The sequence below is a fragment of the Heloderma suspectum genome, chromosome 3, assembly GCF_057233095.1.
Source record: "Heloderma suspectum isolate Gila_16-S chromosome 3, 16-S_ref, whole genome shotgun sequence".
NCBI lineage: Eukaryota > Metazoa > Chordata > Lepidosauria > Squamata > Helodermatidae > Heloderma > Heloderma suspectum.
In genome coordinates, this window is record NC_139460.1 from 105559712 (window position 1) to 105703890 (window position 144179).

Below are 144179 nucleotides of genomic sequence, written 5' to 3' on the forward strand. Positions count from 1 at the left end.
CTGTTGGTGCATAATTACATAACTTTGTAGGATACAATTAGTCCTGAAGCTGCATCCAGCCACCCTTTTCAGTGAAACCCCTGAGTGCTTACAATTGCAAAAGAGTGTTAAGGGAGCCATTAAACCAGCTTTCCCCAACTTGTCGCCCTTCAGATGTGTTGGATTACATCCCATCACTCCAATGCTGGCTGGGAATGATGGGAGTTGTAGTCTAATTCTGGAGGGCAAAAGGCTGGGGAAGGCTGCATTAAACCATAGTGGCTGAATTCTGGGAATTTTGTAAGGAAAAACAAAATGAGATAAGAGAGTTTCTCTTTAAAGACATAAACTAAACAGCAGGTTTTCAAATGTACTGATTTCTTAGAACACCATTTTCCTACCCAGTGGTAGAAAAACCCACAAAAGCTTCTAAAGAAAGAATAATAATAATTCATTTAATTACATTACTTAGTCACCTGAGATTCCCTTCCTCCCCTCCATGCTCACTGAAATATGTTAATAGACATAGAGTTTATTATTGATGCACATACATTACACATGTACTTTCATCATAGATTAAAACTTCATCGCTGGGTCTGCCTAACATGATATTGTTCAGAGCTAGTTTTGTCATGTGTGTAAATTCACAAAGGTGGGAGCAGGATAGTGGGTAGTTTCAGTCTGGACTTTGCAGAGCAAACTTAAGTCACTACCAACTGGTCACCATCACCATGTCTCCAAACATGGCCCAGGTACTCCATGTTAGGCGAATCCAGATCTAAATATGCATTGCATACAGCTATCCAATAGGACGATGCTTTTCATAGAGCATGAGGAGGAGGGATACGATCAGCCACTAAATGGAGCCTGTGAGTCTCCAAACACCTCAACGTTCTTACCCATGGAAGGTCAACTGCCAAGGTTCTAAAAGTGTATTTTGATTACACTTTAAAATAAGCAGTAATCAACAAATCTAGCCATTTAATAAATAGTTTGCTTTTCCAGTAAGTGCTGTTTGTTTGCTACCAGCTCACTTGCTGGATTTCACCAATTGTTTCAGAAGAAAAGTCTACAATCCTCAAAAATGTTCCATCAGAACCATACTAAAGAAGGCTATGACTAATCAGAGTAAGCAGTTGATGACTGCAGTCAATGAAGAAAACCTATTCAAATTAGTTCACTAAGTAGCTCTAAGATGCCCTTAATAATTATAGGCAGCAAGTGTCAGGCAATCAATGTTTGGTCTGTGAATGTTGTGACTAGCTGTTGATGTCGCCTTACATGGTTTAAATTTCCTAGCTCAAGCCATTCTTCAACTTTGTTGTACTGAGGATCTCTATTCTGTTTGCATGCTCTTTCCACACGTCCTTTTATGGCTGCCCATATTGCAGGTGGAGCTCTTTCTGGATTAAAACATGGCTCCTTCTGTACCCTAGTGCAGCTACACTCTGACCAATGACTGAATTGATGGGTTGAAGGGAACAGAGAAGCACTATTGGACAGTGGGTAGACATTACCAGGATTGTGCATGCTCCACATCAATGAAATATTTGTTACTCAAGAACTGATTCATAATCAATTCTAATTCTCCTACTCACAACTGAATATTTCTGTGTTATAGAATATTTCTATGAATATTTCCATGTTATAGGCAGGTCAGAAAAGGTCATCTGAAAGGTCTCCCACATAGAATGAGTGCAGGTAGTGGTTTCTTTGAAATGCCCATTGCAAAAAACTTGCATGGCTTAAGGAACACATGCCTGTGATGGAAGCTTTAGAGAAATCTTCAGTATATTCATTTTCTCACAGTCTCACAGACAACCTGAAAGCACATAAAAACTGCCCTTTAAGAATCACCGGTCTAGCTTGTGGAAAGAAAAGACAGACACTTAAGACACCTTAAAAAGAGTCACACTTTTCCAGAAGGAAAGGCAGGGCTTACTTGGTGTAAGGGTTTAGGCCCAGTTCAAACACCTTGGTATTAAAAATGTTGGTGCATTAAGTGGAAACCTGATCACACAGACACAAGATTTACACCCATGTCTGTTAGTTTTATGGTGAATGGGGTGGTGGTGGTCTCACACCCATGCTTCCACCATGCAAACTTTGTTGCTTCCTGGGCAAGTGATTATAGTGACGAGGCCTCAGCCTTGCAATCTGGTTTTTAGTACACAGGTGAAATCCTAGCATATTCAAAGTAACAACAGAAGAAAGTATGCACATGTTTGACTTTTTCTCACCACTGAGCAACTGTTGGCCTGTCCCTGCATGGTTCCAAACCAGAAGACATGGCTGCCCAGTAGAATTCAGCCTTGGTATCCTTCTTCTTAAATATTAGAAGGGTGATGGTCAGGAAGCAAATATAGGAGAAAATGAACAGACCTTTGTATGTGACTGCGATGAAAATACTTTCCTACCTATGTTTGACTAGAATATATTTATATGTACACAGGAAGCCGAAGTTTAAAAATAGTAAGCCTTCATTTGCTTCTGAAGGACAAGAGAAAGCTATAAACTAGATTTATTTGCTGAATGAATGTTACATTCAGTTCTTCTTTGTCAAGTTTGCACTGCATCACTGTTATTCTTGAGGGTCTAATTCTTCCCACTCAAGTGCTGCTGCTTGCCAGCTTCCAACCCCACTATTTCTTTGAAAATGGAGTTCAGGTTGATGATACACCTTCCCCTCAAGAAGCTCCCTTAAATCAAACTGACGAGCAGCTCTGTAGAGGGAGAATCGCATGCTAGCGGCTCAGTTCTCAGATTGCTTCAGGACGGTAGGCTGAAAATGGCTTCAGAAGTTGTTCCATTCAGGATGAACAAGCAACAGTTGGGCAATATGCGAACATTTTTCCACTGTGCTTAGGAATGCATTGTTAAGAATGCACATGAAGCCAACATGTGTAAGCACACTGGCCCAATGAGAAAATTGTGAAGAGTAAAAGGGCTAATTTTCACCCTTCACAATTTTCTCATTCGGGCAGTACACTTACACACTTTGGCCTTCTGTGCAGGCTGCTGTCATACTTGCAATGGGGCAACTCTCACATGCAGGCACCGTGAGTGGGAACTAGTACCTCCATACTGGGGCTGCCATGATTTTTGTGATTACAGGAACTCTTTAGTGGGCTACTATGATCATACAAATCATGTGTATAGCTTCCCCACTCCCAAGAGAAACCAGTTCTCACATATTCACATCCACAGGAGTGCTGACTCATTGTGAGCCCTTTGGAGGCCTTTGCACTCTTCCAAGAGATGTGCATGGGGCTGCTGTAAATATAAACTGGCTCATCCTTAGTCATGCTTCCCTCTAACTTTGCTTGTGTGAGTAGTCTTCAAAAGGGCTTCATACATTCAGTGATTAGTTTAGATGGATTCATGCCTAGTCATTCTGAAACTTGTGAACTTCTCATAGTCAGCCTACTACAAGAAAGTTATCCGTAGTTCACTCTGAAATCTGCACAGTTTAAAATGTAATGTTATTTTCATCATATTTTACTGCTGTTTCATTGAAATAGAGGCACAGGGTTGGCATCAGGGGCTTAGCATAATTGGGAGGATACTGAGGTCTCAGTGCTGCGGGAGGGCCCTCTGCTGACCCCTGATAATGCAGCTGCAGTCACCGCTGCCTGCCCTCTTTCTCAGTAGCTAAGCCTCAGGAGAGGCATTTCAGCCTTTTAGAATAGGGGGAAACATGCGAAAGCTGGGAAACCACCAAATGATTGGCAGTTAGGAGAAAGAGGGTGGGGCCAGAAGAAGGGTCATGGCTGTCTGGCAAACCTGAGGGCTGGATTGGGAGCCCAGGTGGGCTGGATATGACCCTTGGTCTAATTCTTGAGGGTCTAATTCTTCAACACCCCTAGCCTACAGCGATGGGGTAAGTGGCACTTGCTTCTTTCTGCTGCCAGCACTGGGCCCTCCTGGAGAACACATCATACTTGGTGCTGGCTGGTCATGCCACTGATGGCTTGGTGACCGCGACTTCTCTCCTCTCCTTCCCTTTCCCGTTGATCAGCTGCAGGAGCCCGTTTACTGCCACTGATGACTCACCCGCCAACCAAGTTGAACAAGGAGGTGCTGGAGGCTGACAGAATGAGTGAGTAATGAGAAAGTGGCGATGGCTGTTATGAGCAGCAGCAGAAGCTGCTGTGCAGAGAGAAGGAGCGAGCAAGAGAATGGCTGCTGCGTCTCCTAGCTGCCACCACCACTTGCCCACTTGGGCAGGTAAATGATCAGCAATAGCAAGAAGCAGCGGGCAGTGCTGCTTACCCTCTTTATCTGGGCAGCGGCAGCAGCTATCCCTAGCAAGTGCTGCCGCTGGGTCATCAGATGAGCAACTGGCAATGTTGGAGGCAAGCAGCAGTAGCTGCCACCAGCCATCTGCCTGAAGGAGGTGGATGCACAGTTGCCATGGCCTGTAGTGGCATCTGATCTCAGCAGTGGGGGCAGGCACCAGAAGGCATCTTGCCCAGGATCCCCCAGAAGCAGGAACTGGTCCCAGAGACAGAAGAAATATAAATATACCAGCAACTAAAATTTTGATATGGAGGGGGAGAGGCACATAGGGGAATCCCTGCTGTTATCTGAGATAACAGTGGGGATTCCTCTGATGAGGAGGGCTTGGAGGCCAACCCTTCCCACTCCAAGAGGAATCCAAGGAGGCTCTGTGGAGCAGAAGTTCCCCATCCCTGAACTAACTGATAATAGCTTTCTACCCTGAACAAAAACTGATTAAAAAAGGTTGAAGTGTTGATGAATATCTTATTCAGCCAGTTTCCTTCATAAGTTCTTTCAATTTAATAATACAAAGCTAGGCAAATAAATGGGGACTAGTGACTGTAATTGTAATTTGATTTGTATACTTGGATTGCTGCCACTGTTCCCAATCAGAGTGTTAAGTGTAGTCACCAGAGATGAGATGAACTTGTATCCAACATGGTGGTAATGTAATGGGCAGAATCCAATGGGGTGCTTCCGCCCCTGCCAATTCTCTTCCATCCCACCAATTCTGTTGCACAAGGGGCCCCCACCATGTGCACAAAGGCAACTTAGCACTTCTGGGGCAACCTGAAACCAATGTAAACGCTCACATAAGGGAGCTTGGCTGACCTGCCTCCTTCCAGAAATGAGCATTTCCACTCATTTTGGGGCTTCCCCTAGGAAATGCTAAATCTCCCTTGCGTAAGTCATGGGTCCTGCTTGTGTGACAGAATCGGCAGGAGCCACTGCTTGTGGAAGGGAATTGGTGGGGGCATAAACACCCCGCTGGATTCTGCCCAGTAGTTGGCTACCTAGACTGACAGAATGGAAAGTGACGGGCAGTGGTAGAGACGGTAAAAGTTTCTGCTCCAAGTCCTACTGGCAAGCTTATTGAAATTATCCTATAATGCCTCCCCTTAAAAAAAATTACATTATCACTTTTCTTCTTCCAGTTTATCTGGCAGCTGTTTTATCCTTTCATGCTCTATAGCCTCTAAATGATACCTTTTTCTTTTTGTAAGCCCCTTCGAAGTTTTGCTGGTGCTTCCCGCTTGCCAGTTCATTACTCCTGAAGCTCAGATTAGTTTTCTTCACTGCTTTGAATTAACAATGGTTGTATGAAATACTGTTCATGTAGGTTATGTATTTCAGTCAATAATGTAATTCACAAGTTTAACCTTTAATTTCTGCTTGAGGTATCAGCAATATAGCTGCAATCTTCTCAACGGCGTTTGTTATGTAGGATTGCCAAGGGCTGAGCTGCATTAAGCTTCAGTTCTGGACAACAAAGAACCCGATTGGTGGCTCCTTCTCAGCCTTGCCCTGGGGCTGTGATTAGAGATGCTGCAAGTGGCTGTTTCCAGGGCTTTGAAGTTCCAGCCACAGCAGGGGTTATTTGGAGAGCATCTTGGAGGCTCTTGGTCCTACCAGGTTGGAGCTTAATGGGGCTCAGTGCCTGGCTCCCTCGGTGCCACAGCCTGGGTGGGAAGGGGAAATGCTTCAGTGGAGCTTCAGAACTTCTGCCTGGACTCAGTTGTCGCTCTCAACTGGGTGGATGGGGGAGGGAGCAAGGCTTGCAGGAGTTCAAGTTCCACAAAGTCTCTGACGATTGGACATCATGCTGTTGTTCCTTCTATAATTCACCCCCTGAAACAGGCTCCCAGTTCCTTTGCCCTCTTCATCTGGCATGGACACCATTCTTGTGTCCTTCATGCAGGGGTGGGGAGCCTCTTTCAGCTCAAGGGCCAAATTCAGTTTCAGAGAAGCTCTCGGGATGGGGGTGGGTGAAGGCAAAAGGGGCTGGGCCAAAATACCAAAAAAGTCTGCATATTCGAGCTTCAAGCTCTTCCTACCAGTAACTAAGCCTTAAGAGAGGCATTTCAACCTTCTAGAATGGGGAAAATTGCACAAAAGCTGGGAAATGATAGGCAGTCAGGGGAAAGGCAGGGCCTTCTGGGGACCCCAGGCAGGCCGGATTTGGCCCACAGGCCTGAGGTTCAACACCTGTGCCCTAAAAACATCACCTTGTATTCTTGGCAGTCACTTTCCCATGCCATAGAAATAATCTGTAAGGCTTTCAAACTCTCTTAATAGGTATACTGTGCATTCACTAAGCATCTACCCACGCCAGAGAAAATAGTTTCTCTTAGACAGCAAGTGAATATGCTGCTTCCAGGATTTCAACTTTGACACAGCCTTCAGCTTTATACGTGGTTTAATAGGGTGCTTAGCTTTCTCTTTTGTTATTTCACGATGGGCTTTTCCAGTGAATTCCGACTTTTCCAAATATCCCCGATAAAACTAAAGACTCCTAAAACTAGTTTTGTGTCTGTTTTCTTAATGGAAAAAAATCATTGACTGGAGCAGGAGTCACCCATTGTCAGGAGAATAAACACAGGTTGCACAGAAGAACAGAATATAGTACTTAAAAAAAACCAACTTCTGCATCTAGCACTGTCATATGGGGCCTCCCATGATATAAAGAGAATTTGGTACTTTTCAGTGTAACAACAACCCATTTTAGCTGTCTTTAAGATTTAACAAGGCTAGCTTCATTTAGTAAGGTGGCTGGCATTTAGAAAAAGATTCATTTTTCTTTGCCAGATAGATTTTCTTCAAGTTTTTAAGCTCTAGCGTTCATCTAATTTGCATTGTTTCAATAAAATGCCAGGCATAAATTTTGGATATGGATCATTTACAGTGAAATTGTTCCGTTTGCTCCAGTTTTTCTTCCTTCATTTTTCCCTAGACTCAGACTGCTTGTAAACTGAGAATGAACTCACACAAAGCCACTCTGGGGAATAATATCTCCAGGAAGACTAATGTGAATGAACTTGCTGGGCAGAGTAAATTATGTTTAATTTTCCCCCTCCAGAATAGGGGTTCTTTTTTTGAGTAAAAGAATACATACAGTAAACTTAAGCATTTACTGTAACTGCCTTTTAAGCTATTAGCACTTAGACTAAGTGGGTGGCATTTTGACAATATAATGACAAGCCATATAAAATCTAGGCTCAATGGCCACAATCCAGCACAAAATTGCTGTTTTAAAGTCCCATTAATTTCAATGAGATTTAAATGTCCATATCTTTGTATTGGATTTTTTCCACTTTCTACTTGGGAGCAAAATTAAAACTAGTCTCAGGAGTAGGTGTGTGTGTGTGTGTGTGTGTGTGTGTGTAAAAGAATATTTTTGAAAGTTTTTATGAAAATAATTGAAGCAGATATGCATGTTTGCAGCCAAAAGATTTTGTGGAGCATAATCTGGGGTAGGGAGAACAAAATCACATTGTAGGTGATGACTGCATGAATCATTTTAAACTTTTACTGAAAGGAAAAAAAAAGTACTATATATAATATATAAATTATGCTACAGGGCCTGAGTTTGGGGTGGAATGAATTGGGGAAGAAATAATTCATTCCCCTGTTTCAACTAGTTTGTACATTTGTAATCCACAAATCCTGCACACAGAACAAAGGTGGTACCAATTTCCTTGAGGGTTTCAAAGAAAGAAACTTACACGATAACTTCAGTTGCTACTGCATATTCATCAGAGCTGTTGTGCGTGTAGCAGCTTGCCAAACCTGGGTATTATGATTTTTTTTTTTTTTGTGATTTCCATTTTGGGATGGAGAAAGGTTTGGCAGGGGTACAAATGTCTCCTGCTTGAACACCTCTCATGCTGGCAAGAAGGCCAAACTATTTTAGATGGAAACAAAACATCTTAACTCTCCCATGCATACAGATACCCAACAGATGAACAACAACAAAACCACTCCATCAAAGCTGAGCAGCAAGAATGGCTTGGATGCATATCTGAAAACAAACAAAAGAGACCTCAGCGAACCACTAATTTCTTCTAGCAAATAGTTCAATGTGCTTATCCTCACAAACAACAAAGAGTCTTGTGGCACCTTAAAGACTAACACATTTATTACAGCGTAAGCTTTCATGGACGACAGTCAGAAGGCACACAGCTCTTTTTTTCTTTTTGCTGCTACAGACTAATACAGCTACACTGTTGAAGCTTATCCTCATAGCTTGTTCAAACTCCAGGCCATTGGGAAGTCCGCCAGTTGGTTTACTTTCTCAGCTGTGGCATTACTATCCCAATCCTATTCTCTATAGTGGCATACAGGAACTGGCCTAAGTGACCCAGTGCCACAATAAGGGGACAAATAAACCCCTTGCCCTGGTCTTGAAGCAAACCCCCTTCTCTGTGCTGAATCAGCAGCATAGAAAGCTGCCTTCTGCTGAGTCAGACCATTGGCTCACCTAGCCCAGTATTGTCAATACAGACTGGCAGCAGTTCTCCGGGGTTTCAAGCAGGAGCTTTTCCAACCCTACCAGGTGATTCCAGGGATTGAACCTGAGACCTTCTGCACACAAAGCAAGTGCTCTACCACTGAGCTACAGCCCCACATGCAGGGGCTGTTCAGCTGCAAGAGGATCCTAGCATAGGCTTTGCCCTACTCTGTGGGCTTTTTAAGGCAGATGCAGGAATGAGGAAAACAAGACAGAACTGTAAGAAGATGGTGGTGTTAGATAAGGGTTGGCAGACCAGTGTAGCATCCCTAGTACCGATGCTACTGTGCTAGTGACTACTTGGAGGGAACTCTGGGGAGTGTAACAGAAGCTACATTTTTAGCCACAGAAACGAAAGCTAAATTATAGGACCTGGTTGCTAACTTCTTCATTAAAGTCTGTCATAATTTATTATCATTTTTAAGGTGTGCAAGTAAGGAAATTTTGTGTTGCCCCGTGTCACAGACGGTGATGCTGCTTTAGCCAATACAAGGAGATGCACTGAAGATTTTAAAAATGGGGACTCCTCTGCCAACAATCACTACAGTCATGTAAATTGGTTTCCACATAACTCTGGCATTCTATATCAAAGGCATCTTTTCTAAGGGCAGGGATGAATGGGGTCCAACATTTCATTATTGTTAGGGCAGTTGCTTTGAACATTACCTTAAGGAAGACTGCAGCATTAAGAGTTCAAAAGCCAATTCTTTCAGAGTAGCCCCATTCATTTCCATGAGTCAGGGTCTACAGTGAAGATTACAGAAATGGAAATTACTGAATGAGGAATGTGGCCTATATTACATGTTATGTAAAGCTGTTCACTGATCCTCTTCATGTGTATTAGTAGTGAATACTGGAGTAAAGGCTCTCATTTTAAAAAGTGCCCCAACATTCACATTTGCTTGATGAAAGTTAGGCATTGGAGGCTTGTTTCATGGATTCTGGTAGTGAAGTGCTTAATATATCCCTTCTCTAATCTGCCACTAGATCCCCTAGCACATTTAAGAGAGTGCTACAAAACCTAGCATTGGTAAAACAGGTCTCTTAAATGAGACAAACACATTCAGAAAGTGGAGCTGTATCAGAGAACTAGGATCAGGTGTGCATATGTGTGTCTTATACATACAATTAATTATCTGTTGTTGTTTTAAAAGGAATGCTACAAAATCATACTATATTAAAAATATACCGGGGATTAGTTACATTTTAAAATATCTATTAATCCAGAAAAGAAGGCAACTGCAATGGGACCCTACATTGACTGCTGTAGTTATCCTTGTCTAATTTGATTTTCTTGGCCTTTGTTGTTTTGTTTTTTCAAACTTGCATATATGTTTCCATTCAGAAAAAGAAAGGAAAAAAAAGTTAGATGTGATGGCTAAGATCCATAATAGCTGACTCACCGACTTGAGTTATTGCTGTACTGAAAGATTTCTATAGCCCCTATGTCCAAAATGTACACTTACTGCTCCTTCAGCCTTGACAGTTGACCTTTCAATGTGCTGGCAGACTGCCACAGGGGCAGGGCAGCATCATCTGCAGGGCAGACACGGCAATATGCTATTCAGTAACCCACCTCTGTTATCTAGTCTCAGGTAGCAACCCAAATCAACACTCTCTTTGTATTGGGTGAATGTACATTTCAGTGTACTTTTTATGCAGAGGCCAATCAACATACAGTTATCCCCTCCCCCCCCCACTTTGGATGCTCCTGGTTTTAATTTGAAAACAGACATCCAAACCCCAATGTTAAAATCAATATGATTTTCTTCTCTTGGTAATATCTAGGGTTTTTTGTTTAAAAAGCAAAAGAAACCAACTAGTCAGACTGTTGTAATTTGGTCAACCACTCGGGTACTATCGATATCCACCATTTCAACACACTCTATTTCCTCCCGGTTCTCAGGAGTTTTCTTCTCTTTCCTCTTTTTCTTGGATGGTGGCAGAAAAGTCAGTATCACAGGTAAAATGGCAAAGCAATGAAAGAAGGTGACTAATGCTATCAAAAACAAGCACCTGAACAGTGTACGGGTCAGATTTGAAGGCACAGCTGCGAGAGGAATCAGACCAACAATGTAGCAGAGGTAGCTCTGTAAAATAGCTACCCCGTGCACTTCCAGGGCATTCTTTACCCATTTAGTCCTTGTGAAATCTTTGCCCAGGACAAATGTTGACAAGAGGGGTGCACAGTTGTCAACTGTATAATTAATCCCATAAATTAAGCACAACACAGAAATACAGTCCAGCTCTACTTTCCACAAGGTCATAAAACCTATAACTCCAAATTCGACAGAGGCAACAGTGAGCGTGAGCCATACGTTGATGAGAGAGTCTGCCACCAGAAATGCCGAGAAAAACAGCAGGAATAAAGCACTAATGCAGGAGTTCTGCAAGGGGGCCCCCACATACGAGGCATAACGATCCATGTATACAAATGATGGGTTGAAAACAATGAATTTCACCTTTGATTTGAGAGAGAGCTTCCTTAAGGTTTCCAGGAGATGATAAAGCTCTTCCCGTTTGGTTTCCATTGTCTTAGCCACCAAGAACATTCGGGAGGCCACAACGTCAACTTCATTGTTGTACTTCTTGGAGAAAATGATATCCTCTGAAAAATGGGCAAACTGGGGGGCCTTCAGGAAAGAGTTCCTCAGCATATCTGTAAAATTCTTTTTGGGTAATCCAGTTGATACGTTGAGTTTTCGAAGGTAATTTAAGTAGCTCTCAAACCAAGATATCCTCACAAACCCCCTGGTGTACTCTAGCATGTCATCTTGAACGGTCATGTTCCAGTACTCTATCGATTCATAGATATAAAACCCAATGACGGGGCTGTAATTACTGAAATACTTCTGCTGGGCAGCCGTATACTCCATGGTTCGTGTCGCGGTTGCTACAATGTTACTAAGGTCTGACTCTTCGTTGACCTGCAGGTAGCCCATTAAGGCAAAGGAAATATAAATAAGGTAAAAGAGAACTACAAAAGGCTTGACGTAAGTGTTCGTTATCCAGTCACAGTAATAACGCTTGAGGAAGCACACCAAAAGGTGGCTTTCATAACTGTTTGTCTCCTCTGACTCTGCTGCGTCCTCGCTGAATTTGGCCGTCAGAAGAAACCTATACCAGGCAGGTTTCTCTTGCAATACCTCTGGCTTTGGTACCTTTCTGCAGAAGATACTATGCTGGTAGTTGTTTTCTATGTAGCCAGTAAACACCAGGCTGGAACCATAAAAGGAGAGTACATAGAGGTAGTTGAAGAAAATTGCAATACAGGAATTACAGCAGAAGATCCTGGCTGCTTCAATGTTAGTGAAGGGGCTGGCACCTATTCCAAAAGTGACCAGATACATGGCAGTGGTGAGAGAAAAGGAGAGCATGGAGTCTGCAAACACAGCTGCAGTTCTCTCTTTCACGTGCTGATCTTCTCTTGTTTTCCTCCAGGAGGACAACATTTCAAAAGTTCCATATAATCCATGACCTGGAATAAAGCAGAAAGCAACTGTTTAATGTTTTATCAGTGATAGACAGGAAGGGCAAATGAGCAAAGGTGAAGACGTCCAAAGGTGCATTCATTTACGGGTGTTCATTTAAGAAACAATTGCCCTACTGCAGGGAAAAATCCACACACACTCACCACCAAGGTTCTTTTAAATGACAGAAATACATTAATCGGTGCTGCTAGTATGCTGTGCCAGGAAAAAGCCAAGTTCATTGCCAAGAAGAATTATGCTAACAAGTCCAGTTATCCAAATTAAAACTACATTATGCATTTTTCATGCCATGTTTTCACTTTGTAAAGATTTAAGAGTTACCAAAGTTAAGGGAACTTTAACTTTAATGCTACTGATATTGAAATACAACAATGAACCTTTGAAGGCTATTTTTATATAAGATGCGACAGAGAGAGGTTAACAAGAAGAGCCATGGCAAAGGTAATTATTCCCCCCCCTTTTCTTTCTTTACCCGAAACAAGGAAACTCAAATATTGTGGTCAGACTAAATTATGCAATCAATACGATCTAACCAAGTTTGTTTAATTTTTAAATAAATATTCTCAAGGAAAGCTCTCCGCACGCCACCACAATGTGCATATGGCTCTTTCCACACTGCTGCAGTGAATGGATAATCATGGCATGCATACACCTAAGGATTTCTGTTTTTTTTTTTTTTAAAGCAAATTCCTAGTCCTTATATTTGCATAAATGTTTGAATACATGCGGGTTATAAGCCTAGATCAAAGATTGTTCCATTACATGGGAGATTCAATCAGTTTCACTGACCATGAGGGTTATAAATTTCCTTTAAAAACAAACACAAAGTGAGCTAAGATACTTGAGATTCTGTACAAGAGACACATTTGGTAGGACACATTTTCCCAACCACGAGGGCTAGAATATCGGTTTAAACAACCACAAAGGCAGTTTGGAGTCTTGATTCTGCATCAGGCACAAAACTCTGTGCAAGCCTTTATGTGCATGAACCAAGGATGGAGATGAGCATGCTTAAGTATAGTCACCACATTTTTGCCAAGAATAAGGCCATAATTCTATTGGGCAAAGGACTGAGTACAAGGAAGAGGTGGGGTCTGAGCCTCAACACACTAAACATGTCCTTTGAATCCATTTTTCAGTACCAACAGAAACCTCTTTCGCTGCAACAGGTATTAATTTTTTTAAAAAGTGTGAGAGGTAGGGTGTGTTGGCAGGTGCCAAAAAAGGGGCCCACAGGCACCATGTTGTCTATCCCTGTTCTAAAGTAACACCTCTGCAGTCATGACCATTAGCATTTCCTTTAAAAAACATTTTGAAAGGAGGCCATATCATCGAGGTCCAATCAATACTTCCTGCAAGCTCTCTCTCTGTCCAATCATTCTTGTCTTCACTGACTGTGCGAGGTTGTTATAGCTGAACAGATTAATCACAACCCATGTATTTGTTATTTTGTTACAATTCGTATCTTTGAGATGATGTGACATTTACAGCCTGAATCATGTATCAGTGATGCACACATACAGATCCCACTCCAGAGTCATTTATTTCAATTGTAGGGTCAGCCCAGTACACAGAATAAGAATATACAATGGGGATATATAAATGCGGTATCCTCTATATCAGCCCTCGCTCAGGAGAGAGCTCTGTGCATGATACCTCAGTTCTGTTGATGTCCTTTTAACATGAGAAATCAGAATAACTGAAGAAAGTTTCAGCTGTCTCCATCTATTACTTTTAAACAAACAAACAAACAAACAAACAAGTTTTCATGGTTATCTTTGTAAAAATCACCATTGGTGTCAGATAGATCCCTAGATATTCTCCCTCAGTACATTTTTCAGCTTCTGAGTTCATTTTCCCCCTTTCAACATCTAAGCTATATCGTTTTAGATTTCACGTTGGGATATAGATAAAAATAGATATTAAAGAACATGGGGCCAAGATGTAATCCTGAGGCATCCCAAAGGCAAAGAGGTGAAAAAAAGTCTTCCAGCAGCACCTGGTGGGGCCTATCTCTCCAGAAAGGCCAGGAGCCAACATGCTTCCAAGTCCCATCCTGGCAAGATGATCCAGAAGGATACTATAATTAATGGTCTAGAAAGCTGCTGAGATGCCCAGGATGACCAACAGCATTGTACTCTGCCAGTTCATTGCCCAGCATAAGTCAATCCGCTTGGGTGATCAAGGCCAGAAGCCAGGTTGGAATGGATCTGAATAATCAGTATTATCTAAGACTGCCTCTTTTTTTCCTCTATACTGATAAATGAAATCTAAAATTCTTCTTAAAATGTAGCTTAACTTCTTGTCCTTTGAGATCTCTGACTGAGCTTTCTGAATGTGGTTTGTTATTATAACAGTCAATATTTAGCTAATATCAATGTTAATATTTTATAATCGGGATTAAGCAATGATAATGGTCTGTAAGACTGTGTTAATGGTGCTTCTCTTCTGCGTTTAACTCTGTGATTTTGGCCTCTTGTTATGACTTTGTAACAGCTGTATTTTTAGTGCAGACAAAGATAAACATACAGTTAACTGTGGTACTAATATGTCCCAAATGTTGCTATAAAATGTATGCAGTACAATTCTATGGATGTCTACTCAGTGATAAGCCTCATTGAGTTCAGTGGGATTTACTCCCAGGTAAGTGTGCAAAGGATCTTAGTCCTAATGTAAAACCAGAGTATTATTAGATTATATATTTTTGTAGAATCAAGAACCACTTGGAGAGAAAAACACATTGTTTAATCTCAGAAATTTGAACTTAGATAAATATCTTTTAATTTCTTCCTTTGTAGGATACACTTTAGTTAGTATAACATTTAATACGTTGCACTGGAATATTTTCATCCAAGCAATGTTCTCACACCTTAATCAGCAGAATTAACTGCTCCTTAAAACACTGTAAGATTAGCACGTTTGTTAGTTCATTACCCAAACTGAAAAAGCCTTGTAAAACTCTACTCTCTTGTTATAAAAATATCACCCCCAATTTCTGCTGTGCATTTGTCAAATTGTAATAGATCCTTGGATAAAAAGATGTCTTATGTTGTTTGTCCAAGAACTCTATTTCTCTAATCATCACATAAGGAAAACGGGCAACATCCAATGCAAAAAAAAAAAAAGGGAAATGAACCTCAAAAAGGGGGTGAAAAACAAGAGATTTATTTTAGATAAAAATACTTGACCTAAATACTTGATAAAAAATCCCAACTTGTTTCAAAATGAATGTTCTTCAGGAGCAAAACAGTTTTTTTACTTCCCTTAGGAAGGTCCTTCCTAAATATCTTGTCCCAGGGAATCTCTGTTCAACATTTAAAGAACTTAAGAACACACAAACAGCTGTGCTGGATCGGACAAAAAGTGTTTCTCAGTCCAGTATTCTGTTCCCACAGTGGCTAATCAGATGCCAACGGGAAGCCCACAAGCAGGACATGAGCGTAATGAGACCCTTCCTCTTGTGTTCCCCAGCCACTGGTATTCAGAGGCATACTTTGAGGTAATATATAGCCATCATGACTGGTAGTTTCCATGAATTTGTCTTTTAAAACCATCCAAATTGGCCACCATCACTACATATTGTAATAATGAATTCCATAGTTTTAAGTATCTGCTGTGTGAAGAAGAACTTCCCTTTATCTGTCTTCAATCTCTCACCATGTAGCTTCCACTGGATGACCCTGGCTTCTAGTATTATGAGAGAGAGAGGAACTTGTCCCTATTCACTTTCTCCACAGCATGCATAATTTTATACACCTCTATCATGTCTTCGCCTCCCATGCCTTTTTTTCTAAGCCAAAAACCATTAGACATTGTAACCTTTCCTTATAGGGGAGTTGTTCCAAAACTAGAGTGAATCAGGAAGCTCTTATGCAGGTGGAAGCTTGATAATGTACATAAAAAGTTCTCCACAGGTACCTAAGCCCTGGGCAGGGATTTTCAATCTGACAATGCCAGAGTTCAATTTCAGACTCAAAGGCATTCTTAAACTAAGGAACCCCTCGAGATCATGTAGAAGTCACAGCAATTTCACCTTTTAAAAGGTTCATCCAGGAGAGCACTGGGAAGGCTAGGATGTGAAGGTACTGCTCCCAGCATGTCCCCTTATAATCACCTGATATTTACAAAGAGCAAGGTCTCTGTTCATTTCCATTTTGGATGCAACATGGCCATCATCATTTGTAATCTTGACATATCAAACAGGAATAAACATGTAAATAATACTTGCGTCCTATTTGCAGTGAAATGTTTGCTATTCATCTTCATTTCCCAAAATGTTTTATAGTTGCTTCTGCTGGGCAGGTCAAAACTGTCAATGTGATAACTAGCACAGCGCCCCTATTAAAGCTAATTGGGAGCATTGAAACTCCCCAGACATAAGATCTAGCAAAAAAACTACAACCGGTGACTGACATCCCATTGTTAATTATGTTTTAAATAGTTACACTCTATTCTCAGTAGGGAAAACTATTAAGTTCACTTTCACTGCCTTTGTAAAGGCAGATTGACCTTTAAAAAGAAAAAGAAAGGAAAGAAAAACAGACTGCTTGCCAAAGTAGGAACCGAGAGGTTTAATCCTTTTATAGTTCCCTTAAGTGCTGCAGACAACACTGACTGGAAAGTCTATGCATCATCCACATGAATCTAGCTTCTACTGAACAAATTATTCTAAAACTGAATCACTGTTTCATAATCACATATTATGAATTTGTGATGCGCTAAGTTTAAGTAGTACATTGTTATAATTGTGTAAAAAGACAGCCCGGTAATAAAGCCCTGGCTTTAAAACATTCAAATATCTTTATTAATTTGGAAGGATTTAATTGTTGTGATACAGCACATGCAAAGTCTTGTATTTTTATTCATATAAACTTGCGTATAATAGCAATGATGTTGCTTCTCCCTTACCATTAACTTCAAAAACAAAATGTTATACAGGAGAACTTTTGGGGCGTATGTCTTTGACTTTAATATACAGCCAGGGATCTTCACGAAATTCTGTGACAAATGACTTTTTGTATCTTTCCTTGCAGTGAATCTATCACTGGGAGAGCAGAATCAGGTTTAGAGGATGTTTCCAGCTCTGTTAACAAAAGGAGCTGCTCAACTCCTTCCTCCCACCAGTAGTTGCTTCAGAGGCAAAGGGAGGCTGAGCCTCACCTCTGCTTCCAAGCAACTTTGGGGAAAAGAAGGAGTTCGGTTCAGAGGCAATGCAGCCATAGTTCCTTCTCTTCAACAGTCACTTTAGGTGCATAAGGAGGGGACAGTGATTTCCTCACTGCAAAGCTGACTGATAGTGGGAATAGGGACCGGGCTCAAAGACAATGCATCATTGTCCATAAAGGAGACAAACTACTAACTGCTGGTTAGTGTGCTCATCTGTATCATCCTACCAAATGGGAACGAGAATTTTATGATACATAAGGTGCTGACACAGTGACAGAATATGCTGTAAAATGGTAGTCTGTTTGGGCTCAGAGTAATCGAAGATAGTAGAGAGGATGTATGGTAGGGTGGCCATTTATGAATTTACCCCAAAGAGGAAAGGCATCACCCCCAAAAAGGCAAAGGAGGACACTGATTTGCAGAACATTGGCATATGCTAATTTATACATATAGAGCTAATTTTAGAAATAATGATAGTTTAAATAGAACTACAGTACATCTCAGTAAAGGTGACCTGTGTGCCCAATCTGCTGCAATGGTGCTGTTGATGGGCACATTCAGAGTCCAGCTCTTCCTTCTGATGGTTCTTTTTCTTTCAACTGGACTTGGGATGGACAGCCCTTCAAATAGAGGATGCTTTCAAAATTTATTATTTATTATTATTTATTTATTAAATTTATTAATCGCCCATCTGACTGGTCACCCAGCCATTTTGGGCAATGTACAACGTATAATAAAACAGTTTAAAACAATAAAATTCTACAATAAAAACATTTTCTAAAATACAATAAAATACAATAAATAAAATACAATAAAACATTTTCTAACCCACCCCAAATGCCTGCCTGAACAACCACACTTTTAATGCACGGCGGAAGCTCATTAAAGAGGGGGCATGACAGAGTTCCTTAGGGAGGGAGTTCCACAGAGTGGGGGCCACCACAGAAAAGGCCCTCTCCCTCGTCCCCACCAGTCTAGCAGTCCTGGCTGACGCGACAGAGGGAAGGCCATCCGAGGCTGATCTTGTTAAGCGGCCTGTCTGGTGTTGCTGGAGGCGCTCCTTAAGATAGGCTGGGCCGGAACCATATAGGGTTTTAAAGGTCAAAACCAACACCTTGAATTTGGTGCCCGGAAAACAACTGGTAACCAGTGCAACTCCTTCAGCACTGGAGTGATGTGATCTCACTGGTGGCTGCCTTTAATCAGGCAAGCTGCCGCGTTCTGTACCAGCTGCAGCTTCCGAACCATCTTCAAGGGTAATCCCACATACAGCGCATTACAGTAGCCTAAACGAGAGGAGACCAGGGCATGTACTACCGATGGGAGCAGATGGTCAGGAAGGAAGGGGCACAGCCGCCGTATCAGATGGAGTTGATACAGCGCTGTCCAGCTCACAGCTGACACCTGAGCCTCCATGGACAGCTGGGAGTCCAAAATGACCCCCAGGATGTGGATCTGGACTTTCAAGGGTAGCTGTACCCCATGCAACACCAGGTCAACATCCCCCAGCCTCCTCTTGTCTCCCACCAAAAGTACCTCGGTCTTGTCAGGGTTCAGCTTCAGCTTATTCCTCCCCATCCAGCCACTCACCATTTCCAGACATTTGGACAGGGATTCTATAGCCAACCTTGGTGAAGATTTGAACGAGAGGTAGAGCTGTGTGTCATCCGCATACTGATGACACCGCACCCCAAACCTCCTGATGATAGCCCCCAGCGGCTTCACACAGATGTTAAATAGCATCGGGGAGAGGATGGAACCCTGTGGCACCCCACAAGTGAGTGGCCACAGGTCCAAAACCTCCTCTCCCAGTGCTACCCTCTGGTACCTGCTGGAGAAGAAGGACCGGAACCACCGCAATATGGTGTCTCCAATGCCCAACCCCTCCAGGCAGTCCAGAAGGATACCATGGTCAACGGTATCAAAAGCTGCTGAGAGGTCGAGGAGAACAAGGAAGGAGCATTCACCCCTATCCAGAGCCCTCCTCATATCATCCACCAAGGTGACCAAGGCCATTTCTCTCCCATGCCTAAGCCTGAAGCCCGACTGAAATGGGTCTAGATAATCGGTTTCTTCCAAATGTGCCTTCAACTGCATCGCCACCACCCACTCAATCAACTTGCCCAAATATGGCAGATTTGAGACTGGGAGAAAGTTGTTCAGAACTTGGGGATCCAAGGAGGGCTTCTTTAAGAACGGTCTTATCACTGCCTCCTTGAGGGCTGATAGCATCACTCCCTCCTCAAGGGTGGCATTCACCACCGCCCTGATCCCCTCACCCAGTCTCTCTCTGCAGCCCATAATGAGCCAAGATGGGCAAGGATCAAGTAAGCAGGTGGTCGGCCTGACAGATGAAAGCACCTTGTCCACTTCATCAGAAGGAAGAAGCTGGAACCGATTCCACAAAACCGGTTTGCCACAGGCCACCTCTTGCTCACTAACTGTATCCACAGCGTGTGGAGTAACACTCCTAATCTGATCAATTTTATCTGCAAAGTGCCTTGCCAAGGCCTCACAGGAGGCCTTAGAATGTTCCAGTGGTTACGGAGCCACTGGACCGACCAGGCTCCGGACCACTTGGAACAGCCTCCTGGGACAGCACTCTGCAGATGCGATAGAGGCAGCATAATATTCCTTTTTTGCTGCCTTCACCGCCATGTGATAGGCTGAAGATACAGCTCTAGCCCGTGTCTGATTGTCTTTCGAGCAAGACTTCCGCCACCAGCGCTCCAGCCGTCTCACCTCCTGCTTCAGGGCTTGTAACCGTGGATTGAACCATGGTGCAGCCCGAGCCCTGTTCAGGGGGAGAGGGCGTTTTGGAGCCTCCTGATCTAATGCCCGTGATCGCAGCATTTCAGCCACCCACCAGGGTCTCGACCGAGTGGCCGTTGGCGTGCTCCAGAGAATTCCCAAGCGTGTTCAGGAATCCATTTGGATCCATAAGACACCTGGGGCGGACCATTTTAATGGGTCCTCCACCCCTGCGGACTGAGGACAGTCTGAGGACAGTCCTCTGCCAGCTCTTAAAATAGAGGACTGTCCTCTGTAAGACACATGAGGATTTTTTAAAACCTACAAGTGGGTCCTGAAACAACATGTAGTAGCGTGACGTGCTCCCTGTTCAGGATTTCAGCCTCTCTATTCTATTTCTCTCCACTCCGCTTTTCCATTTTTATCCTCCAGCAGTCAAGCAATGTTCTGTGGCCACTGAGCACACTCAAGACTCACTATGTTTTTTTTGGATTCCCTCTCACCTCCTTAGGGATTTTCCCTAAATATTTTTGTACTTCTGCAAACCTCGCGGTTCCCCCAAGTAAGCTTCCTCATGCACATGAGTGGTGCCATCTTAGCTAAATAAGCAACACCACTCACAACCTAAACTTTGGAAATAGAGGGAATGATGTAAACAAATTCAAAACTATGTTTTGATTAAGCTAAGTATTAATGGTCATAGAAATAGCTTTGGTATACCCAGTCATGTGATTATTAATGTTCTTAAGCTATAAAAGCATCCACAAATGTTACTTCTTTGCTCTCTTTTATAGAAAAAGTTGTCTACCAACTACCACTGCCAGTGACCAAAGTATAATAATAAAAATCTGTAGATCCAAATAACATTTTGGTTCTTATTGTAACTAAAAATTACAGTGACTATTTTTTTCCACTATCCACAGTTGATTCAGTGGAACAATTGTGTGGGAGCTTTGGGTATTAAGAATTGTTGTTGTTGTTCAGTCGTTAAGTCGTGTCCGACTCTTCGTGACCCCATGGACCATAGCACGCCAGGCCTTCCTGTCCTCCACTCTCTCCCGGAGTGTGCTCAAGTTCATGTATTAAGAATAGCAAGTGAATAAAGTAAATAAACAAATAAATCCATTGTATATAGCATCGTAAGTGTACAAGGTGTTTTACATGGTGTTATAAGCAAAGTAAGATTGCCAAAAAATGAAATCTTTCATGTTCTGGCTGAATGCCCTGTATTAAAATACCTTACTGTTCTTACTGCTTTATTTTCAGTATTGCCCAAGAGGTAGGATTTTCTGTCTAGGAAGACGCTAAATGGGACAGGCAGCAAAGGATGAGGCCGCTAAACATGCTTCTTTAGTATTTTAATGATGACAAGTGTGGGGGGATGAAGAAGGAAGCAAACTTCTTGGTCAGGAATTGGGACCTAAAAAGAACATATGCTCTCACTGAGTTTTCTTAGCAAAGGAATAACTGAACTCTCATTTTTTTTTCACATGATGAGATAACATTACCTTTTATTATTAAGAAATCTTCTTCTTTGCTTTGATTATATTTGGTTGCCATTCATGACTCTGCAATGAATCTCAGGTCTGTGTAAAAAATACAGTTCTGTGAATGGTCCCACTTCTCTAGAAACATTTCATTGGGCCACTGATAATACTTGTTTTGCTGCCTCACCCTGTAGAAGTGAGAGCTCCAACCTTGGTATTTCCAGCCCGCTGCCACCACTTGAAGAATTTTCCTTCCATTACCATGTACCCTCAAGAAAATCAGGACCGCTATGTTGTTGCTATATAAACTGCCACCTGCAGTACATGTAGGAACTGACTTCCTCCAAGCCACACTGGATAAATAACAATGTGTGTATTTTCTTATTAAGCAACAGTAACTGCAACAGCAATTCCCGCTCTTTCAAAGCCAAGTAAAATAATAAACCAGCACACACCAATACATCTAGCTCCTTTCATTCTCAGTACAACTGCCATAACTGCTCTCAGACTGCAAGGGGGGAACTGAGCCAATAGAGCCCCAGAGCAGTTCTGATTCTGAGGAGGAACAGCAATCCATGGGAGAGGAGTTCGCTCATCTCTCACAGGCACAGCAGCTGGCAGGGATTCCTCCTGCCAGCATTCCTGGGATAGATAGTGACCCTGGAAGTGAGAGAGCACTGGAGGGGGGCTTGCTGGACACTTGGCGCAGATGCAGGGAGCGGCGACAGATGGAGGGTGCCGAAAGGAGGCGTGGTGCTCGCTTGGCGTGCAAATAATGGTCGCGTCCCGAGGACCCAAGAGAAAGAGGGCGGACCTCTCCCTAGCCCATAAGTTCAGGGTCTTCCCGTAGTTCTCCTTCAAACGAGGACCAACTGCCTTATCTGGAGATAAGGCTACTCTGCTATCTTTCCCCAGTGCTGTTCCTTGCTTTGTTGCTAGTGATTAGTATCTGAAAGAGTCATAAAGTAATAAAGGAATAAAGTCTCGGAAAAAATTCCTTGTCGTCTGTGTCCTGAGTGGCTATTGGTGGGGACTGCAAGAGGCAGCTAGGGCGCTCCTGACAGCTTGGTCCCCGTTCCTCTTTTTTTTCCTCTCTCTGCTCCTACTGCTGGGAGCATTGCCTCCCGACCGAGGCACCAGTCCCAGCCCAGGCCTTAACCCTTTCATCCCCCTCCTCATCTGCTTCTGGCAGTTCTTCAGCTACCGTGATCCTCCCAGAAAAGTATGCGGCTTTTCGGGATATTTTCGAGAAGAAGGAGGCTGACCAGCTCCCACCCTCACTGCCCTTTTGACTGTGCCATTAACCTCATTCCTGGGGCGACCATCCCTGCTGGCCGGCTGTATTCGATGTCGGAGCCGGAACTTCGAGCTCTGCGGGAGTTTTTGGACACAAACCTCAGACATGGCTTCATTTGCCCCTCCTCCTCCCCCGCCTGCACCCCTACCATGTTTGTGTGCAAAAAATCAGGAGAACTCCACCTGGTGCACGATTTCAGAGCACTGAATTTGGTCTTGATCCCCGACAAGTACCCCCTCTCTCTCATACCAGAGATGCTGGAGTGCCTGGGGCGAGCCAAGATTTTCACAAAGTTGGACCTGCGTTGCGCCTACAATCTGATTCGCATCCAGGAGAGGGATGAGTGGAAGACCTGTTTCGGCACCTGGTATTGAGCGTATGAATACCTAGTGATGCTGTTTGGGCTTGCCTGTGCCCCTCCCACGTTTTTGCGTTTTATGAATGCCATCTTCCGGGACTATTTGGACACTTTCCTCACTGTGTATCTTGATGATTTACTTATATTTTCTGAGGACCCCCACGCCCATCAGCACCATGTCTCTGCCGTCCTCCAGCGCCTCTGCGAGCACCATCTTTAATGCCAAGCTGGAGAAATGTGCGTTTGACCTAACCTCTTTGGACTATCTTGGCTACATTATCTCAGCTGACGGTATCAGGATGGATCCTGCAAAGGTCCAGGCTGTCCTCTCCTGGCAAGCTCCATCCACCAAGAAGGACTTGCAACATTTTCTGGGGTTTGCTAATTTCTACAGAAAGTTCCTGCCCAGCTTTGCTCAGCTGACATCTCCTCTCACGGACCTCCTTAAGGGCAGGAAATCTCCTTTTCATTGGATGGCATCTGCCCAACAGGCTTTCGAGAAACTTAAGAAGCTTTTTAGTTCTGAGCTGATCCTGTTACATCCCGACCTGAGGAAGCCTTTTGTAGTGCAAACTGATGCCTCTGACTTTGCGGTGGGGGCGGTGCTTTTTCAGCCAGATTGGGCGGGCGGCGGGTTGCAACCCTGCACCTACCACTCCAGGAAGCTGAACATGTCTGAGAGGAATTATAGAATCATAGAATAGTAGTAGGGTTGGAAGGGGCCTACAAGGCCATCGAGTCCAACCCCCTGCTCAGTGCAGGAATCCAAGTCAGAGCATCCCTGACAGATGGCTATCCAGCCTCGTCTTGAATGCCTCCAGTGTGGGAGAGCCCACCACCTCCCTAGGTAATTGGTTCCATTGTCGTATTGCTCTAACAGTCAGGAAGTTTCTCCTGATGTTCAGCCAGAATCTGGCTTCCTGTCACTTGAGCCCATTATTCCATGTCCTGCACTCTGGCATGATCGAGAAGAGATCCTGGCCTTCCTCTCTGTGACAACCTTTCAAGTACTTGAAGAGCGCTATCCTATCTCCCCTCAGTCTTCTCTTCTCAAGGCGAAACATGCCCAGTTCTTTCAGTCTGTCTTCATAGGGCTTTGTTTCCAGTCCCCTGATCATCTTTGTTGCCCTCCTCTGGACCCTCTCCAGTTTGTCTGCATCCTTCTTAAAGTGTGGTGCCCAGAACTGGACACAGTAATCCAGATGAGGCCTAACCAGTGCTGAGTAGAGGGGAACTAGTACTTCCCGGGATTTGGAAGCTATGCTTCTATGAATGCAGCCCAAAAGAGCATTGGCCTTTTTTGCAGCCACATCACATTGTTGGCTCATATTCAGCTTGTGATTGACAACAATTCCTTCTCGCTTGTAGTGTTGTTGAGCCACGTACCTACCATCTTGTAACTGTGCATCTGGTTTCTTTTTCCTAGGTGCAGAACTTGGCATTTATCCCTATTAAATGTCATTCTGTTGTTTCCTGCCCAGTGCTCCAGTCTATCCAGATCATTTTGAATTTTGTTTCTGTCTTCCAAAGTATTAGCTATCCCGCCCAATTTTGTGTCATCTGCACATTTGATCAGCATTCCCTGCACCTCCTCCTCCAAGTCATTAATACAAATGTGGAAGAGCACTGGGCCCAGGACTGAGCCCTGCGGTACCCCACTCGTTACCTCTCCCCAGTTTGAGAAGGTCCCATTGATAAGCACTCTTTGAGTCAGATTCTGTAGCCAACTGTGGATCCACCAGATCGTTGTTTCATCTAGCCCACTTTGAGCTAGTTAGCTCATCAGGATATCATGGGGCACTTTGTCAAAACCTTTGCTGAAGTCGAGGTATATGATGTCTACAGCATTCCCACGGTCCACAAGGGAGGTGACTTGATCAAAAAAATGAGATCAGAGTCGTCTGGCAGGACTTGTTTTTGACAAATCCATGTTGGCTTCGAGTAATCACTGCATTGTTTTCAAGGTGCTTCCAGATGGATTGCTTTATCATCTGCTCCAGAATTTCCCCAGGGATTGATGTCAGACTGACTGGTCTGTAGTTCCCAGGTTCCTCCTTTTTACCCTTTTTGAAGATAGGGAGAACATTAGCCCTCCTCCAATCATCTGGCACTTCCCCCGTCCTCCATGATTTCGCAAAGAGAATAGACAGTGGTTCTGAGAGTTCTTCTGCCAGTTCCTTTATTACTCTAGGATGCATTTCATCTGGCCCTGGAGATCTGAACTCATTCAAAGTAATTAGGTGTTCCTTGACCATATGCCTATTGATCTCAAGCTGCAATCCTGCCCCTTCAGCCTGTACTTCGCCTTTGCCAGGGGGGTCATAGACCCTCTTTTGGGAGAAGACTGAGCCATAGTAGGAAACAAAGAAACAAAGTTATACCATCTGGGAGAAGGAACTGTTGGCCATCAAGTCCGCTTTGGAGACCTGGCGTCATCTTCTGGAGGGGGCACAGCACTCAGTCGAAATTAGAACCGACCATCGCAACCTGGAACATCTTCAGACAGCCCCGTGCCTTAAACCAGCGGCAGATTAGGTGGTCGCTTTTTTTTTCCTGGTTCCACCTTAAGATTTGCCATGTGAAGGCCTCCGACAACCTACAAGCAGATGCTCTTTCTTGTAAGCCGGACTTCCAGCCAGGGGGTGAGGGAAATCCACCCCCTCTCTGATTCTTCCCCCCCAGAGCCTGGCGGCAGCTGCGGTACCTCACTCTTGGGAGGAACTTATTCACTCTGAACAGGCTCAGGATGCTTTTGTCCACACAAAAGTGGAGGAATTGGGGCTAGCCTCTGGCCTCCCCCACTCTACCCCCTTCTCTTTGCAAGGTGGCCTGCTTTACCATTCTGGCCGGGTCTATGTGACTTCTAGACCCCTCTGCGAGAAGGCCCTCCTTCAGTGCCACGACTCCCACACTGCTGGGCATTTTGGCTTCGCCAAGACCCCGCACAGAGTGACGCAGGATTTTTGGTGGCCTCGTGTGTGTCGGGACGTCAAGACCTATGTCGCCTGCCCAACCTGTCAGTGGGTGAAGGCCCGCTCAGGCAAGCCCACAGGCTTGCTTCACCCCCTGCCTACCCCCTCAGGACCTTGGAAACTGCTCTCCCTTGACTTCATCACTGACTTGCCTCGCTCACAAGGTAAGACCACTATTCTGGTGGTGGTGGATTTGTTTTCTAAGATGGCCCATTTCATCCCCTGCTCTGGGTTGCCCACAGCCAGGGAGACGGTGGAGCTTTATTTGGTGCATGTTTTCTGGCTCCATGGATGGCCCAAGGGTCTCATTTCGGATAGGGGGGCCCAGTTCACTGCCCATTTCTGGAGGGAGCTACTTGGGCTTCTCCATGCGATGCTCCATCTTTCCTCCGCCCACCATCCACAGACTGACGGTCAGACCGAGCGCACCAATGCGACTCTGGAGCAATATTTGCGTTGTTATGTCAATTACCAGCAAGATGACTGGTTTTCCTTGCTGCCTCTTGCAGAATTTGCTTATAACAATGTCTGCCATGCTTCCACCCGCCAAACTCCATTTTTTGCCAATTTTGGTTACCACCCCAAGGCTTTCCCATCCACCCTAGCTCCCTCTTCGCTGCCGGCGGCCCATGACTTTTTAGAGGAGTTGCGAGCGGTACACCACCTCTTACGGGACTCCCTTGAGCAAGCCAAGACAGCCTATACGGCCTCTGAGGACCGGCGGCACCAGCCGGGTCTGTCTCTGCAACTGGGGGACTGCGTTTTGTTGTCCACCCAATACCTCCCCTCTCACTCGCCCGCAAAGAAGCTCGCGCCTCGCCACATGGGGCCTTTCCAGATTACGGCCCAGATTAACCCTGTTGCTTTTCGCCTGGCTCTCCCTCCGTCCATGAAGATCCATCCTGTTTTTCATCGGTCCTTGCTGTCCCCCCTGGTTTCTGGTGACCCTCATCGCTCGGCCGGCTCCCCCCCGCTGCCAGTGCTGGTGGAGGGGGAGGAGGAGTTTGAGGTCACGGAGATTCTGGACTCCCACCTTTCTCACGGCCGCCTGCAATATCTGGTGGACTGGAAGGGTTACGGGCCAGATGAGCGATCCTGGGAACCCGCGGAAAATGTGCATGCTCCGTTGCTGCTGAGACGCTTCCACCAGCTGTGCCCCAACAAACCCAGGGCCCCAGGGGAGGAGCACGAGGGGGGGGCCTCATGGGAGCAGGGATGATGTCAGTGTGGAAACTGAGCCGATAGAGCCCCAAAGCAGTTCTGATTCTGAGGAGGAACAGCAATCCGTGGGAGAGGAGCCAGCTCATCTCTCACAAGCACAGCAGCTGGCAGAGATTCCTCCTGCCAGCATTCCTGGGATAGATAGTGACCCTGGCAGTGACAGAGCGCTGGAGGGGGGCTTGCTGGATGCTCAGTGCAGATGCAGGGAGCGACGACAGATGGAGGGCGTAGAAAGGAGGCATAGTGCTTGCTTGGCGCGAAAACAACAGTCACGTCCCAAGGACCCAAGAGAAAGAGGGAGGATCTCTCCCTAGCCCATAAGTTCAGGGTCTTCCCGTGGCTCTCCTTCAAACGGGGACCAACTGCCTTACCTGGAGCTTAGGCTACTCTGCTATCTTTCCTAGGGATGGCGGATAATTTCTCCATGAATCTCCAGGAGGCCGAATGCCAATGCATTCGGCCCCCTGAAATCGGTGGTGAAATTCTCCGCCAGCCCCCCACCCCCCCCGGGATGGCACTTACCTCGTGCGAATGTCCCTCTCGGCGGCGGGTCCCGGCAGTGTTTCGGCGGGGGCGGCAGCGGCCGGTCTTCTGACCGGCTGTCGCCGCCGCCATTGCAAAATAAAAAAGGAAAGTAAAAAAACACACACACATCTGTGATAGGCTAGGTAACAATTTACGTAGCCTATCACGGCTAGATTTCCAAAGTCAGCCGTGATAGGCTACGTAAATTGTCACGTAGCCTATCATGGGTGACTTTGAAAAAAAAAAGAAAGCACGTACGCAAATGGTGGCGCCCATGGGGCGCCGCCATTTGCGTTCCTTAGTTTGGCACGTCTAGTCTACGTAAAGATTTACGTAGACTACGGCGAAAATAAGGGCAACACAAATAGCGTTCCCTTATTTTCGCTGTAGTCTATGTAAATCTTTACGTAGACTAGACGTGCCAAACTAAGGAACGCAAATGGTGGTGCCCCATGGGTGCCGCCATTTGTGTATGCACTTTTTCCCCCCCCCAAAGTCACCCGTGATAGACTACGTGATGATTTACTTAGCCTATCACAGCTGACTTTGGAAATCTAGCCGTGATAGGCTACGTAAATCATTATGTAGCCTATCACGGGTGTGTGTGTTGTTTTTTTTTACTTTCCTTTTTTTTTTTTGCATCCGGGTAGACGGGGCGCTCCTCCCTGGCCTGAATTTCGGCCGGGCGAGGCGGGGTGCCTCCCCCCCTCGCCTGAACTTCGGGGGGAGAACCGAAGCGCCTCCCCCCCACCGCGAAGCAAACTGTGGGACCAGGTAAGTCCCTTTCGTCCATCCCTAATCTTTCCCCAGTGCTGTTCCTTGCTTTGTCGCTAGTGATTAGTATCTGAAAGAGTCATAAAGTAATAAAGGAATAAAGTCTCGGAAATAATTCCTCGTTGTCTGTGTCCTGAGTTGGCTATTGGTGGGGACTGCAAGAGGCAGCTAGGGCGCTCCTGACACAGACCCCCACTGACCAATTCCAGCTCAGCAGAGAAGCCCAGTCACCATGACATTCTACCATCGGAACAACTAATTGCTTAGAGATGTTTTTTAAATCTGCTACATCTGTTTAATAAATAAATATAAATAATTATCCCAGCAATAAATATATTCTGCTGAATTATAAAAATAACAGTTTCCCATTTCACCAAACATGTCAGGCCTCTTTACTCTCATTTAGGGTTTCTGACACAGATTTTTTACTGTACAATTTGGCTTTTTGTCCACTTTGAACGGCAACACCACAAGTAGTTTCCCAATATGTCCCTTCTCTTGCTTCAAGTCTGAGCATTTCCATGCATCCTGGAAGAAAAGGAAAACACCATTTGGAAAATGTACTTTGTTCTTAATTCTGCTTCTGAGTAGCTCTGGCAAACCTTGTGAGGCCTGCATACTCAGAATATAAATGCCTGCATACCCCCCACCCCACCTCATGATGTCTTTTGCCTCATATTGATGGGTATTTGGGATCTTTGCCCTTATTAGGATTGAATGGCCTAGTGGATATTCATGTGCATTTATTTCATTTCTATACCACCCAACAGCCAAAGCTCTCTGGGCGGTTCACAAAAATTACAACCCCAAAATACAACACAACAAAAACGTAATATAAAAACTCCTGATAGAATATTCCTGATTGTTCCATGGAACATAATAGTTCCTCCATATTCCTGACCATTTCTGCAATGTCTCAGCTACAGAGACTGCTTTATCTGGAAAAAGAGAGTAAATCTGACCCTGCTGATAAAAGATATGGTAGCTGCAGATGCTTTCGAACTGTGGTGCTGGAGAAGACTCTTATGGGTCCCCTGGACTGCAAGGAGGTCAAATCAGTCAATCCTAAAGGAAATCAACCCTGAGTGCTCATTGGAAGGACAGATACTGAAGCTGAAGCTCAAATATTTTGGCCACCTAATGCGAAGAGAAAACTCCCTGGAAAAGACCCTGATGCTGGGAAAGATGGAAGGCAAAAGGAGAAGGGGACGGCAGAGGATGAGATGGCTAGATAGCATCACCGATGCAATGAATATGAACTTGAGCACGCTCCGGGAGAGAGCGCAGGACAGGAAGGCCAGGCGTGCTATGGTCCATGGGGTCACGAAGAGTCGGACATGACTGAATGACTGAACAACAACAACAATGCTGCAGATAGAGAGAAGGGTTATAGTAAAAGGGATGGATATTCTGAGGAAAGCTTATGCCACCAGAAATGTTCAAGCAAAGAAGAGTACTAGAAGTAGCAGCAGCAGAGAAAATGAGATAAAATATTGGAGATCTGACACATCTGCCTCTTTTGTTATGGCTTGGCATCAGTGCTTTTCCCTCTCTCATGCCTAAATAAATAATCCAGATCCGGCTAAACACACATTAAACACTGAGAAGGAGAAGTGAGAGAAGAACACCCTTTGGCTACCTTTAGGAATTACTTGAAGAATGCATGTTATAGAGTCCAAGACCATTTTTTGTCCTTTTGAAGCAAATACAGTGTCTTTTATTATACTGGAGGAGCACAGCCTGGACTACAGAATTAGCATTTCTCCGAATTCCATCAAGAAAAGACACGTGTTTTTCTTTTTTGATTTTAAAGTCAGATGGAAAAGGGTATGAAAAACCAGGCTTAGGGACAGTTCACAAACACAGGTTATTTAACTTAAATCAGAACGATCTCTACTGAGGTAAAGAAATCTTTTGGTCAATAGAATGGAGAGGAGACAATCTGAATGGAGAGGAGGCAACTTCTTCCCTGCAGCACCCAAATCTGCAGATGGTTGGTGGAGGGAAACTAGCTGGATTCTGTCCATGTCTGTCTTCCAAGAACCACAAATCACTCATCTCAGCCTGCAGTAACACAAGATTAAGATGGTGTATGGCTATAGTCTCCAATGTGGTATCATTGGGGACCAATGTGCCCACATACACCTCTCTTGGTGCCCACCAGGCTCCCTACCCCTTTTGATTTTTATTTTATTTCTTAAGATTTTTTAAATTCTAAAACATGTTTTAAAACTGGCATGCTGTAAAGTGACGTGCTACCTTCCAGTGCCATATTTATTTGAGTTCATTTATGTTTTGGAGCTCAGACTCCACCACCTCTGCCTTGCAATTAGTTTCTTTGGTAAGTTGCTTTTCTATTAGTCCCACCAGTTTGCCTTTTGGGAATGGGCGTTTTGTGACCGTCCACACCCACTATGGCAGCCATTTTATCAATGGGCAAGCCCTCCACAGCAGCCATTGTATGAGAGCGCTCATGACATTCTTTCAAAATTCCAAATGTGTCCACCCAACCTGAAAAGGTTGGGGACCCCTGGTGTACGGTATTATTCAGCATGAGGTAGATTAGTCCTATTATTTGTATTAATGTGGCTTAGGGGCCATGGTGGCTTAGTGGTTAAGACGCTGAACTGCAGACCGGAAGGTCGGCAGGACAGCAGTTCGAGACCCGAGTGCTGCGTGACGGAGTGAGCTCCCGTCTTCAGTCCCAGCTTCTGCCAACCTAGCAGTTTGAAAGCAAGAAATTGCAAGTAGATAAATAGGTACTGCTTCGGCGGGAAAGGTAACAGCGTTCTGTGCACCTCGGTGTTCAGTCATGCTGGCCACATGACCACGGAAGCGTCTTTGGACAGCGCTGGCTCTTCGGCTTAGAAATGGAGATGAGCACCACACCCTAGAGTCGGACACGACTGGTTGGGGACACCTTGACCTTTGACAATAGTTTGTTTACTGGAGATGTTATTACTCTGTAAGCTTTCACATCCACATTTTTGCCCAAGGCTATCAAAATACTTACTACTCCTAAATCTTTTAAACGAATACTAGATTTTTCATTTATGGTGACCCTTGCCATCCTTTTTTCTACTGCTACTCTCAACATTATTTGTATAAACAGAGAATGCATCATTTCCTCCTCCATATATATGGTACATTACCATATATATGGTACATCATGGCCCAGCTCCCCTTGTGCCACAAAAGCGATGTGCTGCCATAGTTATCTTCCCATTGACATACAAAAATGCAGATAAGTTGTTAGTGAAAGGAAGAGCGTGGGAGAACAAATGAGGCACCTATTCTTCTAAAGTCCATCTTGGAACTTCTCTTTGCTTTGTTCCATCATGGGTTTTCTCTCTTTCTGAAGATCTAGCAAAGGGCTGATAAACACGCACACACACACACACGTTGCTTTAAGTTGTAACAAGTTGTCTAAAAAACAAGTAGAGCACAACAACATGGATCCCCTCTGTTGAACTATTGAAGACATGGCTCAGGGTGTGGTTAATGATTGGCATGGGGAATAATTTATACTGCTTTCACATAGCTGCTTCTTTGTTTTGTTTTTTTGCAGTAAAAAGGTAAAGGTGTCCCCAACCAGTCGTGTCCGACTCTTGGGTGTGGTGCTCATCTCCATTTCTAAGCTGAAGAGCCAGCTGGGACTGAAGACGGGAGCTCACTCCGTCACGCAGCACTCAGGTCTCGAACTGCTGTCCTGCCGACCTTCTGGTCTGCAGTTCAGCATCTTAGCCACTAATTAGGAAGTCCCAAGTAGTCTACAAATGATTAGGGATGAGAGAACCAGGGATGCTATTGCTCACTGAGATTCTCCAAATTCCACTTCGAACATCGGTTCGTCTCACTACTGTTCTCATTTGTGACCTGTTTTTCTTTTTATTTGAATGGGAAAAGTGCACAGTTTGAATGGAAACAGTGCACATTTGCATGTGCACTTTTCAAGTGTGAACTTCCCCAATTAGTTAAAGTGTGAAATGCATTTTTTTTTAAAGGGCACATTTTAAATGAATTTTTTTTAAAAAAATATGAATTTCTCGAATGTGATTGCAAATTTGGGAGTGTATGAACTTTTTTTTAAAAAATGTGCTTGTGTTTGTGGTTGTGAACAGGACAAGTTCTGATGATTTGCAGACAGAAACAATTCTCATACATCCTTACAAGCCACAGGAAGTTACAATGGGAATTAGTATCAGCCCTTTAGGAATAAATATAGGGTCCCTGGGACTTACAGTGCAATCCTATCTATGTTTACTCAGAGTTAAGTTCCACTGAGTTAAATGAAGCTTGGTTTCAAATAAGTGTGTACAGCCTTGCAGCCACAATAAGGTTGACACCTTTCTGTTTTGTAGATCTGTGCCCAGGGCCCACAGGGCCTCCCCAGGTCACACGGGGCCCTCAGCAAAGTGCCTTCTGTTGGGTGCCCTTCTACATCCGTGGATCTTTTCCTATCAATGTGCCCTGGTGGGTTTGTTGTACAGCAGCAGCACTCTGGTCAGCCCAGTGGCTAGGTCTTGGACCCACCATTTAAATTTTCCACAATACTCTGAACACTATGTTAGGGGAATTGTGGGAAATCAAAACGGTGACTCCCATCTGGTGCTTACTGGAGTGTGCGCGTGCACCCCCCCCCAAGAGGGTGTTTCAAGATAGCAGCCAGCCCCAAACCTAAGCATTTCTAGCAAGTGGTATAATGATAAATGTTGAAGTGCAGGCATTCATGATAGTCTCCATAGCTACATCCCCAGGGAGAGTCCAAAATTTCAGGCAGCTGTGTTGATCCATATCTACAAACTAGTTCTAGCAGTTTTATCTCAGGTGTTTTATAAAGTCAGTGGGTCTCAATTGCCCAAACCACCCCAAAATACATTGCATTACAACAGGGAACAATATATTGTTGCTGGGAAAATTTATTTCACTTCAGGCTGTGAGGATTGCAGCTAAGCTCAGAAGGAACAGGGAATTCTGAGGGTGTGTGTGTGTGTGTGTGTGTGTGTGGTGGCAGATGACATCAGTTGTCTTTTCTTCCCTCCCTCCAACTGACTTCTGAACATTCTATCCATCCTATTTTCAGGTTCATCAGCCTCACCAGCCCTTTCTTGGGTTTAAACAAATCTTTTTATTTGAATTTACATGCACATAATTCAGCATATCTTGGGAGTTCCCAAGTATGTAGAAACAATTACCTTATTTGTGTGTATTCCTGTTTCACTTCCATATTGATAGGCACTGAACCACCTGAGTTCGCTATTAGAGGGAATACTAGACTTCAAGGAACTTGACTAATTTCCTTTGAAAGGCCTTAAACAATTACCATCATCCTATCTTGTGGCATCAGTTCCAGAATTAATTATGCACTGGGTAACCTCAAGTTCTAATATTATGAGGGAGAAAAAAATATTTCTGTTCACTCTCTGTACATGACTCATCATTTTATAAACCCCTGTTATGTGGCCCTTATTTTCTTTTTCCAAACTAAAACATTCTGAATGTTTTATTTAGTCCTCAAAGGAAAGGTGATGAAATCAATTCTGGATCCTCTTCCAGTTTTATGATATCCATTTTGAAATAAGTTGACCAGAACTGCACATGACATTAAAAATGTGGCAGCACCATCAGTTTGCATATGGACACTATGATGCTGGGCAGGTTTATTTTCAATCTGTTTCCTAACTATCACAACATGGATTTTCTTTTTACTGCTGCAGCACACTGGACTTGACGTTTACACTGAGCTATTCACCATGATCATACCATCTCTTTCCTGGGTAATCACAGCCAGTACAGATCTCATCAGTGTATATTTGGCTCAGTATGCATCACTTATATTGAATCCCATTTGTCACATTATTGCTCATTCACCCAGTATGGAGGAGCCCTTTTAGAGCTCTTCACGGCCTGCTTTATTTTTTTCTTTCCATCCTAAATAATTTGGAATCATCTGCTAATTTGGCTACCTCACTGATCACTCCCTTACATCAGATCATCTATGAATATCTTAAATAGCACAAGTGCCAATAACACATTTGGGGAACCTGGTGTTTTTTCTGTCCTTTGTGAAAATCGTCCATTTACTTCTTGTTCTTTTCTAGTTATCCATCTCTAAAAGGTTCTGGCCTCTTTATCCCATGAGTGATAACTTTATTCAGGAGGTTTTGGTTAAGGACTTTGTAAAAAGCTTTTTATTTATTTATTTAATTTAGAAGTCCAGGTATATAATGTCTGCCCAATCAGTCCTAACTATATAGTTATTGACATTTACAAAGAACTCCTAAGAATGGTGAGACAGAACTTTCCTTTGCAAAACCCAGGCTTCTTCCTCAGCAAGGTTTATTCCATGTGTTTAATCATTCTCCAGCCTCCATTCTTAGCTCTTCAATGTATGGGCACTTGTTAATTTTTAATTTGTCAATGAGTCCTGGAACTCCATGACTCAGTTCATATGTAACAGACTAAGTTAAACAGATGTAACAAGACATTGGCCCTATTAGCACATCACAACAATCCAGTTTTTGTTTTTGTTTTAAACTCTGGCTTATCGTGAATGAACTGCCTGGTCACTCCTGCTTGGCTTTTCCTCCCAGTGGGAGTGGCTAAACAGCTGTTTGGTGTGACATCCGAACCTAGAACTCTGGCTTGTCTCTGCCCTAGATAGAGTTTTGAGTACAGTCGTCACACTAAATAACCCAGGTATGGCGTGTTCCTGATTGTATAGCAGCAGAAACTACCATTTTAGCTCACTCATGACAACCCAAGGTTAAAAAAAACTCTGGGCACAAACAGGGCCTATACACAAACAGGGCCTATGTCTTGTTACCTCAATTTAACTTACTCCTTCAACTCTCTACTAAAAACCTGGTTCTGATGTGGGTGTCTGTCCAACTTCTTCCACAGTGAAGCCTAATACAAATAATTAATTTAACTACTCTGCAATCTCTCTGTCTTTGTTCAGTAATCCTTTTTTTTATCTTTGTCCTCCAACAGTTCACCTACCCGTCTGTGGCTTGCTTGTTTCCTGATCTGGATGTATTTAAAGAAGTTTTGTTGGATATTGCTTAATATTTTTCGCAATATGCTCCTCAGATTTTTTTTGGCTTGCTTTATTGTCAACTTACATTTGTTTTGCCAGAGTTTGTGCTCATTTTCTTCTTGCCCATTTGGGCAAAACAGCCACTACTTAATGGAAGCTGTCATGCCTTTTACAGCTTCCTTGACGCTGCTTGTTAACCAGACTGGAAACTCTTGGATCTGTGTTACCTAAAATGAGCTTTTATTACAGAGGCTTTAAGTAACCTACAAAAGTGTCCTGAAAAGGTTTGACCCTCTTAACTCTTTTTAAACTAATCACCGACTTTTTGAGAAGTTTCCTCTTTTGAAATTAAATGTGATCACACTGCACTGAACTTCCTTGGCAACTTTGCACTTATGTTTTCTGTTCAGCTTAAATATTTTGTGGTAATTGTTCAAAAGCAGTTTGACAACACTTATACATCTTGCTTGACTCAGGATTAAATGAATAGTGACCTGTTTTCTAGTTGGCTCAATTACTGTTCTAAGGCACAGCTATTTATCTTATTTATATACATCAGTATGAAGCCAATTTTGTTTATTTGCCCAACCATTGCCTAGTACTGAGAACACTCTCAGACTGCATTTGAACATAATTGTAAACCACAATTTAGGGATATGTGCACAAGCAGAAAGCCTGCATGAAACAATGGGTTCACACGCTCCCTCCTTCCCCCTCCCCCTCCCATGCAACTGGGAGGAGGAATAAATGAGGCTTCAGTTTTGCTTTAGCAGATTCTTGGTTTATCATTACTTGTGGACCAGGAATTGTGGTTTAAAATAAACTCAGTACTGCAGCTGAAACTTTCCCCACGACCTGAGTTCGATACCAGCAGAAGTTGGGTCCCAGGTAGGCGGCTCAGGTTGACTCAGCCTTCCATCCTTCCGAGGTTGGCAAAATGAGTACCCAGCTTGCTGGGGGAAAGGTAGTCATGACTGGGGAAGGCAATGGCAAACCACAGTCTGCCATGAAAATGCCAGTGAAAGCAGCATCCCTCTAGGAGTCAGCAATGACTCGGTGCTTGCACAGGAGGAAACTTTCCTTTCCTACATTGCTAAACAAACAAAAATAGTCCAGGCTTTGAAGCTGGTTTGTTTTGCAATTGAGTAGCATTTATTTTAAATAATAATTCAAGGTCTGCATGTAATGACAAATCTGTTAAAGTGAAACAAAATTCCGGTTTATTCCTCCTCTTGGAGATGGGAGTGCTTGAGCCCAGCACTTTGTACAGGCACATTCTGGCTTGCGCATGTAACCCTATGGTTTACCATTAGTGCAAACTCACTCTCAGAGTTTGCTTCTGTAATAAAGTGATGTCCACATTAGCCACAACTGAGAATTCATGTGAAGACTGGTGGAGGAAGCTACTCTGGCACTGACTTGGTACCAGACTTTTACAAGATGATCTAATGTTAGTTCCTGCAAGCAATAGCTACAGTATATGGCGAATATGTTCTCAATACTGAGCAATATTTCGACAAATTAACAAAATTGTCTTTATAGTGAAGACAGGGCATGAGTACAAGTTAAAAATTTGGCATGTGTTTTTGAGACTTCCATGACTGAGGGTACAATCCCACCCTGGGAGGGTCTTCCTATGGCCATAGGATACTACAGACCTCTCCTTTCATGGTCTGAGATGGGAAGGGTCTACTCTGGAGGTCATCCCTTGACCTGCTGTGGGAAGTTCTACTGCCATGGCTACCCACTTGTTGTGCTCCACAGGTAGTAAGGGCAAAAAGGAAGCTTTTGGGGGCATGTCAAAGGAGGATGGAGGGAGGCTTTGGATCTACCAGATCCAAGGGCCTCTCATTCCCTGGGTATGTCCCCCGAATAGCGGGAGGGGAGGAAATGCAAGGCATGGAGATGGTGTAGTTATTTTCCCTCCCAGTGGAACCAATGGGAAGAAAAATTGAAAAAGAAAAGGAAAACTGTTGAGAAAAAAGGAAATAAAAAGGTAAAGAGCCCCCTCCCACCTTCTTCTCTAGCTGGTGTGAACCCGGTAGGGCTTAGGAAGCAGTGGCTCCTCCACCATGGACTCTCCCCCTTCCCGAACTCCATAGGATCGCTCTGTATGCAACCAGAGTTGCTTAGGGCAGCTTCATCAAACATATGTGTATTAAAGTTCTTGTAGCTGTGGAATTGTGTGCTCTGGCATCTGCATACTTCTTAGTTTAAACAAAATTAGAGGATATATTAGCAATTGGAGGCATGCCCCCAATCTCTCCACTGTGGAGCGGGGAAAGGGACAAAGCCAAAACGTGTGGAGAACAGGAAACCAAGAGAGAAGGCTTGGCTGGAGAAAGAGAACTGGAAAGAAAAGTGATTTACAATGCAGGAAATGCCCTCCTCTCTGCCTCCACTCAACCCTACTTGTTACTTATGCCAGAGAGCTCAGTCACAGATCTCCCCTCTGGTACTGCCTGAAGGAAGATGAAATTTCCTACACTGGTTACTCCCCCCACCCCAACCTTTTTTTTCCACCTCCAGTCATATCTTCACTCCTGAGTTAACGTAATTAAGACATGGCGGCCAAGGTATACATGTTGCTATGTTAATGAACATGTAAAAAGGAGACTGGGATAGGATAGGAAGGATACTGCAGCAGAGGTGGATAAGTCCATGACTGTAGCTCATAAAATGCCTAAGGTACGGAGACATACTGACAAATGGGTTAGTAACATGGAATGTGGAAAAGAATAGTGGGTTGCTAGGCAACAAGAGTGGAGCTTGGGAAGGAAGAGGCATTTTGGAATCCTGCCAGAAGGCTTCATTTGTCCTTGCCCTCAGATGCTTTTTCTTGTACATGATCAAAGCAGAAGTGCTGCTTGCATGGGTACCTTAGCAGAAGCACGGAGAAGACTGTCTGCCTGGGTACTTTACAATAAGGGCTACTTCCCTAGTTAGAAGGTAACAAAACCTAAGCATTTCTGTTAGCTATCCCCACCTCTGAAAATGTCACATAGAAATCCATTATCTACTTCAGCAGCTAAGTTGAAGAAAGCTATTTTTATTCCTCCAAAGCTTTGTCAGAGGTAGGAGTAGGACAAAGGAACTCACAGATGTCAGAGACAGTGTTAGACCCGGGTCTCCAACGTATCTCTTGGTGCCCACCCAAGCTCCTTGCCCCTCCTGATCATTATTTCATTTTAAAATTATTTTTATTTTATTTTTTTAAACTGGGAGGCTGGCATGCTGTAAAGTGAAGAATATCTCACATTCTCTCTCTCTCTCTCTCTCTCTCTCTCATTTTTGTGAACTGCCCAGAGAGCTTCTTCTATTGGGCAGTGTAGAAATGTAATCAATCAATCAATCCACACACAGCTGCATACCTACAAACATTACCCCAGCTAAACTAACTGAACATTATAACCCCCCCCCCCCCCAGCCCCAGTGCTTGAATGCTCACAAATGTTCACAGTTCAGGTGTCAAAACCTGTTCTGGATACAAACATGTATATAAACAATGGCAACCGAAGAGAAAAATGAAGCCATCAACCATCCAGTGTGACAGATTTAAGAGAAGCAGTCAAATATATTTGAAATTCCCAGAAGCTGTCCTACATTTCATTCTCAACCCAAACTCAAACAGGTATTTAAGATATTTGTGACTACTTCTGTTGGCGAGGGTCTACCCTCCTTTATGAACTGGTAGAAACACAGCAGCAGCAACAACACAGCATCCCAAACACTGCGGGTCAAAGTGCTTCGGAGTTGCAGCTGTGTTCCCCTGCTGGGAAGGAGTTCCAGGTGTCTTGAAGGTAGCAAATCCATTCATCATTTGGAATATATAACTTCACTTATGCCTGTGTGGACAAGTAATATGCCAGTGAAAAATTAGGAAGTAGGCTCTAATGGTTCGAAATGAACATGGGATTCTTGCAGTTGCTTATTCTGTTATCTCTTGTCTTTTGTGGTTTTTTGTTACTTTTAGAGTTACTACTTTTCCCAAGCCTTGGGAAGAAGGAAAATAAGAAATGTAAAAGCAGTTTAGTCAGCAAATACACACACATCCCATATACGATTCCCGATAGTCCTTGTATTGAATTAGTTTACAGCAGAAATAAGATTTTAATTGAGTGAGGGCTTATACAGACTATTATCCAAAGGGAAAATCTCCCAAATGTATTTTTTTGCTTTTGCACAATGTCTCTGCAAGCCCCTCCTAGTGTTATACCCAGTCCCAGGGATAGAGTTCGAGAGATTGTCTTCTTCAGGGTGTTGTCAGTTGCATTGCCCTGTTCTCAAAATTCTAAGATGTGACATTGACATGACAGTAAATCTGCAGGCAGTGCTGGAGAAGGGGATGTATAGCCTACCAAAATAATGGAGCCAACGGCTCCAAAGTTAAGCTGCCTTGGTTTTTCTGTGTTCTATTAGTGTAAAGCCTGAACATTCTAGTCATCATATGCAAGGAAGACTATAGTGCTATCCATATGAAGTTAGGTATGAAAAATCTACTTGGTGAAGGGTACAATTTCACCAGCTTTCAATGAAATGTGATGAAGAATTGCTAAGTTGTAATAGTTTAAACATTTTGCTTTGATGAACTAAAGCTCATTTGTGACTATCCCCCCCACCCCCCATACCACAGATGTCTCCTTTGGGAAGTGGAGATAATGTCAAAAGATCAAGAACATTGCAGGGATCTCCCTTACAGTGGTTTGTTGTGTATTCCTGAAGTTTCAAAGTTCCCATCTTAATCAATGAGGTACGAACAATGGGCAACTTACGCAGTCCTTATCTGTTGGGCAGACTGAAGGAGACCGCTTCTCAAAAGTAAAATGGCCACTGTTGGACAGAACAATCTCCAGCACTAAAAGCCAGTAGGTCAGAGGCCCTTTTCAGGCCGAGGGCTGAATTCTATTTTGGGGAAGCTCTCAGAGGCCACATTCCTCTGAAGGAGCCTGGGGAAGGAGGACCAGCCAGCAGCTGCACCAGGTGGATCCTGAGCCTGAGCCTGCTTCTGCCCCCGCCCACAGGTACTTAAGGCAGGGCTGCCAGAGGCTGCTTGGGAAGGAGCCTGGGGAAGGAGGACCAGCCAGCAGCTGCACCAGGTGATCCTGAGCCTGCTTCTGCCCCCGCCCACAGGTACTTAAGGCGGGGCTGCCAGGGGCTGCCAGAGGCAGCGCCTCGGCGTCGCGCCAAGTGCGACGCTAAGTGTGCACTTAGCATCGCACTTGGAGTCGCGTAGGACCTGAGGATCTACCCACCTGCCTCTCCAGAGACACCAGCAGCCACAACACCGGCAGCAAATAGCAGCAGCAGCAGCTTTAAAGACCAGGGGAAGGGGCAAACGTGGACTATCTGCTCCTTCTTAGCTGCTGTTCTCTTTTATCTTTTTTATATTCTTTTAAACTGTTGTATATTTTATATCTTAATATTTTAATATGTGCCTGGGAGGACTATTGGGCAACTCAGGGGGTGGGGGAGGTGCCACCATAACTGTGGTCACGGGCAGGGGGAGGTATGGTGTTGGGGGATTAACAGGCCAGCTGAGAAGAGGGGCTAGACACCTTACAGCTGTCCCCTCTTCTGGTTCTTCCCCCAACCTGATGGTTCCTGGCAGCCTTACCAGTCTGCCCTCGGGTCTGGTGGTGCTGCTGCTGAATGCCAGGTCGGCCCAAAATAAGACCTCCCTCATCCATGATTTGATTGTGGATGAGGGGGCTGACCTGGCATGTATTACTGAGACCTGGGTGGGGGAACTGGGAGGGGTCACTCTCTCCCAGCTGTGCCCTCCTGGGTACTCGGTGCAGCACCAACACCGACTTGAGGGTCGAGGAGGGGGGGTTGCCGTGGTCTATAGGAATTCAATCTCCCTCTCCAGGCTTCCTGCTCATTCGAGTGCAGATCCTGAGTGTCTGTACCTTGTGTTGGGTACCCGGGACAGATTAGGGATTCTGTTGGTGTACCGCCCACCCCGCTGCCCATCGGACTCCCTGCCTGAGCTGACGGAGGTGGTCTCGGACTTGGTGTTGAGGACCCCCAAGATGATGGTCCTGGGGGATCTCAACTTCCATGCCGAGGCCGCTGTATCCGGGGAGGCTCAGGACTTCATGGCCGCCATGACAACCATGGGGCTGTCCCAACATGTCATCGGCCCAACGCATATAAAAGGACACACGCTTGATCTGGTTTTCTCGACTGGGCAGGAGGATGGTGATCTGAAAGTGGAGGAATTAACATCTGTCCCTTTGTCATGGTCAGATCACTTCCTGCTGAGGTTTAGACTCCTGGCAGCCTTTCCCCTCTGCAAGGGTGGGGGACCTATTAAAATGATCCGCCCCCGGAGATTAATGGATTCCGATGGATTCCAGAGGGCTCTGGGGGATTTTCCTGCTGGTATGGCTGGTGCTCCTGTCGAAGCCCAGGTCGCTCTGTGGAATGCAGAGATGACTCGGGCGGTTGACACGATCGCACCCAAGCGCCCTCTCCCTCTGAGCAGAGCCTGGCCAGCTCCTTGGTATACACGTGAGCTGAGGGCAATGAAGCAAGAGGGGAGACAGCTAGAACGCAGGTGGAGGAAAACTTGTGCTGAGTCTGACCGAACACAGGTAAGAGCCCACTATCGAGCCTACTCTGTGGCGGTGAGGGTGGCAAAGAGGCAGTTCTTTTCCACCAGCATTGCATCTTCTCAGTGTCGTCCGGCGGAGCTTTTCCGAGTGGTTCGCGGCCTGTTACATTCTGGGCCAGGGAGAGAGACGGTGGAACCCTCGGTAGCACGCTGTGACGAGTTTGCGCGGCACTTTGAGGATAAAGTCGCTCAGATTCGTCATGAATTGGAAACCACCATTAATGCAGTTCCATTGGTAGAGGCGTTCAGAGCACCGTCTGGTCCAGTTTTATTGGATAAGTTTCAGTTACTGAGGCCTGAGGATGCGGACAAGGTGCTTGGCCAAGTCCGATCGACCACTTGTGTGCTTGACCTTTGCCCTTCATGGCTTATTAAATCAAACAAGGAGGGGTTGTCCGGCTGGGTCCAGGAGGTTGTAAATTCCTCCTTGAGAGAGGGAGTGGTGCCTGCCGCTTTAAAAGAGGCAGTAATTAGACCACTCCTGAAAAAGCCTAACCTGGACCCAGAGGATGTTAACAATTATAGGCCAGTGGCCAACATCCCCTTCCTGGGCAAGGTGCTTGAGCGGGTGGTTGTAGGACAGCTCCAGGCACTCTTGAATGAAACGGATTATCTAGATCCATTTCAATCGGGCTTCAGGCCTGGTTTTGGAACGGAAACTGCCTTGGTCGCCCTGTGGGATGACCTCTGCCGGGAGAGGGACAGGGGGAGTGCGACCCTGTTGATTCTCCTGGACCTCTCAGCGGCTTTCGATACCATCGACCATGGTATCCTTCTGGATAGGTTGTCTGGGTTGGGAGTTGGAGGCACTGTACTACAGTGGTTCCGCTCCTACTTGGATGGCCGATTCCAGAAGGTGGTGCTGGGGGATTATTGCTCTGTGCCATGGCAATTGTGCCATGGGGTTCCACAGGGCTCTATTTTATCCCCCATGCTGTTTAACATCTACATGAAACCGCTGGCGGAGGTTATCCGGAGGTGTGGGCTGAGGTGCCATCAATATGCGGATGACACCCAGCTCTACCTCTCTTTCTCATCAAAACCAGGTGAGGCAGTGGCTGTTCTGAACCAGTGCCTGGGCATGGTAATGGACTGGATGAGGGCTAATAAACTGAAACTCAATCCAGACAAGACGGAGGTACTGTTAGTGGGTGGTTCGTCTGCCTGGCTAGGTGATATTCAACCTGTTCTGGAGGGGGTTGCACTCCCCCTAAAGGATCAGGTTCGTAGTTTGGGGGTGCTCTTGGATCCAGAACTGTCACTTGAGGCACAGGTGAACTCAGTGGCACGGAGCACTTTTTATCAGCTTAGGCTGGTATACCAACTACGCCCTTATCTGGACAGAGATAGCCTAGCTACAGTTATCCATGCTCTGATAACTTCTCGTCTGGATTACTGCAATGCGTTATACGTGGGGCTGCCTTTGAAAACGGTCCAGAAACTTCAGCTGGTCCAAAATAGGGCAGCAAGATTGTTAACAGGGACTGGCCTGCGAGCTCATATTACGCCAGTACTTTTCCAGCTGCACTGGCTGCCAGTCCATTTCCGGGCCCGATTCAAAGTGCTGGTGTTAACATTCAAAGCCCTTAACGGCTTGGGGCCAGGTTACTTGAAGGATCGCCTCCTCCCATACGTGCCTGCCCTTAAGATCATCATCAGCGGCCCTTCTCCGTGAGCCCCTGCCAAAGGAAGTGAGGCGGGTGGCTACTAGGAGGAGGGCTTTTTCTGTTGTGGCACCCCGGCTCTGGAATGAGCTCCCTAGTGAGGTTCGCCTGGCGCCTACATTGTACTCCTTTCGGCGCCAGGTGAAGACCTTTTTATTTTCCCAGGCATTTTAGCTTTCTAAATTTTTATCTTTGCTGTTTAAAATCTGTATTTTAAACTCCTGTACTGCTGCTAGGTTTTATTGTGGTTGTATTGTTATATTGTGGTTTTAATGTTCTGTATATTTTAAATTGTTTTATTGTGTGTTGTTTGGTTTTAGTTTTTGTGAACCGCCCAGAGAGCTTCGGCTATTGGGTGGTATAGAAATAAATAAATAAATAAATAAATAAAAATTCCAGTGGTGGGCAGGACCAAAATAGCAGCATTTTTAAGTTCTTACTGTAGGGATGTTGTGGGAGTCTGGGAAAGCGCTGGGGTCTGGCGACATCCTCCCACTCGGCCCCCTGGACTCCAGTCCGCAGACTCCCAACCTTGCCTGACTCAGCCATGGACCATTTATGCCTGTAATCTTATGAAAAAGGCCAAGCTGCCATTTTAATGCAAAATGGCAGCTTGGCGAGGGACTGGGTGGCCAGGCACCTGCGGACTGCCCAGTGGCTCACCACATGTGGCAAGCAGGAGTGGGTGGCCAGTGGGGGTAGGGCGCATGGTGCGCAACCCAGACTAAGGTGAGTTTGTCCATCCCTGTCTTACTGCCAGTAAGTCAGCCTTAGGAGAGACATTTCAGCCTTTTTGAATAGTGGGGAAAACACCACAAAAGTTGGGAAACCACCAAATAATCAGTGGTCAGGATAAAGGGGGTGGGGCTAGGGAAGTGGATGGGACCAGATTTCAGGCTGGGGGAAGTGGGAACCCTGAAGGGCTGGACTGGGACCCCAGGAAGGCTGGATCTGGCCTCTAGGACTGAGGTTCTACAGCCCTGGCCTAAAGATTCACAAATAAAAGGTGGATAGCTCAGAAGGTTTATGGCACTTATGGCACAGTGGCAGCCAGAATATGTTTTAAGCAGTTCTCTCTGATTTTCTATTGTGTCCAAGCATAAAACTTTCTTCTTGGGAAAAAGACATTTTTAAAAGTACAGCGAATGGTGGAAGCATGGAGATGTTGTATCATTCATCACTAGTCATGAGATGCCACTGTTCACATAGCACTCGTGATACCTGTGGTGGGATCCTCATATTTTCCAGCAGCATTTTTTGTTGTTGTTGTTGTTGTTGCAGTTTGAGCACTAGGAAAATGTGATCATCTGACTGAGGAAATATATATTGGTCACCCATAATGCTTGAGAAATGGCTGCACTTTTTTTTTGGCGGTATAAACAATAGTCTGGAAGGCCCTGAAATTGTAGACAGAGCAACTTGTAGTAAAGGAAAGAATCTTGCAGCATTTTAAATCTCTCTAGGAATAATTTTGTGCCACTCACTTTGGGCCTTGTCAGGATGAACGGTAAGCATGCTTATCTCCCCAGGAGTGGTCTGAGACATTAACAAGAAAGCTGACAGGAGAAGAGGATTGTTTGTGAACAGAGAAATTACTGGAGATGCTCAGGAGGGCAGAGAATAAAGTGCAGGATGGGAAAAGAGGATGGGAGTTCTGTGAGCAAATGGACTATGGGAAAGAACCAGGGGTGCAGGGGGAGGGGGGGAGGAAGGGAAGTTAAGAGAAGGGAAGCTGAGAGGCAAAGAATGAATGCTATATTAGTGCTGAAAAGGGGACAACATGCCAGAGTGTAGGACAAAATGAGCAGGAAGGGGAGAAAAAAAGTAAATCAAAGATACTGAACCAGAAAGGGATACTGAACCAGAGTGGTTGCCGAGAATAAACACTTTAGGTCAGCTTCCCCCAACCAGGTGCCCTCCAGATGTTTTGGACTACAACACACATTGGCCCTATCCAGCATAGGGTTAATAGGAGTTATAGTGCAAAACATCTGAAAAACACCATATTGGGGAAATAAAGTGAGTAACAGTAACAGAGTAAAAGGGAAAATGGAGGTGGGTGAGGGTGAAACGGGTGGTGTTGGTGGTGGCAGCGGTGGCAACATATTCTTAGGGAAGGAGACCTATTAGAAAAGAACATGGAAAATAAGCATAGAGGGAAAAAAAGATTAGAGAAGCATACCTAAAAGAAAAAAGAAACAATTCAAAGGGACAAGAAATTAAGAGAAAACTACCTAAAAGAAAAATGAAATGAAATTTTGTATATATCAAAGATTTTGGAGCGGTGGTGGTAGCGGTGGAAGAAAGACCCTAAGCATTAAAATTTAAAATTCAAAACACTTGAGGCAAAATGTTTTGATTGATCAAATGATGTATTTTGACCAAGGAGAGAAACAGATATAAGTGTGTGGACACTGACTGCCCTTTGGGAAGGGGCATATTATTTATGAATTAATTTAATTGAACATTATTTTTAGCTTCCTTGGCTGTTAATAATTTCAGATAGGTCAACAACCACTGGTTCTTTATGAAAATCTACTGTGATTTCTTTTTCTTTTTTTCTTTCTAACACGAAGGGCAATGTTTTGGATTCAAGTTACTAATTTCAGTGTTTTCAATGGCCGCGTAATATCATGCCAGATACTTGTCACAAGCTTTACCTATTTGTTTTATTACACATAGTGCCTGGATGATTTCTTTGGCAAAATATTAAGCACCTGCTGGTTTCAGGATAAACCCAAACTCTCAGATGCACTGACTGGGAGGCAGGTCTGTTCTCTTTGGCATCCCTTTTTTCATCTGTATAAGAGGGTCCTCACATATTACAGCTACCTTCTCCAACCTGTTGCCTTCCCAATGTTTTCCCTACCATTCCTACTGTTGGCCACGCTGACTTGGGCTGATGGAAGCTGAAGTCTAAAACATCTGGAGGGGGCCAGATTGGGGAAGCTACACTGCAGCAAAGGCTGACAATAAGCTAGCTCACACATATTCCCCCCCCCATTGGATATAGTACATTTCTGAGGTCTAAGCTCTCTTGTCTGATCTTTCCTTCTCATCTTATTCTTCAATCCCTTAGTGAGGTGGGGTGGGGGTAGAGGTGCCAATTTCTGACAGAAAAGTAGGTACTCTTTCATAAAAGTCATCAGACAGAAATTGGTAAGAGTGGTCTCTCCCTCACTTGCTGCAGTTGCAACATGCCTGGGTCATGCTGAGGGGCATAGTGCGGACATTTCCCGTTGGCATAGCGCTGCCACCACTGAGTGAAGAGGGAGGCACTTTGGCTTCCCACTCTTGCCCACACTGCAGTAAACAACTTTTCTCTCTGTGTAGCTCAAACACACACTGGCATGTCAGGTTGAATGCCCCTTAGGGGAGCGGAGGGCAAGAGCGCTAATATTTCTATAAAATAATAATAATAACAAAAAGCCCTCCTAGCCTGCCTTCTGAAGTGATCAGGCAACTGGAGTTCCACCCCCACTCCCCCAAATCTGGTCTTATATCTGCTTCCTAGGACTTCAGATATAGCCATGTGATGGATGCCTGCACCACTTCTCAGTATCTACAATTCCTTAGGGCCATGATCTTCACTATTTTTCAAGCAGGAGGTGCTTTGGCTCCGGGCACCACCACTGAGGCCATTTGGGGGCCTTTCCTGGGCTGTGTTAGGGGACCTCTCCTCTTCCTTTGCCAGTCAAGTGGTGATGATGTGCACCAGACTCGGCTGAGGGTTTTTCAGGGCTCCCCTCCCCTCATCGGTCAGTCACCAGGCAGGCAAATTCCAACAGGCTCACTTGATCCTCGGGTTCAGATGGATTTTTTCCTCATCACTGAGAAAGTGCTCTGCTCAACTCTATGCTGCAAAATCTCCCAGGGAAGAATCTCTCTCTCTCTCTCTCTCTCTCATTCAATTTCCCCTCCAGCACCTGTGCAGTGTACCACTGCAGCTAGCCAACCATGTTGCTCTTTGCCTTTTAGGCTCCCCTCACCAGCAAATTGGCTAATGGCTCCTGTATTCTCCTCTTCCTAACATCGCAGCCACTTTGCAGCTAATGAGTGTCAGGTCTCCTGTCTCTCCACCATCCTGTCTCTCCTCGGGTAGCCCAGATCACAGCAGATGGCCCTTTGCTAAAGCAAACAACAAGGCAAAGCCAGAGAGCTCCAGCTGAGAGTGAGCAGCTACTGCAAAAAGAGAGAGCAAGTAAATGAGTGAATGAGAGGGAGAGAGGTGGAGAGCTGCACCTGAGGTGATTGGGAGCCACCAGTTGCCCCAGGCCTTGCAGTGAAGAACATGGCCACATGGAGTAGGAGCAGTGAATACACAGTGAGGCTGCCTTTACACTAAAGAAAACCCTGCAGTCCTCCCGTTCTGGAGCCTTTCCGTGTTTACCCCAGGCTCCCAGACCACGACTATGTGATTGCTGAGAGGGGAAACTTTTAATTTTCAAGGTTCCATAGAACTCAATGAAACAGCGCCATCTAGTGGCTCTTTTAATTGCATAACAATCTGATTAAAAATAAATAGTTCATTATTTCCGGATCTTTCTGAGACACAATAAGCAGGAAATACCTCTGGATGTGTCCTGGAGGTTAACGACATCATGAAAAGGACCTGCAAACTTCCATGAGTGAGCAATCTCAATAGCAGGATAAAAGCTCCATGTGAAGGAGCCCTGAGTTATAATGGCCCATCTAGCCCAGGACTGTTTCTAAATGGCAATAGCTCTCCAAGACCTCAGGCAGCAGAGGTATTTCCCATGACTGGTGTTTGAGTACCTTTTCATTGCAGATGCCAGGGATTAAACCTGGAAGTAATTATGATTAGCAGTCTTTATGCCAGAGCAGCTAGTTGATGAAATATCACTGTAAAGATTATGATGTTATCATGTGCATAAAAACTAGACTTGTTTCTAGAAGAAGAGAGCAAAGAGCTGGTTTGCAGATCTTTTCTGAAGACAGGGAACCTTCCCTATAGAAGGAGTCTAAACACACAACATATGTGTACATGCAAGAATGCTGATGGAATATTCCTGTTATGAATGGTCTTTGTGTGAAGACATAAAGCCATAATTCTCTGAAGGGGATGAAAAGCATCATAGAAGATTTATTTATTTATTTTATTACATTTATATCCCACCTTTCTTCCATTTTGGAACTCAAGGTGTCTACATGTGGTTCCCAGGTGGTCTCCCTTCCAAGCACTGACCAGACCCAAACCTGCTTAGCTTCAGCAAGTTGGCTGCCTTATGTGCCTTCAGACCATGCCCTGGGACCTGAGAAGCTGATAAACACAGGATTCTAACAAGCCACAACAAATTGCAATGAACCATTTATTCCTTTATTCCTTTGCTTTTATTACAGCAAGTGCCCACCTATCATTTATTACCCCCCCTTTGCTATTATGTCCACACTGCCCATCCCACTGTTTTTCTCTCCACACCCAATTTCCTTTTTTAAAGTATGCTTGGTTTTGAATGGAGGATGAAAATAAAGGTGCATAACATCAGAACCAGATCCAGTCTTTTAAAATAAGGACAGTAAGGGACTCCTGCAACACTATGCTATGTACCACAGAGCCTACTGTAATAAGATGAATTGGCCCATCCACAAGGAAGAACTGGCCCATCAATCAAGCTAGACCCCAGTGTTCATCCATCCAAATGTAGATTTTTTCTGCATGCTGCCTGCAAGCCCAATTATTGTTGTTATTATTTTTGGACAAACATTAGCTCCCTTCACTAGAATCACGGATGTTTTGAATCAACAGGTCACTGTGGAGCAGGGCCATGCTGGCTAGCCCCGCCCCTAACACTGTGCATGCCAGCTTGCCCCACCCTGATGTTTATGGGTTTGCCACAGCCATCTTCAGCAAGGAAGCCTTTGAAGACACCAACACATTCTGCAACCTTGATTGCGCAGGGTTCCAGGTCACATGGATATCTTTGTGTGTACAGTTGTTCATGTGAAGGGTTCCTTACTACAGATGTTCCAGTGAATGTGCAGATGCCAAAGGGTATGGTAAGCAAGGATGCACAATGTCAGGGGTGGGGTTAGTCAGTACAGTCTTGCTCCCCATTTATGTGTTGATTCAATGTATGAGTGTTTCTTGAGAGGAGGTCTATTCTAACTGCAAAATCACTCAAACAATATTGGGAAAATAGTACGGCTACTGCGCACAAAGTAAAAGGCCAGTTTAGCCAGAGGAAAACCTCGCTCAGAGCAGGATGGGAATTAGGCCAGGGGCTGAATCGCTCAGGGAGAGGGAAGGCAAGTGAGCGATGAGGGAGAACAGAGGGCTGTTTTACAATCGGGGCTGATGGGGTTAGGAGAGTTGGAGGTTTCATACTGATTTAAAATAAACCAGCCAGCTCTTTTGTTTCTAGTAAATATGTAACTTCTTGATACTAGTACTGAATGTTATATTTGGTAGAGAGATAAAGCCGTCTCCCAGGCTGAACTAATTCTCATTAAAGATTCTTTAGAAGCCTTCTATGCACTGGTCCCTCACTATGCAGTCTAGCTTTTGCCAGTTTTTATTAAGCCATGCAAACCATTGGAAGGATTCAAATGAACTGGGCAATTTTGCTCTGACAATTATTTAGAGTCAAATTGCTTCCTTGAAACTCATTCCTGGAGGGAACAAAAATGTGCATGTATCTGCTGTCAAACAACTTGCCATAGTTAATTTTAACCTATACAAAAGTCAGGATCACTGTATGTTCATGGGCAGTCAATTAAAAATGTGAAAAATTGTCCTTGGGCAACGTGTGTCTTGATCCCTTAATCTGGGTATCATTTCAAAAATTACTCCATGCTATGTATTCTATGGGCAGACTTGTGGATTTAATTCCTTCAGTGAATGTTTTCCTTATTCTGACATAGAGTGGGGAGGGTGATATACAGTCAGGGCCAGAAATATTGGAACAAGGATAACTGTTTTGGCAGTTGGCCTCTGTACACCACCACATTGAAGTTGAAAGGAAACACACCCAGATGGGAGCGAAGTCAGGACTTTCAGCTGTAATTCAAGGGGTTTGACAAAAGTGGGGCACTAACCATTCAGGAAGGACAGCCAGTGGCATACACCCCCCCCATTGTTGGTGGCTCATAAGTAAGGAAACAAATGCCTGACAAGCAGCTGCATGGCCAGGTGTGGCCTGTTTCCTGGGTACCCCATGACCAATCAAGCAGACAAAAGGCCTGGAGGTGGTTCTGAGTGTTACATTTGCATTTGGTAGCTGTTCACTGGAACTCCCAACATGAGGTCCAAAGAGGTGTCCATGCGAGTGAAGGAGGCCATCATTAGGCCGAGGAAACAAAATAAACCCATCAGAGAGATAGCAAAAACAGTGGGAGTGGCCAATATTTCAGTTTGGAACATCCTGAAAAAGAAGGAATTAACTGGCAAGCTCAGCAACAGCAAAAGGCCTGGAAGACCACGGAAGACAACTACAGTGGATGACCGCATAATTCTGCTCATGGTGAAGAGGAACCCTTTCACAACATCTAGCCAGGTCAAGAATGCTCTTGAGGAGGTAGGCATGTCATTGTCAACATCTACAGTCAAGAGATGGCTTTATGAATGTAAATACAGAGGCTTCACAACAAGGTGCAAACCACTGGTAACGCTCAAGAACAGACAGGCCAGATTAGCCTTTGCCAGCAAACACCTAAAAAAGCCTGCCCAGTTCTGGAATAAGATTCTTTGGACGGATGAAACCAAGATTAACTTGTACCAGAATGATGGGAAGAGAGAAGTATGGAGAAGGAAAGGAACAGCTCATGATCCAAAGCATACCACATCATCCGTCAAACATGGTGGAGGCCGTGTTATGGCATGGGCATGTATGGCTGCCAATGGAACCAGGTCACTGGTGTTTATTGATGACCTGACTGCTGATAAAAGCAGCAGGACGAATTCTGAAGTATATAGGGCTATACTTTCTGCTCAGATTCAGCCGAATGCTGCCAAACTGATAGGACGCTGCTTCATATTGCAGATGGATAATGACCCAAAACATACAGCAAAAGCTACCCAAGAGTTTCTCAAGGCGAAGAAGGGGGATGTTCTTCAATGGCCAAGTCAGTCACCTGATCTCAACCCAATAGAGCATGCTTTTCACTTACTGAAGACAAGACTGAAGGCAGAAAGACCCACAAACAAGCAGCAGCTGAAGGCAGCTACAGTAAAGGCCTGGCAAAGCATCGCGAGGGAGGACACTCAGCATTGGGTCATGTCCATGGGTTCCAGACTTCAGGTAGTCATTGACTGCAAAAGATTTTCATCCAGGTATTAAAGGCGATCCTTAAGTTTGAAATGATGTTGGTTTGTTCCACTACTTATGAGCCACCAACAATGGGTGTGTGTGTATGCCACTGGCTGTCCTTCCTGAATGGTTAGTGCCCCACTTTTGTCAAACCCCTTGAATTACAGCTGAAAGTCCTGACTTCGCTCCCATCTGGGTGTGTTTCCTTTCAACTTCAATGTGGTGGTGTACAGAGGCCAACTGCCAAAACAGTTATCCTTGTTCCAATATTTCTGGCCCTGACTGTATTTTGCACAATCTACTTATTTTTGGTCAAAGCATTGTCACATTTCCTACAGACAAATTTATGGAAATGGCAGAAATGACTAGTCTCCTGACAACAAATTCCTGCAGTATGTTGCCTTTAGGCTGCATGGTATTTATGTTACATTTGGGATGTAATTTGGAACTGGAATAAAACCATATCTCCTTCCAATTTTGACTTCCTTACTTTCTGCTAAGCATCTGGTGTCCATAAATGGCTGCTGTGAAAGATGAATCTAAACCCGCTTTTTAGTTAAAAACACAAGAGGAGAGCATGCATATTAGGTGCACATTTTAGCAGATTTAATATTCAATCTGAATGCATTTTTTTAAATCAAGCAACCCACCCAAGAGATGTATAACACAGCTACAAGATGGGATGAAGCAATATGAGCTCACTTATGCTAAAGCATAAAGAAGCGCTGGAAATTAAATTTCAGCTGTGAAGCCTCTATCAAATCAGTTCACTGAGCATTCTGCAAATGAGCAACGATGTCAACAAGGAGGTATCAATGGTCTGAAGTCTGCATTGCTCTCTCTGCCCCCACCCCCACAGTATGTATGAATGAAGGCAAAACTAACCCATGGGCTTTCTAAAGATATAATATGAGGAACTTTATTTGAGGTCATCTAATCTGAGGTCATCTAATAATTTGAGGTCATCTAATCCAAATGACCTCCCTGTCTTGAAATCCTATACGAGAGCGCTGTTCTTGCAAACTCTGTTTTCAAATACCTCTTAGTTGTTTCTTTTCAGTCCCCTGATTGGAATAGCTATTGCCCTCCTCTATGACATCCAGGGAGGTTGACATAATTTGCATATGTTAATTCATCAACATATATACCTGACGGAGTGCTTCACCCAACATGAACTTACCCAGACATTGCGATCAACATCAGAGGCCTTCCCCCAACTGCCTTCTCTGAGGGTGGCTTGGAAGGTGGCAACAAGGGAGAGGGCCTTCTCAGTGGTGGTCCCGATTATGGAATGCTCTCCCCACTGAGTTCTGCCTGGCACCAACACTATTATCTTTTCGGCACTAGGTTAAGACCGTCCTCTACTCCCAGACTGTGGCATTTGATGGCATATGATGTGGCATTTATGTCAGTTGTTTTTATCAAGTCCAGTATTTTAACTGTTTTAGCTGTTTAAATTGTTTTATTTTTGTATGTTAGAGGTTTTATTATCTTGTATTGTGGTGTGTAATTTCTGTGAACTGTCCAGAGAGCTTTGGCTATTGGGCAGCATACAAATGAAATAAATAATAAAATAATAATATAGGCAGAATTAGTGGCATAGTTTAGCTTAATGCTAGATAACGGAAGACTTTTATTTCTCCAGGTGGCATTGTCATTACAGAAAACTCAATCCAGAAAATATTTCCATTAATGGAAATATTTCTACTATTGTAAACCAGATCTCTTTGCAGAATGCATCTGACACAAGAGGAATGCCCCTTTCAACCATGCCTAGTTTACTCCCTCCCTGTTTTAGTGCCTTTCTTCCCCAATATCTAATGATACTCTATACTGTCTAAATCAGAGAAGAACAGAAATTATCCCCCCCACCCCCGGCTGAGATGTCCAATGAGGCATCAAAAATAGTCCCACAGAATTAGTTTGCAAAATCCAAGGTATAGGAATGTAAATGCTTTCGTTTTTTCTTTGCCTGAAAACAAACATCTCCAGTTCAGCACAGCATCCTTCTGTTATGTCATGCACAAAGTAAATCCATGATTACCAACTGAAAATCAAACTGGGACTACTTATTATTGCTCCCTAGATACATTCGGATTAAAATAAACGCCAGTGATAAAAAGCAGTACATACTCAGAACAGAGTATAAGGATAAGTATGTTGTATGTACTAAGTAAATGAAAAATAAATCCAAGCTACTGCTCTTATTCACCAAGGCAACTGATATTTTAAATTTCAGTAAGAGGAGCTGCACAGGGTTTTGTTATAAACCTAAGTAGTACCAAAGCCAGCCACATTTTCTACAGAGAAATATGCATTTGATTTCCCTCCATCACTTCCTCTTGCACAACTCCCTGTACTAATGCCTACATTAATCTTAGCTGTGGACAAAACTATGCTATGGAACAGCTGAGGTTCCATTCCATGTAAAGTATAAAACAAGGATGGGGAAGCTCTTTCATCCCAGGGGCCAAACTCAATTTTGGAAAAGCTCTCAGAGACTGCATTTAAGGGGTGGGGGAGGCCAAAGGGATGGGGCCCAAATAGCATATTTTAGCGTAACGTCCTTACTGCCAGTGACGAAGCCTTGGCAGACCTTTCATTTCAACCTTTTAGAATGGGAAAAATGAGAAGAAACCAGGAAACCACAAGACAAGGGCTGGTGGGGGAAAGAGGAAGGGGGTGTAGCCTTCTGGGGAACCCTGGAAGGCTGGATTGGGACCCCAGCAGGGCCAGATTTGCCACAGGCCTGAGGTTCCCCACCCCTCGTAAGAATAATAACAACTCTACATATTATGCGAATCATGTGGACTGACATTCAGTATGAAGTATGACAGTAAGTAGAAACGTTCTGTTGATTTCTTGGCTCAAAGCAAGCATGTTGGACCCCTATATTCTGAATGATGATTAATGCTTAAACAAGTTTTGGCTCTTCCAAATGTCCTAGGCCCTCACAGTGTCCACTCCTTCAGACAAAGTGTCATGCCCTACCTGCAGGAGGATTCATCTGAGGAAGAAGAGGATGGGTAGAGCCAGCACAATGCGCCCCAGCCAGAGCTCAGCAAGGAACAGGAGGCCTTGGCTGCCAGTCCTCCTCTGGAAATATTACAGGAGCAACCGGGCCCCTCTCGAGCAGTTCCTGAACTTCCCCAAATGCTGGAAGCAGACTCTGGGGGGGATCCATCCCTCTGAACAGCAGAGATCAGACACGAGCAGCAAAAGAACAAAAGGAAGTAACAGCGTGGGGCCTCCCTTAAAAGCAACAGGCTGACCTAATTAGCCAGCTGGCTGATTAACGACTGGCTATAAATTCAGCCTTGCCGACCCCAGCTTTTTGCTGCAAACAACAGCACCTTAACCTTGGCTTTGCTTTCAAGATACCCAATCTGATAGGCTCCTAGACTTTGGCTACCCATCTGGGTAATGCTTTTGGATACCCCCTTGATTGGTCTTGATGCTTGCTAAAACTGCTACTGGTAAACTGACCTCTGGACTGCCTTGACCTCAACTCTGCCTGTGCCTGCAAACCCTCCTCAGAACTTCTGTGTATGACTTTGGACTGAACTGGTTGCTCTCTCACTGCTGCTCCTAGGACTATCTACACCTTGCCCAAGGCCCTTGCCTGCATTGAAACATGACACAAAGGAGATATTTCAGACAGACCCACAGAAATAACAGAATAAGAGATAGTTACCTAACACAATGAATGGAATCCCCAGGAAGGTAGAATTGTATTTCCCGCCAGTCAGGTTAATGATTCCAGCTGCAGTGAGAGTGGCCAGACTCACAGTTAACAACCCAAGGAGGCCAAGCCAGGGTTTGCTGCGGACACAGTCTTGCATGGAACAGCAGAGCATGGCCAAGGTTAGCACAAGGGCCAGGCTTGTGGTCAGGTAACGTTCCGAGACCCTACTTGTCTTCTGGAAGTCTTCTTGAAGAGATGATGAAGTGAAGGGGTACATCGTGACATTCTGGTTGGATTTCTGGAAAAGTTCAACAGTGTCGCAAAAGTTGGATTCCCACTTTTCTGCCACCATGTCATTCAGGGAGTTGATTGCCTGCAAGTAGTAGGTGAGCTGAATGGCTTCGGCAGACTTCACCCGGTCCTTGCTGTGCACGGTAACACCACCAAGCTGGTGCCCATTGTACACTGCTTGGCCATCCTTTAAGTGCGTGATTGGATACGTGATAGAAAAATTAGTTTGATTAGACAAGCGAGAAGCCTTTAGATCCTTCAGAACACGCACAATGTCATCCACTATGCAAGACTTGTCGTTATTTAGGATGCAGATATGGGCAAAGGTGTAATTGAAACCAGGTCTTTGTACTTGGATCCTGGTCACAGCAGAGTGCAACTACAAGGGAGAGAAAAACCACACATTATTTATCGTCTGATAATCTTGCATTTTGGCAAGTAGAACAGGAGCAGTAGGTTCGTCAACACAGCCTGTTTCTTCTTATCTAACCAAGCAAGCAGGTTTTAATAAATGCAGTAGTAATCATAAGTACCTGCTGAAAATGGAAAATATGCATGAAAGTATTGTGAGCATTCCCCAGCACCATTTCCCATAACCCAATTAGGTTCTAGCATAAAGAAATACTGTATATCTCAGTCAGTTGCTCTTTGTCTCTCACACATTCAAATATACAAACCCCTTAACTGCTTCAGTTTACAAATTATCCATCTACTACAAGCAAAAGGGTAGGTAACAGATGAAGCATATATCAGCTACTTTGTAATAACAAGATGAAGAATCATTTTATCTGATCAGTTTGTAAAAACAAAACAGTTAATTTCTCCATGCCATTTTGACTGATTGTACTACTGTAATGATTCTAAAATGGTGGAGTTACTACAAAGCAACCTTAGATGGCTGCTTAAATTAGGCCTGTTAGAGCAGAGGTGCAGAACTCCTTTCAGCCTGGGGGCCAAATTCCATTTTGGATAAACTTTTGGGGGCCAATTCCAGTGGTGAGCAGGGCTGAAGGCAAAGTGGGGCAGGGCCAACGACAAAAGGGGCAGGACCCCAAATGCAGCATATTTTAGCTTAAAGCTCTCAGTGGCAGTAACTAAGTCTTCGGAGAGACATTTCAACTTTTTAGAATGGGGAAAAAACTGCACAAAAGCTGGGAAACCACAAAAAAATCACAGGTTGGGGGGAAGAGGGTGTGGCCATCTGGACAACCCTAGAGGATTGGATTGAGACTCCAGGAGGGCTAGAACATAATTGAGGTATGGGAAATGGTGTAAAGGAATGATTTGGTCTCCAGACCTAAGGTTCTGTATCCTGAGGTAGGCAACTGGTGCCTTCTAGGAATTTTGGACTACAATTCCCATAAACCACAGCCAGCACAGCCAATTGTCATGGATTATGGGATTTGTAGTCCAAACATCTGCAGGGGACACACAGCAGGTTGCCTACCCCTGCTATAGGAGATGATGGAACTTTCTATTCACAGAACCATCCGGGTCATAATGTGCACTCAACATGAAGGGATGAGGGGAGGAAGATGTGAGACCGATCTCTATGGAAGAACCTATGACAGATGAGTGGATGTTTCTGATTCTGTAGTACTGTTACAATAGAGAGCACTATTTTCATGACTATAGTTTCAGACTGTTGTTTTAAATTGCTTTGTTGCTATTGGTATTGCTGGTATTGCTGTTCATTTTGTGGGAAGCTGCCTTGACCTTTGGAGAGGTGGGATACAAACCTTTAAAATAAAATAGGGGTCAAGAAAGGTTGGATGCCTGGAGATTGGAGCATTTAGAAGGAAAGATGCGGAGAGTGCAGGGAATTGCAGGCCAAGGTAAGTGGCTTGTGTGGCCCATGGGTGTCTGAATGGAAGAAGAGAGCATCCATCAAAGCTCAACATGGCAGCATGCAAAAGACACTGATTTTGGTTTTGAAATACACACATCCACCAAACCAAGAAACAAGCTGAATTGTAAAAGAGTAGAGAAGCTTGTTTCTATAGGTGCAGAGCCTCAGTTCTCTGAAGTCCATGGATTTTTTTTGCAGTTCAAAATCGAAACTGGTGTTTTAGAGACTGTCTCAGTTTAGAGAAAGAAATTTTAAAGAGCAGCATTTTTGAGGATATATGATTTATTGTTTAAACGATGTACTATGGGTTTCATTTGGCTAATTTTGTCTGCAGTTAGCAGTCTAAAAATTAAGATATGCTTAGGTATTTTGGGGTGCAGCAGCTTGCTAGCAGCACAACATCTCTAAAATTACATATATTTGTAATTATTGTTTGAATAAAGCTAATAAAATATTTATACTTTTAAATTTCACAAATATACCAAACAGTACAATTGTATGAGCAAAGTAATACATAACACATTTTATCTTCTCAAAGTGGTAATGCAAGCTTAGATTCAACAAGAAAATAAGTATTGCATATATTTCCAATTTCTGTCCAAATTTTCATTTGTAACCCCCCCCCCCCCCGCCCATAAGTATTCTTTCATCGCTTCAAAATTTCTGGAAATTTTACATGTTTAACTTGAGATCACAAAGAAGTTGGATAGTTTGATTTGCATTGGGGTACAAAGCTAATCTACAAAAGTCAGAAATTATGAATATAACCTTACTCTCTCTGGAGTTTAAAGAACATGTTCCCATTTAGCTGGCCTAATAAGCCCTGTAAACACCTAGGGGTTTATATCTCAGCTGACTTTACTGCATTATACAAACTTAATTACACTCTTTTGAAGGAGGTGATTACAAAGGACCTGTCTGAACAGGTAAAGCTTGGCTATTCGTGGTCAGCAAGAATTGCCATATTGCATATGAGTATTTCCCCTCGTGCACTGTTTTTGTTTCAGATGCTACCAGTATATTTATGTTGCAATCCTATGCATATTTACCTGGAGTAAGTCCCATTGAACTCAGTGTGGCTTAATGTTTGACTTGTTCAGCATTTTCCCTGATCTGGATGTAAACCATGGATAAAGCATCCTATGTTATAGAGGCCTTTTGTCATAGGAGGTTTAGCAGTTCTGAGTTTGGAAAGTCATTTTGGGAGTTGCACAGTTCTGGTATATTTTCACTCTGTTAAAAAACTCAAAACAAAACAGCCAATGGATTGAAATAGAGCAACATACTCTTGGGGACTATCTGTTAGTGTTGTATGGAATTTAAAATGGGTTGGATCCAGATTTAAGCAGAAATAAGACTTCCTTGCCCCTTCCTTCGCACCATCCCCTGAAAATGCTACACATGAAGTCAGGAGACCCTGTTGAATGGGGTGAGCTGTGTTGTGGAGGGGGAGGAATCCCCACAAATTTGGCAGAGGGTCCTTCCACAAGTTCTGCCCTTCCTTTCACAGAAGGTCCCTTCCTTTTGTAGAAGGCAGATCCTGGATCCAACCTGATATAATTTATCAGAGGTCGCCAATTCTCATACTGGATTATGAACATGTTATACTCACCTGGAATAAATATATTGCCTGGGTTGTTCTCCACTGACTCTGCTGGATGACCACCCTGAATTTTTTGCAAGTAACTACTTCACATTTTTTACCATCTTGATAAGGGCCAAGCTATATAGACTGATGAAATGTGTTTCAGAGGACTTAGTTAAGCAACTTGATAAAGTGCAAACTGGAACAGCTTTTCTTTGGGAACATAAGTTGACAGTTATACTTTGGCTGGGTTCACACGTAACATTAACCCATGGTCTGGGTTGTTGAACCTAACCACATTAATAAGCCATGGTTTGTTCAACTACAAACAACCCAGAAGGAGAAGCCATGGTTTGTTGGGTTGTGAACTCTGGGTTGTTTAAATCATGGGTTGTCATTATGTGTGAGCCCAGAACTGTAGGTTGTCCATGGGTTGTTTTGCCAGGCTACACAGGAGATGGGCAAGAATAGACCCCCCCCCCGCCACTCTACCTGTCAGAACTACAGTGCTGCAAAGACATTTGGGATACAGGGAGGAACAAGTGAAGGAGGAGGGAAACAAACAACCCAGGGACTGAGAAAACAAACCACGACTGGGTCCACACAACACAGTAGCCCCCACTCAAGGTTATGGATTAAATGTGGGTTATTGTTGAACCATGGGTTGTTGTGTTGTCTGAACCCACGAACAACCCACAGTTCATAACCCAACAACAATTGGTTCTCTTCATGGGTTGTTTGTGGTTAACAAACTATGGTTGTTAGCATGGCTGGGTTCAGACAACACAACAACCCATGTTTCAACAACTCATGGCTCAATGACAACCCATACTCAACCTTGAGTGTGGTTTATTGTGTTGTGTGAACGCAGTGTGTTCGATTGTCTGCCAGACAGATTCCAGGTAGGACAACATACCATGGGTTAATGTTATGTGCAAGTCAGGTCAGTGGCTATTGAGGCCATTTGCATTCACATTTGAAGGGTGTTTTCTTGCAAATCTACTAAATACTGATATCACTTGGGCCTAATACACTTCCTTTTCTTTCTTTCCTTTTGGCTAAAGCTTGGAAAAGTGACCTGAACAAGGAATTGGAGAGGGGAAAAAAGAGATGATATTTTGGGTTTCAATGCCCATTTATCTTTGGATGGGAGAATGTTTTTGAGTTTATATTACACCAGTTAGGTTATACCAGATCTCTAACCCCAGAAGCTGGAAGGGTTGCAGGCAAGTTAGAACATATTGACCCTGTTCACACAGTAATGCTAAGCCATCGTGGTTAGTGTTGTTAAGCAAACCATGGTGGCTTAGCATGTCATATGGGGGGAGAAAATCCTGACAATGACTGTTAGTAAACCACCCCAGGCAACCACCCCCATGAAGCAGGGTTAAGAGACCCTGGGGAGGCTTACCGTTATGTGTGGCGTGCTCTCTAGTGGTTAAAATAGGCTCTGGGTGGTTTCTAGGGTGCAGCCGTAGAGACGGTGGCCTAGAGTGTCCTGCAGTGTTGTGTTCTGGCAACACTCTAGGAATCACGGCCAGATTCTATGGTCACCATCGCATAGTGACGAATGGAGTGATTGGCACATGCATTTTCCCGGTGCGATGGTCACTGGGATAACTGGTGGTGGTGGAAGGAGGCCAGAGAACTAACTACTCCACAGGGATGGGTAAGAAAACCATGGATATCATGCAGTTCCTGGTAGTGTGATGGGCTCACAGGTTGTGGTTTTTCTACCGCCCCAAGTCGTAGTTCCCTTAACCACCCTTCCCCCAGTTGCATCTGAAGAGGGCCACTATTACTTATATTGGGAATGTGATGCAATTCAGTGTTTTGGAAGAATGCTGTCAATACATGTAGTAACCATCATATCAATGTTGCCCTGTTATTACTAAATTGCTTTAGGAGAGTTCCACATAGGAAGCTTTTAGCCACTTTGTATGTAGCGGCTATAATTTCTATAGCTAGGTTACAAAAAGTCAACCTACAACATAGATTTCAAAGGTTTGGGAGGTTCCTATAGTGTAGAAGCTGACTTTTCAAACAATGATAAGTAGACAGTCTAATATGAAAATTAATTTTTTTGGAAGTCTGGCTCTTTTGAACTGCTTATTTAGAGAACACTATTTGATCTTATTTATAGATGATATAATGCTTTATTGATATTTTGTTTATTGAAATTAATATCAATATTAATTTTAAGTCTCTGAAGTATATTGTGTCATTTGTACTTTATGGGTTTTTTAAAAAGTTCCTGATGTTTTGTATTCTTATTTTGTGATGGCATTTACATTTTTTTCAAATAAAAATACTTAAAAATATGGAGAGGGTTCATCCTGTATATGTTGTTTGTGTATAAAATCTAGCCCATATTTCTTCATTGCTTTTGTGATGCTCTGTCCCTAAGTCCCCAGAGTTGGCAATATTTTAAAAACAGTTTCTCCCTGAGGCTTTAGGATGGGCTCCTCAGGGAAATAAGCCAGTGTATCAGTTTATTAACTTTCAGGAAAAAAGAGACAATAGTTTGGGAGCTAGGCTGCTTCTGTTGTGGTGTTTTAATACTAATTACATTAATTAATAGTGTGTGTAATTCAGGCCTCAGACCTCTCCAGACTTACTTGGGAGTAAGCCCATTAAACATAGTAGGTCACCCTTCTGAGTAAACATGCACAAGATTGCAATGTTAAAGTGTTTAGCAGCACAATCCAGTGCAGGTTTACTCAGAAGCAAGTCCCACTAAATTCAATTATACTTATTCTATGTATGCTAGAATTGCAGTCTTAAGCTGCAGCCCTAAACACAGTTACTAGTAATGGTAAGAACCACTCAACACAATGTGACTTACTTCCAAGGAAACCTGCACATGACTGGAATGCAAGTTACTTAATTGCAATTGTGTGTGTGTACGTGTTGCGTGTGTGTGTGTGTGTGTGTGTGTGTGTTGAGCCATTTAGATGTGCATGGTTTTATTGTACTGCTTTTATGAAAAGCTCCCTTGAACAGAATGAAAAGGCAGAGTCTAGATACATAAACATTATGTATAAAAATAAACAACTGTTTGCATGACACTTGAAATGTATGGATGGGGTTTTGCGGGTGCATAGGGGGGAAAAATGACAAGAAGACACCAATAGAGTTGGGATAAAACTGGGCCACATTTATTGACATATTACAATCTGCGAAGGAAGCACCGGCGGGCGCATAGGTATTGAGTGAGGCATTCGTCGTCTGAGGCGTGGCGTGCACCGTAGCCACCCTGCAGATCAATCCACCCAATTCTGGGCTGGGAGACCTTCCCCTGTCACCCCCCCTCGAGCCACGGCACCCGAGTGGATGAGGAGGGTCAGCCTCAGAGGTAAGCCGTATCTCCCAACTCGGGGCCACGAAACCCGGAGCCGAAAGCCTCGGGCCTTACCAGTCACCTGAAACGGTGCCCACAAATGCTCACCAGTGGAGTGCCCGCTCGGAACCGCCATTACAGTTATGTGACTGGATAAGAATAGCAATCAGATGATACCAATCAGCCTACATTACTCCCTATCCCACCTGCAGTATGAAATAGGCAACCCCCCCCCCCATAGCCCGGCCAATCTGGCTAAGAGCAAAAATTCCTACTTGGCAACCAGTACAACCCACACTGCATGTTGGGAGGGAGGGAGGGAGCCAGAAAAGCAGAAATGAAAGTGGAGAGGGGGCGGCGCAGCCTAAATATCAGCCGGCTAACCCCCGCCCCACCAGGACATTGAGAGCGAGGGCCAATGGCCTTAGACCTCGTCCTGCCCTTACCCCCCCCGCAACATCCCCCCCCCCCGTGGCCAGGCAAGCCGGATGCGGGGTGACGGGACATAGAATGATTGGTTGGTAGAAAGGCTGATATCCTGTGTTTATCTTTCTCTCTTTGATCACAGGCCTCTGCTTCCACATGAACCAAGTGACAGCACAAGGGGAGAGAAGGGAAAATACTGCCCTAACCAGTCGGTTTCTGTCTTCCCCAGTTATCTCTCTTCCTCTGTTTCCCAAGGCTCCTGAGCAGCACTGAGCCATGCAAGTATGAATCCTGCTGGGGGTGAGCCAAGTGACAGCTGGCAGAAGTAGGCAACCCAGTGACCTCCAGATGTTTTGGATTACAACTCCCATAAGCCCTGAACACTGGCCATGCTGGCTGGGGCTACTGGAAGTTGTAGTACAAAACATATGAAGGGCACCAGGTTGCCTGCCTCTGCAGTAGAGCAAGGACTGGGTGGAGAGGAGAAGATACTGCCCTAGCCTATCTGCTCCCTTTGCAAGCCATCTTCAGATTTTGAAGGGATGATCTGGACTGGACATAGATCTTCAATTCTCAAACTGTCCTGGTAAAAAAAAATGGTACAGCGCAATCCTAGATGTACCAGTAATTGCTGTCCTTCTTTCTGAAAGTGTTGCAGCTGTATGATACAGCCTATTATGGCAATGTAGTAGAACCCCTATTGCTAACAGTTGCCAGCACCTGCTGACTCATTATGATTAGCAAAGCCCAGTAGATTTGAGACCTGGAGGACTGTTTCTGCCACCCCCACCCCCCTCAAGTCCTTCCCATTGTGAACAGCTGCAAAACTGCATTCAATTTTCAGTCATTATTTCAGCCTCAATAATTCATTTTTCAAGGAATTTATTTGAATGCCTTCTTCTTTGTCTGATATAAAACATGAAAGGTGCTATAAATGTGAATTACTACAGTACATGCTAATTCATTTGGACATAGTATATTAAAAGAATTCCCCAGGAAACTTTTTAGTTTAATGACAGTGAAAGATGTTTAATTGGGGCAGCATTAGGGTACACTTAATCGACACAGAATTGTTAAATGTGAATGCAGGATTTGAAAATGGTGCAGTGGAACAGCTTGGCCTGATTGAGATGTTTTATTATTCTGAAGAATTGTTGTCAACAAAAAATGACAGTTAAAAAAAACAAACATTAGAAAGGGCAGATTAAATGGATGATAATATAACCTGCATGAGGACCTCGTAACTGAGATGCAAAAATGAGTGGCTGACACTGCTTAGTCATTGTTCATAATTTAGGAGCTTGCTCAGTATAAATAGTTTTATACACAAGAACACTGCATCCCCATTGAAGCACTGCAGCAGTGAGGCTTGTGCAACATTACCAGTTGCCAGGGTGTCACACACTTTCCTCCCTTTCCTCAAATTAAACACAAGTATTTTTCCCCTTAAAAGTACATTAGACTTCCCCCTCCTCAAACTGTTTAGGGACCAAAACCAATAAAAGAATAGCTTATGTTCCAAAGTGTGTGTGTGTGTGTGTGTGAAGCAATAGCTACAGCTGTCATGCCAAACCTCTATTTTTATGAAGAGAAATTTTATGGTGCAGAACTGGAAGCCCATGGGTCAAATCTAATAATTCAGCAGTTGGCTCAACACTCACAAGGGAAGGGCCATGGCTCAGTGGTAGAGCACATGCTTTGCATGCAGAAGGTCTCCGGTTAGATCCAAGGCATCTCCAAGTTAGGGCTAGGAAAGTATCCTGCCTGAAACTCTGGAGAGCCATTGCTGCCAGTCACTGTTGACAACAGTGGGCTAGATAGACCAAGGGTCTGACTCAGCAGAAGGCAGCTTCCCATGTTCCACCAATGTGAGGAAAAGGAGATGTTTAGCCCCAGGGGTCCTTCGTAGCATCAGAAGAAAGGACAAACTGCCCCAAACATAAGAGCTATATTGTTTTGTCAGTGACCTAGGAAAGGCAGCATATTGACTGGGGGCTTTTTAAAAAAACCTCAGCCAATTATGAGCACAAGTGGCAGCAAGTTAATAATAGGGAGCGGGGAAACTCTTCTTTATTTTAGTCCATTGGCCAATCTAGTTGCTAACCATTATTTTTGTCATTTCTTTGCTTTGATAATTGGATGTCACTGTAGAATACATTTTAGTAAACTTTTAAAATAGGCCTTTCTAAGGTATTTCTCCTGTAATTTTAGATAGGCATAAATATGTATTCAGAGAGATAATAATTTAGGCAGGCAGTTCCAGAATTCAAATGAAAGTACTTCCTTTGAATTTTGGTTATAGGTTTCATCTGGAAGTATGTTCAGATTACAGAGGGTTAGGTAATCATTATATGAAATAATCAACAGAGCAGGGTTCCATCCCAGAGACACAATTTTGGACGAAATGTTTGGGAGTGGGCGGAAGCAGCATTAGAGATTCTAGTTCTACTCTTTGAAGGAAAAGATCACATGCACATCAGTAAATTAAATAGGAGGGTACCATACAGAAACCCTGTAAGTGCTGAAATTCTGAACAAAGAAATGTATGCATTAATTCATGATTACAGTTCTCTACACATATATTTTTTTAAACAGCAATTTGACATGGCTAGCTGCCCAAAAGTAGTTAGAACAGTCCTAGTTAGTTCCCCCTCTGCTAACATTTTATGGGATGCTGTCCTTCTATAATTACATCTATAACTCTATTAAAATCTATTTAACACCAGGTCTGCCCGCAATAAGATCCATGATAGTGATTCCATCATGGATGAGAAGGCTGATCTGGCATGTATTACTGAGACTTGGGTGGGTGAACTGGGTGGGGTTGATCTGAACCGGCTGTCTGCCTGGGTACACAGTGCAGTACCAACATAGGCTGGAGGGATGGGTGGTGGTGGTGGTCATCTTGGTTAATAGAACTTCTCTCTCTCTCACCAGGAAACCACTCCAGCTTGGAGCAGGCCATGAAGGGTTGCACTTAGTGTTGGGGCATAGAGACAGATTGGGGATGCTGCTGGTGTCCCACCCAGTCTGCTCCCCAGTGGCCTTCTTGACCAAGCAGGCAGGCGTGGTCTAAAGTGTGGTGTTGGAGGAACCCAGGACAGTGGTTCTGGGTGAGTTTAATTTCCATGCTTAGGCTGTCTCTGAAGTTCCACCTTGAGACTTCATGGAGTCCATGACAACCATGGAGCTGTCTCGTTTGTCATTGGCCCAATACATGAAGCGGGGCATACTTTTGATTGGTCTTTGCACCAAGCTATGAGATGAGTTGTCAGAAAATGTGTGTGCGTGCGTGTGTGTGTGCGTGCTTCCAAGTAATCCCATTGTCACAGTCAGATCACTTCCTGGTGAGGTATTACTTCCCTCCTGCAGGGGTGTGGGACACATTTGGATGGTCCATCCCAGGAGAATGATGGAATCCAATGGATTTCTGAACACTTGGGGGGATTTTCCAGTGGAGACAGCTGGTGAGACTTAGTCTCACTGTGGAACAGTGAGATACAGAAGGCCATTGATTTGATTGTACCCGAGTGCCCTCTCCAGTGCTGTAGAGCCCACTCTGCTCCTTGGTATATTGGGAAGCATGAGACAATGAAACAGGCTGTACATTGGCTAGAGCGCAAATAGTGTAAGACTTACAGTGAAGATAACCAAGCACACTCTAGAGCTCATAATTGTGCCTATTGTGTGGTGGTGCAGACAGCAAAGAAGGCTTATTTTGCTGCCTCCATTGCATCCTCGAGTACCCATCCAGTAGAGCACTTTTGGGTGGTCTGGGGGTTAACTCTCTTTCCAGTGAATGGAGCCTGGCCCCCTTCAAGGACCCACTGTGACCTTTTTGCATAGCACTTTAAGGCCAAAATCATTTGTCTCCACAGCTAACTTTATGCTGTATTTAGCACAGCTCTAGTTGAGGTGTCTGATGCCACCATCTGCCTGATTTTGTGGGATCAATTTCAGTTGCTGTGCTGATGACGTGGACAAGATACTTGCACCAATGCGACCGACCATGTGGCCTCTCAAGCCTTGCCCCTACTGGCTAATAAAAGCTAGTCGGTATGACCAGGTGGTCCAGGGAGTGGCAAATGCATTTTTGCATGAAGGGGTGGTTCCTGCTCTCCTTAAGGAGATAGCAGTGTGACCACTCCTGAAGAAACCAACTCTGGACCCAATGGTATTTGACAACTATTGCCCTGGCAAGATGGAAGCCCTGTGGGTGAACGATTCTCAAGTTCGGGAGATAGGCTCATTGCCTGTTCTGATGGGGTTGCACTCCCTTTGAAATATCAGGTTCATAGTCTGGGGGTTCTCCTAGATTCATCATTGTTGCTGGAGGCCTAAGTGGCCATGATGGCTCGGAGTGCCTTTTACCAGCTTTGACTGGTTCGCCAGCTATCCCCCCTGGGCAGGGATGGCTTGGCCACTGTGGTACATGCGCTAGTAACCTCAAGACTCACTTACTGTAAAGCGCTCTATGTGGGGCTGTTCTGGAAGCTGGAGCTAGTACAGAATACAGCAGCCCGGCTGTTGTCAGGAGCTGCCTCTTTTCAGCATGTAACTCCTTTGCTGAGGGAGTTGGGAGGGCTGCCTATTTGCTACTGGACCAGGTTTAAGGTTTTGCTACTAGTGTATAAAGCCCTAAACAACTTGGGACCAGGATACTTCAGGGAGCGCCTTCTCCCTTACCAACATGCCCTGATGACCTTGAGGTCGTCAGGGATGCCCCTGGTGGCTCTGCAAGGACTTAGGCCTAGTTGGAGTCTACCCGGAGTAGAGCCTTCAGTGTGGTGGCTCCCCTTCTGTAGAACTCCCTGCCTCTGGAGGTCAGGCAGGTGCCAACGTTGTGTTGTTTTTGGCACCTGCTCAAGATATCTTTATTTCAACAAGGCTTCCTTGATTGACCAGCCATGTTTTTTTTATTGGTATTGTTTTTAAAAACTTTTATATGGTGTTTTATTCCTTTAATCTTTTATTGTTCAATGCTCTGGAATCTGTTTAGATATGGAGCGGTATGTAAATGTTGTAAATAAATACATACATACATACATACATACATAAAATCAGTGTGTCTCCTGCGACAGAGATTATATGTGGGCTTGTCCTTATGGGAAGTGTTGGACTACTTTAATTGGGCTTCTTTTACAATCCCACAAAAGTAGTTGCTGTTTTCCCAATACAACATAAGGGAGAAAAATGACTGTGTTCCCATTGGTGAGAAAATACAGAATAGCTGTTATAATAACAGTATGCAGGCACTGAATGCTGTTCATACTGCAGAAGATTGCAGGGGTAAAATAGGATATGATAGTTGAAAATAAGTAATGCTTTGTGCTGGTTAGCATGCAGTGAAGGAGGGCCTCTATTTGCATGTCCGTTTCAGTTTGTGAATGCTAGCAAAAGAAAACATGGCTTAAGACTGAGAAATACCGGGGGAAAAAGGGTGGTTTGGCATGGCCTGGTTATAGACAAAATGTTCAACCTGGGTTACAGACCCAAGGCCAATAAAACTCACCCCAGCTCAGATAATTTGCACCAAACATTTGTGTCTATAAAAAATGAACACCCCATTTCTTCTAATTTGTCTTTCATCTAAAAGAGTGGTGACTCTAATAGGCAATAGTGACTGTAAGTGCACTCTAGGATAATTAACTGACAGAAATTTACATAGATTTTGGGAGGGAGGGAAAATACTTAATTTTTACAAGCCTTTACCATGCAGCCTTGCTGAGAATATGAACATTTTAATAATCCTCTCAAAAAATCCTTTCTAGTACAGATTTCTCAGATGATTATAAAGAAAGAGGGCCTGGTCAAGTTCTGTAATCACAGCACTAACACCTGCTCTCCACCTGGGCAAATGGCTCTAGGGTAAGACCTCTGCCCCCATCTCCTCACTCTCAGTTTAAGCTGCTGCCAGAATCACTAAGTTGATCCAGGGAGTCCTGTAGCCCACAGGGAAGTCCTGTGGCCCAAGATCTTGCAAATCAGACTCTCTCAGCGGGCTCTGGTGGCTAATTTGTCTTGGCTGCTGTGTTTAGCCATCCTTTTAATATCCCACAAAGCCCCAGAAAGATGCTAAGCTGGAGGAATTGTGGGAAATTAAAAAGTGGGTAGATCCAGTAGCTTGGCACTGCTCAGAGTGCTGGGCCAGGAAAATAATTAAGAGCCCTGGCTATGTATCAGCAGTGGGCCCTGGCAGCTACAGATGCTGGTCCTGAAAATAAGTCACAAAAGTTGCTAGCTACTTCACAAAAAATATTATCCGTTTGCTCACACATAACTCTATTAGTCACTTGTGGCATATAGAGACCGTGACAGAAACACACACACACACCCCATTTCTACAAAATTTCCCTTCTTCGTTATACGGATATTATCACTTGCCACATATGACCAGCTGAGTGGCTCTTTACAAAGTGCCAGATTATTACAGGATTCCTTCCTTACCTGCTTTCTTCCATTGTACTTAGCCTTAAGGAAGTGAGTTGGGCCAGCCAGGTTTTACTTATTTATTTATGGGATTTCTATACCATCTTTTTGAAGCAAACCATGGTGATTTACAATTTGGTGTTGTACCAAATTTGGTGTTGGTGATTTACAATTTTTTTAGAAGATTAAATGATCAAATAAAATTATAGTGAAAGTCTAAAAGCCAAATTAAAAATATGTCTTGACCCCCTTCCTGAATGCAGAGACAGTGGGGACCAGTTGCAACTCTGCAGGGAGTGCGTTACAGAGTTTGGGAGCAACACAGGCAAAAGCCCTTTCCTGCATGAATGACAAACAGGCATCAAGAGAGGGTTTCTTCTAAAGGGTCTGTCCTGCTGGTCTTAGTAAATGAGCAGGTTCATATTGACGTAGCCAGGCCATAAACTGTTTAGAGCTTTAAAGGTTAAAACCAACACTTTGAATTGAGCCCGTAAAACAGTTGGCAACCAGCGTAGATCTTTTGGTACTGGAATGATGTGATCATGATACAGTACACTGATTAGCAGCCTAGTTGCTGCATTTTACACCAACTGAAACTTTTGGACAGTCTTCAAGGGTAGTCCCATAAAGAACACATTGCAAAAGTCTAACCATAATATAACAAAGGTATGGGCAACTGAATCAGGAGGAATCTTAGTTGGTGTACTAAACACAGTTGTGCAAATGTGCTCCTTGCCACTGCTGCCACTGGAAATCCGAGGCCAGCATAGGATCCAGGAGCACTCTCAAGCTCTGAACCTGATCTTTTGGGGGTGGGTGGGGGTGGGTAGGTTGTTGCTCAGGTGTGAAAAGCACTGGTCTTCCATCCCTTTATCCCTGCACTCAGAGAGGCTGGTTTCAATGCCAGGCTGTCTCTGTGATTGCCTGAGTGGAAGGAGAGAGAAGGAGCTGAGAAAAGGAGGAGCCCCGAAACACTCCTCCCATCAAACCAATGAATTGTTACTTAGTATCCTGATCTTTATAGGCAGACTCTTACACCAACTTTTCAGTTAAGTTTCTCTCACATCTTCCTTTTATTTGGGGTGTATGTGTGTCTTGGATGCTGCTCCCCCCCTTTAAGTTGTACTTACTTCAGTCCTTCGAGGAAGCCATGTTTCACCTACAACCTGGACATCATAGCCTCCATTTTGCCTCATATTTCTGGCTGGTCACTATGCAGTGTGAGCTCCAACTCTAACAGGGGCCCTGGGCAAAATTTCTGCTGGTGGGCCCCCTCCTCTGTCACTGGGTCCTGGTGGGCTTATCTGGCCATGGGTAGCAGCGCTCCAAGAAACACTGGGAGATGGTGTCAGGGGCATTCTGGGAAATTAAATGGGTGGCTAGATTGAGCCTGCAGGTGCTGCTTGGTGTGTTGGGACAGAAAAATTTAAGGGGGGTATAGGACAAACACTGACAGAGGTCCCTTAGTACAAGTTCTGGCCCCTGACACTAGGATTTTTAAAAAAATACTTCTGGCAAAAAAAAAATAAAATGCCCAAATCAGATTGATATTTCCATATCTGTTAAGAACATACTACTACACTGTAATTGGTTTAATAAAATGATGTTTGAAGCATTGTAAGATTGATCTAATTCATGCTAAATTATCTTGAAAATATGCCTTGGGAAAAGAAGCAGTGATTCTGATTCACATGAACGAGAAAATACTGAGGGGCCTCTGACTGTGTGATGTTGGAGTCATTTCTTCATTATTAGATCCCACATGCTGCAGTAAGAGTCTGAATACAGAACCATATGGGTGAGTCAATTTCTGTGGGTCTTTCCCATTTGATAATTGCCTGGCCCCATCCATGTAGTTCCTGTCTCCCAACGTTTGCAACAGCAGCATGGGATCTTGTTTTGGGAGGTAGCTTATTTGCCACTAGCAGCATGCATAAACAAGGCTCAAACCAGAGGGCAAATAAGGACATTAATGAACTTGCAAGTTCTCCTCCTTCCACAAATTCTATTTATTCCACACATCCGTTAGCCTAGGTGAAGTACTTTCGCTGGGAATCCCTTCATTCTTTTCCAAAGACTGATTTTCATTCCAGTGTTAAGTAAAGAGAAGATCTACATGACATCATCCCTTAGCTGTTGCAGGATGTTGGTTGTATCTTCTCTGTGTCGATAATCTTATCTTTTCTGTACTGAATAGGTAGACAAGAGTAATATTTTCTTCTGTAAGTGGTCAGGTTGCAGGTTCAGTTTTCAAGGAAGATACAGGACTGAGAAGTCAGCCAACCAGACTATGGAATGTCACAAAATATTGTGAGATTGCCAATGTTTAGGGCTGTAATCTAATTAATTGGTTAAAATTTCTTTAATCATACTAATTTTAGTCAATTACATTTTCATATGGGTAAAAACAGTATTTATGAAATGTACTTTCTTCTTGGAGTATGCTGGCATATTTTAAGATGACACTTGCTATCTGCAATTTTTATAAGTATTTGTATGAAAAACACTGTTAAGAAAAATCTGCCCATTTAATTTGGGACACCTTCTTAGTGAATTAATAGTTTTAACTGATTAATTCATAGTATGAAATTGATTAACTAATTAATCAATTAAATATTGAACCCCTACCAGTTTTGCAATAGCCTTTTTCAAAGACTACAAAGGTGCATTTTAACAGAAATTGGTAACCCTATGAAATGTGATTCCATAGCAAATTATAGTGTAATGTGCAATTTATGGTTGCTAGTGGCTTAAACCGGTCAGAAATTTGACAAATTTATACACAAGGCAAAGGCAAAGTCAAGTAAATGTAACACTTGCCTCCATGGTAATGCTTTCAAATAGTTCCTGTGGTGGCCTACAAATATATATCACCATAATTAATTTCTATTTTTTCCTGCTTCAGATTGCCATCTTTAAAAAAAAAAAAATGGGCAGAGGTTCATAACAGATAGAGATCCATAGGTCAAGTTTTTCCTACCATTACATCTCATGCTGGCAAAAGCTTCACTTGTTTAAAGCCAGAGTTCTTGTCTATAAAAGGTGCCTCCTTAACCCTTCTGCTCACAAGTCCTTCCTGAAAAAATCCATGTAGATTGTTTATTTCTGACATAATGTATTTTCATATGTATGTATGTCCCCAGAGCATAGAGATAGAGATCTCTCTATGCTATTCCTAGCACCACTTAGTGATATTTTTTAAATATGGTAAGCGGTATGTAAATCATTACATAAATACAAAAATAGGATTTAAACCATGCTACGGGTATCTGCCAGCGGGGCAGTACATGAATGTAATAAGCAAGCAAACAACCATTCCCAGGGTATTCTTATGTATAAAATGCTTATGTCTGAAAAGGTCTCATGGAGTTCATTTAGACAAAATGAATCTGAATCGGTTCACCTGCCATAATAGGAGACTAGATAATTAACTTGTAACAAAACATGGTGCATAAGATGTTACCTTTAGCTCTTCTCCCTCAGCATAACTGAGGGTGCATACAAACACACATGCAAATCAGGACATAGCCTGGCTTTTTTCCCTCTCACAGCTTGAGGTCTCCTTCCACCACCCCTGCACAATGCATTTGACAGCCATAGTGGCCCTTGAATCAAATTGATTCAGGGTCTGTTATGTCCCTCCCCTGCTCCAGGAGCATTGCCCACTTTTTTTTTTAAGCCACATGTACATACATTTAATAAATGTAGTTTTCACACACACACACACACACCCTTTAATAAAAAAAGAAGAAGCAAAAATCAGACAATTTCAAAAGCCTTGAAAAACTGCTTCAGAGAGGATGTGAGAGGTGGGTTGGTGATGTCACCAATTCCCAGCCAGTCAGCACTGTGCATAGCCTACCTCTTACAGCATCTCCAGAACTGGTTTCTTAATCCATGAGAGAAAATGATACATCTAAACAAAATATGGCAAATGTGCTTCCACAGCAAACTCACTACTTAAATTATGTACGTCTGTATGCACCCGGAGAGTGCTACTCTGCAGCTAGCCATTTTCATTATTTTGATGACTCAACATATTTGAAATAGCAAAGCTGAACCTAAAGACAAAACAGGAAGCAGTAAGGAGTCTACAGAGAAAAACGGGGGTGGGGGGGACTTGTTCTCACACCTGTTAACAAGATCCTTTAAAACATAAAAGGAAAAAGATCTCCTCACGTTAAAAAATGTCAAGAGTACAATGCACAAAGAAGTATCATCTGGGAAATTGGTGGGTATTTTCAAAAATAAAAAACAAAGCACAGTGTGTATTAAAGTCTTTCCTATTGTTTTTATGTAAACAAATTGTATTCCTACCATGGTTATATAATCCTTTAAATCCTATAAACCCTGCTGTACAACATGGTGCTATGATCCAATCGATGGCCTCCCGGTCCTGCCTCTGCAAAATCCCACCCCCGGACAAGACTAAGCTGCCCAACACAAACAGAGGGTTCTGTGGCTAAACTGGGATGTTCCCAAGCCAAAAATGAACCAAAAACAGATTGAAACGAATCCAGCATTGATTCAGGACAACAGAAAAGACTCCCCTGCATTTTCATGAGAGTTGATGCCCTCTGACTTAGAAGCCCTTCCCCATGATCCTGAATCCCCTTTGTACCTGTTGGTGGAATGGCAACATCAATTTTAAAAATAAATATGCACTTGTGTGGAGAGGAGAAGATTTGTGACCAGGGAAAGGCATTCTGAACAAGCTTAACACTTTTCTTGAATGGGACTTCATATGCCTCAGGAGGACCAATCTCAGGGGTAGGCAGTGTTGGGCACCTGTCAAGGCCCATGCTTCAGCAGGAGGCACACTGCTGACCACCAGATCCCCCTGACCCTAGTGCTGTTCATCTTGACATTGCCACCTGCCCACCCACTTTGTTCCTCCGGCTCAAAAAGAGAGGAGCAGCAAGCTCAAAAAGAGAGTGAGCAGAAGTAACTGGAGCTGCCACTGCCTGCTTACCCGTCTGCCCTTTCTCTCTGGAGGCAGAGGGGCAGCAACTGGCCACCTGCACGGAGGATGCGAGGGGCCCCTGGGGGTCTGCCAAAACCTGGAGCCAACATGATGCTGCAGGAATGGACCGTGCAACTGAAAATAAATTCCACAGCTACATCTTGGCTATAATTCCAAGATTAAGATTCTGGAATTAGGGACTCAGGCATTGGATCCTAATAATTAGGACCCAACTGTTATTAATACCACGTTGATATACAACTATCCCAGGCTAATTTGGATAGTAGTAAAGAATGAGGGATATTTTGGGTGTTTCATACAACAGCTTGCCCATCCTCAACCTTCCAGCTTACCTGTTCTCAGCCATGTCAAAAAAATATTTCTTTTTTCCTTTTGTTTTCAGACCACTGTACGTGGTATTTTGTAGGGAAATATGGTCTGTCGTTCCTCTAAATTATGCTGTGTCACTAGACATGTGGCAATATATAGTTCGCCATATAAAATTAGTCTGAGGGATATATTTTGTTCCAGCAGAGTGAGTAATCTGACAAAAATAGAAAAACATTGTCGATATGACAGCCTGACACTTGTGACACTACCGCGGAACTATAAATTCTGGCCTCTGTTGTTTACAGATTGACTTTGAGGCCAAGGACAAAGAGCAACCTGTGGTTAGAAGAACTAAAAAAGATGCTGCATGGAGGCAGGGTTAAAGACTCTCATGATGGGAGACATTTTTTCTTTACAAAGCCAGAGCCCCTGGAGCCATGTCATTATATGAGAGTTGTTGCTGGAGAACCTCAGGTTCTCTCATGAAAGAGAAAAATTATCTCCTCGGAGCTTTGAGGACGGAAATGTTGCAAATGTCAATGGCACACACCCCAGAAGACAAGGTTTAAGAAGCTGTTTTGAAAACAAATCTGTTTTTGGGATTCTGCCTTAGTGATCTGTGAGCACCTGAGTTCAAGAAAGTTGCTCAGGCTAGTGACTTCTTATTGGTTTTAACCTCATTGGTGGCTGATTGAAGTGATTATAAATTAGTTACTTAGCTTCTTTTTATAAGACAATTGGAACAGTGGAACCCAACAGAGAACAAATCCATTGATGATTGTAATAGTGACTTAGCATAAATCTCATTCTAATATGTATAATTGGGACCTGCAATAAAAGGTTGCAGTGTACCCCACCCCCTTAGAGGGTTTCTCCTGTTCAGAGCTCCAGCCTGTCTGGAAACAGAGTCTTGTACACTGTCCAGGTTGGCGGGGGGAATTTCAGGAAAGTAAAAAGGATACTTTTCCTCCCTATCCCCTCCCTGTTCAGGTCTTCTCCTGCTGTACTATATAGTGCTAGAGGGCTCAGATTTGAGTCTGAATGCCACCTCAGAATCTGAGTATTTCTAGCTATATTGAAGTCTGGGGAGTGGGAGAGGGAAAAGGTTACCTTTTTCCCTTCCGTTCTCCTTGAAACAGTCCTATTTCCTCGATATATTCTCTGCCTACTGAAGGTGGGGAATTTTACTCACATCTCTTCTATAAGCAGTTAGGGGCTTGAGCAGACCAATTTCCTCTTTCTCCCCCTCACTTTCAGTTTCCTTCCCCGACCCCCTCTTCCTCAGCTGCCACCTCAACATTCAGTATATCCTAGATGGTCACACATCCTTTTCAATTTTTAAAAAATCTTTCTCTTTTAAATTCCAAAAGTATATAATTGTATGGACCCAAGGTACCTATGTAATTCCTATGTACCACCTTATTTTTGGGTTGCCCTGTTTGCTTCCAGACTGATAGGCATTTAGTCACCCAAGTTGCTGCTGTGAAAATTCAAAATCTGGTGAACATCCACATGTAAATACTGGTAAGCGCAGATGACTTGACTGAATGTTTGAAAACTTGGAGATACACTAGTAAGTATTGACCATCACCTATATGTGATTGCCACCATACACTTATGTACGGTTGAGAAGTGTGAAAATATATAACTATTTTTGGTTACTGTTCACAAAATTTATATGGGATTGTCAGGATTCTTATGTGAATGTTGACAGTCATCAAATTCTGGACGTTCCCTGTAGCATAAATAAAATGGTCTGACATGCTAAACATAGTCATGCAGGGTTTTGTAGATTCTGCAATTCTTTAACTGTACAGCACAAAAATTGGCACTAGGAACAAGGTTTAGAATGTTAAAATATCAGCTTTTATAGTAGGTGAATTAATAGTCTTTGCTGAAGGCATGTGGGAAATATCTGGTAAATTCTCAGAATTTGGTAAGGCGTATGTAGAATTTCCAGGAGACTGTAATTCAATGCTCCACTTAACCTCTTGGCCTCCCCTATGACCATCAGAAGCAGAATAAACTGTGTAAAACAAATTATATATGTTTTACACATTCACACACACAAATAGGCTTAAATCACAAATGTATACAGATCTCAGAGTTCAAAGCTTGGTAATGAGATCGATCGATTGATCGATCGATAGATAGATAGATAACATTTATATACCACCTTTCCTCCAAGCAGTTCAAGGTGGCATACAATGTTCTCCTCCCTCCCCATTTTATCCTCATGAAAACCCTGCAGGGTAGATAGGTAGGTAGGCTGAAAGCTAGTGACTGGCCCAAGGTCACGCAGTGAGCTTCATGGCTAAAGTGGATTCTGAACCTGGGTTTCGCCAGTCCTAATCTTACAGTCAAACCACTCCACCACAACCCAGACTATACCCAGCCTGGTATACCCTGCTGGTAAGTTGTACCAACTGAAGATGTACAGTACAGTGCTGGGACTGCTGTCATTTTCTGCTGTCATCTGCACTGGCTTCCAGACTGTTTCTGGACCCAATTCAAAGTACTGGTTTTGACCTTTAAAGCCCTAAACAGCTTAGGGCCAGGTTCCTGAAGGATTGTCTCTTCCCATATATGCCTACCCAGACAAGATCTTCTTCAGGAGCTCTTCTCCAGCTGCCCTCACCAAATGAGATGAGAAGGATGGCTACTACAGAAAGGGGCTTTTTAGTGGTGGCACCCTGGTTATGGAATGCCCTCTCTAGAGAGGTTTACTTGGTGTCTATGTTGTGTGTTTTTTGGTGCCGTACGAAGACCTTTTTATTTTCCTTGGCTTTTTAATCTCAAGACGAAGGTGTTTGACTGCTTCTAAAATCTGTACTTTTGGTACTCTCTGTTGTGGGTTTTTATTCTGATGCTGGTTTTATCTGTTTTAGATATGTTTATGTTTTAATTTTTACTGGAAACTGCCGAGATGACTTTTTTTGTTAATGGGTAATATTCAAATGAAGTAAACAAGAAATAAATAACAATAAATATTCCACATGGTTCCTAGCTACCCACCTACTGCCTGCCAACTCTCTCTCTCTCTCTCTCTCTCTCTCTCTCGCACACACACACACACACACTAAAGGCTCATAATTGTATAGTATCTTAAGAAAGATGCTCTTATGCTGTGAAATCTCCCCTGCTGAAATGCAATTTATTCACATCCATTAAGAGTGAAAGAAGATTTTCATCACTATCCCAAACACATTTATATGACAGTGAGGGTTGATAACATGCAGCATCAGAAACTGTTCTTTTCCTAATAGTGCTCAACATTCAAAAGGGCGCCTCACCATAAGTATCCTATGTTTTTGAAACTAAAATATTTGTACATTACAGAAAGCATAGGAAAACATTTGTCACAAATTGCCACCAAATTAATAGCATCAAAATCTTCTCTCAAGATGTTCTGTTTGCATCAAAGCTGGACTAGGTATTACCAAGGTATCTTTTTATATCCTCTGTCTCATTAGTCTTCAACTGGTGGATCAGGACCTAGTACTGGAAAATATGTGGTAAAGAATTAAAAAGTGGATCCCCATATACAAGTTTGAGCTAAAGATGGGTCCTTGATCTGAAAAGGTTGAAGACTATTGCTTGTCTGAGGAAGGTGGGGCTGGCCGTATCATTAGGCAGTGAGGTGACTTGACTCAGGCACCTGATTTTGGGTATTATGAAAGGTCAGGAAATTGTTGTTTATTTAATTTATTATTATTGGATGTTTACTTCCAGAGATGGGAGAGGCTATTATGAGATTTTCTCCAGGTACCAAAATAACGTCACTGGTTTTGTGCTCTCTCTCTCTCTCTCTTATTTAGGGCACAATCCTATACATGTTTAGAAAGAAAATAGTCCTACAACTCCCAGCATGCTGGGAGGTATAGGACTTGTTCTGTCTAAACATACATAGGATTGCATCCTTATTTATTTTCAACACCTATATACTGCCCACCCAACATACTCCTCTGGGTAGCTTACAAAATATAAAGTCATAAAGTACTAAAAACCTAAACATCCAACAAATTAAAACCCCACAACAGTACAGACTGTATAAATAAAATTAAATCAGCAACAATAAAATGATGCCCACACCAGAAACCAGGAAAAAAAATGTCCCCACATCCCAATTCAGAGAGCTTATGCAGAAGGAAACCTTGGTTGATGGTCTCAAAAGTCATGGAGAGTTCTAAGAGAATCAAAAGGGTCATACTCTTGCTGTTTCTCTCTTGGCATAGGTCATCCCTCAGGGTGACCAAGGCAGTTTCCATTCTAAAGCCAGGCCTAAAGCCCAATTCAATTGGATGTAGAAGATCTGTTTCATCCAAGAGTGTTTTGAGTTGATTAGGAACCAACTGCTCCAACACCTTGCGCAACAGCACCATTTTTGGTAGAAAGGTGGGATATGAATTTAATAAATAATTTTAAACAAATCCCAGTGAAGGGGATTACTATACATCTTGACTGGGTGGGGCGCCATTTTCTGTTCCACCTCAGGCAGAAGAGGCCTCCTTCGCACAGCACATAGTTAAACTAAGGAATTAGCTACCACAAGACGTAATGATGGCCACCAATCTGGATGACTTTAAAAGGGGGTTAGACAAATTCACGGAGGATAAGGCTATCGACGCTTGCTAGTCCTGATGGCTATATACTACCTCCACTATCAGAGGCAGTATGCTGAGGGCGGTGTTGCACTCATGTCCTGCTTGTGGGTTTCCCATGGGCAGCTGGTTGGTTGCTGTGTGAACAGAATGCTGGACTAGATGGACCCTTGGTCTGATCCAGCGTGGCTCTTCTCATGTTCTTAGGTTAAGAACATCTTGGGCTGGCCATGGAATTGTCAGAACTTGAGACGTTGCAGCCAGTCTCAAACGAGTGACTTGAGGGCTATCAGGAGATAATTCAATCCGTGTATCACTGCCCAGTTCTGGTCAAAAGAAGGAAACTTCAGGAAGGCCAGCCATGCTGCCATGGTAACATTTTTCCATACACAGACCAGAGTGAATCAGGTGGTACCCCTCCCTGACCCTTAAGCATCTTCAGAAAGGATGAAGCTTGCTTACTGGTATGAACAACTAGGAAACCTGCTTTTGCTTCCCGAAGAAAATACCCAGGAAGCTGCCTTTACCTTGCTCTCCTTCTGCTTTTACCTTCCCCTGCGCTCAACTGTATTGGAAGTCTGACAGGAAGTCTGATAGGTCTGACAGGAAGTTGTGATGCACCATTTCCCTACCTGCTTGTGGCAGGAGACTTTGAGTGCCCCAGTACATCTATTGTACAGCAGCACATCTATCTTTCACTATGCAGATTGCTACTTGTTGAGTCTGTGTGCATTTGTGAACCACTGAAACTCACTTGCCATTCAATCGGAAGCCAGTTTTTCAATTTAGACATCCTGCTAGTCCATAATTAAGCTTCCTAAACCATGATCTGGCATGATGTCCAAATCAATAAATCTTAGTTATGCCCATTGTTCCAAGTCTGGAAGCTGCTACAACTAAAAACAGGAGTGCTGAGCAAATAGGAAATTAAAACAAATGGGAAATGAAAGCAGCTGTAGTTTGATGCAATGTCTGAATGGAGCCTAAGTTAGGGTCCCCAATGCAGCACTCGTGGAAACCTTCAACATTGCCCATGAAGCTCTCTTCTCCTTGCCCCTTTCAAAATTTTATTTTTAATAAAAACCTTGAACAGCTTTAAGGTGCCAGGTTCTCCTTCCTGTTCCTGAACCTGTTGCAGATCAGCTGTTGGTGGGCAGGCAGAGAAGGAAAGAGTTGCTTTCTGGTCCCATCCAATCTTCCACTAACACAGAACTTTCCCCTTTGCACTCTGTCTCCCCACTCCCAGCCTAGCCATTTCTCTCCCCTCACAAGCCCCTTTCTTCACTATTTCTCCCCCTTCCCTGTTTCTACCCTCCTTCTTTCTCTCCCTTTCTAGCCTCTAGCCTTGCTCTTTCTCTCCCCCCACCTCTTTAGCTCAGTCAATTCCCTTCCTAGCCTTTAGCCTTGCTCTTTCTTTACCCCTTTACCTTGCTGTTTTCCCCTCCCTCCCAGCCTCCAGCTTCACTATTTCTCTCCCCATCTCTTTACCTCACTGTTTCTCCTCCAGCCTCTAGCTTTGCCCTTTCTCTACCCCTCTGCCTTGCTATTTCCCCTTCTCTCCCAGTCTCTAGCCTCACTATTCCCTGCCCCCCATCTCTTTAGCTCAGTTTTGACTAGCTAGGCTCTCACAGCAGCCATTATGTGACTATACACATCCTCCATGGGAGCCATTTTGTGGTGGTGCCCACAGCAGTTTCTCAAATTTCCAAATATGCCCATGGTTGGAGACCCTTGGCTTAAGGGACTGAATAAGAGCACTAATTTTGTACTTCACTCATTGGCCCCCAGTCGACAGGAAGCATAGTACAAAAAACCAATGTTGTGCTTTGACTTTGTCCAGGCTCAGATACTCCGCCCTCTTTACAATCCTGTTTAAGTGCATAAATGGGCAGGAAACAGATGACCGAGTTGAAGCCTGCCACTTGAAGTCTGCAGTCTCCTCTCAAAGACTGTGAAGAAAACATCTGGTAGTTGATGTTCAAGTGCTCAGCACCTCTCACTTGAGGCTGTTGTTGGAACTTTATTTTCAAACCTCTGATCCAGAATGGCCAAATCCTGAAAAAAAGAAATGGTGGTACATGGGTGCAGAGACCTCTGGGGAAGGGGTAAAAACTGACAATATGCCTTGGCCACAGTCGCCGTTGAGGTTTCCAGTGGCCCCATGGGACAGCTGGTGGAAAAAGCTACCTATTCACCCAAAGGGTACAGGTTTGTTTTTTAAAAGAAGGATGAGGGGAAACAGCCATCCTTGCGCTTTGTACATCTGAGAACAGGCTCCAAAGTAAAAACCAACAACAACAAAACTGAACCCAGCCAGTTTTTTCTAGGCAATTCTACTTTGATCTAATGGTCAGCATATACATAGCTCATTAAAAAGCAAATTCCCTTACAGAGAGGGTTGCAGAATTCTAGGCAATGCAGGGTGCCACAGCCTCCCAGTGTGCAAGATCTGAGGTAGGTACATCTGAGGTACCAGAGAGGAAGTCTGTCAAAAGGAGATGGATGACATGTAAGTAAGAGATAAAAAAATGGTTTGTCATCACATTATATCCTTTAATGTCATGTAATATAATCCAGGATCAACATCTCTTTTCCTTAGCATTCTTCCTGCACTATGGGTAGTATCTAATATTCGTCCTAATTAGAATAGGCCAGTTGAAATGAATGGGAGTTACATTAGACTAACACTGGATACAACACAATGTTACAACTTCATCTACATACTAGTTTGGAGTTTGGAGCTTAAGTTAGTCATGACCAATTTAAGCCCTGTTGATTTCAATGAATCTACTCTATGTATGACTAAGTCTAACTCCAACCCACTGTAGGCATTTTTCTGCCTAGTATGTTTAACCACCTAGGATTAAGTTTAGGATTAAATTATTCACTTTACCATGAAAATCAGGGTTATAACGTGAATGATGTTTAAAACTTTCTCATATGAACTGGAATGGAACTGGCTGGTTCAATTGTCTCAGGTGTATCTGTGAATCTTGAAGTGGAACCAAATGAGAACAGCTTCAGCCCAAGCTGAACCTGAACCAAGCCAAACATATTTTAATTGTCTTGACTTTTGATTGAGAGGTAGGGATGGCGGAGAATTTCTCCCCGAAACTTCAGGTGGCCGAGCGCCAACGTGTTCGGCCCCCCGAACAAGTTTCGGGGAGAAATTCTCCGCACCCCCCCGCCCCCGCACCCCCCCCCGGGACGGGACTTACCTTTGCCGAATGTCCCTCCCGGCGGCGGGTCCGGCCGGCGGTTCGGCAGGTGTTCGTGCGGGGCGGGAGCGGCAGCCGGTCTTTCGACCGGCTGCCGCCCCCGCCATTCCTATAAAAGAAAAAAAACAAAAACGCCCCCGTGATAGGCTACGTGACGATTAACGTAGCCTATCACGGCTAGATCTGCAAAGTCAGCTGTGATAGGCTACGTTAATCGTCACGTAGCCTATCACGGGTGACTTTAAAAAAAAAAAAAAGCGCGTACGGATAATGGCGGCCCCCATAGGGAGCCGCCATTCCCGTTCCTTATTTGGTCGCTGTAGTCTACGTAAATCTTTACATAGACTACAGTGACCAAATAAGGAACGCAAATGGCGGCTCCCTATGGGGGCCGCCATTTGTGTATGCGCTTTTTTTTTTTAAAGTCACCCGTGATAGGCTACGTGACGATTAACGTAGCCTATCACGGCTGACTTTGCAGATCTAGCCGTGACAGGCTACGTTAATCGTCACGTAGCCTATCACGGGGGCGTTTTTTGTTTTTTGTTTTAAACTTTGGAGTTCGCGGCCGGGCGAGGCGAGGCGCCTCCTCCCCGGCCTGAATTTCGGCCGGGCGAGGTGGGAAGCCTCCCCCCCGGCCTGAATTTCAGCCGGGCGAGGCGGGAAGCCTCCCCTCCCGGCCTGAACTTCGCGGGGGGAGCAGCGAAGCGCCTCCCCCCCACCGCGAACAAGCTTTGAGGACAGGTAAGTGACTTTCGTCCACCCCTATTGAGAGGTGAATACATCTCGCACATGAAGCCAGAATATAAGGTGATTATACCCATGCATATTCAAAATCTGTTTTGCAGCAGCCTATTGAAATGTATGTATTTATAAATTATTTCAGGTGTTAATTTACTAATGGAAAGATTTTGGTTGAGTTATAGGGTGGTTAGCTGAAAAGTCAATCAAGTATATATACCAAAACCTCAATACAGGTGCTTTTTTAAGGAGCCAAAGGAAATACAAGATAATAAGGAAAGCTATTAATTGTTCTGCAAAGGCTCTCTTTAATATTTGATTCTGCGCAACCTTTTTATACCAGCCTTAATTATTTTGGGTAGCTTTTTATGTTCTTTTCTGTGCCTTGCCTTGCCTTCCAAGGTAGATTGTAAGAGAGGTGGCACTAGCATCCTGGCAAGCCAATGCAACATATTCATGTAGGGACTTTGTATAAACATGACTCCCCCACCTTTTGTGTGCTTTAGACTATTTCCAAACATGGAATAGTATGCTCCTTAGTACTATTTGGTGAAACCCATTTAGTTTGTAAGAATGGGAGAAATCGGCCTATACAGTATGTGTGACCTGTCTCTTTAAGAGACATGCCTGGGTTGTAATATCAGCTCCCCTTCTTCCTTAGCTATGTGGGTGGTTTTCTCCACCATCCAGTTAGAACTCAAACCCACAGAACTAAACAAGGAAATACCACACCATTTTCTTTTATGCTATCAGTTTACACAAGAAAGGATCTTCTCATATGTAGACTTCAATCTTGACTCCTTTCCCCTCATTATCTTTACCAGCCTCCAGTCAAATAGGAAACCCCCAAAACATAATCCCACCAGACCATTATGAATGTAGGCAATACAACAGACACTTCTCCTAACAGAAAATACATGTATGTGTCTTGTTGATCTTGAAAGAACATGGGAGCGTTACTAAGCAGTTTCAGAATCACGTGAAGTGCTAATGAGGCTAAAGAAATGCTGTGTCTCTTTAGATCCCCTCAGAGGATTTTAGTGGTTCATGTTATTACAAAGAATCCCTCTTTAGGCTGTGATAAAGCCATAGTTCTCCCCCTGCCCCCCCCCCCTGAACAGGCTGGAAGCTTTTGCATTTTTTAAATTTTATTAGCTTTCCTTGCCTCTAAGTATTTGAAGAAAATCTACTTTATTGCACTAACGTTGGAGCCATAAGCTCTCCCTTCCGTTGGGAAGCTACCCTACCAAAGTCCAGTCAGATTCCTATTTTCATGTTATTATAAGCTTACTCATTAAACCCCCCCCCCCGCTCTTCTTTCACTATTAGATCAGCCATCCATCAGGAAAAAAGGCAGCTTGCTATACTTGGGCAAGAACTGTAATCTTTTCCCATCATTTTGGCAGTGGAGTCGGGTGGCTCTGATTGTGGTGGGGCTGTAAATCCATTCTGGGTTTCAGTCAGAATCAGCCACACCACTAAAGGGGTTTTCCAAGGTGCTGAACCAATTTTGGAGATAGAGTTCAGCACTTTGGATAGCTCCTTTGGAGTTCTGGATGGTTCTGACTGAAACCCAGAATGGATTTGCAGCCCCACCGAAACTGAAGCCACCAGTGTCTACCGCATTTTGGCTGTCAAAAAAAGGAAGCCAGTTGCAAAAGCAGCGGTTGTAGCCGATACCCAAGTATACTTGGAAGTTTGCAGTGTAGCTATAGGGTTGTACTGAAATCTGAAACCAGATGAGATCAACCAAGAGACAAAATAAATAAATAAAATGCAGTAAGATTTCTTCACTGCCGTATCTTCCAGCAACCAATGAGGGTTTTTTTTAAGGTACGTTAAGAAATCCTTTTAAAAATCAGATATGTCAAAACCAGGTCTGAGATGTGTCGGATATCTTCATTACAGAATTGCTCTGGAATATTAGCAGTAGATTTTCCCAAAACATTTCAAAATGTGCACTAAGGTTTACTTAGTGTAGAATGGATAGCAGACGTAACCCTAAGATCTCCGCTCCACCTTGAGCTCAGGGAGCCTTCAACTGCTGATATGGTCTTGCTGACTATATCTCCATGCTTTCCCCCCTTCTCTATCAACTATGATTCATTAGTGTAAAAATAGTCCTGCCCTTATGTCTCAAGACCAACACCCATCAACAGGAAACAGTGCTGAAACTGAACAATCAACAGTCCAAATGAATGGTTTCTCTATCTGATAAAGACTCAGCTGTTGCATCTAAACAGTGGGGGAGGAGAACATCTCCTTCTAGTATACTTATAACAGTGGGGAAGATTTTCCAGTTATGGGATCCTCCAGACATGGGTAGATGGGGCCATCTCCATCTCTTAAGATGGTGACATGATAGATACCATCAATAGGTTGCATCAGTGGTGCCATGGCTATATTTTGGAGATCGAAGGAGAAACTGAAGAAGGAAAGTTGAGAGAAAGAACAATTCTAGATACACAGATCTAGTAAAGGCAAAACAATATATTTGATACATTTCTAGTCACAGGCAATGAAATATATCTTGTTACATTGCTTACTCTTATATAGCTAAGGTGGCCAATTCCCCCCTCCCAAAGTCCATAATACTGTCATACCTTTATTAGGCCAACTCAAAAGTCACAAAATACTGTGCAAGCTTTTGAGCCCACCAGAACTCTTTGTCAGGCAAGATGGTAAACAAAGCAAAAAACAAAAAAAAGGTGGGAGTGGGGGAGGGAAAAGTAGTTGATGTTCAAGCCACAGAGTCTGTATTTGGTTACAGTGTTTGCAGCCTCCTCCTCCTTTCTGTCTTAAGATGGTAACGAAATGCAGACTCCATGGCTTGAACATCATCCACTATTTTCCTCCCCTGCACTTTCTGCTTTGTTTACCATCTTGCCTGAAGAATTCGGGAGAGTTCAAAAGCTTGCACAATATTTTCTGACCTCTGACTTGGCCTAATAAAGGCATTATGGTGATATGGATTTCAGAAATTTGCTGTTGGAACGTTTCTAATATAGCAATAACATGGAACATTATAAGAACCTAGGAGGGCAGTGCAATCCTGTGCATGTTTACTTGGAAGTAAGTCCCACTCCCTGGTAAGTGGCTTTGGGATTGCAGCTTTAGTTCCTATGCCTTCCTCCACCTCCATTTGCTGCACAATTCAGTATCACATCACCACAACATGCCAAGAACTATATATTTGTCACTACTGGCTTAAACCCAACCTCCAGCATCTTTCCAAGGCTTTATCACACATTTACCTGAGCATGGTACCAGTCTCAAAGAGAAACCATTAAAACAGGGGCTGTTGTATCAGGAACAGATGACTACTATACAGCAACAGATAATATTTGGTGTGTCTAATGACTTCAAGCTAATGACAAGAGTCCATGGTGTCAAAATGACAAAATGAGGTTTACCATCATCTCATTAAGGGAACAATAATTGCTCTGTGACCAAATTCTGACAAAAAATTTAGATTGCATTGAATACTGATAGAATTATCAATCTCTTTGATAGAACTATCAATTCTCTCTTGCGGTAATATATAATGGTTTCCATTAAAAAATTGTTTGGGAAAAGATTCAGAGACATTTGCGCCTCATTGCTATAGCACTAAGGTTTCTAGAGCTAGCACACCAGGAGAAAATCCATTCTACTCCTATGCCTGCTTCTAAGGGAATGAATTTCAGGGAGAATGAAAGGACTTACATCTTCCATCTTCGGGGTTTTCTTATTTGCCAGAAATTTTTCCATGAGAAGACATCTGCTTGTTGATATTTCTGTGTCAATATACCAGCATTTACATATCAATCATTAAATATTAGAACAGCAAATGCTAGTATTACTGATTCCATTGCAAATAAGTTAAAAAAACAAAACAGACCAGGGAATGCTTGGCATGTTCTTTTGGTGGAACCTGCAGAACGCTCTATGAATATGTATTTTCTGACTTGAAGAGAGAGAGAGAAACTAAAGGTCAAATGTTTAAGCTTACTTTGCAGTATGTTTTGAAGGCTCATCACCATTTTTCTGTTTTCAGAAAGTCAGTGTCTGGCAATTCCCAAAGGAAGGAATGTAAACATGCAGTGCAGTTGTTTAATGCTAAAAAGTGTGTGTGGATGCTCACAGCCACACCTCTAAAACATTTCTCTATGTTTCAGAAATTCGTTTCCTTCCCTCTCCTCAACTTGATCTTCTTTCTGCATCTCTTTTTCATGCTTTCACCTGAAACCAGTGCTCTGAATTGTGGCAGTACGTATTATAAAGTAGACATGAAAATAATTTCCAACACATTATGACAGAATACTGGAATAAGCGGCTCTCATCATGCATATTGACCTAGGAAGGTAAAATCTAATGAAATTCCATGCATACATTACACAGTAAATGTCTACACAGTGACACCTTTTAAAAATTTATCATTTCCTTTGATTTGGGGTGTGTGTGTGTGTGAAAATAATGTGAGGCAATTTTCAAAATGACATGGCTGGAATGCCATAAAATAAATATATGTCAAACAAAACAACTCCTGGCTTCAATTTACAGTTAACTTGCAGGAGCCATTACATTTAATGTTACTGGGTGTTTTTTTGTTGTTGCTTTTTTGCTAATCTTTTCTATAGGAAATAAGTCTGGCAAGACCCACAAGTGTTACTTTTACAAATCCCCTTAATTAATTTTGAAGTTTAGGTTCAACTGAAAATCAGCAAACTACTTGTCATTGACTCAACTTGAACAGTAGAAAGAACAGAGAGAGAGAGAGAGAGAGAGAGAGAGAGAGAATGTATGTGTGCAGACAGAATGTTTTTAAAGTGTCATCTCTTCATTCACAAAATCCTCCCCCCCCACCCCGCTAGGTTACCACCTCCCAAGATGAGAGGGAATCTCTCTGTTCTCCTCTGCAACCAGTAGTCAACCCAACTGTTGCAGGGATGTGACTTGGTAGCTAAGGGCAGGGAATAGCTACAGAGAGAGAGAGAGAGAGAGAGAGAGAGAGGTCGGTCAGTTATGATACATAATATATAGCGAGAGGATGCAGCTAAATCTATTCATAATTAAAAGCCAAATATAATGAGGTGCGGAAGAAAGGGATTCAAGAAGTGGGGTGCAGGAGGGGAGGGGTGATTCCTCTAGAATGGAGTGAAGTCTGTCCTCTTGCTGGTGCTTACCTTTAAGATCAGCTCGGTGTGGTGTTGGTCCAGCATGTTCGCCCTCACGAAGGATGTGATGATGACCCTGCCGTATCTCCCAGGGGTCTGCAGGTCGGAATAGAGCCGGTGCTTGGAGCGGTTGACGGGGAAGAGGCTGTTGACGAGGTTCCTCTCGATCTTGGCCAGGCTGTGTTTGGGGGCCAGCAGGTGCTCGACGCTCTCCTCGATCTGGTACCTGCTGAAGCTGGCTCCCAGCAAGATGGAGATGAGCACGGGGGCGGAGGCGAAGAAGACCGGGTGGCTGGCAATGAAGTGGCCGAGTCTGGCGAAAGACGTTCTCAGCCCCCTGTGCAAGACCTGCCGCAACATTCTAGTGCAGAAGCAGCTCAGGAGGGCGAGGCGCACACGACGGGATCTGAAGCTCTCCCAGAGCCGAGGCAAAACCATCGGGGAGCCCAGGCAGGCGGGAGCTTCCCCTCCGGGCTGAAATTGACCAGGCAGCCAACTCTCCCTCCCCGCCCACACCCCCCTCGGTGCGCGGCGGGTGCTAAAGCGCGGTGCCGCTCTCCAGGCTGACGCGGGGAGTTTCCCGGCGCCTCATTGTCTGACTTTAAACAGCAACAAAGACTCTCCAGGGAAAGGGAGAGGGCCGACGAAAAAGCCCACCCCAAACACCCAACACAGCAGGAAAAAAGGGAGGAAATCGCGAGATCGTGTTGGTGGCAACACCTATTTCTTTGTTTCTTTTTAGGGTGGCTGCTCTTTCTGCCAAGCGGGTGGGGACTGGGGGGGGGGTTGTCCAGGAGAGGTCCTGGGGGTGGGGATCGAAGTGGGGGGTCAACACACTTGCTGACTCATCTCAGCTGAGCGCCCACTCCCCGGCGTGGAGGGGGCAGGGATGAAAAGGATAAAATCCTGAAAAAATTGAAATGAATCGCACGCATCAGCACGAGACACCTTCTCTTCGTGGGGGTGGGGTGGGGGTATTGGGATTTTTGTTGTCGTCGTCGTCGCTCGGTTGTAGATCCACAGGAGATCCCGGGGCTACGGCTGATTACACACCTGCAGAACTGAATGAATGGATTTCCTCCCCCATCCGCGCCTCTAAACGATGACAGGAAAGAGACTCGCCTCTTCCTCAGTCAAAAAGCCCCAGTGGGAGAAAGAAATTCACAGTTTCAAAGCACACGCTGCTGTCGCCACCGCCGGAGTTCAGGGGCAGTTTTCTTCCCGGCTTTTTCATGACAGTTGTTGAGCTTTGCAAATGACTAGTCAATGCCCAGGTGGTTCAGAGCCGGCGACGAGGCGCAGCAGCGCTTCAGCGCCCCATCTTCCCAGGCTCTCACGCGGCTTGTCGGGCTCCAGGATCTGGTGGGTCGCATTCAAGGCAATCGCTCAGCGACACCAGCCCCGCGCCCCACGGGGAGTGCTTACCGGGCGGGCAACTTAACTGGGAAGTCCCGGTTGCCGGCCGCAAATTACCGGCGACTAATCATCTTAATAAGCAGGAAAGGGATTCCTCCCTCCTTCACTCCTACCTCAGCGGGTCTTTTTGTTTTTTTTTTTAAATATTTTTTTTAAAAGAGCGGATCCCACACCTGGGGTTATGATGGCGGTGGTGATGATTTTATCATTTCAAAACCACCCGATCCTACTTCAGGTCAGACCCATCTCCGCGCCGCCGGCGTGTGCCATCCAAGCGAAGGCGCTGCCCATCCATGTCGGAAGATCACCCAGGGAAAAGGGGGAGCCAGGCACCGAGCCGGTGCCTGGCGCATGGCAAAGTTTCCAGCCTCACCTTTTAAGGAGTCCCCGGAGAAGCGCATTTGGGAGAGATGGATTTATCCGCACGCGGGCGAGCGCGGCGCCCATGGTTTTCCCGACGGGATCAGCGCAGAGATACAGTTTTGTGTATTTCATCGGTGTAAGGCTCTCGCCCCTTTTGGTCAGCGCATAGCGAGGAGTCGCCGGCTGCGATGCCAGGAGCCAGAAGCGTCTCGGCGATTCCTCCAGCTCCCCCTTCCCCGTTTCCTCCCCCCACCCCCGGCCTCCTTGGTCGGTCGCTCGGTCTGGGCGCTTCCCGCCTGCCCGCCTCCGTCCGCCTCGATCTCTCGCCGTACGACGCTGCTTCAGTGGTTTTGGCTGGGGCGAGAGCAGGAACGGCTCCGTCTCTCAAGCCTAAATGGGCATGTGCGCGAGCGCCTCGCACATGCCCGTTGAGAACGTGAAGCCGCAAGGAAAGCGGTGCCCGTAACCCTTTGCCCGGAGCTTGCCTAAAACTCCCCCCCCTCCTCCCCCCAAGAAAAGGGCGCGACGGAGAAGGGAAACAGCGGTCTTTGCGTCCAGGAGCGCCTGCGCGACCGAGGGCTGGGGCGGGCGGCCATGCAGCGGGCACGAGAGCCGGAGCGTGAGGCGCAGAGGGAGGAAGGGCAAGGGGTCGACCAAGCGCTTGAGAGGGCGAGCGGGTGGAGGCGGCCGTTCCGAAAGGCAGGGCACGAGGAGGCTGCGGAAGGGCTGCCCTCGCAGGGCAGGAGAAGGGAAGGGCTCTCGAGATAACCCCGTCTGTCGGGGAGGGCGTTTATGGAAGGCTTAACCCCGGAGCATGGCGCCCACGGCCAGTTCCAGGTCAAGGGAAACCCTTGGCGGCATGCCTGGGGGGGGGGGGCTTGTTCCTCCGGGTCTTGCCCCTCACCCCCAAGAGAAAGGGGCAAGCACGCAGGCAGAAGTGGTGAATCAGGAGCACACGCTCTGGGGAACATGGGGCCCAACGGCACTTTGCCCAGTGCAGAGAAAGAAAGGGGGCAGTGGCCACCTCTGTCCACTTGCTTGCCCCCCTCTTTCTGGGTACCCCACCAGGGGGTTCGGCCAATCCCCCCCACTACAAAGGATTGGAGGGAGAGGAGTCAGGTGCTCAAGTGGACAGACACACCTGCTCCTGCATGGCGCTCTCCCCCTGGGCAGCGCAGCAGTTGACCCTGGGTCCAGCAAGCCCCATTCTCTCTATTGTAATTTGTACTGCTTAGAGAGGAAGGTGGTGGTGGTGGGGAGAATGAGCAAGTGGAGGTGGTCGCTGCTGCACCGTTCAGGTGTAGAGGTGGTTTCTGCTTGCTTAGACTCTGTGGCCTTGCTGGGCCTTCACAGCCCCAAAAGAAAGAGGGTGAGTGTGAGGAGGTAGAAAGAAGCATGCAAGTGGTCAGAAGTAGTGGCGGCTCCTCCTTGCAGCTATCACTTGTTCAATACTCCCTGCCATACTGGTGGGAGTGATAGACAGCTAGAGATGGTGTGAGCAACTACGTAGAGGCAGCTGCCGCTGGGCAGCATGGCAGGGACAACTGACCTGCTGAGGAGCAGTGGAGCAAGTAAAAGCCTGGGGCAGCAGCTTTTTGCATGAATAGCCAACTTTGCCTCTTTGGGTGCCTGCGCTTCCCCTTCTGGGTTTGGAGGTGGTGGGGATTGGGCTAGTGACGTAACATTTCTGGAAATGTTGAAGCTATGGGGAAAAAAGTTTTCCTGCCATTTTTTCCCAGAATGCCCACCCCCCGAAATGTTGGGAAAAATAGAAAAATAAGCAATACTTATTTTTTTAGTGCTCTTTACAGATATAAAGTCACTTTGTTGCTTCAGGACAGCATTTCCCCAGCAGTGCCCTCCATATGTTTTGGATTTCAACTCCCATCAGCCTCAGGCAGCATGACCAATGGTCAGGTATTCTAGGTGTTTTCATCCAAAACTTCTGGAGGGTACCAGATTGGGGAAGGCTCCTTTGGGAACACAAATTATATATAACTTGGTCTGCTCATAAAATTATCATTAAAATTAAACACTTTAAGTAGGAAACTCAGTAAATTTGTAATTACTGTATGAATAAGCTATACATTTAAATGTAATATGCCAATATGCTCATATTTTATGAGCAGAGCCAGTTATACATAACACATTTTAGATTCCTGTTTTCTGTTTGATCAGAGGGACCTACAGCAAGTAGTCCATGAAACATCTGAATCATCCTAGAAGCCAAAAGAAGCAGGAAGAACTGGAGGCAGAGGAAGACTGGTGCACAGCATCTGTTCTTGTTTGTAAGGAAGTTTAGGGAAATTCCTAAACCTGTTCCTGTTTGTGGGGTGTAGTTTAGGGAAATCTGGTCTGAAGGAGAAGCTATTGATATTTTATTTAGCTGGGAAAGACTCAGCTTAGGAACGGTAAGCAACCATGTTTAATTTAAGAAACTTTAAGCAGTCTCATCCTATTATTTGAAGAGTGACATTTTACTCACTTTTGTAATTTATTTATAAGATTTATTAGCCGCTCATCTGGCCAGCTATCCGGCCACTGTAGGTGTCGTACAATACTAATAACAAATTTACATAATCAGCTGAACAAAACAACAAACAACACTGCTCTAAAAAACCCTAACCCGCTCCAAATGCCTGTCTGAACAGCCAGGTTTTTAAAGCCCAGCGAAAGTTCATCAGAGCTCATTTTACCAACCTGCCCAGCGTGGACTGTTCTTGGGGATGCATGGGGTTGGCTTTAATGAGTAGTTTCCCAAAATAACAGGATATAGGTGAAAGGGATGGGCATATAGGGAATATATGTGCAGAAAAACAATGCCTCAGCAGTGCTCAAGGGTCCTAAAGTGGAAGCAACCATGGAGTACGGTATTCCTTGGGGCGTGATGGTGCAATGTATACTTTTATTTCCATTAATAAACATCTTTTTTTGTTCATACTGAAAGGTTGTCTCTAGTAGAGATGTCAATCCCATGCCTATGCCATAGGACCCAGGCTAATGAGTTTCTTTTAGGTAGAGAGGGTTTATTTTAGTGGCACCAGTTAAAAGATTTATACCTGAGGTAGCATTCTCTAGTAGTGAGAACTTTATTAAAAACCATAGCAGTGAGTTCTACAGACCCAAGCCTCCATTAATTAAAAGAAGAAAGAAACATAAGTAGTATAACCCACATGCTGTTATATCACATCTGGTGGTAGTGGCAGGATAACCTACAGTATTTTTTTCACTTGTGGGTTTTAGATAAGAAGTACATTAATTGACTGCTACAGTATCCAACCAGTAAGAAGTCTAGAAACACAGGACTCAGTTTGAGTTTATTCAATAATCAAGAATGTACATTTTATTCCATATTATTATATGGTGAGTCTACTCACATGTTGGGAAACTGAGCATGATTTGGAGCATCCCAAATGTCTATCAGTAAAAGAGACACTAGATCAATAATATTAATAAGGAATGAAAGAAATAACTGCTGGGGATCTTACAGAGAGGATTAAAAATAATTTCCCACCATGACTTCATTATTTTCAGACATTTTACATCTCTGGTCTTTCGATAAAAGTCTTATTAGATAGTTTTTAGAAATCATTTGGGGCAAGTAAAGGCTGCATAACAGTATATAAACACTTTGTCTTAAATATTTTATTCATCATTCTAAAAGAATCTATTTCATAATCCAAAGTTGTTAATCTTTTTCCAATTTGGGGCGGGGGTGGGGACGGTAAAAAAAAAAGGGAATCCCCCCCCCCCCCACACACATTTGTTCCATTTTCTCCACAGGCACTCACATTTCTAGATTGGGTCCAGCAACAAGGCCCAAACCTCTCCCTGCCACGCTGCTGGAGGGCTGAATTCCATTTTGGAGAAGCTCAGGAGGGGCCACATTCCAGTGGTAGGCAGGGCTGAAGGCAAAAGGGGTGGAGCCCAAATACCAAAAATACCAGAATATTTGCGCTTAAAGCTCTTACTACCAGTATCTAAGCCTTGGGAGAGGCATCTCAACCTTTTAGAATAGGCATAAAACTGCACAAAGCCTGGAAGCCACTTAAAGATCAGTGGTTGGCGTCAAGGGAGTAGGGCAAGGGGACATTGCCTTCTGAGGTTTTGCACCCCTGGATTCAAGGGACAGGCACTGCCCACTCTGTCCATCTCCATATTAAGCCTTTCCAGTAGGTTGCTGCTGTAGCTCTTTTTGCTGCTGCAGAATGCAAAATAAATTCTTCATGCAAAATATCCTGCTGATCTAATGGAAGACACCCAAGATTGCAGGCATATTTTGACAGGTTTTGTCTTGCCATTTTCAGCAAATACTAAGTTTCAGAATTACCTTATGGGGAAACAGGATCACCACATGTGAATGAGTGATCCAGTCTTGGGACACTTCCTCTAATATTAGTCTTAATTTTTGTGTGTACTTTCTGAGGGGTGATACACCAAATAAGATTCCATGTTAATACTTGTATCTTAAGCTACAATTCTAAGCATATTTACTGTGAAGTAAGTCCCATTGAACTTAGTTACCGTATTGATTCCATTAGTCCCATAGTAAAGTGGTCTTTAAATATGCTCTGAAGCTGAATAGGATTTCTGTTCTTAAGAAAATATGAAAAACATTTCATGAAAGATCTTTCACAGTGATTAACAGTGCAATCTTATACATGTTTACTCAGAAGTAAGTTCCTCTGTGTTTAATGAGGCTTAGGGTGCAATCCTGTCAAGATAGGTGGCCACCTCTGAACTTGGAGGCAACCGCCTATCCAAAGCAAGGCAGGAGAGGCACGGGGGCGCGGGATCGTTCCCTCCGCACCTCTCCTGCCCTGCGATTTTCGGCTGTCTAGCTGTGGGGGTCCAGATGGGAGAGGAGGCTGCTGTACAACACATTGGATGTGTCGTACACGCAGCTCCGCTCTCCCCGCCCCAAAACGCCCCCTTTCAGTTGCTCTGCACTCCTTTTCCAAGCGCGGAGGACAGGGCTTCTTCGCGCTGCCTCAGGGGCAGTGTGGACATGGGAGGTCAGTTTTCCAGGAACCAACCTCGGAGTGCAGGCTCCGAGGTCGGTTCCCAGAAAACAGCATATCCTATGGCCCTCTAGACAGTGTCTAGTGGCCATAGGATTTCTCCCTTGGAAGTGTGTTCAGGATTGCACTGTAAACACTTTAGACATTTCCATTTATTCCACATCTCCCCAGATTGCTTAGAGATGCAAATATGAATTGGGATTTTAAAATTATTGATATTATGAACTAGTTGAATTTGGAAAATGCATTTAGATTCTCAATCTGTGGAACAGAATTATTAATATTCACATTTCTGAAAAGAAATAGATGAATTTAGGTTTGATAAATACAAAATAAGAATACAGACTAAAATTTAATAATTTAAACTCAGAAAGATAAAAATTGCACAGAAGCAAAGGATTGATAACTTCAGTGCCATACACAGTTGAATAAAATAGGAATAGACTAATATCTGAGGGAATAGCAGGGCCTGCAGGAGAAGCTGCCACCATCAGGGAAGAGGCGTGCCTGCTGCTGCTGGGCCTGCTGTGGCTGCTGCCGCCACCAACACCAGGCCTTCCTTGCGGACTTCTGCCTGGCAGACTGCCAGTCCCTGCAGGACCAGGCCCCCAGGTACTGAGCCAACTGTGCTGCTTCCACCTGCCCGTTCCTGGAGGGGCTACACAAGCTGGCTGGCTGACTGATGTGGCCTGGAAGAGCCAGGGCCTGCAGGAGAAGCTGCCACCACCGGGGAAGAAGTGTGCCTGCTGCTGCTGGGCCCGCCGCCACTGCCACCGCCGCTGTGCTGCCGCCGCCACCACTATCACTTCCGTGGACTCCTGCCTGGCAGTATTTTAAAGGGGATTTAAAAAAAAATCTTTTGGGGACTCTGTAGGGGTGGGTTGCCTGCCTGATAGGCAGGAGCGAGGGGGCATGTGTCCACCTGATGGAGGCAGTGTGGGCAGCATTGGGGGCCAGAACATACCGAGGCTGGGCGGCAGGCACTGGTGGAGCGCTAGGGACAGGCCATGCCAAGTAAGGGGAACAAGGGGGAGATGTGTAATATCTGTCCCCTGTTCTGGGCCTGTCCAGAGCCAAAGAATGGCTGGGGGAGGCATGACTCCGTCTTCTGGCTTTCTTTTGCTGCTCTGCAATGCCACATCTGTTACCCAGAAAACATCCCTCGTCCATGACATAGTCCTGGATGAGGGTGCAGACCTGGCATGTATTATGGAGACTTGGCTGGCTGAGGCCGCTGCTTCAACTCTGGCGGCCATGTGTCCAGCTGGATTTTCATATGCACAGCAGCCGAGGGCTGGGGATCGGGGATGGGGAGTGGCTGTTATTTATCGAGAGTCCTTGGTCTTCACCAGACCCCCTCCTCCGGGAGACCAAGGTTGCTGAGTGCATGTACTGGAGGTTGGGCCCGAAGGGCAGTCTGGGGATTCTGCTTGTGTACCGTCCACCCCGCTGCACGACTGACTCCCTGGCGAAGGTCCTTGAGGTGGTTCTGATGTACGTGTGCAGTCCCCTAACCTACTGGTGTTGAGGGACTTCAACGTACATTCAGAGGCCATCCTCACAGGAGCACCTTGGGACTTCATGGAGACCATGGCTTCCTGGGAGCTGCACCATGTTCTAACTGGGCCCACCCATGTAGCCGGTCATGCACTAGACCTTGTGTTTGTTTCTGGAGAAGCAAGGAGTGATCTGGAAGTCGGGGGTATATCCACCCCCCCCCTTGTCATGGTCAGATCACTATCTGGTGACGTTAGACTTCTCGGTTCCACAACCCCTCTGCAGGGGTTAAAATGGTCCTCCCCAAGTGTCTTATGGATCCGAATGGATTCCTGAACACGTGTGGGGATTCTCTGGAGCACGCCAACGGCCACTCGGTCAAGACCCTGGTGGGTGGCTGGAATGCTGCAATCACTGGGGCATTAGATCAGGTGGCTCTGAAGCCCTCTCCTCCTGAACAGGGCTGAGACTGCACCATGGTTCAATCCGCAGTTATGAGCCCTGAAACAGGAGGTGAGATGGCTAGAGCGCTGGTGGCAGAAGTCTCGCTCCAAAGACGATCAGACATGGGCTAGAGCTGTATCTTCAGCCTATCACGTGGCGATGAAGGCAACAAAAAAGGAATATTATGCTGCCATTATTGCGTCTGCAGAGTGCTGTCCCAGGAGGCTGTCCGAAGTGGTCTGGAGCCTGGTCGGTCCAGTGGTTCCGGAACCACTGGAGCATTCTAAGGCCTCCTGTGAGGCCTTGGCAAGGCACTTTGCAGATAAAATTGATCAGATTAGGCGTGTTATTCCGTGTGCTATGGATATAGTTAGTGAGCAAGAGGCGGCCTGTGGCAAACCGGTTTTGTGGGATCGGTTCCAGCTTCTTCCTTCTGATGAAGTGGACAAGGTGCTTTCATCTGCCAGGCCGACCACCTGCTTACTTGATCCTTGCCTGCCCATCTTGGCTCATTATGGGCTGCAGAGAGAGACTGGGTGAGGGGATCAGGGCGGTGGTGAACGCCTCCCTTGAGGAGGGAGTGATGCCATCAGCCCTCAAGGAGGCAGTGATAAGACCGCTCTTAAAGAAGCCCTCCTTGGATCCTCAAGTTCTGAACAACTTTCGCCCAGTCTCAAATCTGCCATTTTTGGGCAAGGTGATTGAGCGGGTGGTGGTGATGCAGTTGAAGGCACACTTCGAAGAAGCCGATTATCTAGACCCATTTCAGTCGGGCTTCAGGCCTGGGCATGGGACAGAAACGGCCTTGGTTGCCTTGGTGGACGATAGGAGGGCTCTAGATAGGGATGAATGCTCTTTCCTTGTTCTCCTCGACCCCTCAGCGGCTTTTGATACTGTTGACCATGGTATCCTCCTGGACCGCCTGGAGGGGTTGGGCATTGGAAACACCGTATTGCGGTGGTTCCGGTCCTTCTTCTCCAGCAGGTACCAGAGGGTAGCACTGGGAGAAGAGGTTTCGGACCCGTGGCTGCTCACTTGTGGGGTGCCACAGGGTTACATCCTCTCCCCGATGCGATGTAACATCTACATGAAGCTGCAGGGAGCTATCATCAGGAGGTTTGGGGTGCAGTGTCATCAATATGCGGATGAGACACAGCTCTACCTCTTGTTCAAATCTTCACCAAGGTTGGCGGTAGAATCCCTGTCCAAATGTCTGGAGACGCTGAATGGCTGAATGGAGAGGAATAAGCTGAAGCTGAACCCTGACAAGACCGAGGTACTTTTGGTGGGAAACAAGGAGGCTGGGGGATGTTGACCTGGTGTTGAACGGGGTACGGCTACCCTTTAAAGACCAGGTCCGCAGCCTGGGGGTCATTTTAGACTCCCAGCTGTCCATGGAGGCTCAGGTGTCAGCTGTGAGCTGGACAGCGCTGTATCAACTCCATCTGATACGGCGGCTGCACCCCTACCTTCCCGACCATCTGCTCCCATTGGTAGTACATGCTCTGGTCTCCTCTCATTTAGACTACTGTAATGCACTCTACGTGGGGTTACCCTTGAAGACAGTTCGGAAGCTGCAGCTGATACATAACGCGGCAGCTCGCCTGATTAAAGGCAGCTGCCGGTGAGATCACATCACTCCAGTGCTGAAGGAGTTGCACTGGTTACCAGTTGTTTTCCGGGCCAAATTCAAGGTGTTGGTTTTGACCTTTAAAACCCTATATGGTTCCGGCCCAGCCTATCTTAAGGAGCGCCTCCAGCAACACCAGACAGGCTGCTTAACAAGATCAGCCTCGGACGGCCTTCTTTCTGTCCCATTAGCCAGGACAGCTAGACAGGTGGGGATGAGGGAGAGGGCCTTTTCTGTGGTTGCCCCCACTCTGTGGAACTCCCTCCTTAGGGAACTCGGTCATGCCCCCTCTTTAATGAGCTTCCGCTGCACATTCAATACGTGGTTGTTCAGGCAGGCATTTGGGGTGGGTTAGGGAATTTTAGAAAATGTTTTTACTTTAGAATTTTATTGTTTTAAACAGTTTTAGTATATACTATGTACATCGCCCAGAGTGGCTGGGTGACCACCAGATGGGAGATTAATTAATTAATTAATATATTTACATTATAGTTTTTGTTATATGTGTCGACACCTAATTTGATTCTTAATTCATACATGAGAAACCTGGTTTAAGATTGTTCTACTATTCAAGGTACTTGGTTGAATATTGTGATGCCTCAATAACTTAAATTTGTTAAGTATGACCAACAATATTCTCTCTTGCCCTCTTTGCTTTTTGTTTTCAGAAAATTAAAAAAAAAAAAAACTTGTGGCAGAATATCAGCCTTCTGTGTTTCTCCCTATATATAAGCACATCCTTACGGTTTTATGTGTTCTAAAATTCATTCAGTATTCTGGAACCTTCCAGCCTGTTCATTTCTATGTGCCCAAATCTGCCCATTTGCTTCGCTTAATAAGAGCATGTACTTACAGGATATACTCACTGGTCAAATGTACTAATTCTGTGTATAATCTTTGAAAGCCATACAGCAATTTCCAATCCCTGAAAATCTACGCAGCAGACTGGAAGAATCATAAGTTCAGCATAGGTGGTATATTCTACACAGAGAAAACCTGTATCCCCTTTTGGCGTGGTTGGGTTCTGCTTTAAATGCTTCTGGTATCATGACAAATTCTCATGTTGATGATTTATTTATGGTAAGATTTATACTCCACTCTCCCCCTGCAGACAAAGGTGTCCAAAGCAGATAACATCAGTTAAAAACAAAACAACCAATAAATGATAAAACAAATGAAAACATCAACAAACTAATAACCAACAGAGAGACAGACTGAATTAAAAGTCTAAAAACCATCCAAAAGAAATCTAAGCAGCAGAGAAATCTTGCTGAAATGGAAAGGTTTTCTAGTGACAGTGGAATGACGGCAGAGAAGGAGACAACCTACCTTCCTGGGCCCTCATGTTTCATGTTCTGGGTGCCACTATAGAAACTGCCTGCCCTCTTTCACATTTAATTAATTGATCTATTTATTAAATTGATATCCCACCTTTCCACTAAAATTAGTGCTCAAGGTGGCTAACAATCAAATATGAATTAAAAACAAAATGGTGATCAAACCAGTAAAACTCACCAAGTAAAAACTCAATAAGAAGGAAAAATACCACCACCACCAGTACCTTGGAAGGCAGTGGCAGGCAGAAAAGTGCCTCATTAGATGATCTTAGAAGGTAGGGAGACTCAAACGAGAGGTGGTCTTTTAGGTTACTTAATCCCAAGCCATTTTGGGCTCTAAAGATAATAACCAGCAGCTGAATTCTGCTTGGAAACAGACCAGTGAGCAATGCAGTTAATATAGTAGGAGAATTGATGTTAGCAATAGTCAAAATTTTAGCAGCAGCAATCTGTGCTAAGCTAGCTGAAGTTTCCAAGTGTGCTAGTTGATGCTTGCATTTCTTGAGTTTGTTATATGTCCAGTTGTTCACCTTATCCATCAGTAGTCTATCTGTGGTACACTTAGACACGAGCAAGAGAGCCTGTAGACATAGCCAGACCAGTACTCCTGCCTACCTCTCTCACACTACGTACTCTGCTCCTCTTTAGTTCAGTAGACCATTAGGCAACACCATATTAGGCACAAGAAGCTGCATATGTACACCAGAGTGGCATTATCTTGTGTGAAATTTGATGTAGCACACTTTCCAAAAACATTGGCTACCATTCTCTTAATTTTTTCCCCATTAGTCCTTTTCTTAGGATGCTTAATTCCATCATTTTTGGATCATGGTTCCCAGAATTTGGAACAGCACCCTTGCCTTGAGTGGTGCCCTTGACCCATCACTGCTTTCTTTTTGTCAGGCTGTGAAGTCAGTTTTATTCCAGGGGACCTTTGGGGAGCCCCTTCATGGATCACTGCCTTGTTGTGGCGAAGGGGCTTGCGTAACTCAGTGAAGCCATAAGCTATGCCGTGCAGGGCCACCCAAGACGGACAGGTCATGGTGGAGAGTTCAGACAAAATGTGGTCCACTGGAGAAGGAAATGGCAACCCGCTCCAGTATTCTTGCCAAGAAAACCCCATGGAACGTATCACAAGGCTAAAAGATATGACACCAGAAGATGAGCCCCTCAGGTCGGAAGGTGTCCAATATACTACTGGGGAAGAGCAGAGGGAATTTCCAAGTAGCGCCAGAAAGAGTAAAGTGGCTGGGCCAAACCCGAAAGGACACTCAGCTGTGGAGGTGTGGTGGTGGTGAAAAGAAAATCCGATGCTGTAAAGAACAATATTGTTTAGGAACCTGGAATGTAAGAACAATGAATCAAGGCAAGCTGGAGGTGGTCAAACATGAGATGGCAAGATTGAACATCGACATCTTGGGAATCAGTGAACTAAAATGGACAAGCATTGGCGAATTTAATTCAGGTGACCATTATATCTACTACTGTGGGCAAGAATCCCTTAGAAGAAATGGAGTAGCACTCATAGTCAATAAAAGGGTGGGAAAAGCAGTACTGGGGTACAATTTCAAAAATGAAAGAATGATCTCAGCATGAATCCAAGGCAAACCATTCAACATCACAGTAATTCAAGTCTATGCCCCAACCACTGAGGCCGAAGAAGCTGAGGTTGATCGGTTCTATGAAGACCTACAACACCTTCTAGAACTAACACCAAAAAAAGATGTCCTTTTCATCATAGGGGATTGGAATGCTACAGTAGGAAGTCAAGAAATCACCGGGATGACAGGCAAGCATGGCCTTGGTGTACAAAACGAAGCAGGACAAAGGCTAATAGAGTTTTGCCAAGAGAATATGCTGATCATAGCAAACACTCTTTTCCAACAGCACAAGAGGTGACTCTGCACATGGACATCACCAGATGGTCAATATCGAAATCAGATTGATTATGTACTTTGCAGCCAAAGATGGAGAAGCTTTATACAGTCAGTAAAAACAAGATCTGGAGCTGACTGTGGCTCAGAGCTTCTTATTGCAAAATTTCGGCTAAAATTGAAGAACGTAGGGAAAACCAATAAACCATTCAGGTATGACCTAAAACATATCCCTTATGAATATACAGTGGAGGTGAGGAATAGATTTAAGGGATTAGATCTGATAGACAGAGTGCCTGAGAAACTATGGATGGAGGTCCGTAACATTGTTCAGGAGGCAGCAACGAAATCCATCCCAAAGAAAAAGAAATGCAAGAAAGCAAAGTGGCTGTCTGATGAGGCTTTACAAGTAGCTGAGGAAAGAAGGGAAGCAAAAAGCAAGGGAGAAAGGGGAAGATATACCCAACTAAATGCAGAGTTCCAGAAAATAGCAAGGAGAGACAAGAAGGCCTTCTTAAATGAACAATGCAAAGAAATGGAGGAAAACAACAGAATGGGAAAGACTAGAGATCTCTTCAAGAAAATCGGAGATATCAAGGGAACGTTTTATGCAAAGACGGGCATGATAAAGGATGAAGAAGGCAGGGACCTCACAGAAGCAGATGAGATTAAGAAGAGGTGGAAAGAATACACAGAAGAACTAACTATACAGGAAAGATCTTAATGTCCCTGATAGCCATGATAGTGCGCTCACTGAACTTGAGCCGGACATCCTAGAGAGTGAAGTCAAATGGGCCTTAGGAAGCATTACTATCAACAAAGCTAGCAGAGATGATAGTATTCCAGTTGAGCTGTTTAAAATCCTAAAAGATGATGCTGTTAAAGTGCTGCACTCAATATGCCAACACATTTGGAACACTCAACAGTGGCCACAAGACTGGAAAAGGTCAGTTTATATTCCAGTTCCAAAGAAGGGCAACGCCAAAGAGTGTTCAAACTACCGTACAGTTGTGCTCATTTCACATGCCAGCAAGGTGATGCTCAAAATCCTACAAGCTAGGCTTCAGCAGTATGCGAACCGAGAACTACCGGAAGTACAAGCTGGGTTTCGAAGAGGTAGAGGAACTAGAGGTCAAATCGCCAACATTCGCTGGATCATGGAGAAAGCAAGAGAATTCCAGAAAAACATCTATTTATGCTTCATTGACTACGCTAAAGCCTTTGATTGTGTGGATCACAACAAACTGTGGCAAATTCTTAAAGAGATGGGAGTACCAGACCACCTTACCTGTCTCCTGAGAAACCTGTATGAGGGTCAAGAAGCAACAGTAAGAACTGGACATGGAACAACCGATTGGTTCAAAATTGGGAAAGGAGTACAACAATTTAATTTATATGCAGAGTACATCATGAGAAACGCCGGGTTGGATGAATCACAGCTCAGTATTAGGATTGCCGGGGGAATTATCAACAACCTCAGATACGCAGATGATACCACTCTAATGGCAGAAAGCGAAGAGGATCTCAACAGCCTCTTGTTGAGAGTGAAAGTGGAGAGTGCACAAGCTGGTTTGAAACTCAACATTAAAAAAACTAAGATCATGGCATCTGGCCCCATCACTTCCTGGCATATAGAAGGGGAAGAAATGGAAGCAGTGACAGATTTTACTTTCTTGGGCTCCAAGATCACCGCAGACAGTGACTGTAGCCATGTAATTATAAGACGCTTGCTCCTTGGGAGGAAAGCTATGGCAAAACTACACAGCATAGTAAGAAGCAGAGACATCACCTTGCCAACAAAGGTCCATATAATCAAAGCTATGGTTTTCCGAGTAGTAACGTATGGCTGTGAGAGCTGTACCATAAGGAAGGCTGAGCGCCGAAGAATTGATGCTTTCGAACTGTGGTGCTGGAGAAGACTCTTACGAGTCCCCTGGACTGCAAGGAAGTCAAATCAATCAATCAATCCTAAAGGAAATCAACCCTGAGTGCTCATTGGAAGGACAGATACTGAAGCTGAAGCTCAAATATTTTGGCCACCTAATGCAAAGAGAAAACTCCCTGGAAAAGACCCTGATGATGCTGGGAAAGATGGAAGGCAAAAGGAGAAGGGGACGGCAGAGGATGAGATGGCTAGATAGCATCACCGATGCAATGAATATGAACTTGACCACACTCCGGGAGGGAGCAGAGGACAGGAAGGCCTGGCGTGCTATGGTCCATGGGGTCATGAAGAGTCGGACACGACTTAACGACTAAACAATAACAACCTCTGGGGAGACATTGCTCTTAATTAAGTTTTGATCAAATTTATACATTTGGTGTAAATGAGTTTTAGGTATTGTTTTATAATTATTTTTTATTGTTTTTATGATTATTTTATAGCTATCTGGATTATAAGCCAACTTGATTACATTTCTAGAAAAGTAGAGCAATAGTATCAGAAATAAATACATTTTGTGACCATAGCCTTAAGTGGCTACTTTCACATTCTCCTTCTGTTTTTCCATGTTGATCAGAAATAGAAACTTGCCGAGCTCTTTAGTTGTTTTTCAACCTTATGTAATAAAAGGCTGTTTCCAATATATGCCAGTTCTTTTATGGACAAGGCTACATTTTGTTTGGCTCATGGAAACATTTGTGTATGAATGATACTTTCTATGTAACGCTAGATGTTGATATTCCACCTATGAATTTCATACTCCTGTTACTAATGGGCTGGATCCAAAGCTTCCCTTCCTCTGACAGAGGAAGGTCCTTCTATTGGAGAAAGCAAACCTTTCGATCCAGCCCAATATGTTTAACCATTTTTGTTGTTCAGAGTCATGCTGGCTAGCCCTGTTTTCTGCTGCTGTACACACTGGCCCCACAGCTCACCAGGCACTTGTACAGATGTACTCATGTATGGCTCCTTCACATGGCCTTTGTATGTGAGACTAGCATGAGGTATGGTTGGTGCAGGATGTGAGCTGAAAGAACACATGAGGAATTTGGGGGGAACCCTGTATCATTGAGGCCCCACATGACCAAATCTGCAGCACATAGTTAAACTATGGAATTTGCTACCACAAGATGTAGTGATGGCCACCAATATGGATGGCTTTAAAAGGGGATTGGACAAATTCATGGAGGATAGCGCTGTCAATGGCAACTAGTCCTGATGGCTGCATGGTACCCCCCGGGATCAGAGATGGTAATGCTCATGTATACCAGTGACTGTGGAACACAACTGGGAGAGTGCTATTGCACTCATGTCTTGGGGGTTTCCCACAGGCGCTGGTTGGCCACTGTATGAACAGAATGCTGGACTAGGTGGACCCTTGGTCTCATCCAGCATGGCTATTCTTATGTTCTTATGCACATGAAAAAAACTAAGATGAAAAACTTACATTTTGACTAGATGGAAATATTGCTGGATGTGCCAGAACAGTCACATGATCAGCTCTGCATGTGCTGAATGACAACCTGGATTTGGTGAAGTAGTTGTGTGTATCTATTATTACTGTGATTAGGATTCAACCCTTATATTGTACTTGACTTTATCATCTTTTCTGAGAAAGGCATAGTGTGCTACTGTAATCATATCAAAGTGTCACATCCTTCTGATGCCCACTCCACTGAATATGATATTAGTAAAGTGCTAGAACATGTTCATCATGTATAACTATGTTCTTCAAAATATTATCAGATACGTAGCAGAAAGCAGCATTATATTACATTTTGAATGTAAGCAACTAGAGTGCAGCATAATCCTGAGCACGTTCACTTGAAAATAAGTCCCACTGGGTAAAGTGGGGTTTACTCCCAAGTGCATAGGATAGTCACCTTTATAGCTGAGATTTGAATTTTGCAGTATCTATAGAAAATGTCTTTAATAAGGAAAAATGTCAAGAAGGAAGGGTGGGCTAGAGAATGGGGGGAAAATCCTACAGAATGGGAAAAGAGAGGAAAAGAAATAGAATTCATACAGAAAATGAGACGTAAGACAGGTAGGGAAAAAACAGACAGCAGCAGGTCTGCTCCATAATTGTTCCTATGGATATGGTGGATCCATCTGTCAATCCTTCCCAAGGGTTCTTCCAACAATAAGACACTGGGAACCACTGTTGTAAACAAATAAAACCATTATTATTACCAAGTACACGAACAAAGATTTGTCTCAGCAGATTAAAAGACAACATATTGAATGTCAGATCCAATGCCCATTAAAGCCATTCAGAAAATGTCCTCTGATTTGAATGGCACAGCTTTTGCCCTGTGCACAAGAAAAATTGTTTATTCATTAGACAATTTCTTACACCCATTCAACAGAGGTCTAATAGCCAATCAGTTTCTGAATTCCCAGACTCTAACGTTCAGCATTAGATCACTTTAGTGTATCTATTTTCATAATTAATTCATAGTTAATTCTAATTATCCAGTGTATCAATATGCTAATTTGCCTCCACAGATTTCCTATTAACATTCATGAGCTTGGATATGGATGAGTAAAATGTAGAAAGAAGCAGTTACAGAAGTCAAGATACGTCTTTCCGACCCCCCCGCCTTCCTTTCAGAAAAATAACTGGCAGGATTATTGTCTTAGGATGCATTTCTTACTGTATACAATTTATAGGTTAAATTAATATTGTACTTTAAATAATAACAGCATGAGGTTGCTGAATATGCAGTTGTTAATGATCATAACACATTTGACTATAATGTTCCAGGGCAATTGCCTGTGCTTTTAAGAATGAAAGCAGCCACTGGTTTAAATCTTAATTCAAGTTATTCGACTATGTTTCATCTGCTCCATGACACAGGGAGATGCCAGGGATTTAACCTTAGCATGCAAAACATGTGTTCTACCACTGAGCCATGGCTCAGCTCCACACATTCTTATATGCAAATAGGGTGCTGCATCATTCAGCTAGTTCTGAGCATGGCACTTGAATGTGAACCCTTACTTTAAGATGTGGATGGGCAGTCTGTGTGCATTGTATCATGCATTGTAGCCCATTGCCTGTGTGGAAGTGAATCTGCAGGTCTGTTCTTCCGATCTTCATAGGATTCCTTCTTTATCCACATACAGGTTTCTGTATGCAGAAGGCAGAGCAATGATCTGCTTCTCTTTTTCTGCAAGCGGTGGGATCTTGTGGAACAGGTATTCCGTGCTTCCCCTACTGCACATAGAAGAGGCTCTCTCTAGCATGATTTCACTTGTGTTAAGGGAGACAGGGGATGTGCTCATTCGCCCTGCCCCATCCATTGCATTCTCCACACCCCACCCCTGCAACTCTCCATGTGTTTGGGATGAACTTCTGCAGCAGACAGTCTGTTGTCCTCTGTGTAGCCCCCCGCTTCTCCAATTTAGAGCCCCAGAGAACACCCTCCTTCCTGCATAGTATGGTTGGGATCTTGATGGGGTCCTCTCATTTAATTTGTTTTAAAAACCAGATACATGAAATGCATCTATGGATTTCACATACCTGCTTTGGCACTATCACACTTTGCCTATGAGCTCTCAAGGGTATCTGGCTATCCACGTTTGGAGACAGAATGCTAAGCTAAATAAATCCAGCAAGCAAATTATGTTTTTTTTTTTAAGATGGTCTTTTAATCTGAAATGATGTGTTTATTAAATGTTCATGTATTCAAACAATGGCCTTCCTTCAATATTTCTTTTAAAAGGCATCCAGGTTTGTATATTAAAATATATTTAATTTAACTGATTGAGGCTGCTATACACAGTTACCTGGAAGTAATTCTCACCAAACTCAATGGGGCTTACCTCTGAGTAGATATGCACCAGATTGTATGGTTAATTAATTACTTAAGCAAGATGATTAATCAACTGAAAATATTAAAATGGCAGTAGGCCTAGGTTTAACTTTCAGAGAAAATTTTAAAAATCCTATTACTTATTCATTGTGTCACTTAACAGCACACAATGTTTTACAAAACACATAATGACATCTCCTGTTCCTAGAGACCTTACAAACCTAATTAAGAACATGCAGAGATGGTAGTGCAGTGAGATGAGGGGATTAGAAAGACAGAGACTGACAATATGAAACATGTGGTAAATGATAAAAAGGAAGTGGTAAATAATGCAGAGGAAGGGAATTTGAAAAGGGATATTAAAGAGGAGGGAAAATAGCGACAATCTGAAACAGAAGACCTTGAAAGAAGGTATACCAGATGCTAAAATAACATTTTGCTGGATTGTGAAATAATAGCGTATGGGAGTTAGATTTGTGTGACATGCATTCAAATAAAGAGATAGGTGGTGTCTAATGTAAGATCTATAGTTCAAAAATTGCTGTTCTTGGGGATATGCCAGTGGTCCCATGGGAATGCCTTGTTCACGCTATTCACTTTCTGTCAAAGTATGATGAGTTCTTGCTTCCTCTCATAGCAAACTCAGGTGCTGACTACCAACAGCTATGTAGCCAAAATGAAGCTACTGAAAAATACGAGGGAGTTACTAGTATGCTCAGAGGTTTGCAGAAGTATTTTTTTTAATAATAAAGGGTGTATGTGTGTATTAAAACAGCACAATTAGGACTGAGCATGCTCAGTGGCTACAGAATGCTGAGAGTAAGTTGGGGACTAAAAATGGAAAATCAGAGTGGTGGAGAAACAGAATGGAGTGTTCCAGAAGAGTGCATGGCTGGCTGATAACCCAAACAGGGCCACTCCACACTTCAATATTATATAACAGGGACCACTTGTCCTTATATAACATGGACCAAGCATCCATATTTTTAGCTGTCAGATGCTGGAGGGAATGGTAGGCTTAATAGCATGATATTATATTTGATTTGCCATTTATAGGGAATAAAAGAAAAATGTTTTGGGAGTATTTGGACATGGCTACAAGAGCTAAATGTGAACCTGCCATGTAGAGAGGCAATATATCTCTGATTACAAGATGGTGGGAGAAAACAACAGGGGATATTTCCTTCATCATGCTCTACTACTTAAGGATTTCCTAGAATAATCTGTTTGGCCACTGATGGGGGTAGAGTACTTATGTTATGCACTCTGTTATATGCTTGTTATGTCTGAGGGGTGTTTCCAGGATGCATTTCAATTATTGATGTGCACCTTTGAATCAATCCCACTGGAAAAGTGTTATACCCATGTTTGCTTGCAACTTCTGCTGAGAATTTTGGCTAGTGGAGCTTTCAGGGCAGGACTTTGGGGCAGAGGTCTAAGGTCCCACTTAGCAGATTGAGAAAGAAGGCTCCCAAATGTAGGAGGCCCGGCTTATTACAATTTGAAGTAAGTGAAGAAATACATATTACCATCCCAAGTCTCCTCCTCTCTCTCTGTGTTTGTTATTTTCTTTGGTATATTTAGCTGTATGTAAGGTCTGAGGAGTTCTCGTCTCCGAACTATGGACGGAGGTCCGTAACATTGTTCAGGAGGCAGCAACGAAATCCATCCCAAAGAAAAAGAAATGCAAGAAAGCAAAGTGGCTGTCTGATGAGGCTTTACAAGTAGCTGAGGAAAGAAGGGAAGCGAAAAGCAAGGGAGAAAGGGGAAGATATACCCAACTGAATGCAGAGTTCCAGAGAATAGCAAGGAGAGACAAGAAGGCCTTCTTAAATGAACAATGCAAAGAAATCGAGGAAAACAACAGAATGGGAAAGACTAGAGATCTCTTCAAGAAAATTGGAGATCTCAAGGGAACGTTTTGTGCAAAGACGGGCATGATAAAGGACAAAGAAGGCAGGGACCTAACAGAAGCAGATGAGATTAAGAAGAGGTGGCAAGAATACACAGAAGAACTATACAGGAAAGATCTTAATGTCCCTGATAGCCATGATAGTGCGGTCACTGAACTTGAGCCGGACATCCTAGAGAGTGAAGTCAAGTGGGCCTTAGGAAGCATTAGTAACAACAAAGCTAGCGGAGATGACAGTATTCCAGCCGAGCTATTTAAAATCCTAAAAGATGATGCTGTTAAAGTGCTGCATTCAATATGCCAACAAATCTGGAACACTCAACAGTGGCCACAAGACTGGAAAAGGTCAGTTTACATTCCAATTCCAAAGAAGGGCAACGCCAAAGAGTGTTCAAACTACCGCACAATTGCACTCATTTCACATGCCAGCAAGGTGATGCTCAAAATCCTACAAGCTAGGCTTCAGCAGTATGCGAACCGAGAACTACCGGAAGTACAAGCTGGGTTTCGAAGAGGCAGAGGAACTAGAGATCAAATCGCCAACATTCGCTGCATCATGGAGAAAGCAAGAGAATTCCAGAAAAACGTCTATTTCTGCTTCATTGACTACGCTAAAGCCTTTGATTGTGTGGATCACAACAAACTGTGGCAAATTCTTAAAGTGATGGGAGTACCAGACCACCTTACCTGTCTCCTGAGAAACCTGTACGAAGGTCAAGAAGCAACAGTAAGAACCAGACATGGAACAACCGATTGGTTCAAAATTGGGAAAGGAGTACGACAAGGCTGCATATTGTCACCCTGCTTATTTAACTTATATGCAGAGTACATCATGAGAAATGCCGGGTTGGATGAATCAGAGGTCGGAATTAAGATTGCTGGGAGAATTATCAACAACCTCCGATATGCAGATGATACCACCCTAATGGCAGAAAGCGAAGAGGATCTAAAGAGCCTCTTGTTGAGGGTGAAAGAGGAGAGTGCAAAAGCTGGTTTGAAACTCAACATTAAAAAAACCAAGATCATGGCATCTGGCCCCATCACTTCCTGGCATATAGAAGGGGAAGAAATGGAAGCAATGACAGATTTTACTTTCTTGGGCTCCAAGATCACCGCAGACGGTGACTGTAGCCATGAAATTAAAAGACGCTTGCTCCTTGGGAGGAAAGCTATGGCCAACCTAGACAGCATAGTAAGAAGCAGAGACATCACCTTGCCGACAAAGGTCCGTCTAATCAAAGCTATGGTTTTCCCAGTAGTAATGTATGGCTGTGAGAGCTGGACTATAAGGAAGGCTGAGCGCCGAAGAATTGATGCTTTCGAACTGTGGTGCTGGAGAAGACTCTTACGAGTCCCCTGGACTGCAAGGAGGTCAAATCAGTCCATCCTAAAGGAAATCAACCCTGAGTGCTCATTGGAAGGACAGATACTGAAGCTGAAGCTCCAATATTTTGGCCACCTAATGCGAAGAGAAAACTCCCTGGAAAAGACCCTGATGCTGGGAAAGACTGAAGGCCAAAGGAGAAGGGGACGGCAGAGGATGAGATGGCTAGATAGCATCACGGATGCAATGAATATGAACTTGAGCACGCTCCGGGAGAGAGCGCAGGACAGGAAGGCCTGGCGTGCTATGGTCCATGGGGTCACGAAGAGTCGGACACGACTGAACGACTGAACAACAACAAAGGTCTGAGGAGAAGTGCCATCTTAAGGCTTTTCCATTTTTTTGGTTTCAGGGTCCCTAATATCTAGTAAGCTTCCATTTGGTCTCTCCATCTTCTCCTAGGAGCCTTTGGGTGTATCAGAACAAAGACCACTGTGCACACCATGGCCTTGTATCTGAGGGCATTTATCCCATCTTGAATTTATAACCAAATGCTGGGAGACCAGAGGGTAGCCTGTGCCTGTTTCCAAATATCGGTGACCAACCAGGAAGTGAGGTCCTTTGTGTTCCCTTATTCTGGAACAAGGTAATTATAACCACTTCAGCTCTATTCACTTTCCTCCTCTGCCAGGGCTAGGGATGTATGAATCCCTTACCTGGTTCCGGTTGGGGCATCTGCTGGCGGGGGGAGGCGATCCGTTCCTCCCCCCTGGAATCCTGCCTGGCCGGCTCTGCTCTGCGGCCATGCTGTGCCGATCTGCAGCAGGGCCTCCAGCCGCTGCGAGGCTGGTGCGGACGCAAATGGCATCCTGCACAGTGGACCTACGGTAGCCCATGATAGGCTATGTAAATATTTACGTAGCCTATCATGGCTAAAGCAGGGACGCAAATGGCGTAGCGGCTACCATTTGCGCTCCTGCTCTTTGCTGTGATAGGCTACGTAAATACTTACGTAGCCTATCACGGCTGCCTGCAAGCATGCAAATGGCAGCCGCTACGATGGCCGCCATTTGTGGCCACAGCAGCCTGGCAGTGGCTGGCTGGGAGACCAGCCGGAGCCACCGCCGCCTCTGCCTCAGGTAAGCTCTGTCTCGGGGGAACTCCGTGGGGTAGCAGGGGTGGGGGAGGCCGTTCTAAAGAATCTGGCCTCACTGGAGTCCATGGCGGAATTCTCTGACATCCCTAGCCAGGGCCTACCATTTTCACCAGCACCCAGGCTTCCTCTGGCATATAGCTTCCGAACCCCTGTCTGGCCATTTCCACACTACCTCCTTGCACTCCTTATTTGGCAAACATTAACTTCCCCCTTCTCCATCTTTCTCTGTTCTATGTTAGGACTATTAGAACCAGTATACTGGTCCATGTGTTAGGGTATTGCTATACTAATCAAGCCATTTTTCTCTTTTGTAGTGTGGGTTTTCCCCTCACTACTGTAAAGTACCTATTCCCCACTTTGTTGATACACAATGCATAGATTTGCTGTGTGCACGCTATACCTTTGGGAAACGTCGCTTTGTCCCCTCATCATCTTGACACATGTACACATGCAAATTCAAGTATGCATGAAAATAAGGATGTGCAATAATAGCAATGTGAAGGGAACCATGTTACGGAAGATGTTATGTGCTCTTCAGATCTCAGCCCTGGTGACAAGGGTGGACCCTGTACCTGCAGCATTCTTCGGGAGTGCTGAAGTGTTCTTTTCCCTTTCTTCAACTTTATCATCTGTATTTCTAAGCAGGGAAAAGAGGTCAGAACACATATTGAAGCAGACTCTCCCTGTTCTCCAAACAATACACGATGTCTGGCTTTTTCTGCTGCTGGCTAGTGAACATTGTCTTCTCAGACAAAAGGTCTATGACCACCTTCCATTTCGTAACCTTGGCACACATTCAAGCACGGCCATGCACTCCAGTTGATAAACCTTTTTCCAACTACATTTCAACTGACAGACTAGTTTGAACATCAGTAGAGTTTGGAAAAAGCTGTTGGTGAATTGCATCTTGCAAATAGCACTGTTTACGGGAGGAGCGTGTCACTTATTTCCACTCGTCTAACATATAGTCCTTTGTGTGTATTTCCTACATATCAATTTGGCTCTTCCTCCAAAATAGCATCAGTGAGGTAGGGATGGACAAATCTGTCAATTTCAGTTTCTCTCAGGTGCTCATTTTTACAGTCTTAAACCTGGTTCATCCTTAACACTGTTTTTTTAAAAGTTCACGTTAAAATAAGCTTTATTGTGCACATTTTGCCTAATTCATTTGTTTTAAATGCACAGTCCATGGTGTAGCGCTCTGGGGTCGCACGGGGGCTTTGCTCCTGCACTTTTATTAGGTCGCGGTCCGCTGCTGCTATGGGGCAGATGTGGTGGGAGGAGCAGCAGAGGAAGGGAGTGCGGCCTCTCACCTTCTGCACAGAGCTGGCCAGACAAAGGGGGTGAGAGAGGGAGCCTGAGGGAGATCTGCAGCCTCCTCCTGGCGCCCCCTATTCTCCTCAACTCTTGGCTTCTCTTCCTTTCATTTCCTGAGCAGCTGCCAGGCCTTGCAACTCAACAGTCCCCAGCCAGCCCCTCAGCTTCCTGACCCTTTCCCCACCCTGCTGCCCGTCCCCACTCCGTGCCTGCATGCCCCGTGCTGCCCTTGTAGTCCTGCAGCACTGGCCACCCATTCAGGGCTGCTGCTGCTGGCCATGGCAGGAGCAGGCGAGGTGTGTGTGTGTGCTGCCGCTGCCATTGTCTGTTGCTCATGCTTATGCATGGGGCTTGCTGCGTGTGGGAGAAGGATTCTAGCGGGCTTGATGTGCAGACATTAGCAGGGGGTCATGTTTTAGCACCATGCAGTGAAGTTTTCATTTGCTGTTTGTTAGCACATCAAGTTTGCCCTTCAAGGCGCAGGAGGGGGCCTGGGGTTGGATTCAACCCCTCTGGTTGACAGTAAGATCCTAGGTTTGTTTACTCAGATGTAAGTCCCAATGTGTTCAGTGGAGTTTATGTGGGAGGGACTAGGGTCATGAGTCACTTAACCTGAACTTGAAGGGTTAATGTGAGTAAGGTGGGAGGGGATCTGCCTTTTCCTTGTCTCCTCCCTCTACTTTTCTATGTTTTTCCTTCCTCCTCCTGCTGACCTCAGCCAGCTTACCTTGAGATGTGACTTTTTTTATCTCCAGTAAAAGTCTGTTCCTAACCCACCACTCAAATGTGTTTTGTCTACATCCGTGGCTGCTGATGGGGGGAGGGCTAATTCAGACTTTAGTTGACTCCCCTAGTGAGTGTAGTTATGCTTGTAGCCTTGTAGGGCAATCTTACTTGTCTGTTCAGAAGTAAGTACTGTTATGTGCAGTGGGATTTACTCCCAAATAAGTGTGTATAGGATTGCAGCCTTAAAGGAGTTGTGGCTCACCGTGGACTAAGTTCCATTTATTTTAATGGGGTATTGCTTCACTCCTGATTGCAATGGCTCTTCATCATAATAATGAATAATAAATATACTATGATATTATTATTGTTATTATTAATTACATGTTTCTTGAATTAAAAAGGACTAACCTTTTTAGTCAACACCGGAGGCATTCAAGATGAAGCTGGACAGCCATCTGTCAGGGATGCTTTGACTTGGATTCCTGCACTGAGCAGGGGGTTGGACTCGATGGTCTTATAGGCCCCTTCCAACCCTACTATTCTATGATTCTATGATTAACCAAATAATAATTTCTAGCAAGTTGCTGGACATGACTTTTTGTGTGTGTTTTCTTTTGAAATGGACCTTTTAATAATTCTGAATTAGGGTGACCAGATACTCCACACAAAGTGACTGAAAGCTCATTTGTATTGTATAATCTTACAAGGTTGTCTAATTTTAGAAGGGGCGTGGCTGTGAGGGGGTGTGGTTGTGACTATCATGAAGGGACCCTGCACTTCTGAATTTGCCACTACACTACTGTGCATAATATATACATTTTTGCAAACAGTTTTCTTAATATAATGCATTTAATGTTATTTCCCCTGGTATATGCAGTTTTGTATGAATTTGTTTGACTGGAGAACTCCACTGCAACATTTAGAAAAGTGCAAATTATGTTTCACATAGTGGCGCGAAAGTATGAAATCAGGTAAATCAGTGTTAAAATGTGAACTGTACGAATGTCTCCCCTATCTCTACAATGAGATTATCTCATTTTATTCTCCCAGTAATCTTATGACATCAGTTAGGCTGAGACAGTGAGCTGTCTCAGATACACTCTGCGATAGTGAACTGACTAGGGCTCTGTAGCCATGAACATAGAAATTACCCGAACATTCTTCTACAGAGAGGCAGTGTAGTGTAGTGGTTAGAGTGTTGGATTAATGAGATCTGGGTTCTAGTCCCCACTCAGCCATGAAGCTCACTGGGGGACTTTGGGCCAGTCACTGACTCTCAGCCTAACCTACCTCACACGATTGTTGTGAGGATAAAATGGAGGGGAGGGGGACTGTACACTAGCTTGGGATTCTTGGAGGAAAAGGTGGGATATAAACATAACAAATACAAAATTATTAAATAAAATTAAATAAGGTAGGAGCTCCAATGTTAGCTGCCTTGCACTATGTCTTGTGGGGAAAAGAAGGACGTACGAATTTTAAACTAATGAGTAGCTGAGCAAGGATTTGAACCCGGCTTCCATATACTCTAGCATAAATGCACGGAATGCACATAGGGGTGGATGAAACAGTCATTTTTGTTTTCTCTTGGTTTCTCATTTTTTTAATCTTAAATTCAGTTCGTCTCAAACTTTGAGAATTTCTGTAATCTTAAATTTGGTTCATCCCAAATGTTAAGAATTTTTTAAAAGAAAATCACATAAAAATTCATAAGCATTTTTGCCACCTATCTCTTAATATGTGCACATTTGTATGCATTGTTGTCAAATACAGTTTTGCAAGCAATTTTCCTAACATAATGCATTTTGGAATATTGCTTTTCTGAATTTTTGTATGTGTTTGTTTTTAATTGGAGTAGTCCATTCCAAATTTTGGAGAAGTGGGAATTTGGAAGGATAACCGAGTTTCAGTTTGTGTAGGTAAGTTTGCATTGAAATGCGAACTGAACACATTTCTCCCCCAAATGCACATGAATATAGACACATGAAGTAGAGGGCCCTCTAAGGATATCATGGTGTTGTCAGTTATGCTAGAAAATCTTACAGTCATATAAACTGAGCATATGTGAGGAGGAACAGAGTAGCCATTCTTTTAATCTTTCTACTGTGCTGGCCTGGCCTGCATCAGGTTTTTGCTATAGATGAAGTTCCAGACCAATGCTTTTAAAAGGCAACTGAGATGCTGATAACAGAGCAGACACTATAAAGTTAACATCTGTGGATGATGAATGGAGAATTCACAGCTTTTAGTCTTATTCAGCTTACAATTAACACATAAGACTGGCAGGGGGACTTTCATACCTCTTGGTGAAGTGCCTCAACAATGCCTCAATAGACAGGTGATCACTCCTTTGTCCCTGCACTCCTTTGTGGTCTCGTGGCATTCCTGGGGTGAGTGAGTATTACAAATACGTGTAAAAAAGAAGGCACATATGGGAATGTAGACTGGATTAAAAAAAGAAATAAAAGCTGCGCTTGATGCAGTAAATATTTTTCTAATGTTTTTGAAAGGGGATAATTATCCTGATTTCTATTTTTTTTCCTCACTTTACATCTCTGTTGCAGCCTTGCCCAACCTGTGTTGGACTGCAGCTCCCATAATTCCCAGCCAACATGGCCATGCCGGCTGAGAATGATGTAGTCCAGCACATTGAAGGGCACCAGGTTGGGGAAGCTGCTCTATTGTTTCATGATGGGAGCAGGACAAATAGGTCTTGAAATCCTACCTTGGACACCAGCGACTGCCCTGGACTACTTGTTAGTTTGAGAAACCACTGTATGTACTCTTCACTCTGAAACAAAGGAGTTACATTCACAAAGAAAAATGTAGTGGTCCAGAGCAAGGAAATGTAATCAGATATGCTTTCAGGATTGCTACCTAGAAATTTCCCATTGCTCTGGGAATCCCCATGTTCCAATCTGGTTTCATTCACAGTTGCCTTTGCTTGAGCAGAGCATATTTTGATTTTGGAAGAAAGAATTTATAGATGACACAAGCTTCTTATTGGCTTTTACTGCAAAGCTGGACAATACAAAAACCTTGGTAATGAATGAATATGTGGTAGATGTATTTGCACAAGGTTTTGTATGAACTCAGTGGATTTGATTTACCCCTCCACACCGCCATTGATATATTGTACTATTTTAATGATATCTGAACCTTGAATTTTTGGTTATGTCTTCAGTGGGTTTTTCATTTTTAGGAAGAAATTCTGATCAAGAGTATTTCCAATCTTGCTTGCAGAGGCTCATTCCAAACAAGGGAAATAAAACTAGGGCTGTGCATAGACCGCCCGATCTGACTCGGAAGCTGGTTCAGGGCAGCTTCCTCTGCCATGCCTGGCAGAGACTGGGGCAGTTGTTCCCAGTGGCTAGGACTGGAACAGAGAGAGAAATGCCATGGAGCTTCTCCCTCAGCTCCCATCCCATCCTGCCGCCGCCACCATCATTGCACACAATGGCAGCTTGTCAGGGCAGCAGGAGGCTTCTCAATGATCAGGCGGCTCGCGCACCCCAGTGGATTGTCTTGTGCCCCCCTGGGGTGTGTGCACCCCACTTTGGAGACCACTGCTCTAGCCAAATAATATTCAGGCAGGCCTCTCCAGTAACACCACCTCTCTCACAATGAGCAAATGGAAGCTGATTCACAGCAAAGCTCCCTCCCTCCCTCCCTCCCTCCCTCCCTCCCTCCCTCTCCTCTCTCTTTTTCTCACCTCTCTCGGTGGCCAGATCTCTCTCAAATTGATACATTTGGTGCCTTTACATCCTCTCACCTTCCCCCCTCCCTCCTTTTCTTCCTGCTCCTCTGCTTTATCTTTCAGAAGTTGATACATTTTGGAGACAGCCTGTCTAGGCTGCTCAGAAGGCATAAGAGCTCTGAATATATGAGGTAGATGCGGCACTTTGTGGAGGAGCCACTGCACTTTGCGATGTTTCAGTGCTGGTCTGATCCACTTCATATCACAATGAGGCACCTCCGAATCAGCCCCTTTTGCTTCGTTATTCGGGCTTCATACTGAGGCGGTGCACAGCCCTAAGTCAAACCTCTGCTTGGAGAGGTGCCTTCCAACTTCTCTTCATATGTATGGTTGGTGGATGTAGGGAAAACATCTTTCCCAAGCTTTAATGTTCTGCTTTTTATTACTTCACTTATTCCAGGGTTGGCTGTGTGTTCCTGGCATTCCAAACAGATTGCATGGCTGATATATATCATAAAAACCCTCCTTCATGTTCCAAATAGGCTCTGAGATCATGTTAGAAATTATTGGATTTAGAAACATAATAAAGTTATCTTTCCATTTACCTTCCAGTTTCGGAACCTTTCAGACACAATGGCATCACTTTTTCATCTTCATAGCTGGTGTCATAATGGCTACAGCATTGTGTGTATGTTTTGAGAAAGAGAGTTTTTAACTAAAATGTACCCAAGCATTTATGAAGGTGCTATAGGAGGGGAAACTGGTCATTGTTCATTACGTGGCTGTTTATCCTTCCAGCCTTATTTTGCTGTCTGCTCCTGCCTCAAGTCTTTTGGGATCTTATGCCGTTCCAAACTCTGTCCTAGTTCCACTGTGATATACTGTGGGCATTTCCTTACTTTGTGTGACAAACATGATTAGTTACACACTGCTGTTTTCTTCTGCAAACACAGTAGGGTGGTGGTGGTGGGACAAATGTGGTGCCCACAGGCACCAGTACAACCCTGGACACCTTTCTTGGTGCCCACCAAAGTTCTCTCCCCCCTTTTGAAAAGCAACACATTTTCTTACTGGCACTTGGGATTACTTCAAATCAAAGAGAGGGGCATCAACTTCTGCCATCTTTGTTTCCCATCAATGCTTCTGGGCTACCCAGCTGGTGCTCAGAGACTTTCTTAGAAGATGAGGATAGCAGGTGGCTGCAGGCTGATGCTTTCCTCCGAAGAGCACCCAGCCACCAAGAAAAAGAAGACAGAAGGAAAAGGGAACCCTGTCATTTCTGCCTAGTAAATGCTATGCACATATCTAGGGAGAGCAGGGGTGGGAGAAGGAAGGGCAACAGTAAGCCAGATGGGAGGTCAAGAAAGGGGGTCTGGAGGAGCCAGCTGGGAGGAAACTTGGTGGTTGGGGAGGGTTGTGCTTGTATATCTGAATGGATAGGGGCTGCATATATGTGAGAAAAAGAGTGAGTGTTTTTTTCATGTGCTTGCACTGAGGAGAAGGGGGGACATGTGTGTGTATGTATGTATAAATGCATGCATATTAGATACATGGTGTGTGTGTGCGCGCGCATGCGCGTGTGTGTGAGAGAGAGAGAGAGAGGGAGAGCGCACATCTATGGGTGATGACCCAGTGAGAGAGAGAAAGAAATGGGCAGGGGAGAATGAGTTGGCTGGCAGAGGGTGCGGTGGTGAGGAAGAGTGCATTCTATTGAATAGGTTTCTGTTGGGACTGAAAACTGTGGGCTCCAAGGAGTTATTGCGGCCTCTGACTTTGCCTCTGCCTTGTACTCAGTCTTTGGGGCAGCTTACTTGTCTTTTGCCATACCTCCCATGGCAAGCATTTTGTGATTTCCAGGAATGCTTCTCAGATTGCCAAATGTGCCCATGGCCCCAAAAGATTGCCTACCCCGATGCACAGTCTGGATGAAATACATACATTTGGAAATTCCTGGTTCCCAGATACATGGGTTAGCATCACAGGTGTCTAAACAAAAAACATAACAAAGTATAACAATGCATTGAGAAAGCCAAGATTTTGTATATTGCATTAGTTGCTGGATGTGTAACCACTGGCTCACCTAAAAGCCAGATTCATTGCAAAGTGTCTTTCTCACTTGATTGAGCCCCCACCAAGAAACCCTGAGGCCTGGTTTTGACTGGATAATTTGCCACACCATCCACACATCAGGGGAATGTAACGTCAATCAAATATTTACTTCAACACAACAAGGAGAAGAGAAAAATGTTAGAATAGTAAGGAGCGATTCCCAGAGTTTTGGTAATTTTCTTAAAAGCGAGCAGCTGCAGCAACCCAAGTGGTAAGGTCAGCCAGTCTGGAATGCACTTGAGAGCACAGCCTGGAGTTGCAATCTGCACATTTAACCCCACATGCTTGGGAGTTCAGCCTGCTCTTCTGGAGTTTAGCAAAGCGACAGTTCAGCAAGGAGAAAGTTGCCCTGGAGCTGGGGTCTCCAACATGGTACCTGTGGACACCAATGTGCCCAGAGATGCCTTGCTAGGCACCCACCAAGCTTCCTGTCCTCCAGCACCATCTTTATTTGGGTTCAAAAGAGTGGTTTTGTGTTTTGGAGCTCAGTCTCTCAGCTCTGCCTTGTACTTAGATTCTTGAGCATATTTTTGTTTAGTCTCCTTTTTAGTCTCACCTCTTGGCTTTCTGGGAAATGACTGTTTTGTGCCCACCATGCTAGCCATTTTATGAATGGGTAAGCCCCCCTCATGGCAGCCATTTTGTGAGAGTTCTCGCAACAATATCTCAACATTCCAACCCAAAAGCATGGGGACTCTTGCTGTAGAGTTATCCTGTGCTGGTTGGCTTTTCTTCAGCAGACAGCTTCCCTATTTCTGCAGGTGGCTTTGAAAAAATAAAAACAAAATAAAAATCAATTGGCAGCTCACTAAGTCTTCCCTGAAAAGTGGTCCATTTCTCAGCCCAGTGAGTTTCCTAACATTCTTCATCAGTTTGCTCTGTGATTTGATCCAGCAATCAGGAAGAAGCCCCTAGGTACCCCTTAAGCATCCAAGCAGCACTCACCTTTGCTCTTCAAGCTTGGCTAGGTTATGAGGAGGAGTTTTAGGCCTTCCTCAGCTGGAAAGCTGAACCCCATTCCAAACATCTCAAATAAAATTTTCTGAAACACACCTTACAGCTAAGTCTTACTTTTTTCTAACCCAGGGATGCCAGCACCTTGGCCAGGGACTAAATATGGCTCACCAGCCCCAATCCGGCCCTCTGAGGTTTCCCAGACAGCGATACCCCCTTCCTCTGGCCCACACCCTTTCCCCCAACTGCCAGTTATTCGCCAGTTCTTCCCATTCTAAAAGGCTGAAATGCCTCCTAAGGTTTAGTTACTGGCAGGAAGAGTTTGAAACTAAAATATGCTGGTACTTTTGGTCCCACCCTTTTTGCCTTTGGCCACATCCACCACTGGAATGTGCCCCTCGAGAGCTTCTCCGAAATGGAATTTGGCCCCTCGGGCTGAAGGTTCAATACTTCTGCCCTAACTGAACTGCCATGGTTCTTTTGTATTCCCTCCTGGCATGTGAGTAGAGTACCTCTGAGGTGTTGCATGACCAAACAGTGCTTCTTCCTTTACGTGGCTACCATTTTGATTGATTGATTGATTATATTTTTAATCTGCCCAATAAGCAACATTCTCTAGGTGGATTACAAATAGGTAAAAGACAAGCAGGACATGCATGCAACAGCACCCTCCTGCCCTCCCAATAGCCTAATTCAAAATGCACTTGTCAAGTTTTCATTTTGGAAGGTGAAAGGCTTCTTTACACAGAGCTTTCATCCTGCTATTGAGATTGGTTACTCACGGAAGATTGCGGGTCCTTTAGATGATGTTGTGAACTCATGGGTGTCTCCTGTACTAAATGACCTTTATTCCATATTTTAAAAGATCGGAGATAATGAGCTGTCAAGTTACAGTGCTAGAGTTCTGCTTGAGTTCCCTCATGAAAAGAGGAAAACCTGCAATAAAAGGAGCTAGACCACAGTGCCATCTAGTAGCTGTATAATGAAACATATGGATAGGGATGGCAGAGGATTCCGCCATGGACTCCAATGAGGCTGGAGTCGGCGGCGGAATGAAAGACTCTCCTCCGCCACCTGGGGGAATCCGCGCCGGCTGGATCCTACCTGCTGCCGTCAGTCCGCTGCCGGCTGCTGCTGCCTGTCTGCGGCCTATCACGGCAAAGAGTGGGGATGCAAATAGCATCCACTACGCCATTTGCGTCCCTGCTCTTTGCTGTGATAGGCTACGCGAAGATTTACGTAGCCTATCTCGGCAAAAGGCTGGGACGCAAATGGTGCCTGCTACGCTGGATACCATTTGCGGCCGCAGACTGGCCAGTGGCTCTGTGGACTCGCCATGGAGCGGAGCCAGCCGGGGAGGATTCCAGGGGGAGGACCAGATCGCCTCCCCCCCTGTGGACCCATGGGTGGACAAGGGTGAGTACAATCCATACACCCCTACATATGGAAGTCTCAGATAAGGGAAAAAGGAGGGGGGAAGGAGGGGAAGGAAGCATGTGTAAAGGGAGTCCGTTGTGATCCTGCATTTAAAATGGAAGCAGAAAATCCCGTTTTAAATGTGGGATTTTAGGCTGGTGTAGAGATGCTTGAAATCTTAGAAATTCTGACCTTTACCCATGGACATAAGAGTTAGCCTAATAATAATAATAATAATACAACATAATGCCACCTTCAGTTCTGCAGCTCGTTCTGTAAACACACAAATTCTTAGCTGGATCATTGTGGTTTTGTCCCTTCAACCATTTTAATAAGAATATCCAAAGAACATCAGTCACAAGGAAATATTGTGACAGCCAGCACCCGATTCTTTACTGGGTGCTCCCATTCATAGGCAGCCCTTTAACGATTCATGCTGATTATTAAGGGAAAGTGTCTGTGACTGATCTGTATGGAATATAGTTGTGTGCGGGTTTCATTTTCCATACACAAGTGCCCTAGGTGGCTAGAAATGCAGTTTCCCAGTCTGTCTCTGAGACAGTCCATTAGCTTGCCTTTCTGACAGCAGCCATGCTAAAATTGGATTGGAGATCTTCTGATTGCACCATTAACACGAACAGATTGAAAAAGCAGATGAAAAAGGAAAACGAACATTGTAATGCGACTTTAGTGCGTTGGATACAAATGATTACATTTACTAACACGCCAGCATAGAAAGCACACTTGGGCTTATGTATGGACTATTTTTTAGTAGCTTTTACTCATCTGTCACCCTGTCATGATAGAGGCAAGCTGATAATCTCTTGTTTAGGTCCAGAGTTCTCAAACTGAGCCAATTTCCTTATGGAAGTGTAAGCAAGTTGTCACGGAAGATATGATCTCTCCTATTCTTCCCCACCCCCCAATCCTAGCTGGCAGCTGTCCGTCTTCCTTGAGCAGTAGCTGCCTAAGGAAAGGGCTACAGCTCAGTGGTAGTAGAGAACCTGCTTCACATGCAGAAGGTCTGAGGTTCAATCCTTGGCATCTCCACATAGGGCTAGGAAAGTCCCCTGCCTGAGACCCTGGAGAACCACTGCTAGTCAGTGTCAACAACCCTGGGCTAGTTGGACCAATGGCTTGACTCCATATAAGGCAGCTTCCCATGTGCCTTGATCCAGGAAGTAGTTTGTGGACATGCTTCCTATTCCTAGGATGAGAGTGAGTTTCTCTAGCTTGATTTCAGGAAGCTTATTGTAGTAAGGCTGAAACGTTCTTGCTCTGGCATTGCCCCTAAGCCCTGTTGACAAGAAGGCTTGTAGTGAATCAGGGGAAAAGATGGCACTTAGCTTTATGCAAACAAGCCAAGGACAAAACCTGTGAATGCATTCTGAACACCTTAGGATCCAGTGGTTATCATAATCTTAATATGAATTTACCCTGGAAGGTGTAATCCCTGCCTCATATTATGCACCCGACTGTATTTCCTGTATGCATCTTAAGCTTTTTGCATTTGTGGGAGTAATGTCTTGGCCAGTTTGCACTCTTCTGTTCACTAACAGACACATAGTGATTTATGTCAGAAGGGCCTTTCCTGAATACTAATGAATATGTACATTAACAAAACACATTATACAAAAGGAATGGAAAAAAAGAAAAGAAAAACCAAACAATAATGGACAAATGGTTTGTGCTTTTCCCCATTCCGACATGCAGCCTAAATGGCCCCAATATGCTGAAACATAAGAGCTAATCCAAAAAGACAAGACAATTCAGAGCATTCATACTATATTTTGAAAGGCAGGAAAGGAGCGGATGAGATAACATAACGGGTTTGCCTGAAAGGCAGCCCATTCTGCCTGATCTTAATTAAATAGAGTTAAATAAGGGAGAACTGAAGAAAGGAGTTACTAGAAAGCGATAACTGCAAATATTTTGTCAAGGGCATGCATTTGTATCAAACAGCTGTTCATATATTTAGATAGACTAATTAATCTAAAATAGAGGCATCATGCCTACAAGAAAGGTACAGTTCTGTACAGACTTAGCTGATACACAGTTAGAAAATGTGCAAAGCAGTGGTAAACCACATTCCACTGAGATTGTTAGTAAAACATATAATCTATTGAACATGTCCAAAATAGTTGAAGAGTCCCCCTCCCTCTAATCCCAACCTGGTTCCCTCCAGATGTGATGGACTGCAACTCCCATTATTCCCAGCCAATGGCTATGTTGGCCGTGGATCGTGGGAGTTGTGATTCAGCTGAGTTGGAGAAGGCTGCTCTAATGTTTTCATCCCCTCCTCGACATTTAGACCAACTCCACAGGAGTGTGCAAATACTTGCAGGCTTCCAAGGGAGCCTTGGCTTTCGGTTTCCTCAAACATCAGCTCCTTTCCCCATCCCACACGACAAAACATTGTTAGCACTGAGGAGACTTTTAAAAGTAGTACAGCTGCCTTTCCTATTCTCAGGAGAATCCTTATCCTAAGCCACCCACCACATTCACTACTATTTTGGGTCATGGCAGAATACTCTCCCCTTCATGGATCACTGCCTTGTTGTGGCGAAGGGGCTTGCGTAACTCAGTGAAGCCATAAGCTATGCCGTGCAGGGCCACCCAAGACGGACAGGTCATGGCAGAGAGTTCTGACAAAATGTGGTCCACTGGAGAAGGAAATGGCAACCCACTCCAGTATTCTTGCCAAGAAAACCCCATGGAACGTATCACAAGGCTAAAAGAGATGACGCCGGAAGATGAGCCCCTCAGGTCGGAAGGTGTCCAATATGCTACTGGGGAAGAGCAGAGGGTATTTCCAAGTAGCGCCAGAAAGAGTGAAGCGGCTGGGCCAAACCCGAAAGGACACTCAGCTGTGGATGTGTCTGGTGGTGAAAAGAAAATCCGATGCTGTAAAGAACAATATTGTTTAGGAACCTGGAATGTCAGATCAATGAATCAAGGTAAGCTGGAGGTGGTCAAACATGAGATGGCAAGATTGAACATCGACATCTTGGGAATCAGCGAACTAAAATGGACAGGCATGGGCGAATTTAATTCAGGTGACCATCATATCTACTATTGTGGGCAAGAATCCCTTAGAAGAAATGGAGTAGCATTCATAGTCAACAAAAGGGTGGGAAAAGCAGTACTGGGGTACAATCTTAAAAATGATAGAATGATCTCAGTACGAATCCAAGGCAAACCATTCAACATCACAGTAATTCAAGTCTATGCCCCAACCACTGAGGCCGAAGAAGCTGAGGTTGATCGGTTCTATGAAGACCTACAACACCTTCTAGAACTAACACCAAAAAAAGACGTCCTCTTCATCATAGGGGATTGGAATGCTAAAGTAGGAAGTCAAGAAATCACCGGGATAACAGGCAGGCATGGCCTTGGTGTACAAAATGAAGCTGGACAAAAGCTAATAGAGTTTTGCCAAGAGAACATGCTGATCATAGCAAACACTCTTTTCCAACAGCACAAGAGACGACTCTACACATGGACGTCACCAGATGGTCAATATCGAAATCAGATTGATTATGTCCTTTGCAGCCAAAGATGGAGAAGCTCCATACAGTCAGTCAAAACAAGACCTGGAGCTGACTGTGGCTCAGATCATGAGCTGCTTCTTGCAAAATTTCGGCTTAAATTGAAGAACGTCGGGAAAACCACTAAACCGTTCAGGTATGACCTAAATCATATCCCTGATGAATATACAGTGGAGGTGAGGAATAGATTTCAGGGATTAGACCTGATAGACAGAGTGCCTGAGGAACTATGGACGGAGGTCCGTAACATTGTTCAGGAGGCAGCAACGAAATCCATCCCAAAGAAAAAGAAATGCAAGAAAGCAAAGGGGCTGTCTGATGAGGCTTTACAAGTAGCTCACGAAAGAAGGGAAGCGAAAAGCAAGGGAGAAAGGGGAAGATATACCCAACTGAATGCAGAGTTCCAGAGAATAGCAAGGAGAGACAAGAAGGCCTTCTTAAGTGAACAATGCAAAGAAATCGAGGAAAACAACAGAATGGGAAAGACTAGAGATCTCTTCAAGAAAATTGGAGATCTCAAGGGAACGTTTTGTGCAAAGACGGGCATGATAAAGGACAAAGAAGGCAGGGACCTAACAGAAGCAGATGAGATTAAGAAGAGGTGGCAAGAATACACAGAAGAACTAACTATACAGGAAAGATCTGAATGTCCCTGATAGCCATGATAGTGTGGTCACTGAACTTGAGCCGGACATCCTAGAGAGTGAAGTCAAGTGGGCCTTAGGAAGCATTAGTAACAATAAAGCTAGCGGAGATGACAGTATTCCAGCCGAGCTATTTAAAATCCTAAAAGATGATGCTGTTAAAGTGCTGCATTCAATATGCCAACAAATCTGGAACACTCAACAGTGGCCACAAGACTGGAAAAGGTCAGTTTACATTCCAATTCCAAAGAAGGGCAATGCCAAAGAGTGTTCAAACTACCGCACCATTGCGCTCATTTCACATGCCAGCAAGGTGATGCTCAAAATCCTACAAGCTAGGCTTCAGCAGTATGCGAACCGAGAACTACCGGAAGTACAAGCTGGGTTTAGAAGAGGCAGAGGAACTAGAGATCAAATCGCCAACATTCGCTGCATCATGGAGAAAGCAAGAGAATTCCAGAAAAACGTCTATTTCTGCTTCATTGACTACGCTAAAGCCTTTGACTGTGTGGATCACAACAAACTGTGGCAAATTCTTAAAGTGATGGGAGTACCAGACCACCTTACCTGTCTCCTGAGAAACCTGTACGAGGGTCAAGAAGCAACAGTAAGAACCAGACATGGAACAACCGATTGGTTCAAAATTGGGAAAGGAGTACGACAAGGCTGCATATTGTCACCCTGCTTATTTAACTTATATGCAGAGTACATCATGAGAAATGCCGGGTTGGATGAATCAGAGGTCGGAATTAAGATTGCTGGGAGAATTATCAACAACCTCCGATATGCAGACGATACCACCCTAATGGCAGAAAGCGAAGAGGATCTCAACAGCCTCTTGTTGAGGGTGAAAGAGGAGAGTGCAAAAGCTGGTTTGAAACTCAACATTAAAAAAACGAAGATCCTGGCATCTGGCCCCATCACTTCCTGGCATATAGAAGGGGAAGAAATGGAAGCAGTGACAGATTTTACTTTCTTGGGCTCCAAGATCACCGCAGACGGTGACTGTAGCCATGAAATTAAAAGACGCTTGCTCCTTGGGAGGAAAGCTATGGCCAACCTAGACAGCATAGTAAGAAGCAGAGACATCACCTTGCCGACAAAGGTCCGTCTAATCAAAGCTATGGTTTTCCCAGTAGTAATGTATGGCTGTGAGAGCTGGACTATAAGGAAGGCTGAGCGCCGAAGAATTGATGCTTTCGAATTGTGGTGCTGGAGAAGACTCTTATGAGTCCCCTGGACTGCAAGGAGGTCAAATCAGTCCATCCTCAAGGAAATCAACCCTGAGTGCTCATTGGAAGGACAGATAATGAAGCTGAAGCTCCAATATTTTGGCCACCTAATGCGAAGAGAAAACTCCCTGGAAAAGACCCTGATGCTGGGAAAGACTGAAGGCCAAAGGAGAAGGGGACGGCAGAGGATGAGATGGCTAGATAGCATCACGGATGCAATGAATATGAACTTGAGCACGCTCCGGGAGAGAGCGCAGGACAGGAAGGCCTGGCGTGCTATGGTCCATGGGGTCACGAAGAGTCGGACACGACTGAACGACTGAACAACAAGAATACTCTGAACACTGAGCACATGCTGCTGTTAGAGTCATGCCAAACTACACACAATGCTGATCACATCATTTGCCCTTGGGTGACTAAGTAAAATAAGAACTGTCAGGTTTCTCCTTATGACCTGGACCCCCTGAGCAATGCCTTAAGGATCTCTTGCCTTCTTAAGAATCCCACCTCCCTTCTTTTAAACTTCCTCTCCCCAGTTTAGGCTGTAGATGTGGGGTGATTGGCATTCTAGACACAGGGCTTAAGCACAGTTTACTGGTAAATTTAGAGCTAGCAAATCTCAACTAAAGGTATTTATACAATAGAGCTGAGTGATACGAAAGGCCTTAAAAGAAAATAAAAGTTGCAAAACCCAAATTCCTTTACCCTAGCTGTCCTTACACTTTTCTAGGCTGCTTCCTGCTCACACTTCAGACTCTGCTCTCACTTCAGGCTCTGGCTGTCTCTCTGCTCTTACTCGCTTTCTTGCTCTCTTTATATATCCTTCTCCCTTAAAATCTAAAGTACTGCTTCAAACCTAAAGAAATGAAACTTAAGCGGAGATTGAAACTGAGACTTAACTGGAGAAATGAAACGACTCCTCTCAGGGTTACCCCTGCCCAACAGAAAACTCCAGCCTCTAAGCCTGACCTTTTTTTCCCATTGCCTCTGTAGGCCTTAGACCTACATAAGAACATAAGAGCCATGCTGGATTAGACCAAGGGTCCATCTAGTCCAGCATTCTGTTCACTTAATGGCCAACCAGCTGCCCACAGGAAACCCACAAGCAGGACATGAGTACAACAGCACCCTCCTGCCCATGTTCCCCAGCAACTGGTGTACATAGGCATACTGCCTCTGATACTGGAGGTAGCATATACCTATCAGGGCTAGAAGCCATCAATAGCATCCTCAGTGAATTTGTCCAATCCCCTTTAAAGCCATCCAAATTGGTGGCCATTATGACATATTGTGGAAGTGAATTCCATAGTTGTGAATGTGCTGTGTGAAGAATTACTTTCTTTGATCTGTCCTGAATCTTCCACCAATAGGCTTCATGGGATGACCCAGGATTCTACTATTATGAGAGAGGGAGAAAAATGTCTCCCTATCCACTTTCTCCCTGTCCACAAATAAATGGCAGTCACAGGTGGGAGGGATAAGCCAAATCAGGACCATGGCCTGTGGGGAGGAAGCTTTCACCCTGTTGTTCCAAACTGGGATCAGGACCATGGCTGGTGCAAAAGGTTACAGCCCCCCTCCTTCAATGCATGGGCTTGATTTGGTTCACCCTCTGCCCCTTGTGGCTGCTTTTTATTGGGGGAGGGCACATCACCCAAGTGGTAATGGTGTAATTATCACATTTATTTCACCCCAAGTCAAAACCATTAAAGATAAATCCATCTAGCCCACTATCTAGTCTGGACTGGCAGAAGCTTTCCAAAGTCTCGGACAGAGTTTTCCCCCAGTACCTATTACCTGGAGTGACTGGTGTTACAATCAGGCAGGATATAACATGAGTGATTAGTAGATAAGAATTAAGATGTGGTTATTAAATGGAGGTTATTTAATGCTTTCTGTTTGCAAAGGCTCCAGAGACCAAACCTCCAAACAGACCCACATTAACTCCAAAGGGTTAATGCTGTGTGAGGAATTATGGAGAACTCTGGTGTCAGGTGACCAGCCAAAGAGTATAGTGGGCTTCACCTGTCCTCCTTCTTCACCTCCTCCTCCTAACTGTGCTTTACTTGGATAATATAGGAGTGGTTGTGGCAGTTGGTCTAGTAAAAAACAAACAAACACTAACTTCGGTAGACTTGTGTGCAATGAGATACGTGGAACCTCAGCTTTTTAACATGTTACTGCAAATCATTCTCTAAATGTGGGTGTGCGTGGCAGAGAGGAAAGTGGATTTTCTGCATGGTGATCAGGTGCGCACAAATGGTTCACAACACAGAATCAGAAAAGGAAATGGGGAAGCCCTGTGCACATACAAATATTGTGCTTTCATGATGTTGGCTGGCATCCACACTGTGAGATTTAGAGCAGCAACCACAAAGCTTGGTGAGCCAGCACTATGACTTGTTCTTTTCTGCCTGCACAAAGTAAGCAATGTAATTTAAGTCAAAACTGCTATTCTTCAAAGAAAAGAACACTTAACCTCAGACCACAACCTGCAATCAATAGTTTTGCTGAGAAACAAATAACTTGCTGCAAGCAAATTGAAATTATTTCCCTCCTCTCTGCCCACTTCTCAGTGTGCTGTCATTTCAGTGCCCATGAAAACAACTATAACAGAACTGGAATGTGGATTTTTTTTTTTAATTTACACAGGAAAATGTGCAGTATTCTTTGCCTGAATTTGTAATTGATTTAATGGCACCTGAGCCAGTGTGATGTCATGGCTAGAAAGTTTGGCTTTGTTGTGGGGAACTTGAGTTCATATAACACCTACGAAGCTCATAGCATGATGTTGGACAAATCACTGTCTCACAGCTTAGTCTATCTTATATGGTGGCTGTGAGAGTATAAGCCTATTACGGCGGCTTCTGGGGAAAGATAGGATACATATGTAACCAGAGACCAGGGAGAGTGAGCGGGAGAGAGAGAGAGAGAGAGAGAGAATTTATTTTTCAGTACCATATACAGTTCTATACATATGGAAGCAGAGAACTCTCAAAAGAAAACTCATTTGGGATGCCAGTATAGAGTCAACAATACACAGAGAGGATCTGATTTGAGTTCATAGGCCCAGCAATTAATTTCATAGCCCATGACTTTGCAAAAGGCATATAAGTAGTCCAACTGGATGAAATAGAAGTATTTGCTAAATTTGGGGGAGAGGTGGTGGGGGGTGGGGGGAGAAAGCCATTGTGCTCTGGATACTTTTTGGGAATGATAGTTCTGATATCTGCAGCCTTAAAATGCCATACCTCAACTCTATTCAGTTTTAGTATTATCCAAATGTAGATACCAGATACTCCGATTGTATTTTTTTGGTTCATCAAAAATGTATTTTGTGTAGATAATACAATAGTAGATGGCGTTGCTATGGGAGGTTGCTTTAGAATGTGCCTTTTGAAAGTATTCTTGAGTCCTTGAATTGCATGTTTTTGTTATGATCATAGAGTCCTAAAATAAATTCTTGATTTTTTAAAAAATAACATGAGAAAGTAACACCCTGGTTTATACAGCTGGAGTTGATTAAAATCACCCTTTACTGCTACCACCGCTCATGTAAACTATGAATGTGTCATATGCACTTGCTCTGAATCATTTGAAGTTTTCTTCTCACTAGTACTGTAGCTCTGCTTTTTCAGCTTCCTTAGATTCATTAACATGAGTTAGTCAAAATCAACAGGAACTTCACAAGTGTGATATAACTTCACTTTATGGTTTCCTGAAAGAAGCTGAGGAGAAATGAGTTTAAATCCTAGCAATAAAAGTTTTGAGTGAATGTTAATCCTGTGCCTAACTAATTCTTAATGTGAAAGCAGTTGCAGATGAGGCACAAGCCATTTTGAAAATGCGTGAAATCATTTTGGCTGGTTTAGATATAGTGAATCTTGCCTTCAGTACAAGGGACTGGACCATACAGTCCATAGATGCTATTGATGATCTTCACCAGTATATGAGAACTGGTTCATTTTACAATAGTGTATTCAACCACAAAAGTGGAAGGCTCCTGAAGGATGAAATCCTAAATTTGGAACAGATAAAAAGAGTATGGTTGGCAGACCTATGGATATATTTGTTGTTGTTGTTGTTCAGTCGTTCAGTCGTGTCCGACTCTTCGTGACCCCATGGACCATAGCACGCCAGGCCTTCCTGTCCTGCGCTCTCTCCCGGAGCGTGCTCAAGTCAAGTTCATATTCATTGCATCGGTGATGCTATCTAGCCATCTCATCCTCTGCCGTCCCCTTCTCCTTTTGCCTTCAGTCTTTCCCAGCATCAGGGTCTTTTCCAGGGAGTTTTCTCTTCGCATTAGGTGGCCAAAATATTGGAGCTTCAGCTTCATTATCTGTCCTTCCAATGAGCACTCAGGGTTGATTTCCTTGAGGATGGACTGATTTGACCTCCTTGCAGTCCAGGGGACTCGTAAGAGTCTTCTCCAGCACCACAGTTCGAAAGCATCGATTCTTCGGCGCTCAGCCTTCCTTATAGTCCAGCTCTCACAGCCATACATTACTACTGGGAAAACCATAGCTTTGATTAGACGGACCTTTGTCGGCAAGGTGATGTCTCTGCTTCTTACTATGCTGTCTAGGTTGGCCATACCTTTCCTCCCCAGGAGCAAGCGTCTTTTAATTTCATGGCTACAGTCACCGTCTGCGGTGATCTTGGAGCCCAAGAAAGTAAAATCTGTCACTGCTTCCATTTCTTCCCCTTCTATATGCCAGGAAGTGATGGGGCCAGATGCCATGATCTTCGTTTTTTTAATGTTGAGTTTCAAACCAGCTTTTGCACTCTCCTCTTTCACCCTCAACAAGAGGCTGTTGAGATCCTCTTCGCTTTCTGCCATTAGGGTGGTATCGTCTGCATATCGGAGGTTGTTGATAATTCTCCCAGCAATCTTAATTCCGACCTCTGATTCATCCAACCCGGCATTTCTCATGATGTACTCTGCATATAAGTTAAATAAGCAGGGTGACAATATGCAGACTTGTCGTACTCCTTTCCCAATTTTGAACCAATCGGTTGTTCCATGTCTGGTTCTTACTGTTGCTTCTTGACCCTCGTACAGGTTTCTCAGGAGACAGGTAAGGTGGTCTGGTACTCCCATCACTTTAAGAATTTGCCACAGTTTGTTGTGATCCACACAATCAAAGGCTTTAGCGTAGTCAATGAAGCAGAAATAGACGTTTTTCTGGAATTCTCTTGCTTTCTCCATGATGCAGCGAATGTTGGCGATTTGATCTCTAGTTCCTCTGCCTCTTCTAAACCCAGCTTGTACTTCCGGTAGTTCTCGGTTCGCATACTGCTGAAGCCTAGCTTGTAGGATTTTGAGCATCACCTTGCTGGCATGTGAAATGAGCGCAATGGTGCGGTAGTTTGAACACTCTTTGGCGTTGCCCTTCTTTGGAATTGGAATGTAAACTGACCTTTTCCAGTCTTGTGGCCACTGTTGAGTGTTCCAGATTTGTTGACATATTGAATGCAGCACTTTAACAGCATCATCTTTTAGGATTTTAAATAGTTCGGCTGGAATACTGTCATCTCCGCTAGCTTTGTTGTTACTAATGCTTCCTAAGGCCCACTTGACTTCACTCTCTAGGATGTCCGGCTCAAGTTCAATGACCGCACTATCATGGCTATCAGGGACATTAAGATCTTTCCTGTATAGTTCTTCTGTGTATTCTTGCCACCTCTTCTTAATCTCATCTGCTTCTGTTAGGTCCCTGCCTTCTTTGTCCTTTATCATGCCCGTCTTTGCACAAAACGTTCCCTTGAGATCTCCAATTTTCTTGAAGAGATCTCTAGTCTTTCCCATTCTGTTGTTTTCCTCGATTTCTTTGCATTGTTCATTTAAGAAGGCCTTCTTGTCTCTCCTTGCTATTCTCTGGAACTCTGCGTTCAGTTGGGTATATCTTCCCCTTTCGCCCTTGCTTTTCGCTTCCCTTCTTTCATGAGCTACTTGTAAAGCCTCATCAGACAGCCACTTTGCTTTCTTGCATTTCTTTTTCTTTGGGATGGATTTCGTTGCTGCCTCCTGAACAATGTTACGGACCTCCGTCCATAGTTCCTCAGGCACTCTGTCTATCAGGTCTAATCCCTGAAATCTATTCCTCACCTCCACTGTATATTCATCAGGGATATGATTTAGGTGATGAACTGGGAGCTGGGAGATCCGGGTTCTAGTCCCCACTTGGCCATGGAAGCTCACTGGGTGACTTTGGGCCAGTCACAGACTCTCAGCCCAACCTACCTCACAGGGTTGTTGTTGTGAGGATACAACGGTGAGGAGGAGGATAATGTAAGCCGCCTTGAGTTCCTTGCGAGAGGGAGAAAGGCGGGGTATAAATGCAATAAATAAATAAATAAAATAAATACCTGAACGGTTTAGTGGTTTTCCCGACGTTCTTCAATTTAAGACGAAATTTTGCAAGAAGCAGCTCATGATCTGAGCCACAGTCAGCTCCAGGTCTTGTTTTTACTGACTGTATGGAGCTTCTCCATCTTTGGCTGCAAAGGACATAATCAATCTGATTTCGATATTGACCATCTGGTGACGTCCATGTGTAGAGTCGTCTCTTGTGCTGTTGGAAAAGAGTGTTTGCTATGATCAGCATGTTCTCTTGGCAAAACTCTATTAGCTTTTGTCCTGCTTCATTTTGTACACCAAGGCCATGCCTGCCTGTTATCCCGGTGATTTCTTGATTTCCTACTTTAGCATTCCAATCCCCTATGATGAAGAGGACATCTTTTTTTGGTGTTAGTTCTAGAAGGTGTTGTAGGTCTTCATAGAACCGATCAACCTCAGCTTCTTCGGCCTCAGTGGTTGGGGCATAGACTTGAATTACTGTGATGTTGAATGGTTTGCCTTGGATTCGTACTGAGATCATTCTATCATTTTTAAGATTGTACCCCAGTACTGCTTTTCCCACCCTTTTGTTGACTATGAGTGCTACTCCATTTCTTCTAAGGGATTCTTGCCCACAATAGTAGATATGATGGTCACCTGAATTAAATTCGCCCATGCCTGTCCATTTTAGTTCGCTGATTCCCAAGATGTCGATGTTCAATCTTGCCATCTCATGTTTGACCACCTCCAGCTTACATTGATTCATTGATCTGACATTCCAGGTTCCTAAACAATATTGTTCTTTACAGCATCGGATTTTCTTTTCACCACCAGACACATCCACAGCTGAGTGTCCTTTCGGGTTTGGCCCAGCCGCTTCACTCTTTCTGGCGCTACTTGGAAATACCCTCTGCTCTTCCCCAGTAGCATATTGGACACCTTCCGACCTGAGGGGCTCATCTTCCGGCGTCATCTCTTTTAGCCTTGTGATACGTTCCATGGGGTTTTCTTGGCAAGAATACTGGAGTGGGTTGCCATTTCCTTCTCCAGTGGACCACATTTTGTCAGAACTCTCTGCCATGACCTGTCCGTCTTGGGTGGCCCTGCACGGCATAGCTTATGGCTTCACTGAGTTACGCAAGCCCCTTCGCCACAACAAGGCAGTGATCCATGAAGGGGATGGATATATTAGCTGCAAACAATAATTGGCAGTTGCTCATCTAGAAAACAGATTCTAGAACTTCCAAGGGCAACTTGTTTTTCTGATATTGTCCTAAGGCTGCAATCCTATACATACTGATTTGGGAGTAAGCCCTGTTGGGCAGACTGGGACTTAAATCAGAGTGAGCCCTGTTGGACAGAGTGGGACTTAAACATGCCTAGGATTGCACTGTTAGTGTGCTATAATTTGAATGCATTGCTACATATCATTACCTCAGAAGCCTTGCTGAACAGTTTGTTCTCTCTGTTCTCCAGCTTGCTCTTTCTGTTCTATAAGACATTTTAGATACATAGAAGCTTTTGTCATATCCCTTATCTTCTGTCAAATGTGATGAATTAAAAGCTACTTTATTGTTCTCTGATTTGCTTGTGTCTTTCTTAAAACAGAGTAATCCAAATTAGATATAACCTACTAGTGCCAAACATCCAGTGGGCAGATACATGGACCCCAGAGACAGGTGGGATCTCCCTTCTCACACTTTATGATACTCAGAAGAAAGAAGTACCCTCATGCCTCCAACTTTTGCTACATCTTATAAGGGGCAAAGCTGCGTAAATTATCTTGAGTAGGTCCCATTAGACCTCTTGTTTGCTTCCTCTTGTAAACCTGGAATAACACTGTTTACTTACATGCTTCATGGGAGTGTTAGGAGTTTAATTAACAGATTATTTTGAAGTGTTTTGTGTATCACATAACGCAAAAGAGATGATGAATCTCAGTCCATCATTCTCTGTATAAGTTTCATCACATATATATTGACTGGCAGAGAGACTACATAAGACAGAAGCCTTATCTTTTAACACCAGCTAGGCTGGTAATAAAGAAAAGACTCTTTGGTGGGTACCGTATATCTATATGAATATATATATATATTAAGGCAGCTGCATGAGAGAGTTAAAATTATTCTTGATTTCAGTAGTCGGACTGCTGCTGAAAACTGTCCTACAGGCTGTTCTCCTGTAAACCTAGTTCTAACTTGGTGAATAGTTGGGTTTCAATGCAGGGGTGTGGAACCTTCTTTTTCTGTCGGGAGCTACTTTCCCAGGGGGGTAATCTGTCAGATTCCGCATGCTGGCAGAAGGTGAAGTTGGAGCCAGCGGTGGGTGGAGCCAAAGCAGGTGGAGTTTGCAAAGTGGGCCACAGTCAAAATCAAACTAGGCTGAGGCTCGCATGAAATGCTCGGGCCACAGGTTCCCCACTCCTGTTTTAAAGGATTAAATGGGCACCGTGTACATGATTTTACACATGGAAAAGTGAGAAAAAAAACCTTTTAATGAAATTAGCTATATATAAAAAGTATACCTTAACCTGTAGGGAAATTGGTCATACACATTTGAGATTACTATCCTCTTAATACTACTACTACCGCTGCTGCTGCTGCTACTATTTTTGTTAATTAAAAAAATACCAAAAGAATAGTGGAACTGCTTGAAAAAAAACAGACTTTACCAATGGACCTTCATAGTGGCTTATAGAATGACAACATTTTAGAATAGAAAGGAATGGAGTTCATTCTTCTTGTCTACTTGTTGAAGTCAGATGTCATCCTCTAGTCTACCCCCAATACCCCATCAGATAAATCTACACCATACCTCTGATAGCATATTTCAAACAAGATTGCTCAAAGGATATGGCACTAGAGATTCATTCTGGATAAAATAAATTTAGTGGTACAGAAGCACATAAATTTGAAGGCACAGATTTCAAGGCAGGGCTCCAAAACCTGCTAGAAGGCCTTTAGAACTGTAGGAAACAATTTACCACAATTTTGATTCACTCTGTGGATTTAGCTATGTTAATTTGAGGAAATTTTAGTGGAAAACCAGTTTTAAAAATCCCACAAAAAATTAAGGGAAAGCCATGTCTTTATATAAAGTAGTAGAAGTTACATATTTTTCCAGCTGGATGGACATGCGTGGACACAAGAGGCTATGCATGTTTTCCAGGTGCCATGTCAGCCTATAAGTCTGATGTTGCTCTGGTTCACTCAAATTCAAAGTCTGATGCATGGAAGCCTCTAGCCCTACTATTAATGGTATGCCATCATGTATGTGTGTATTGTTAGCCACTGTGGATTTTAATCAGACAGGAATGGTAGAATATATGCATAAATAAACAACTTTCAATGAGGGACTTCCTGGAAAATAGGGGAAAATTGGGGAAGTACGCTATTATGCCTGTGTGCTCATGGGACCCACTGCTTGTGCAATGGGGCTTTTGGGGTTCTAAAATAAGCTGGAATGAGTGGAAATGCACTTTCCAGAATGGGGTAGGTCATCAGAGCTTCCATAAGGAAGTTTAATGAGTGGAAGCTCATTAAAGAGGGGGCATGGCGGAGTTCCCTAGGGAGGGAGTTCCACAGAGTGGGGGCCAGCAAGGAGAAGGCCCTCTCCCTCGTCCCCACCAGTCTAGCTGTCCTGGCTGATGGGACAGAGAGAAGGCCATCCGAGGCTGATCTTGTTAAGCGGCCTGTCTGGTGTTGCTGGTAGGGATGTATGAAAGTGACTTACCTTTCCGCGGATTATGCTGATGCTGCGGGGAAGGCGTTCCGTCCCTCCCCCCGGAATCATGGCCGACTGGCGCCGCTCCGCAGGGATTCTGTGGAGCCGCCGACCGGCTCCACCAGCAGCCGGACATCCGGCTGCTGGCTAACAGGGACGCAAATGGCGGCGGCCGTAGCCGCCGCCGTTTGCGTCCCTGCAGTCAGCCATGATAGGCTACATAAATGTTTACGTAGCCTATCACAGCTGATTTAAAAACAAAAAACAAAAACGCGCGTATGCAAATGGTGGTGGCCATGGCCGCTGCCATTTGCGTTCTTTATTTTGGCACGTCTTAGTCTACGTAAACATTTACGTAGACTAAGACGGCGAAAATAAGGGGAACTCAAATAGCGTAGCATCTACGCTATTTGCGTTCCCCTTATTTTCGCCGTCTTAGTCTATGTAAATGTTTACATAGACTAAGACATGCCAAAATAAAGAACGCAAATGGCGGCAGCCATGGCCGCCGCCATTTGCGTACGCGTGTGTTTTTTTTTTAAGTCAGCCGTGATAGGCTACGTAAACATTTACGTAGCCTATCACGGTGTTTTTTTAAAATCTAGCCGTGATAAGGCTACGTAAATCTTTACATAGCCTATCACTTTTTTTGTTTTGTTTTGTTTTTTAACTGGAAATGGCGGCGGTGGCAGCCGGTTGGAAGACCGGCCGCCACTGCTGCCGCACCGCCGCACCGCTGGAGCCGCCGCCGGAGCTGCTGCCGCCAGGAAGATCCGCCCCAGGTAAGTCTTGTCCCGGGGGGGTGGGGGGGCAGACCGTTCCGCCACCGATTTCGGGGGGCCGAATGCGCTGGCATTTGGCCTCCCTGAGATCCGTGGCGGAATTCTCTGACATACCTAGTTGCTGGAGGTGCTCCTTAAGATAGGCTGGGCTGGAAGCATATAGGGCTTTAAAGGTCAAAACCAATACCTTGAATTTGGGCTGGAAAACAACTGGTAACCAGTGCAACTCCTTCAGCACTGGAGTGATATGATCTCACTGGCGGCTGCCTGTAATCAGGTGAGCCTCCACGTTCTGTACCAGCTGCAGCTTCCGAACCATCTTCAAGGGTAACCCCACGTAGAGCACATTACAGTAGTCTAAACGAGAGGAGCCCAGGGCATGTACTAACAATGGGAGCAGATGGTTGGGAAGGAGGAGGTGCAGCTGCCGTATCAGATGGAGTTGATACAGCGCTGTCCGGTTCACAGCTGACACCTGAGCCTCCATGGACAGCTGGGAGACCAAAATGACCCCCAGGCTGCAGATCTGGTCTATCAAGGGTAGCCGTACCCCCTTCAACACCAGGTCAACATCCCCCAGCCTAGGGATGGACGAAAGTCCCTTACCTGGTCCCGCAGCTTTTTTCGGTGTGGGGGGGAGGCGCTCCATTTCTCCCCCTGAAATTCTTGGTGGGGGGGAGGCGCCCCGCCCCTCCCTGGCAAAATTCTGGCCGTGGGGGTGGCACCCCATCCCTCCCCGCCGAAATTCTGGCTGGAGGGGAGCGCCCCGCATCTCCGGCCGCGAAAAAAAAGTAAAGTTTTAAAAAAACCCAACGTGATAGGCTATGTAAAGATTTATGTAGCCTATCACGGCTAGATTTTCAAAGTCAGCTGTGATAGGCTACGTAAGTCTTTACATAACTTTACATAACTTTACATAACATAGGCCTTTGAAAAAGAAAAAGTGCGTACGCAAATGGCGGCGCCCATGGGTGCCGCCATTTGTGTTCCTTATTTGGGCACGGGTAGTCTACATAAAGATTTACGTAGACTACGGCGAAAATAAGGGCAAAGCTATTTGCGTTGCCCTTATTTTCACCGTAGTCTATGTAAATCTTTATGTAGACTACCCGTGCCCAAATAAGGAATACAAATGGCAGCGCCCATGGGCGCCGCCATTTGTGTACGCGCTTTTTTTTTTTTCCAAAGGCAGCCGTGATAGAATACGTAAAGATTTACGTAGCCTATCACGGCTGACTTTGAAAATCTAGCCGTCATAGGCTATGTAAATCGTTACGTAGCCTATCACTTTTTTTTTTTTACTTTGTACTGGCGGTGGCGGCAGCCGGTCGGAAGACCGGCCGCCGCCGCCACTGCCGCCGCACCACCGCCACACCGTCGCCGGGACCGCCACTGAGAGGGACATTCGCATGAGGTAAGTCCCATCCCGGGGTGGTGGCGGAGAATTTCCCCACCAATTTCGGGGTCCCGAATGCGTTGGCATTCGGCCTCCCGGAGATTCGTGGAGAAATTCTCTGACATCCCTACCCCAGCCTCCTCTTGTCTCCCACCAAAAGTACCTCGGTCTTGTCAGAGTTCAGCTTCAGCTTATTCCTCCCCATCCAGCCACTCACCATCTCCAGACATTTGGACAGGGATTCTACGGCCAACCTTGGTGAAGATTTAAATGAGAGGTAGAGCTGCGTGTCATCTGCATATTGATGAGACTGCACCCCAAACCTCCTGATGATAGCCCCCAGCGGCTTCACATAGATGTTAAATAGCATCAGGGAGAGGATGGAACCCCGTGGCAACCCACAAGTGAGTAGCCACGGGTTCGAAACCTCCTCTCCCAGTGCTACCCTCTGGTACCTGCCAGAAAGGAAGGACTGGAACCACCGCAGTACGGTGTCTCCAATGCCCAACCCCTCCAAGCGGTCCAGGAGGATACTGTGGACAACAGTATCAAAGCCGCTGAGAGGTCAAGGAGAATAAGGAAGGAGCATTTACCCCTATCCAGAGTCCTCCTCATATCATCCACCAAGGCGACCAAGGCCATTTCTCTCCCATGCCTAAGCCTGAAGCCCGACTGAAATGGGTCTAGATAATCGGCTTCTTCCAAGTGTGCCTTTAACTGCATCACCACCACCCACTCAATCACCTTGCCCAAAAAGGGCAGATTCGAGACTGGTTGAAAGTTGTTCAGAACTTGGGGATCCAAGGAGGGCTTCTTTAAGAGTGGTCTTATCACTGCCTCCTTGAGGGCTGATAGCATCACTCCCTCCTCAAGGGTGGCATTCACCACCACCCTGATCCCCTCACCCAGTCTCTCTCCGCAGCCCATAATGAGCCAAGATGGGCAAGGATCAAGTAAGCAGGTGGTCGGCCTGACAGATGGAAGCACCTTGTCCACTTCGTCAGAAGGAAGAAGCTGGATTCAATCCCACAAAACCGGTTTGCCAAAGGCCACCTCTTGCTCACTAACTGTATCCACAGAGCATGGAGTAACACTCCTAATCTGATCAATTTTATCTGCAAAGTGCCTTGCCAAGGCCTCACAGGAGGCCTTAGAATGCTCCAGTGGTTCCGGAGCCACTGGACCGACCAGGCTCCGGACCACTTGGAACAGCCTCCTGGGACAGCACTCTGCAGACGTGATAGAGGCAGCATAATATTCCTTTTTTGCTGCCTTCACCGCCACGTGATAGGCTGAAGATACAGCTCTAGCCCATGTGTGATCGTCCTTGGAGAGAGACGTCCGCCACCGGCGCTCTAGCTGTCTCACCTCCTGTTTCAGAGTTCGTAACTGCGGATTGAACCATGGTGCAGTCCAAGCCCTGTTCAGGGGGAGAGGGCATTTTGGAGCCACCCGATCTAATGCCCCAGTGATTGCGGCGTTCCAGCCACCCACCAGGGTCTTGACCGAGCGGCTGTTGGCGTGCTCCAGAGAATCCCCACACGTGTTCAGGAATCCATTCGGATCCATAAGACACTTGGGGAGGACCATTTTAACCCCTGCAGAGGGGTTGTGGAACCGAGAAGTCTAACGTCACCAGATAGTGATCTGACCATGACAAGGGGTGGTTGTGGATATACCTCCGACTTCCAGATCACTCCCTGCTTCTCCAGAAACAAACACAAGGTCTAGTGCATGACCAGCTACATGGGTGGGCCCAGTTAGAATATGGTGCAGCTCCCAGGAAGCCATGGTCTCCATGAAGTCCCGAGGTGCTCCTGTGAGGATGGCCTCTGAATGTACATTGAAGTCTCCCAACACCAATAAGTTAGTGGACTGTACATGCACATCAGAGACCACCTCAAGCACCTCAGCCAGGGAGTCAGTCGTGCAGCAGGGTGGACGGTACACGAGCAGAATCCCCAGACTGCCCTTCAGGCCCAACCTCCAGTACATGCACTCAGCAACCTTGGTCTCCTGGAGAGGGGGTCTGGTGAAGACCAAGGACTCCCAGTAGATGACAGCCACTTCCCGTCCCCGATCCCCAGCCCTCGGCTGCTGTGCATATGAAAATCCGGCTGGACACATGGCTGCAAGAGTTGGAGCAGCAGCCTCCGCCAGCCAGGTCTCCGTAATACATGCCAGGTCTGCACCCTCATCTAGGATCATGTCATGGATGAGGGACATTTTCTGGGTAACAGACCTGGCATTGCAGAGCAGCAAACGAAGGCCAGAAGATGGAGTCACGCCTCCCCCAGCCATCCTTTGGCTCTGGACAGGCCCAGAGCAGGGGACAGATATTACGCATCTCCCCTTTGTTCCCCTTACCTGGCATGGCCTGCCCCTAGAGCTCCACCAGTGCCTGCTGCCCAGCCTCGGTATGTTCAGGCAGGCATTTGGGGTGGGTTAGGGTATTTTAGAAAATGTTTTTATTGTAGAATTTAATTGTTTTGAGCTGTTTTATTATATGCTTCTACATCGTCCAGAGTGGCTGGGTGACCAGCCAGATGGGTGATTAATAAATTTAATAAATAAATAATAAATAATAAGGAAGCAGGAAATGAGTGTTCCTGCTTGTTTCTGGTGCTTAGAAGCACCAAAGTGGTGGGTCCCACGAGCACAATGGAACTAGCAAAGACAGAGCAGCCCTATTGGGTACTGCGCTTGGTATCTCTTTTGTGAGCAAAGAATGCCTGTTGCCACAGCTGTCAGTGTTGGCTGACTGAATATTTTAATTAGGAAAAAGAGGAAGTGAATCATAGCAGTTTCTAAAGTGGATTATAGATATGGCTTTACATACGGTTCAGAGTCCATTGAAGCATGGCCTGCTTAGTCCATCAAGAAATAATTTCAGGTGTATAGAAAGGCAGGTGCCAACCTTTTTACAGTAAACAGATTTAAAATATGCTACTTCCACCTCTCTTAAATGTCTCCTAATCTGTAATGTTAATTGGTGGAAAAACTCCACACTGTGGAGGTTTATATCTGTTCAATGTTTTTGGCTTGTAGAGATTATTGGAATAAGTATAAGTATTCTTCCTATCTTTTTCATGAATATACAGTCTGTGGGTTGCATCCAATGTTGATGTTATTTTGAGTAGAGCCACTGAAATGAATGGCATTTAAAACTCGATACAACCCTGAATTTGTACCTTATGAAACTTGTGGTCTCATCAGCATCCAGTGACAATCAATATTATGATAATTCCATCAACTTAGCTGTTCTCAGGGGGCAGGCATGTGGCTGGGCTTTGGCAGATCTCCTGAAGTTGCACACAGGCTGATATGGGTGAAGGTGGTCTTTCAAGGCATGTGTTTCCTCTTTTCACATTTCCTCAATACGCTTGGCACATATTGCAGCCTGGAGCATCTTTGCTTTGAATGCATGAGTGGCCTTTATTGATTTATTTGATGTGGACCTTGCCTTTCTACCAAGAAAATGGTACTCAAGGTGGCTTACGATCATAGAGAAATAAAAATAGATTAAAACAATGAAACAAATACATGAAAACA

The 144179-nt window shown here is 44.5% G+C and overlaps 1 protein-coding gene across 2 annotated transcripts; it reads right to left on the reverse strand.

The window, feature by feature from the left end:
* Window positions 1–10590: 10590 nt before the first annotated feature.
* On the reverse strand, window positions 10591–91174 carry PTCHD1 (patched domain containing 1). Of its 2 annotated transcripts, XM_084841744.1 has the most exons (4): window positions 89019–89553; window positions 56724–56750; window positions 56090–56558; window positions 10591–12245 (listed from the first exon to the last, which is right to left on the reverse strand). In XM_084841744.1, the coding sequence occupies exons 1-4, from the start codon at window positions 89445–89447 to the stop codon at window positions 10591–10593; spliced, it is 2580 nt and encodes an 859-aa protein (XP_084697870.1). In that variant the 5' UTR covers window positions 89448–89553. The 2 variants fall into 2 exon arrangements, with proteins under 2 accessions (XP_084697870.1, XP_084697869.1); XM_084841743.1 differs by having other exon boundaries at window positions 56090–56750; window positions 89019–91174.
* Window positions 91175–144179: the final 53005 nt, after the last annotated feature.

Excerpts from the sequence above, each read along its gene's own strand:
- PTCHD1 (XM_084841743.1), bottom strand. The coding sequence starts at position 89,447 with ATGGTTTTGCCTCGGCTCTGGGAGAGCTTCAGATCCCGTCGTGTGCGC. Across the intron at positions 56,751-89,018 it reads ACACCGAGCTGATCTTAAAG|TTGCACTCTGCTGTGACCAG; the intron begins GTAAGCACCAGC and ends TCTCCCTTGTAG. Across the intron at positions 12,246-56,089 it reads GATTCCATTCATTGTGTTAG|GTCATGGATTATATGGAACT; the intron begins GTAACTATCTCT and ends GCTTTATTCCAG.